This window comes from Sitophilus oryzae, unplaced genomic scaffold (assembly GCF_002938485.1).
Source record: "Sitophilus oryzae breed Bouriz unplaced genomic scaffold, Soryzae_2.0 scaffold_1297_pilon_pilon, whole genome shotgun sequence".
Taxonomy (NCBI): Eukaryota; Metazoa; Arthropoda; class Insecta; order Coleoptera; family Curculionidae; genus Sitophilus; species Sitophilus oryzae.
The window spans coordinates 3,385,243-3,529,421 of record NW_022145945.1 but is presented as its reverse complement, the minus strand read 5'-3'; the positions used below and the strand labels follow the sequence as shown (position 1 = coordinate 3,529,421).

General features: G+C 32.7%; 6 protein-coding genes across 6 annotated transcripts; 2 read left to right on the top strand and 4 right to left on the bottom strand.

Moving 5' to 3' along the window:
* Positions 1–9,305: 9,305 nt before the first annotated feature.
* On the top strand, positions 9,306–12,678 carry LOC115874582. Its single transcript, XM_030889775.1, has 3 exons — positions 9,306–9,440; positions 9,499–9,721; positions 11,647–12,678. Coding segments are annotated over exons 1-3 (942 nt in total). The 5' UTR covers positions 9,306–9,438; the 3' UTR covers positions 12,364–12,678.
* A 1,747-nt stretch (positions 12,679–14,425) lies between these two features.
* On the bottom strand, positions 14,426–20,261 carry LOC115874583 (keratin, type II cytoskeletal 2 epidermal-like). The gene is made up of 6 exons (XM_030889776.1): positions 20,183–20,261; positions 19,034–19,142; positions 18,910–18,969; positions 18,202–18,560; positions 16,152–16,317; positions 14,426–14,970 (listed from the first exon to the last, which is right to left on the bottom strand). The coding sequence occupies exons 1-6, from the start codon at positions 20,192–20,194 to the stop codon at positions 14,762–14,764; spliced, it is 915 nt and encodes a 304-aa protein (XP_030745636.1). The 5' UTR covers positions 20,195–20,261; the 3' UTR covers positions 14,426–14,761.
* A 27,476-nt stretch (positions 20,262–47,737) lies between these two features.
* Positions 47,738–50,434, bottom strand: LOC115874579 (5'-3' exoribonuclease 2-like). Its single transcript, XM_030889772.1, has 2 exons — positions 50,377–50,434; positions 47,738–48,223 (listed from the first exon to the last, which is right to left on the bottom strand). Exons 1-2 carry the CDS (start codon positions 50,383–50,385, stop codon positions 47,816–47,818), a joined length of 417 nt encoding a protein of 138 aa, XP_030745632.1. The 5' UTR covers positions 50,386–50,434; the 3' UTR covers positions 47,738–47,815.
* Positions 50,435–64,824: 14,390 nt separating this feature from the next.
* LOC115874468 lies at positions 64,825–66,357 on the bottom strand. The gene is made up of 2 exons (XM_030889617.1): positions 66,247–66,357; positions 64,825–65,580 (listed from the first exon to the last, which is right to left on the bottom strand). The coding sequence occupies exons 1-2, from the start codon at positions 66,355–66,357 to the stop codon at positions 64,825–64,827; spliced, it is 867 nt and encodes a 288-aa protein (XP_030745477.1).
* Positions 66,358–76,483: 10,126 nt separating this feature from the next.
* Positions 76,484–133,936, bottom strand: LOC115874577 (proline-rich protein 36-like). Its single transcript, XM_030889770.1, has 6 exons — positions 133,836–133,936; positions 102,824–103,007; positions 100,076–100,180; positions 94,854–94,982; positions 86,823–87,065; positions 76,484–77,028 (listed from the first exon to the last, which is right to left on the bottom strand). Exons 1-6 carry the CDS (start codon positions 133,842–133,844, stop codon positions 76,820–76,822), a joined length of 879 nt encoding a protein of 292 aa, XP_030745630.1. The 5' UTR covers positions 133,845–133,936; the 3' UTR covers positions 76,484–76,819.
* On the top strand, positions 89,235–90,079 carry LOC115874578 (protein dj-1beta). The gene has a single exon (XM_030889771.1). The coding sequence runs from the start codon at positions 89,281–89,283 to the stop codon at positions 89,941–89,943; it is 663 nt and encodes a 220-aa protein (XP_030745631.1). The 5' UTR covers positions 89,235–89,280; the 3' UTR covers positions 89,944–90,079.
* Positions 133,937–144,179: the final 10,243 nt, after the last annotated feature.

Here is a 144,179-nt window from a genome sequence, read left to right as displayed (position 1 = left end):
TACACACGTATATTTATCGTACTGCGCGTTGAACTGCAGATCGTAAAGAAAATCGTACGGCTTGCAGTACAGCCATTTTTTGTACACACGATGCAACACATTGTACTGCCGCAGTTCAGATTATTCACTTTTCGTCGAGAAGGGCTACCGTTATGTCAAGAATTTCAAAGAAGAAAGCTGCCGTGCTTGTAGCTGCGGTATTGCTGATAGATGAAGATGATGAACAAAAAGAAATCAAAAAGCGAAAATGGTATAATTTACATTCCATAGGCATCTATTTTTTCTATATAAATCAATAAAGTCTTCCCAGAACGTTTTATTTTTTAAATCCATAATATTGATTAAACCAAATATAAATAAAAATTATATCGTAACTGCGCGCTGCGACAGGGAATACACTCCACACGTTCAGACTTGCGTTCAAACCCCACCCCACCCACGACACGTTGTACGATATTTTACGGAAGCTCCGTACTGCAAACGATTTGACAACTGCATACTGCAAACCATCCAATTTCCCTACATATGCTACGATTTATCGTTAATGCGGCAGTTTTGATGGATATCGTACTGCATGCAGTACCAAATCGTTAAACGGCCTACACACGTAACGATTTATCGTACTGTATGCAGTACGATATCCATCGAAACTGCCGCATTAACGATAAATTGTAGCGTGTGTAGGGAAATTGGATGGTTTGCAGTATGCAGTCGTCAAATCGTTTGCAGTACGGAGCTTCCGTAAAATATCGTATCAACGGGTCGTGTCTGGGGTGGGGTTTGAACGCAAGAGTGAATGTATGAGTGTATTGCATGCCGCAGCGCGCAGTTACGATATAATTTTTATTTATTTTTGGTTTAATCAATATTATGGATTTAAAAAATAAGACGTTCTGGGAAGACTTTATTGATTTATATAGAAAAAATATATGCCTATGGGATGTGAAATCAAAAGATTATGCAAATAAAATGAAAAGAAATTCCAGTTATGAAATTTTGTTTATTTTTTTTAAATATTACTTTCTCTCCGGCAACCACTTTTTACACCATTTTCGCTTTTTGACTTCTTTTTGTTCATCATCTTCATCTATCAGCAATACCGCAGCTGCAAGCATGGCAGCTTTCTTCTTTGAAATTCTTGACATAACGGTAGCCCTTCTCGACGAAAAGTGAATAATCTGAACTGTGGCAGTACAATGTGTTGCATCGTGTGTACAAAAAATGGCTCTACTGCAAGCCGTACGATTTTCTTTACGATCTGCAGTTCAATGCGCAGTACGATAAATCGTTACGTGTGTAGGCCGTTTTACGTGTGTAGGCCGTTTTAATATATTTAAAAATTGAGTGACAACTGTAATCACTTGAGCGACAAGTGATTACCCCAAAATATTGTGAAAAAAACTGTATAAAACTGAAAAAATCTAATCGAGTTACTTTATTTAAAAAAAAACGGTATGTGTTAATACAAAACAAACAAGAACAAATCCAACAGCATATATATGGTATATAGATAGCTATATATAGAAAGGTATATAGAACAAAAACCAACAGCATACCAAAAAATATAGAAAAGAACTATTTCTTACATTCAAGCTTTCAAGCAAGAAACTTCCCGCATTTATTATTATTTTATTTATTTTATAACTTATGTACAAATACAAATTTATGATATTCCACAGGAATAAATAAAACATAAATATAACAAACTACTTTATGAATAATAACACTTACCGAATTAAATACCTTAAAAAGGTTGATTAATTAACTTTAATCTTAATTTGTTTAAACCAGTAGGTACCTTTTGACATTATTTTTCTGCAGTATTAAAATCCATTATTTTTACCTATCGTGTGATGTCGTTATTTTACAGCTACTCAAGTTTATAGTATATTTATGTTTTGTACGATTTTGTACCATATACGAGATGCACTTACCTATGACAAGATGACGAGATGGTATAGAAACTTTATTGATGGTAACTTTATTGGTGTGTAAGACTTTCTGCCTGGACACCGAATATTAACTATAAACCTGTGCTCTGGGTCTACAGTTAATTTTCCATCGATTTTTCCTCCACTTGACTTCAAAAAACACAAAACACACGTAAAAACACAAATCAAAATGCATCATCTTCCAAAACGCAAGGTATTTGACATAAGTTGACACAAAATTATAACCTTTAATTTGGCAAGACTTTCACTAGCATCAAAAATCTAAAGGCGAGTTCATACACATCGGTGTCCGTTTGTCATTCATCGTCAAACCAATATAATTGAAATATGATCTGTCATTTTTGAAATAAACCAATTAAACTGGTTTAAAACAACAAGAGACGACGCATGACGGATTTATATTTAAACCCATCCATAGTTAACTTTAAAAATATTAGAAACTTTTTGTGGTAAAATAAATAGATTGGTATGGATGTCATCTGTTTTTCTTCTGTCATCGTGTGTCGAAATCGTTGGTTGAAATCTTGTCGAAATAAATCTAACAATCTACATGTCGGGCATATTTCCGTTCCATTGTAGTAAAAATGACATCTTCGATCTTAACCAAAACTACAAATTGTAGTGAAATCTAAATTGCTTATCGGCAATTTAGAAATACTTTTGTAGTAATAATTACTCTCTTAACCAATACCACATAACGCAGAGAAAACTTTGCATTCAGAAATTGAGGCGTAGAGGATGGCTCCAGATGATAGTCTCCTAACTCAGTTTTCTTGTACTGTTTACAGTCCCACTTATGAGTCTTATTTTTCCAAATTTTGGCAACAATTTTGTCATACTCCACTTTGGAACATCCACACTGGACACAAGCACAACATGTAGAACACTCAATTGATGTTTGATTTGCCTTTACAGCACGATCACAAATTCCACACATATACAAGTCCGCCATATTTTCTCTAATGATAACTTTATAAAATTGTCACAACCTGTCCGACAACGGTTTCAATTGCTACGCAAACCATAAGCAAATTTTACTAAAACTTTTTGTAGTACTACCACAAGTACTACTTACTACATCGTTTCCATTCAGCTTTGCAATGATTGTTGCATGAGCTTGTTTAGAAATACAAAAGACACATTGCTAAAATAAAACCTGAATTTTTGATTAAACTAAAGGCTCATTTACATTTGTCACTTTGGATGTACAACTTGGATGAATCTGCGAACTGGATGAAAATATGTAAACAAGGATTTGGATGAATTCAATCTGAGTGACTCATTTTGGTTGTACATCCAAAGTGACACAGTGTAAACTCTGCTTAAATAACAGCATATATATTTATATTAAGGCTCATTTACATTTGTCACTTTGGATGTACAACTTCGATGAATCATCCAAAGTGATAAGTATAAATTGTCTTTCATCACTGTTTCATCCAAAGTGGCACACTAAAATTGAACGATGAAATAAGTTGACGGTCTTCCTACTTTTGTTGAAAGAAGCGTTTAACGGACCGTTGATTCATCCAGATTGAATGGTAAGTGAAAAATGTAAACAGCCGACGCCGACCCGTGCGACCAACCTCGATATAGAAAACACTGGGAGAGGTGGCAGCCTGCGGAAGATGAAAAAGTGAACTGCTGCGAACTGGATGAACATATGTAAACAAGGATGTTCAATTTGGATGAATCCAATCTGAGTGATTCATTTTGGTTGTACATCCAAAGTGACACAGTGTAAACTCTGCTTAAGTAACAGCAGATATATTTATATTAAGGCTCATTTACATTTGTCAATTTGGATGTACAACTTGGATGAATCATCCAAAGTGATAAGTATAGATTGTCTTTCATCACTGTTTCATCCAAAGTGTACACTAAAATTGAACGATGAAATAAGTTGACGGTCTTCCTACTTTTGTTGAAAGAAGCGTTTAACGAACCGTTGATTCATCCAGATTGAATGGCAAGTGAAAAATGTAAACAGCCGACGCCGACCCGTGCGACCAACCTCGATATAGAAAACACTGGGAGAGGTGGCAGCCTGCGGAAGATGAAACAGTGAACTGCTGCGAACTGGATAAACATATGTAAACAAGGATGTTCAATTTGGATGAATTCAATCTGAGTGATTCATTTTGGTTGTACATCCAAAGTGACACAGTGTAAACTCTGCTTAAGTAACAGCAGATATATTTATATTAAGGCTCCTTTACATTTGTCACTTTGGATGTACAACTTGGATGAATCATCCAAAGTGATAAGTATAAATTGCCTTTCATCACTGTTTCATCCAAAGTGTACACTAAAATTGAACGATGAAATAAGTTGACGGTCTTCCTACTTTTGTTGAAAGAAGCGTTCAACGTACCGTTGATTCATCCAGATTGAATGGCAAGTGAAAAATGTAAACAGCCGACGCCGACCCGTGCGACCAACCTCAATATAGAAAACATTGGGAGAGATGGCAGCCTGCGGAAGATGAAAAAGTGAACTGCTGCGAACTGGATGAACATATGTAAACAAGGATGTTCAATTTGGATGAATCCAATCTGAGTGATTCATTTTGGTTGTACATCCAAAGTGACACAGTGTAAACTCTGCTTAAGTAACAGCATATATATTTATATTAAGGCTCATTTACATTTGTCACTTTGGATGTACAACTTGGATGAATCATCCAAAGTGATAAGTATAAATTGTCTTTCATCACTGTTTCATCCAAAGTGTACACTAAAATTGAACGATGAAATAAGTTGACGGTCTTCCTACTTTTGTTGAAAGAAGCGTTCAACGAACCGTTGATTCATCCAGATTGAACGGCAAGTAAAGAATGTAAACAGCCGACGCCGACGCGTGCGACCAACCTCGATATAGAAAACACTGGGAGAGGTGGCAGCCTGCGGAAGATGAAACAGTGAACTGCTGCGAACTGGATGAACATATGTAAACAAGGATGTTCAATTTGGATGAATTCAATCTGAGTGATTCATTTTGATTGTACATCCAAAGTGACACAGTGTAAACTCTGTTTTAGTTGATAATACATTTACCGTTGTAATAAAATATGTGCTGGAGTATTTTCCGTGTATATTTCCCATCTATCTAACATTGCACAATATTGCCGTGTGAACGAAAAACGCATTAACGATAGCTGAGACAGAAATGTATTAATAAAAACATTAACAAAATGCAATGCAAAACATTTTATTTTCCTTTATTTTGGTAATTATAGTAAAATATAGTTTCACCTCAATGGTGTAAATCTAATGATTAAATTATATAAAAGTGCAACTATACAAATATTAACAAAAATAATCTCAATTTATTCAGGGTATCAGATAACGGGTTTTTTCTTAAGATAGTGGAATTCATGTTAATTTATGCTGAATAAAGGAACTTATCCTAAAATAAATATTGGTATATAATAATATGTCATAGTATTAAATTAAAAGATAATATATTTAATTTAACAAAATGATATTTAAATATAAACACAAAAAGATGTTGGATTAAAACTCAGAATTAAAGAATAATAATTGAATAAATATTTAGTTTTGAAAAATCATGAGAAAAGCTATATTTTCCATATCATTTATTATTGAATACTTCTGTTAACTGCCATCTCCTTAAGCAAGTCTTGGAAATTACGATCGATGACATTCTCCATATAATTTTACATATTAGATGACAGCGATCTGCATTTCATAGCCATCGTTGACGCCGTTTTTACTTCGATTATATTGTAAACAGTTAAAACCTTATAAACAGTTAAAACACATGTAGGGGCGCCCTCTACAAATAGCAGTCATATTGACATCAAAATCAAATTTATCATGTCAAAAAACTCCCAGACACCAATTTTTATCCAAACATTGACGTTACTTCAGAAATTATATGGAAAAAATCGAAATAAAAGTGAAATTTCTACACCCCAGAAACTAAGCATTTTAGGACATACATTAATAGGACGAACTCTTTTACTTATTTTTATATGCAGATTAGGCTGTCAAAGTTTCCGGAATACAGTTCGGACCCCCTGTATATATCAACGTAATCACAACATCGCCAGGAGCAACCCAACTTTGCCGGACAACGTCGATGTATAAGTTTTTCTCGCGAAAAAAAAAATAAAAATGTGGAGTTTTTTTAGTTTTTAGTTAAAAAACATAATTCCTTGATAATATGGCAACATAGGGAGTAGATTAAATTTACAAGAAAGAAAATCCAGAAAAGATCCAGTTGTTATCAAAATTTTAGGAAAAAAAAATCTTTTTTTGGCCAGTGCCGAGATTGAGATGCTCGCATCCAAAATGTAGTTTCTATCTTTTATAAAGTCCATAAACTGTTTGGACCTAGTAATTTCCTAACCTAACCTAACCAACCATACATACTGACATACTGGTGATTGATTATAGTGTTTTTCGGCTACTTTCGGCAACTTTTTCTTCAATTGCACTTAAAGAATCGTTTTCAAATCGAAACATTTTTAGAGAATACCTATTAAAAATAATTTACGTCTAAGTGATAAATGTGTCATTGTCACTTAGACATTCAGCAGGAAATTTTCGCCGGGTAATTTTCGATTTTAGCGGGCAATTTTCGCCGAAAATTACCCGCTTCATATGGGATTTTTTGTACCGGGTGACCAACTAAGAATGGACGCCGGCTGTATCTCAGAAACTACTTATCGTATAACTTTGGGAAAAAAAATCTAATAAGTAAATCGATCAAGAAAAATCGCTGGAAATTATTTTCAAGTTCGAAAAATGTCCGCTAGGGGGCGTTTCTCTGATAGCCAATCAGAAAACAGGGTTTTTCTCAAAAATATGCATGTGAACAGGTATTTTAAATATTACTAATGTACTCATCGAGAAATTTGTAATTTTTTTGATATAGAGTAATTTGCTCTATCTCATAAAATAAAGTGGTGGGGGAAGGTTAAACTTGCTTTTATTAAAATAAGGATAACTCTGATTTAGGTTAACCGATTTAAACAAACTAGGGCTCATTAAAAGAGCTTTTCTTCCTTAATGATCTTCAGTATAAATTTTGTTTCCATAATTTTTTTCGTGGTAGCTAGAGGGCGCTGTTTGACATCATAACAGATATTGCGCTTTTCCATTAAAAATTTAAATAGGAGGCTATATTTCTCTTTGCACAGTTAAATACACCAGAAAATTTCCAAAATATTAGAGCAAACCGCAACTTTTTATCTTGTCTCTAACCGGAGATATTAAGAGAACAAATTATGTTAGGCTGCCGCTTATTATTATATAGTCTAAAAATTATAGTAGTAGGCTAGGAAACAAAAAGAGGTAAATTGGTTACGTCAAAATATCAAAACGTTTAAGTTCAGTTTTAATGCATCCGAATTTCGGGCGGTTTCTTAAAAAAGTTGACGTCATAAATTTTTAAACGTGTTTATGTAACATTATCGTCCATTATTACATCCACATAATTTTTACGAATTTCTTGGTTAATTATACATAGGTAGTTCTCAGATTATAATGTCGGAAAGTCGGACAATCAATAATTTTATTAAAATTTCTAGGAATTATGTGCCGCCATATTGCTTTTAACATAAAACGGCCAAATTTCTTATGGCCGAAAACTAGGGGTTTATTTCATGTAACGTCATTTAGCTATTAATTCAAGTTCGTCCTTGATTTCACTTGTTTTTGTGTTTTACCTGTTGTTTGTGTTATTTATTATTATATTATAAAGTTTATGTCGTTTGGGTCACTTTTCATATAGCCCCGAAGGTACGATTGTTAACAATATGAACTACTGGTCCAAATCTATTCTGGATGCAAGTAGTTCAGCACCAAGACCGTTGGTCGATACTTGTTTAGGCAGGAATTCTAGGATGGCGAATGATTATCTGAATGAAATGAACTATCCATAATTTCTAAGAGATAAATTGCCAATTTTGTTAGGGGATCCATCATGACGAAATTGCATTTGTCGCAATTTAATCAGCATGAATGCAGTTGGTGTAGATCATGCAGTTGGTGCAGTTGTGTCGCTTATTCTGCTATGAATGTGTGGAGCTTCTTGGATACCACTTACTTTAGTAGATAGAGACGCTGGAGCGGCATATTTCCATGGCCAGCTAGGTCATCGAATTCAATATGCCGTTATAGGGTTTTAATTTATGGGGTCGAATCAAGAACGAAAGTTACGGTTTGCGCTGATATTTTGGACATTTTGTGCTCTATTTAACTGTGCAAAGAGAAATATAGCCTCCTATTTAATTTTTTTATGCAAAAGCGCAATATCGGTTATGATGTCAAACAGCGCCCTCTAGCTACCACGAAAAAAATTATGGAAACAAAATTTATACTGGAGATCATTAAGGAAAAAAAGCTCTTTTAAGCGAGACCTAGTTTGTTTCAATCGGTTAACCCAAACCAGAGTTATACCTATTTTAATAAAAGCAAGTTTAACCTTCCCCCACCGCTTTATTTTATGAGATAGAATAAAACACTCTATATCAAAAAAAATTACAAATTTCTCGATGATTACAATAGTAATTATTTAAAGTACCTGTTCACCTGCATATTTTTGAGAAAAACCCTGTTTTCTGATTGGCCATCAAAAAAACACCCCCTAGCGGACATTTTACGAACTTGAAAATAATTTCCAATCGCTGGAATCTCTTGGTCGATTTACTTATTAGAATTTTTTTCCCAGAATAAGGAGTTTCTCAGATACAGCCGGCGTCCATTCTTAGTTGGCCACCCGGTACATGAGTGAAATATTCATAGTAAAATCAATCGGTTATTTTGGATTTATTTGAAAACCGGTAAAGAGAAAATATGTTTCTTATAAAATCGTTTATCGAGATCTACCAGCTCTGAAAATATCTGCACTTATTTAAAACTCACCCTGTATATACTAAAGATATCTTCATTAATACAAGGTGATCCAAATTTGTTGTCAGTAAAATTTTATTTTTCCAATCAGAATACTGTAGGTATATTTTTTCTTTCATTGAACTTTCCATAAAATTCCTATTTCAAAAGTATCTACCATACTGTCATAGATATAATCTATACTGGGTGGCTTCTGAAAGATGGCCACTTAACTACTTTTTAAAGCATGTTTAAAACTTTCTCAAAATATAAATATTGCAATGCTGTTTTTGATATAAACATTTTATAAATATATTTAGTTTGTTTTCGAGATTTAAAATACCATCTTGCTATGTTATTCTTTACAGCGTGTAATATTAAGGAACAATTACAATGAATGTCGAGATAACTGGTCAATGAGATAATTATAATGTAGCCATTTGACATTATTTCTAGTAATTAATGTTTTTGTAATTGAACACAAGCTTATCTTCTCAAGAATTGATATATACGTTCAGTATTATTCTAGCCTTTGCTTAAATCAAATCTGTATTAAGATAATTATTTTTGAAATGAATTGCTAAATTTGGGATATTTATAGATTTTTGTTCAGTAAGAACACCAAAATGTGAGTGAAATTGTCTTAGTATTTTGTAATTAGAAAATAATTTTAAATATTTCTATAGGTTAAAAATAATATGGGTATTTGGGATTTTTTTTGTCTGTACTTGGGCTGTTCATATAACAAAACTGGCTACCGAAGTTACAGTAGTTGATACAGAGTTACTTCCTAATGAGCACTTAAATCTGAAAGGTACCAAAAAGTTAAGCAAGAGTAACATAGAACATATTATACTTAAAAATTGCAGTGGTGTAATTGATGGTACTTCACTGAAACATTTTCCAAAAGTAAGTAGATTTTTGTATTTTTATATAATATACAGGGTTATTCACCTTAATGGACACGGAGTATTGTAGCCAAACGACTAGATTTTTACAAATTGTAAGTTTTGGGTTCGTTGTATTGATAGTCATACAACGAACCCAAAAAAGCTACAATTTAGAAATATTTTTACAAGATCCAGAGTGTCCCAAATAAATAAAAATATCAAAGTTTTATTTTTTTAACGGAACACCCCGTATATTATTACATTTTTAGATTATACGATTAAAATAAAGGTAAATATGATTAAGGTTTGGCGCATTTTAGTCTTACCGTTTTTGAAATATTTAGGTTTATGTCAAAATACAGTAATAATTTTAAGGCTTCATTTCTCTAGGTATACCGGGTGCGTCTCAAAAGTGGCTCACCCCTATAACTTTTTTATTTTTTCAGATAAAACTAAAATTAAGATTGATGGACATATCCAATTGTTTTCTGTCACTTCCGGTTTCACCGGAAATGACTAGAACTTTTGATTTTTAAGTGGCACCCTCGGTATTTTTTTACTTTATTGGATAAAAAATGACACTCTGAATAGAATGACATATCGTATGTCAACTTTTGACATTTTCGCTCAACTTTTTGACATTTCAAATTGTAACCTGCGATTCATAACGATAATTTGACTCAAAATACCAAGTGTGTGGTATCAAATTATTCGTAAAAAAATGCTTTTTTCAAATATGCTAACGAGCCACCTTCGTTCCATTTGATAAATTGAGATATGATTAAAAATACGATTTGAGCATCTTTTATCTGGCCAGGACACGACACTAAAAACATTAGACGATCAAATCTATTTTTCCAAGGCTCCTTGATTAAAAACTAGTGTTTTTAACACAGCCATGGCACTCTAGATTGAAATTTAAAATACAGTTGGTTTTTGAGCGACTATGTCAAAAGTTGACATATGATATGTCATTCGATTCAGAGTGTCATTTTCTATCGAATAAAGTAAAAAAATGCCGAGGGTGCCATTTAAAAATCAAAAGTTGTAGTAATTTCCGGTGAAACAGGGAGTGACCGAAAACAATTGAATACGACAATCAGTCCTAATTTATGTCATATACTAACATGCCAAATCAAGTTTTTTTTATCTGAAAAAATAAAAAAGTTATAGGGGGTGAGCCATTTTTGAGACGCACCCGGTATTTAAGTTTTTAAAACCAACTATTGTAATGATTTTTTTTTATTTACTACATATTGTGTTGCAATAATAAAAATAATACCACTTTATACAGAGTATCTAAAATTTTATTTTAAATAATTACTAGCTAAAAACGACAATAACTTTTTTAAATTAAATGGAACATCCTGTATATTTTACATTAATCCGATACGCAATTTAATTGTCTATCAAGTTGTGTTATACCATTTTTTATCTATATTTATAAGTTATCGTAGAAATTATAAAATGCATTTTCCTATAATTTAGACCTCATTTATCGATATATCCATAAAATATTGACATTGTAGATTTTTTTAAACCAACAAATGTACAAAATGTACAGCTGTTAAAAACGATAATATTGCTAGACAATTTGTTTACAAAAAGAAAACTAAATTAAAAATTAAATCTCTGTAAAAGATTTTCAGGCTGGGGTATTTTGTCAAATATTAAGACAACATTCGGTTAACTGTATAACTGATAGTGTATTTGGAGTGTCAAAAATCTTAGGCTATTCTTTATTGAGAAAGCTAAATAATCCTTAAGATATTATGTGTAACGAAATATACCGCCCAAATATTAAATAATTACATACTCAATTGTGTTATAATACAATGGTTATAAATCAAATGGTATATAATACAATTTTATAGACAACTAAACTGTGCATTTGACTTATGTAAAATATACAGGACTTTCCGTTATACAGTACTGATTTTTCAGCTACACAAACTTACAATATGGAGATCAGATATCAGATCCATCAGCACTATATTTCCCATAAATAATTTGATATCAGTTGGATCACGTCTACCCAACCTCGATGAACAACTCCAGAGGAAATTACCAAAACTACAAACATTATTCCTCATCGGTAACAAGGACTTCGAAGTAGATCCTTACGTTTTCAGAAAATTCAAGTCGCTGGTAGCTCTGTATATTTCTGAAGCCAATTTTACTGAAACTTGTATCACCAAAGAATGGTTTAAAGATATGGGACAATTGGAAGAACTCAGTTTGAGCGATAACAATCTTGACTGCATCTCCGAAGACGCTTTTAACAATTTAAAGGTTTTAAGAAAACTGGATTTAACATATAACAAATTTACTACTTTGGATAAAAAGGTATTTAAAAAACTGACAAAACTAGAAAATCTGGGTATATATAATAACAATATTGAAGATTTTGATATAAATTTTTTGGATAGCCAAAGAAAACATCTTGAAGGGTTAGGTATTTCTTGGTCTATGCTTAGTAACCTTGATGCTGAGAGTTTTTTGAAACTTTTGCCTAAACTAAAGTGGGTTTCTTTTGGACACGAAGAAATGCCCAACGATTTTCAGGCTGGGGTATTTTGTCAAATATTAAGACAACATTCGGTTAACTGTATAACTGATAGTGTATTTGGAGTGTCAAAAATCTTAGGCTATTCTTTATAGAGAAAGCTAAATAATCCTTAAGATATTATGTGTAACAAAAACTAAAATTTATACTGTCCTATATACTTAGTTTAAGTATTTTCATTCTGCCGTAGTTAAATACTTTTGATGCTTATTGTGTTATATTAAGTTTATCTTCATTGACTTTCTAAACTAGTTTTGCCTTTTAAACTTTGCAGTAAGTAAATAGTGCATTGAAAAAACTAATACATACTAGTACAGTATATACAGGGTGTCCCAGGCTGAGCGTGCATTAGAAGTTTCTAGAGAACTACAATATCTAGATCGGAGATTTTTTGCATATTATTGTTTTACAACGAGATTTATCGATTAAAAATATTTTCAATATGGCGGCACATCCGGAAATACCGGAAGTTGACAGCAACTTTCTTATTTTAAATGGGTACACCCATTTTTTATTACATATTTGAATTCTCTGTAACAGTTTATGAATTTTGATATAAACACTCTATACCTAACATTAACCGTTTTAAAGAAAAAAAATATTTAAAATTTTTGAACGAAAAAAACTGCCTGTCAAAAATATGTGTATAGCCTAAACGTCAAATTTAGTAATTACCACAGTCACTGTGACATAAAAAGAAGACATATGGCTATCTATTTCAAAAATGAAATTGTTCGAATGTCATATTATAATGACAGCAGCTGTCATGGAATTGAGCGATTAAAAAATTATCATAAATCATTTTTTTTCAAATGGAAACCCACTTTTTTTTATTTCACTAGTAAAAATGCTTTTCAATTTGTTACTTTTTGACTCTACATGTTCCTATATCTAAAATAAATTATTTTTAAGTTTTAAAACCTATATTTTTCTTGATTTTAATAGGAAATTCGAATAATTCGTTTGCTGACAGATGGAAATAAATTGTCTGACTGTTTGAACACATAATGTCAAAGGATGCTAGATAAAATCAAGAAAAATATATGTTTTCAAACTAAATCTTAAATAACTTAAAAACGATTTATTTTAGGTATAGGAACATGTATATTCGAAAAGTAACGAATTGGAAAACCTTTGCAATAGTGAAATAAAAAAGTGGGTTTCCATTTGAAAAAAAAAATGATTTATGATAATTTTTTAATCGCTCAACTCCATGACAGCTACCGCCATTATTATATGACATTTGAACAATTTAATTTTTGAAATAGATAGCCACATGTCCTCTCTTTATGTCACAGTGGCTGTGGTAATCACTAAATTTGACTTTTATGCTATACAAATTTATTTGACATGTAGTTTTTTTCGTCCAAAAATTTTAAAAATTTTTTTTCTCAAAAACGGTTAATGTTATGTATAGCATATCAAAATTCATAAAAATTTTCAGAGAATTTAAATATGTAATAAAAAATGGGGGTACCCATTTAAAATAAGAAAGTTGCTGTCAACTTCCGGTATTTTCGGAAGTGCCGCCATATTGAAAATATTTTTAATCGACAGATCTCGTTGTAAAACAATGATATGCAAAAAATCTCCGATCTAAATATTGTGGTTCTCTAGAAACTTCTAATGCACGCTTAGCCTGGGACACCCTGTATATAATATAGCGTTGCTATATATTCTGTAATACTAGTATGTAAAACTAGGTAAAACATAGTTTGAGTAACAGTGTATTACCACAAACTTATCAATATCCTATCCGCATTTTTGCTAGGATATCTACCTAGTATGGGCAATAATGCACTGTTTACAATGTTACTGGGTATTATGATCCATAACCCTCCAAAGAAATGTTGAAAAACAAGTATATAATAGCACCTTAAAACACAAAACACAGATTATATACAAATTAAGCACAAATAATTATATTTTTTGTGCCAAATGCTTTTGGAATTTTTTTGTCATCAGTCTTTAGGCATTATTACCATACTAATACGTACATACACAGGTACATATCTATATCTCTTAGAATATTTTTATCTACAATAAAATATATCTTTAATAAACTGACACAATAAAACTACCTTTTTAAATATATCTTTTTATTAAAAAAATAAGCATGTTATAATACAATGCGAAATGCTCTCATCTTGATTCTATAACAAAATGCCATGATAGGAAATACAGCTGATGATATCACAGGTAATAATTATTATCATTGAAAGAATTATTTATATTATTTAGTAATACTGATATAAATGAAAAATTATATATACAAAATATTCGATAAGCAGTAAACAACAAGAGATGAAGTTTTGAATTCTGGTAATGTAATAAAACTTCTGCAAAACACTCTTTACACTAAGATAAAGCTATTTTACCAAGTTTTTGACTACTAACCGATACAGACAAATAGGGGTATTATAGGAGATAATACACATGAAATAAATGTTTAGACAAAATTATTTACAATTAGTTTTATGTCCTTCTTTGTTGTTAATGGTGTCCATATCCACCCGATGAATAACCACCTCCTAAACTACCAGAGTGACTACCAAAATCACTTCCGGAACTGAAGGATATGTGACTACCTCCAAAATCTCCTCCTAAACTTTCGTAGCCGCCTCCAAAATGTCCTCCATCTATGCTACCTCCGTATCCACCTCCAAGTCCACTACCAGTGTCGCCACCATATCCATGTCCACCTAAAAAGAAAACAAATCTATATCTTATTACTTGAAAATACATCTAAGACTTTCGCCACTTCTTCGCCAGAAAATCTAACTGAAAAAATGCGTAACTTTTGTGGAGGTATTGTCAGAAGCAAAAACAAACACAAAGAATAAGGAAAAAATATATTTAAACATATTTGTCTTATTTAACAGATACCTACGTCTATTATAAACCCGCTGAGTTCTATTAAAAAAAATATAACAGAACGGTTTATAATATCTGAACATACTATATGTTGCCTGTAACTTATCAACCTCTAGAATAGTCTATTATGCCCTTTTTGAGTCGCATCCTCGTTATGCCTTTCCATTCTGGGGTACTTGCTGCGCGACAAAACTTAATCGTATTTTCAAACTTCAAAAAAGAACAGTTCGATATTTATTGGGATTGAACAGTAGAACTCACTGCCAGAATTTCTTTAAAAATTTCAAAATATTGACTCTTCCTTCTTTATTCATTTTTGAATCCGTTTGCTTAATCCGCAAGCACATATCTGCTATTCCCGAAAGGTCATCTCACATCTCATAACTATCCACTTAGGAATGCGGAGCACGATCTTTATCTGCCAACCTCGAGCTCAGAACTAGTTAAAGGCTCTATACTGTACAATGCCAAAAAAATGTACAATCAGCTGCCTTTGAATATCAAGTCGCTTTCATTCTTTCCCGCATTTCGCAAAGCTCTGAAATCATACTTACTGGAGAGAGCCCTATATGCGATAAACGATTTTGTTGTTGATGTTTAATCATGGACAATTTTGAATTTTAAAATTTTGATCACTCACACACTGGTTAAAAGTCTAGTATTTAATATATTATGACTCTTAAATGATTATATCCATTTACAATTTTCCTATTGTAAAATTTTATTGATACGCCTTTTTATGTCCATGTATTAATGTACTAATTTTAATGACGCAATTTTTTTTGAATTGTATGATTTGTATTGCATGATATTTTTTATTATTTGTATATTTTTTGTGCTTTTGTTTGTTTTGTAAATGCTTTGTCGATGAAGCTTTTTGGCTTTTTGTACAATAAGCGTTGTTTATTTATTTATTTAAATTATCTGTTACACATCTAAAGTGTTCTTGAATAGTTGTATTTATATATTTAATTTTTTTTACATTATTTCTTTAAGATCACAGACTTACCGACAATAACTGGTACTAGCTTTTTGACGATATTTATTTCTGGTACATGAACTGGAACGGGTTTGTGGACTGGAACTGGAATGGGTTTGGGAACGTGCACTGGTACTTTAACCGGAACTGGTACTTTATAGGGTACACTAACTGGTACTGGGACATTTTTGATTACCTACAAATACATTATATTATATACCTAAGTTAAACAGTTCTTGAAATAATTTGAATTTTATGTAAAAAATTTGATATTAATTTTGAAAAGTAGGTACCTTATTTAATTTATATATTTTATCTATAAGAAATGAATAAAACAGTTTGGCCTAAATGTAAATATATAAACAGGTCTTATCATGTATACAGGGTGAGTTTTCTACGATGTTCTCTATGGGTATCTGGGAAACTAATGAAGATAGAGAGTCGGTTAAATGGGGAAAGAATTGCAGTTTTGTGGGGTCATAAATTTCCTATCAGATTTTTGAAAAAGTTTATGGCTTACTAGATATTTCGAAAAAAACAAAATTCGGCTATTTTAAAAATTGTCCCTAATTTCATTATAATGTATTATACACAAAAAGTTTTCAGATAAAAGTTATAGATAATAACATCCTTAAAAAGATTATGTCATCCGTTTTTTTATAAAGCCTATCATTTTTGATATATGACACATGATATATTTTTTTTAATGAAAACCATAGTTGGCCATGACTTCATAAAAGCGCCATTTTTTAAGCTTTTCATCGATATAAGCTATACTATGTTTTTTTTTGTAAAAAGTACTGAGTTATAGCCAATCATTTTTAAACAATTTCATTTAGCCATGGAACATGGAAACAAGTTCAATCGTCGTTGCGCTCAGAAATGTGAAACCGCCGCATTCAAATTTTGTAAACTAAAATAAACAGAAATTGTAAATATGAATTTTCCAAATGAACAAAAGCGTGTAGGATTATTGATTCAACTTTTCTTGGCCATACATTTTCGAAGATACGTTGACCGGTGAACGTTACTTACGTTTTTTAGAGAACGGTTTTCAAGACACGCTAGAAAAGTTAAATTTAGATACTTGCGCATCAGTAGAGTGGTTCCAACATGACTTTCATTATGACACCCCCAATAATAAAAGAAATGTTAACAATTATTTATATCATTATTATGCAAACTCAGGGATAGGAAGAGGTGAACCCATTGCATGGATATCCTCCATCACCTGACCTATCCATTTTAGATTTTTTTTATGTGGTACGGTTACCAAGAAGGTTTACAAAAGAACTTATGAATTAAGAGAGGCACTCGAAGAGGCGGTACGGGAGAAGTTTAATTAAGTCGACTGGTCGTGCGAGAATAGCTAGTACTTCAGTTTTAAAAAGATGCATTTATGTATTCAAAACAATGACGGATTTTTTGAATATTTTCTAAAATAACTTAAAGTAAAATGTATGTAGTGATATTATTTTATAAGTTTTAGTTTGTCTAATGTAAATTGTAAATAACCGTTTAGGCGTTTAATAATATATTCTGTCTTTTTATAAGTTATAAATCATAACAGAATAAGAATACTATGCCAACTAAGTGAAATTAGTCGAGAAAGATAAGAATTGGTTATAACTCAATAATTTTTATAACAAAACATATTATAGCTTATATCGCTGAAAAGCCTAAAAAATGGCGCTTTTTATGAAGTCATGGCCAACTATGGTTACCATTTAAAAAACATATATAAGTGTTATATGTCAAAAATGACAAGCTTTAGAAAAAATCGGAGAACACAAACTCGTTAGGGATGTGATTATCTACAACTTTTATCTGAAAACTTTTTGTCTAAAATAGATTATAAAGGAGTTATAAAAGAGGGAAAATTTTTAAAATAGCCAAAATTTGTTTTTTTTCGAAATATCTAGTAAGCCATAAACTTTTTCAAAAATCCGAAAAGCGCACATTTATGACCCCATAAAACTTCAATTCTTTCTCAGTTTAACTGACTTTCTATCTCCAGTAGTTTCCGAGATACCCATAGAGAACATCGTAGGAAACTCACCCTGTATGTTATTAAACTTACTTTTACTGGATATGGTTTATCTACTGGCACTGGATAAGGCTTGGGTACATGCACTGGATATGGCTTGTCTACTTTAACAGGGACTGGCACTTTGACTGGTACCGGGACCTTCTTTTCGACTCTCACTGGTACTGGAACTGGGTGTGGAACAGCAATTTCTCTGTGGAGAGTGATGTGGGTTATTCTGCCTTGATCAGCACCACCAAGTCCCCCTCCAGATCCACCACCATATCCACCTCCATATCCATAACCACTTCCATATCCACCCCCAGTACCTCCACTGTAACCGCCTTGTCCGCTGGAGTATCCACTGGAGATAGCTCCAGATCCTGAACTTATAGATGATAAATCACCATGACCTGTTATTCAAAAAAAGAACAAATTAAGTTAACAAGTGAAAAGCAAATTTGATTCTTGCTAACTCCCAATTTTGATATCGAATATGTAACAAATGATGGTTGTTGATTTATTTATAGAATTTAGTAAACAAAATTAGGTTTTTTTATTCTAAGAGCTACAGAGGCCCGAAACTCTGTTGCCGGACCCTCTATATTACTTGGACCTTTAAGTAAATTTATAATATTTTACATGTAATACGACTTGTAATTACAAAGAGGTATTAAACTGAAAAGATACATTATACAAACTATAGTGGTTGTTCTTTTACCATTACCTTAAAAGTAACTTTAAAATTAGTATAATGTTTACCTCCTGAAAAACCTCCAGATGAGAATCCACCTCCATGTCCACCACCATATCCACCTGAACCTTAATTAAAAATAAAAATAGATTAATTCAGTATAACCTCATAATATTTATAGTTATATTTTACCTCCACCTAGATCTCCAAGACTGATAAGACCTCTTTTTGATTTTGTACTTTGGACAGCTTCTTTTTTGCCCAAAGTGAGAGTGGAGGTTGCTAGTAGTACAGTGCAAACCTATGAAAATAGAAGTGATTATTATTTTACACTTAAGTGAGGAGGGGGGAGTATATAAAAATACTTACGTGGATAAGTAAATCACTAGAGAAACTGTCGCAAACATATCAACGACTTCCATTTATATCCTTTTTTTGTTGCACACACGGTGCTTCTACTCTATCTATCCTTGTCGAGGACCTATCGTCCGCGCGCCAAATTTGAATAATACTATTAAAAATTTAATTTGTAAAATGCTTATATTTGAACAATAAATTGAATGTTTGCTGTCACAAAAATTAAAATTATAAAAATATATTTAGCCACTCCGTACGAATGTCAATATTCTTAAGAAATCTAACCAGAAAGTATGCATGTGGCTTAATATAAATAAAAGAACAACTGAATACTTTACTTGCCTATGAAAAAATAATTCGGAGACCTTTATATTAGAACTTTCACACACTAAACACTTTATAGTCATTTTTACGAGTATTTAGAAAGTCCAAGGAAAAAAAAAAGAAATATACTTGCACAAATTTAAAATTAACTTCTCACTGAACACACTTGCAAGAGTAATTAATATAATTTTTAAAATAAAAACCGCAAAAAGAAGCGTCGTTACATAATGGAAATAAGATTATGACAATATGATGACAATGAAAAATTGGTTTATAACAATGTGTAATTTGTACTTTCTAAAACCGTATAAAATTGTGATTATTTTGGAAATACGTACAACTTTTAATGCGCATGCGTAAAGTAAAGTCCTCCAAAAAGACAAAACTATTGAACGTTTCATAAGTGCAATAAAGAAGGTTTGAAAATGGCATGTCGTGAGGTTAGAGACATATTTTTTAATGCTAAACTTATGGCGTTGATTTATCCACGTAAGTATATATGATCTAGGTATTTGACAAATAATGATGACGTAACGGTGAACGATTGCTGAACAGTCTATACATAAGAAACATATAATATATTTTTGAACTAAATTGACCAGATAACAATCCCCCCCCCCTTTCTATCATATAATATTTCCCTTGACTGACTATACTTACCAGAAACTTCATCTTGCCTAGCTAATGATAAAACGAGAACTGCTATAGATTTGGTGGGTGCAAGTTGGTTTTTATACCTAGCCCATCCTCCCCTAAATTTGCGGTAATAGTTCTGTTCGATAAGTACCCGATTGTGGATCCTTTTAGTACCGTACTTTCTCCCCTATAAAACGAGCAACGTAGATTTACTCTTAGAGATGTTCAATTTCAGAGAGAATATCGATATTCAAATCAGCGGCGTAGTGTTAATACTTGGGGATGTTATCAGTAACTGCAATTAAAATTTTACCAACAGTCTTTAATATTGAAGTTACAAAAATAAAATATACAAAAAATGTAACAGATTAAAAAAAATAATCAAACCAATTATAAATAAATAATAAATAAATAAACAACGCTTTATTGTACAAAAAGCCAAAATAGTTTCATCGTCAAAGCATTTACAAAACAAACAAAAGCACAAAAATAAATATACAAATAATAAAAAATGTCATACAATACAAACCAATTCAAAAACATTTACGTCATTAAAATTACAAATAAAACATACATGGACATTGCAGAACACAGGCGTATCAATAAAATTTTACAAAAGGAAAATTGTAAATGGGTAAAATCATGTAAGAGTTATAAAATATTAAATATTAAATACTAGACTTTTAACCAGTGTGTGAGATGATAAAAATTTTAAAATTCAAAATTGTTCATGATTAAACATCAACAAAAATGTCATTTACCGCATATAGGGCTCTCTCCAGTAAGTATGATTTCAGAGCTTTGCGAAATGCGGGAAAGAATGAAAGTGACTTGATATTCAAAGGCCAATGATAATTGGCCTACATTTTTTGGCATTGTACAGTATTTGAGCCTTTAACTAGTTCTGAGCTCGGGGTTGGCAGATAAAGATCGTGCTCCGTTCAAACCATTCCTAAGTGAACCAAACCATTCCTAAGTGGATAGTTGTGAGATGGCCTTGCATGAATATCAGATATGTGCTTGCGGATTAAACAAACGAATTCAAAAATGAATAAGGAAGGAAGAGTCAGTATTTTGAAGTTTTTAAAGAAATTCTGGCAGTGAGTTCTACTGTTCAGTCCCAATAAATATGCTCTCTTTTGAAGTTTGAAAATACGATCAAATTTTGGCGCGCAGCAAGTACCCCAGAATGGAAGGTCATAACGAAGATGCGACTCAAAAAGGGCATAATAGACCATTCTAGAGGTTGATAAGTTAAGTTTCTTAGAAACTGATCTTAGTGCAAAACAGACAGCGCTTAGTTTCTTTGATAAAGCTTCGATGTGCAAGTCCCATTTTAACAAGTTGTCTACAACAAGTCTTAAGAATTTCACGACGTCAATAGTGGTGTTATAAGGTACAAAATGTTGTATAGTACTTTTATATGACAAAACTTTAGTTTTTGAAACTATGAGGCATAGGAGATTAGAATCGCACCAAGATTTAATGGAGCGTAAGTCACTGGATATAGTATTATATAGTGCCGTAACGTCTGGGCCGCTCCAAGTGAAACTAGTATCGTCCGCCAAGAGGCAGATTTTACCGCTAATGTATAGAATTGCAATGTCGTTGATAAACACCAGAAACAAAATAGGGCCAAGACTGAACCCTGAATTTAAATAAAGAACCAAATTTAGGCCAAAAAAAACAAAGCTGCGTGAACGTATCTGTTAGATAAAATAGTAGTAGGCGTTCGGCGACCCAATGTACAAAATAATTTAGTTAAAATAATCCTCTACTGAGAGGTAGGCATAAAAAAAATTATTTAAAATTTCTACCATTTAAAAAAATCTACAACATGTTTCGGGAATAATAATTCCATCTTCAGGCCCGGAAGCTAAAATGTTATAAATAAAAAACAATCAAAGTCAAACATATTTGCGAAAAGAACAAAGTCAAGTAACAAAACAATAAAATACTGGTAAAGTCATAAAAGTTAAAATTATCCAAATTATTTGTACAAAGAAATATTACAAATGCCAAGATCAGCTTTATAACTACTAAATTACAATTACCATGGCAGCATTTATCTATGTAAAATTTCTTAAATATCATGCGAAGTACATAAAACTACTTTTAAATGAAGTGGTAAAATTCAGATTTAGGTAAAAATAAAAACTTTTTTTAATTATTGACCTGTGGGTAGGTATGATAAAATTGATGTAGGTAGTGACCTTTTTGAGTAAGTACCGATTGATGGTTTATTGTTTAAGTTAGAATAAAAAGCAAACCAATACAAGATAAAATATAATTAATACTGATTTACTTAATTCTAATTTACTATATATAAATTTAAATAATTAAAATACATCCTAGGAACTAAATTCGATTATCACATTAAATACAACAAATATTTTGGCTCCTCTTACCTTGCTTTTGACCATGCATGCGAAACCTGGACACTTAAAACGGGCATCATAAGGAAACTGCAGGTCGCACAATTCAATATAACGGAATATGCTGGGAATAACCAAGGGAGACCGTAAAAGAATAGAGTGGATACGACAAAAGACCCGGGTAATAGGTGTCGTCCACCGAGCCAAATCCCCCAAATGGCAATGGGCAGGACACCTGGCAAGAAGAACGGACAACAGATGGACCACAAAAATTACAGCATGATACCCACGAGGAATTAAGAGACCTAGAGGAAGACTGAGATTTGGACCATGACACTAGGAAACTAGCAGTCATAATTAGCTGAATAAGCTGAAAATTATGATGATAATGATACCGATATTAAGATATTTCGATATATTAACACATCCCTAAGTTATTTTGCATCGAAATACGAGTACAGCCGGTTTCAAAGGTAATTCACGATTTTTTCTACCCAACCTATAATGAAGTGAATAGTTATTATGCCATCTCCGTTCGTGATTATTATTTATTCGCCTGTTAAGTAGGAAGAAAAGTGATGAATAAAATGTATAACATTAGGAATATTATCGTGTTTCATGCATCTGTTGGTTTAATTTCCTATCTGTTAAGTAAAAAACTTAGCAGAGGAATTAATGGGTTAGGTATTTCCTTATTAGTTTAGCCTTAGGTGCCTAGTTTTATATGTTTGTTAAACAAATTGGAAATTTACTACTTTGTTGTAGGTACTGAGATGACCCAATCGTTTTGACCTAAATTCAATCGTTTACTGTCCATTCGTGCCGATGTTTTTGCTTCAGTATGACTTAAAGAGTGAAAATAAGGGCCTTGTTGCGTGTACTAATAATTTCCAACCGTGCCTGGGCGAATATCTTTGCAAACAATTGAGCAGTCAAAACCAATAAATGGTATAATATAACTCATAGTCTAAAGATATTGGCACCAAACATATCAACAAGTATAGCTGAGTACTGAGTAGCCTCCCGAATCTAAGGATATCAGTACCTGCTAACTAACAAAACCTCTTAAGTTATGAATGTTTTAAGTGTGTTAAACCTAAAACTTTGGTATGAAGACTGTATTTGTACCTTACTGTTATTACTTTATTTATTAAAGTTCAGAATAGCTTAGTTGGATTTTTTGGAATACTGATCAGGATTTTCACTGCTGAGCCCTTTTACTTCTGAATTCCATGCAGAGTTTTTTCATTTCCATTATTTATTAATTGTATACAGGGTGGTCCAAACTGTATTCCGGAAACTTCGGCAGCATATTTTGCAGATAAAAATAAGTAAAAAAGTTCGGATAAATGTATGTCCTAAAATGCTTAGTTTCGGAGATACAGGGTGTAGAATTTTCATTTTTATTTCGATTTTTTCCAAATAATTTCTGAAGTAACGTCAATATTTAGATGAAAATTGGTGTCTGGGAGTTTTTTGACATGAGAAATTTGATTTTGATGTCAATATGTTGTATATTTGTAGGGAGCGCCACCTATATGTGTTTTAACTGTTTTGAAAAGTAATAACTTTGTATCCGTACCTGTATAAAACTATTGAGTGAAAAAATGTACATTTCCGTGTTTTTTTACGTAAAAAATATCTCTTGGTAAAAATCGCTACGAGCAACCGTTGTCAAGATATTTAAACTGGGAACAGTCAATACATGTCATTATTGACAAAAAATAAACGTGTTCTGTAGATAGTTATTTGACAAATGATAAATTTGGGAAATTTTTAATTTTTTTAATTAATCATAAATTTTTCTTCGAAAAAATGATGATAAAACAGTTTCTGTTGAACTTTTGGCACCAAAACATTTGAAATTTATGATTTCGGTCTAATAACTATTTGGTCAACATGTTTAATTTGTCAATGACGACAGGTATTGATAATTTCGATTCCAAATATCTCGAGAACCATAACTCGTAGCGATTTTTACAAAGAGACTTTTTTTACGGAAAAAACGTCGTAAATGTATATTTTTTTACTCGGTAGTTTTATACAGGTAAGGATGAAAAGTTATTACCCTGCAAACAAGTTAAAAAATATGTAGGTGTCGCCCAGTCGCCCTCTATATGTAAGAGTCATATTTACTGTCCTCCATTCACGCAATTGTGCAGCTCTGAACTGTTCAAGAACGCGATAATCTCACTCCATTCAATTGTGTCATAAAGTTCAGAACTGTTCCGCGCCATATGGAGGCACCAGTCTATCGCGCACAGCTCCTTTCAGAAACGTTCTGAGTAGCCTAGTGCGTAAAGCTCTGGAACTTGAAATTCGCGAATGGAGGACTGCAATTGACATCAAAATCAAATTTCTCATATCAAGAAACTACCAGACGCCAATTTTCATCCAAATATTGACGTTACTTCAGAAATTATTTGGGAAAAATCAAAGTAAAAATGAAACTTCTACCTAACCAAAATATCTCCTAAACTAATTATTTTGGGATATATATTTATACGGACTTTTTTACTTATTTTTATCTGCAGAATATGCTGCCGAAGTTTCCGGAATACAGTGCGGACCACCCTGTATAACATTTACAATACAAATATCATGTTACATACAATTAAGTATGTTATTAGCCAACAACTTCCTTTCGATGATGCCTTCAAGATGATGATTGAGAGGGACAAATGTAAACGAGCCTTTATGTTTTATTAAAAGTGAACAACAGAACTTATTCAAAAGACTTATGTAAAAAACTCTCAATACCTATTGCAATATGATATATTTAAGTTAATTATTCTTATTAATAACCAATTAGAAAGTTGAAAAAAGCTTCGGCGGAACACAAGTAGCGCTTCCGTGGAACCCAAAAAACTAAAAAGCCTTTCTATATTTTATACAAATCGATATACATTTTATATAAAATAAACAATTATTTGTTATATTACAACATCTTTTTTACACAATCGCATTTGTTTAAATTCTCCTGATTGAATTGCATCAATATTTTTTCATTTATCCGTTTATGAGTTATGTAACGTTTGGCATTTACAAACCATACCATCGCTGGTGCTATAATGATATATCCCAGTCGATTTGTTTGACAGAATGAGAGTATGTAATGATATAATTCCAATTTTCGGTACTTTCCTTTCGGTATTTTTTCGGTTTTCTATATACAGGGTGGCCCATCGAAAACGTTCCGCAAGGCATAACGGCCAGGATATTTTTTTTTTCAAAAAATCCAAAAACACGTCAATTTTGTTTGTGAGGGGGACAACTTTTGCCCCAAAAATGATCGCAAAATCTTCAACCCTCTAAGCGGTGGTGTCATCCCCCAACTTTTTTCAAATGGGAAGGGGGGTCAAGTGGTATCGCAATGAGAAGGGCTTTTTATTCTCTATACTTTCCCGCTTCGTTTTTGAAAATCGGTCGAGTCATTGAGAAAATATGAAGGATTGAAATTTGAAAAGTTTATTTAAACATTTATCAGAGTAAATGATAAGGATAAATTCCTTCGACCAATTTGCTGTCTCTTCTTATTATTTCTAGATGTTTACGCATTTTATCACTTGCCACAAGGTTGAACGATCAGGTGCGGCAGTTGCTAGATAGCTGTTCTGTGACTTGTGCGTTGAAGTTCTTCTCAATATCGTTAAACTGACCTAAAATAGAATTTCCAAAATACCAGCCCACACGTTCAATTTCTGAGGGTTTTGTGTGTGCACCTCGTGAAAAACCCCTCAGCCCAGTACCGACAGTTATGCCGATTAACTACACCGTTCAAAAAGAAAGTACACTCCTCCGAAAAACACACATTAAATAGGAAATTATTATCATTCGCCACTCGTTCACTCACAGTTTCACAATATTGCAAGCGACGATCAAAATCGTCTTCGTTGAGTTCTTGTACCAACTGAATTTTGTACGGGTGGAACTTGTGTTTTTTTCATATCCTTTGGACACTGGTACGATTCACGCCGGCTAATTTTGCATTGGCTAATTTTCTTGTACTCAGCGTACTATCCATGGCAACTTGGCCCAATACGAATACCTCCATAGCTTCATTTACTACAGGGTTTTCCCTCTGCCTCTTTTTATTCATAACGGAACCATCAGTTTCGCGAAATTTTGCTACTAACTCGCGAACAATTTTGCCATAAAGGTGTTTTTCAGGATGGCATTCATTGAATATCTGCGGAACCCGATTGCTACATTCATTATTTTTAAAATAAAGTTTGATTATTTCCACTTTTTCTGCAAGTGAGTACACCATAATTGTTAAAAAGTTTAACGATATTGAGAAGAACTTCAACGCACAAGTCACAGAACAGCTATCTAGCAACTGCCGCACCTGATCGTTCAACCTTTGGCAAGTGAAAAAATGCGTAAACATATAGAAATAAAAAGAAAAACAGCAAATTGGTCGAAGGAATTTATCCTTATCATTTAATCTGATAAATGTTTAAATAAACTTTTCAAATTTCAATCCTTCATATTTTCTCAATGACTCGACCGATTTTCAAAAACGAAGCGGGAAAGTATAGAGAATAAAAAGCCCTTTTCATTGCGGTACCACTTGACCCCCCTTCCCATTTGAAAAAAGTTGGGGGATGACACCACCGCTTAGAGGGTTGAAGATTTTGCAATCATTTTTGGGGCAAAAGTTGTCCCCTTCACAAACAAAATTGACGTCTTTTTGAATTTTCTGAAAAAAAAATTACCCTGGCCGTTATGCCTTGCGGAACGTTTTCGATGGGCCACCCTGTACAAGGCAACTGTACGAAAAGTAATGACATACACAGCTGAAACTCGACCTGATACAGCAAAAACTAAACAACTACTAGAGACAACCAAAATGAGAGTACTACGCAGAATAGCTGGAAAGACGCTTCTGGACAGGGAGAGCCATGAAAGCATAAGAAGAGCACGCAAGGTGGAAAATGTAATGAGTGGGTACTCAGCAGAAAGGAAGAATTGAATGAGCATATCAGCAGGATGGTCAACAGAAGGATAGTGAGAGTTGCACGCGACAAATCACCGTTAGGTCGCAGAAGCTTAGGACGTCCACGAAAACGATGGAGCGACAACTTGTCAGTCTGACCGGTAGAGACGACGAAACCAAACAGGCGATTCATCTAGTATGAAGAAGGAAGGAGAATGAATTTCTTTCGAGGATTTTACGGGACAATACCTTACATCAAGAACGTTTTTACATTAAGAACTGACGTTTCTTGTTTATTCTTTTTTTAGACCTGCTTTTTTATTCTTTTTTTAACTTATGGCCTCTCAAGCACAATGATATAGGACACTTGCTAAAACATCATCATTCTCAGCTCATTTTCATTTCAACCATTTCCAATTATTTCTTTTTGTTCTTCTTTGTAGTTGGGCCCATTGTTGTCTATTGTTAGCTATGCGGCCCCAAGTTATCACTGCTAATTTCCTAATATCATGGTCCCATCTTAGGTTTGATTCTCCTCTGGGTCTCTTAATTCCTCATGCTGTAATTTTTGTGGTCCATCAGATGTCCGTCCTTCTTGCCAGGTGTCCATTGCCACTAGTGGGATTTGATTCTGTGGATGACATTTATTACCTGGGTTTTTTGTCCTATCCACTCTATTTTTTTACGGTTTTTCTTAGTTATTCCCAGCATATTTTGTTCCACCGAATATTTTGCGACCTGCAGTTTCCCTATAATGTCCATTTTAACTGGTAGTACACATTGGTCAAACGTTTTCTTCTTTAGGTACTGTGGAATTTTAGATTTGAAAATGATTGAGTTTCTTTCATAAGTACTCCATGCTAACCGAGGGGAAAACCGCTGACCTAAATTTTGTACACCAACTTCCCTTTTATGCAAAAACTTCCATATACATCCCTAATACTTCCTTTACATCCTCAATACTTTCTCATACTTCCTCATTACATTCCAATTACAAATGTTTGTCAAGTACAAGAGTTGTGAGAATGCGCGATAATGCTGGAAGTACACACTCGCCGAGGCGACCCGAGGCGCGACACAAAATTAACGATATCTACATTGTTATTGGCTAGGACCGTTATTCTTGTCGCACCTCGGGTCGCCTCGGCAAGTGTGTACTTCCAGTATTAGATTTTTGGCTATTTAAATGCCCTCAAATCGTGCTTTGCATATTGTTGTAAAAACTGTAATTTGTACTTTGTATTCACTAGATTATCAGTTATCCTGTCTATATAGGGTTCGGCAATAGTGCGTCGAGCATCTGAAGCTCCTATAATAAAAAAGTTAGGAATTTTGTTTAAGGGCAAACCTTAGTAACCTTATGTATTAGGATGTATTACAGGAAAATATTTTAACTTCTACAGGATGGCTCAAAAAAGTGAGTAGGTCAATATGATTTTTTTAAATGGAACACCCTGTATATTATTGCATTTCTGGCTTCCTTTTTAATCATCTTATATGCAGTCTAGTAAAGTGATCAAAAAGAAAGCCAAATTCAATAAAATACCGGGTGTTGCATTAAAAAAAACGTTCCAATATCGATTAATCTTTAAAATTTGATCCACCCACATCAGCTCGAAATTTATTACAGAAGTCGTTTCGACATCATTTTCGTCAACTGACTCGTCGAAAATAAAGTTTCAAAAGTCGCGTATCGCCCACTGAAGAGAAACCTAATATTCCATATCAATTAGCCTCCAGCTCTAAATATTTCCATCTTTGTAAAACATTTCTGTATGTAAAAGTATTATCCATACAATATACTGACAAACAATAAGCTGGCGCTTTGTGAGATTCCTAAAATATTCACTTTTAAAACAAAACTCGAAGACAAATGCGAGAGAATTGCTGCCTAGTATAGTCGAAACCACAATGTTGCCAATTGTAAAAAAATATTCGAAAACTGTAGACAAAAAAAATATTTAAATACCAATTTAAAGCAGTTCTAAGCTCAAGTAGGGATCAGATTCTATGATCAACTATATTCTATATTAGGAAATCCTTCTGTTTTTCTTTTTAATTTCTAATAATTCTCTTGAACTTTACCGGACTTCCTTCATATTTCCTCAATACTTCCTCGATATTTCCTCGTACTTCCTCGTACTTCCCCGTACTTCCTCGCACTTCCTCTATACTTCCCCTACTTCTTCCATACTTCCCGTACTTCCTCGCATACTTCGCCCTTTTTGTACACCAACTTCCCCAGCGGTTTCCCCCTCGATGCTAACTAAATTTTTCGGTTGATTTCTCGTAGTAGAGATCCCGAGCTGTGTATTAGTTGTCCCAAATATATGTATTCTTCTACTATTTCCAGTTTTGTATTATTTATTAGAATGTCTTTTCTGTCTACTAGTTCGTTGTACATTACTTTATATTTTGCTAAATTTATTTTGAGACCTACTTTATTGCTTTATTTAGCTCGTGAATTTGTGTTTGAAATTCTTCAGGACTATTGGCAATTATTACTATGTCATCAGCGAATCTTAGATAGTTAAGCTATTTTCCATCTATTTTTAATCCTTTATAGGTCTAATCTAGAACAGGTAAAATATTTATAATATGTCATGTAAACATGTATAATATGTATAAATATGTTGGTGCTGCTAAACATGTATAGAAAAGAAAATAACCATAAGGGGCAATGTGTTGGAGACAGATGGGTATATGGTGTTTGAAAATTATTCATTACCCTTAAATATAAATAATGTTTTTAATTTATTTTCTTTCGTTAATTTATATCTAGAAGTTTTTAGATAATTTTACTTTGACTTAAATAAAAATATTTAAATATATATTTAAACCATAGGCAACTCTGCTTGCATTGAACCTTAATAAAGTACACTTCATTAAAATCTACTTGTTCCTTTCACTTTGTTTATAATTTCTGTTTTGGTACATATTCTACTACATAGATGGTGCTAAGCAAAATATATTTTTTGTAATTACTCTTATCACAGATAATATTGAAAATAATGCACTTTACAATAATTACAGAAATATCGTAAACCAGAAAAAAAAATCAAAGATGATTTAATTCATAGGCATAATAAATAAAGAAGGAAACAACTTTTTAAGTTTTTTTTTCTGAATTTATTAAAATCTGAAAAAGTATGACAATACACAAATTTTAGCTGCAAAACTGGGAAAAAACAACATAGTCAGACATTAAATCGTGCGTTTCTCAGTTTACCTGTTTTTTAAATTTTTGTGAGCAGGTATGGGGGGTCAGAAATTATAGTTTATTTTATCCCTTGCTCTATTGAATATACAGGGTGTCCCACTAAGAATACCTAGCTCTCGGCTGTATCTCGGAAAGTATTAGTCGCAGGGCTTGCGGAAAAAAAAATATTTATAACTATATATATAACTGAACAAACATTACGCGTTTCTTCAAAAAAATTAAATGCGATAGTATATGTAATTTTAGCTGATATCATAGAGTAATAAAAGCTTAAAAAGTCAGCGAAAACCGCATCTTGATATCTTTTTTCAAACTAAAGTTATTAGCAAAATTATAATAAATACGATAAAATAAGCCCTTAATTACCTTATTTTTCTAACAAGATTATGAAGCTATCATTTATAGTACCCGTTATCTAGAGAAAATTTTGTAAAAACTCCTTTTTCTTATTCTTGATAGCAATTGCGACCTCTATAAACTTGAAAATAATTTCCAGCAATTTCTCATAGCCTCTTTAGATATAAAGATTTTTTTCTGCAGCTCCTACGGTTAATACTTTCCAAGATACAGCCGAGAGCTATTCTTAATGGGACACTCTGTACTTATAATAAAGCCAGTATTTTAAGACTATTAAAAACAACATTATTATAAAAATAAACTTTATTTCAGTTTAAAAAATCTCTCTCTAAAGGCTAACGACTAGACAACACATTAAAAAATACCACTCAACATCCTACTCAGTTCCAACCGTGATGGTGGTGTGGAAGTACTTCAACGTGCGCGTGAATCTTCACTGGTACCTTCTTCTTTACAATAACTGGATGAGGTATTGGTACAGGAACATCTTTATAGATTTTCACTGGAACAGGTACAAAATGTTCGATCTTTACTGGATGTGGAACTGGGACCTCGACAGGTACTTTATATGGAACATGCACGGGTTGGTCTACTTGGTATGGAACATCTTTAAACACTTTAACTTCGTATGGACGAGGTACTGGGACTTGGTAGGGACGGTCAACTGGTACATCTACAGGAGTGGGAACTTGTACAGGTACTTTACGTTCTACAGTAACTCTGTAGGGTTGTGGTACTGGAATTCCGATTTTATGTAATACGGTGACGTGGCGCTGAATGGCGTGACCGAGATGGTAGTGGGCTTCAGTGGCGTGTGCGTCTGGGCCTCCAAGAGGTCCAGGGGCAGGTCCGCCGATGGCTGCTCCCAAGGGAGCAGCTGCTAAAGGTGCGGCTCCGAAGGCTACTGATCCGGCGCCGGCATTGGCTAGGCTACTGGAGATAGAACCGCCAGCTAATGCGCTGGATTGAGCTAAGGCGCTGGATTGTGCCAAGGCATTAGCTCCACTGGAAGCGAAACCTCCGCTTAAAGCTCCTGCATCAGCTACGGCTGATGAGCTAGCAAAAGAAGAAGCTCCTGAAAACAAAATACAACTTTAGTACTTCTTCTGTTTAATACAGTGTCATTTTATTTACTATTTATTGGTCTATATGAAATTTGACTTCGGTGACAGTTCTAGTTTTAATTGTATTAAAAATTTCTTATACAGGGTGGTCTGAACTGTATTCCGGAAACTTCGGCAGCGTATTCTGCAGATAAAAATAAGTAATAAAGTTCGTATAAATGTATGTTCTAAAATGCTTAGTTTTGGAGATACAGGGTGTAGAAGTTTCATTTTTATTTCGATTTTTTTCAAATAATTTATGAAGTAACGTCAATATTTGGATGAAAATTCGTGTCTGGGAATTTTTTGACATGAGAAATTCGATTTTAATGTCAATATGACCCCTATTTGTAGGGGGCGCCACCTACATGTCTTTTAACTTTTTTTTTGAAGACTAGTAACTTTTCGTCCGTACCTGTATAAAACTGCTGAGTAAAAAAAAACATACATTTCCGAGACATTTTACATAAAAAATGTCTCTTGGTAAAAATCATTACGAGCAACCGTTCTCAAGATATTTAGAAAGGTAATAGTCAGTACATGTCATTATTGACCAAAAATAAACACGTTGAGTAGATAGTTATTTGACTGAAATAATAAATTTGGGAAATTTTTATTTTCTTAATTTAATCATAAATTTTTCTGCGAAAAAACGGTAATAAAACAGTTTCTGTTGAACTTTTGGTACAACAACATTTCAAATTTATGATTACTAATAACAGTGTAATAACTATTTAGTTAACATGTTTAATTTAGGTATGTCAATGATGAGGTATTGATAATTTCGGTTCCAAATATCTCGAAAACTATTACTCGTAACGATTTTTACCAAGAGACCTTTTTTATGTAGAAAACGTCGTAAATGTATATTTTTTTACTGAGTATTTTTGCACAGGTACGGACGAAAAGTTATTACTCTTCAGTTAAAAAATATGTAGGTTGCGCCCTCTACAAATAGGAGTCATATTGACACCAAAATCAAATTTTTCATGTTAAAAAAATTCCAGACACCAATTTTCATCCATATATTGACAGTACTTCAGAAATTATTTGAAAAAAATCGCAATAAAAAGGAAACTTCTACACCCTGTATCTCCGAAACTAAGTGTTTTCGGACATACATTTATAGGAACTTTTTTACTTATTTTTACCTGCGAATATGCTACCGAAGTTTCCGGAATACATTTCGGACCACCCTGTATAGTCCCCGGATTGTCTTTTCAAGAGGAAAAACTTATTATTATTGACATTTTGAGAAAAATGCATTCTTCACAAACATTTTTACTTGTTCTAAAATGGTTAATCCCGTTTATACCTTTACAAACTTCCATACCATTTTAGAGAAAATTACAAAAAACATGAAAATTTGAAAAATTGAAAAAAAAAATCTAAATTCAAAATTTAATAAAAATATTTATACCTAAGATATCTATAAACAATTTTTACCTGAAAAACTTGGTCCAGATGGAAATCCTGCACTTGGTGCTATTTCTCCTTCCAAGGGCAACGAAGACGCGGGTGGTAAGTCTATGCTGTTGGCACCCCCAAATGCTGCTGCGCTTCCAGACGCATAACTATGCTCCCCGGTAAAGATGCCACGTTTGGTTTTGGCACCTGGGGCACATAGTGCCGACGAAATGCACAGCAGAAGGGTGAACGCCTAAAGAACAATTATTACACATAAAATTTTCACTTTTACTTGAAATAAATGTACAGGGTGGGTCAAATTCGACGCTTTTAAATGGAAGCACCCTTTTCTATAGGAGATAGACGAAAACTAATATCGGTGTCTGGAGCTCAATTTTCATCAAAAACATGATCGTGAAAACCGCACATCAATATCTGTTACTGTTTCGGAGTTACGGGGTGTTTTTCAAAAATGTGCATTTTTAACAAATCGCTGAAACTTTTTTGCTATGGAAAATATATTGATGATATGCCCTTAATGGAACTGGAAAACATATTTTTCCAGCAAGGCGACGCACCGCCTCTGAATGCTGAAGTTATCAGCAAATTTTTGCAGCCAATTTCAGGAATAATAATAATTGTATAGCTAACCAAGATCCCAGCCGTTGGCCGTCGAGGCCGCCTGACTTAGTGCCCATGGATCTAATCCTATGGATATATTTGCGGAAGAATAAAGGTTCCTTATTTTTCCGTATAATCTACACAAGAATTAGAAATACTTAGCAGTTATGAAAGGGTACCTTTCACCCCCACTGAGTTAATGAATTCCGCGATGAATGTTCAAAAACGGCCCCGTCTGTGTATAACAGAAGACGGGTCGATATGTCGAACACCTGTAGCAAAAAAAAAATGTCTTGGTTTGCTATTTATTTTTATTATTTTTATTGTTATTAGATATACATAATTTAAATGTGTTGATGTTGGTTAAATATATTTTAAATTGTTATAAAATTCTGCATCTCTCATAGCAAATATTATTTTCGTTTTAATTGATTCTCACAGCTAGAATTTGTTTGCATTACAGCCGGTGCCGTTCAAAGCCTACTTATTTAAAACGGGCGAATTTTTATATACTCTATATCTCGAAGAGGAATCGAGCAAAATATCAAGTGTGTTATATTTTTGGAAAGGTAATTTTAAGTTCTTTTCAATAAATTAAAAATATACAGAGTGTCCTATAAAAAATCAAATTTTCTGTTAATAATTCTTAAATTATTAATTTAAAAAAATATATACTTAAACCATTAAATTCTACGTAAAAAGGTGCTTTGGAAATGTTTTCATAAAAATAAAAAATTTTCTATAGCAAAAAAGTTACAGCGATTTGTTAAAAATGCATATTTTTGAAAAACTACGGTACGGTAACAGGTACGGTAACTCCGAAACGGTAACAGATATCGATATGCGGTTTTCACCATCATGTTTGTGACAAAAATTAAACTACAGACACCGATATTAGTTTTTGTCTATCTCCTATTGAAAAGGGTGTTTCCATTTAAAAGCGTCGAATTTGACCCACCCTGTACATACATCAATAATGTATGATTTTATAAATTTGAGCGTTTTAAATAATATAAAAAGATTTAAAAGTCATAGCTTGTATGTTATTATACAGGGTGGTCCGAACTGTATTCCGGAAACTTTGGCAGCATATTCTGTAGATAGAAATAAGTAAAAAAGTTCGTAGAAATGTAGGTTCTAAAATACTTAGTTTCGGAGACACAGGGTGTAGAAGTTTCATTTTTATTTTTATTTTTTTCAAATAATTTATGAAGCAACATCAACATTTGGATGAAAATTGGTGACTGGGAGTTTTTTGATATAGGAAATTTGATTTCGATATCAATATGACTCCTACTTGTAGAGGGCGCCACCTAGATATATTTTTACTGGTTTGAAAAGTAATAACTTTTTGTTCGTACCTGTATAAAACTACTGAGTAAAAAGATATACATTTACGACGTTTTTTACACAAAAAAGATCTCTTGGTAAACATCGCAACGAACAATGGTTCTCGAGATATTTGTAATCGAAATGATCAATACCTGCATAAATTAAACATGTCGACTAGATAGTTATTAGACTGAAATCATAAATTTGAAATGATTTTGTGTCAAAACAGAAACTGTTTTATAATCGTTTTTTCGCAGAAAAAATTTATGATAATTAAAAAAAAATAAAATTTCCCAGATTTATTATTTCAGTCAAATAACAATCTACTCAACGTGTTTATTTTTTGTCAATAATGACATATATTAACTATTCTTTAGAGATATTTTTTACGTGAAAAGTCACGGAAATGTATACTTTTTTACTCAGTAGTTTTATACCAGGTACGGACGAAAAGTTATTACTCTTCAAAACAATGAAAACACATGTAGGTAGCGCCCCCTACAAATAGGAGTCATTTTGATATCAAAATCAAATTTCCCATGCCAAAAAACACCGAGATACCAATTTTCATCACATTTTCATCCAAATATTGACGTTATTTCACAAATGATTTGGAAAAAATCCAAATAAAAATGGAACTTCTTCACCCTGTATCTCTGAAACCAAACATTTTAGGACATACATTTATACGAACTTTTTTACTTATTTTTATCTGCAGAATAGACTGCCGAAGTTTCCGGAATACAGTTCGGACCACCCTCTATATCGAGAAACTATGGTTACACTCGTTGAATTTGACACTTTATGTCAGTTTAATAATATATTTTCGAACTTTTATGCTTATGCGTAAAAGTGTTTTACTTTTATGCCTAGGCGTTAAAATAACTTTTTATATTGTCAATCACGTAGCAAAAATTAATACTTTTGTGACGTTTGAAAAAAAAATATATATTCTAAAAATGTTGTGTAGTGTACTGTTTGATATTTTTTATTAACTGGTTGTTATAAATAACTTACTATAGTCTTCATTGCACTTATCTTAATATGGGTACGATAACACCAAGGAGACTGAAGATTTCGTCCATTTTCACATTTTTATATCAAAAAGAATATTCGGGTGGGACACTTTACAAAATCTTTTGATATATTCCACTTTCTATATTCAAATCGAACATTAAAACACTATTTTGGTCCCTACAGGCCTAATTTATTCCATCATTTGGTAATAATATTTCACGGAACTTTATCGAATTTATGCCGAATATGTTAATGGCGGTTTTGGCATCTTCTTTCTTGATTTTGTCTCGAAATAACGTTGCTTAAATACGATGCAAAGCAGAAAGTGAAATCAGGCACCGAAATTCGAACACAATAATTAATTTTGCATATTATCTGTATTAGTACGAATCCACAAATCTTTTTATTTTTTATTTTTTTGATCTTGATTTATGTTTATGAACATTTGATTTATAGTGATTCCTCTTTTTTTTTGGATAATACATACATCACATTTTTGTTAATTTAACTCTGGACAACCCTTCCTAGAGGGAAATAAAGGGGCACATAGAATGTCAGCATTATACAGGGTGGTCTGAATTGTATTCGAAAAAACTTCGACAGCATATTTTACAAATAAGAATTAAAAAAAAAGTTCAAAATAAATATCTGTCTTAAAATGCTTCATTTCGGTGATACAGGGTGGTGAAGTTTCATTTTTATTTTGATCGATATTTGGATAAAAATTGTTGTCTGGTTTTTTTGTAAAAAAACCTCCTGGTAAAAACCGCAAAAAATCGTTTTTCCAAATCATTTCTGAAATAACGTCAATATTTGGATGAAAATTGGTATTGAGATTTTTGACATGGGAAATTTGATTTTGATGTCAAAATGACTCCTATTTATAGGAGTCATTTTTTAGCGCCACCTACATGTGTTTTTTTGTAAAAAAACCTCCTGGTAAAAACCGCAAAAAATCGTTTTTCCAAATCATTTCTGAAATAACGTCAATATTTGGATGAAAATTGGTATTGAGATTTTTGACATGGGAAATTTGATTTTGATGTCAAAATGACTCCTATTTATAGGAGTCATTTTTTAGCGCCACCTACATGTGTTTTCCATTGTTTTGAAGAGTAATAACTTTTCGTCCGTACCTGTATATAAAAAAAACTACTGAGTAAAAAATACACATTTCCGTGACTTTTTACGTAAAAAATATCTCTTGGTAAAAATAGCTAAGAATGACCGTTTTCAAGATATTTGAAATGGAAATAGTTAATACATGTCATTATTGAGAAAAAAATAAACATGTTGACTAGATAGTTATTTCACTGGAATGATACATTGTGACGACTTTTCTGTCGTTACCCAAATAGAATGAAAAAAGAATCCGTTGCTCAGGGTTAGAGGAAAGCTGGGTTCGTAGGTAAGGCTTCTGACTCATAGTGACTTTCTAATGTTGTTAAAAAATAAAAAAATGATAACATATATAGGCTGCAGAGATTTTAATATTGATGTTAAGAATCAAAGAGGTATGGTCAAGAGACAGTGAAAAGGGCGCCACTTACTTTGTTTATGAGAGTGGTAAAGTAAGAAACCAAAAGAAAAATATGATATCACAACATAGCTAAAAATAAAGTAATCAAGCAGCATTAAGGGTCTATTATGTGTTTATCAGGAATAAAAAGTCAGAAATAACTATCCTACATTAAACATTTGTGAAAACAAACACAAGTATCATGAATTAGTCACAGTGATCCCAATAAAACCGCAAATTATTTTAAATAGATTCGAATTTAGTAACTGTATTCTTTGAACTAAGTAAGCTACTTGATAAAAAACAGGTGAAATTTATGTATGTCTCAATACGATGATGTTTGAAACATGTATGGGTGTACAAAAACCTTTAAAATGAATACGTGTTAATAATTTTCATATAAAATATCATAGCTAAGTAAGAGTGTACTGTACGAATCAAATTACAACTTATAACGTTAAATAAAAAATAATTTTGACTATAATATGTGGGATAAATAGTGATAATTTACCAGGTTATTAAATCTGTTGTCTCAAAAATTATAAAATAAAGGCGTACCTTGTGTATCAAACTTAAGACTTATCTGTATATAGTTTCTTATGATGTAAACAGGTAGTTAGGTATTCTCCAGACTAACAGAAGTGGATGCAGATGACTATGGCAGGAGAAGTCACCGATATCAGCCAAAGAACGATTGTAATGTCAGGAACACTGTCTTAAGGTCATGTGGTAATTACTGAGTACCAGATTGGTAGTTACTGAGTACCGTGTGGCAGTTACTGAATACCATGGGGTATTTTTACTTAATATCATGGTGGTCATTACTGAGTACCATGTGGTAATTTTACTCTATAAATAAAAAATAGTTCTCAGGACAGATACTAAATAAAAGAAACAACTTACGGTCTGAAAATCAGCTTTACATAAATATATTCAAACCATATGCCGATCCAAACCAGTAATTAAATACTCAAGTAAACGAAATAACAAACGGAAATAACTGAAATAGAATTTAGTTAGATAGGGCTATATAAAATGGCGGATAAACTTACGGTGATCATTCCAAGAAGAATCCAAAAAAATACGATCTATACTCCGGATTGCATACTTTACAAGGTTTTCAAGTCTCCAAATCGGATACCCATGCAATCGAAATCGAAAAGTGGATTCAGAGTGCTTTCACTGGAAAATTTATGTCGGACGCCAAAACACGCGTCTTCCTCAGATCCAAATTCCCAGAAAAAGACCTTCTTCTCAGTTTCAGAAACGAAAACCCAACTGTCATAAATGAAGTTTGACATCTAGCGAATAGATGCGCTAATAAAAATTAAATATCGGGACAAGGGAAATGTAATTAAGGAAGTTTGGCATATAGCGAATAGATGGCGCTAATAAACAAGACAAGTAAACTGTAAGAAATGAAGTTTGACATCTAGCGAATAGATGCGCTAATAAAAATTAAATATCGAGGCAAGTGAACTGTAACAAATGGAGTTTGGTATCTTTGGCATCTAGCAAATAGATGGCGCCAATACTAAGAAATTTAAATAAAAATAGATTTTTAAATTCAATTTTATTAACGGGAATAAAAAATGCTACACTGCCCCCCTCCAAAAAAAGAAAGGCCCTCAAAGAGGACTTTCGCCCAAACAACACTAAGGAAAACTAAATTAAATTGGTACATGTTTTTAAATTGGTACATGTGTTCTTCGTGTATCACACGTCCATAAAGGAGTCACAATTGGTAAGTCGCAATCGGTATGTCAAATCAGGGGAGGTTACACAATCGGGAAAGTCAAAATCACCACATAATCCAAAAAAACAAAATCATATACAAAATATATGATAAACTAAAACTAAATTTAAAACGAAAAAGGTATGGGATAGGAAAAGAAAAAAAGAACCCCCATGGAAGCGCAGATGTTTCTGAAGATTAACCGGTTAACCACTCAAGGTAACTCACCTGTAGGAGAAAAAAAAGGAAAATTACAATAGAAAACACAATAGAAAGACACAAAAAGAAAGAGAAAAAAAGATTGTCACTAATGACCCAAAATATCCGTAACATAGAGTTCCAGCCTATGAAACATACCAAATATGGAAGAAGATCACAATAATATCCAAAACACAGTAAAACTTACGAAGTCATGAGGTTAGCTACGTCTCACTTCTAGGTTGCAATCAAAATCATAACAACTTTTCGCTTTTTCACGAAGTTGTGTTCTCAGAATACACAAAATACAAAAATCTCTTACATTTCAGATTCTTCTGAACTGAATAACAAAGAATAGAGCAAATGACATAAAACTATATGAGTGATTAACAGAATTACCATCCCAATATTTACTCAAAATTAGGTAATCTGTAGAGATACTCGAAGAAAAAAAAAATACTGTCATATGCTCGCATTTCCAAATAGAAATAGTATAACATATCAAAAATATAGGTATGCAAAAACTAAATGACAAATATAGTTATACTGTTTCGCATGACAAATCCGTAAAAATAAACGAGAAGCAAATGTTGTATAACTGTTTAATCTGAACTAAAAGAAACTAAAATATAATCTATGTATCCGTTAGACTAAACCCTAAAAGGAATCGGACATAATAGATTATTTGAATTACTACTATGACGTAGTAGAGAGACATTTTCTGTATCATCGTCGTCAATCGTGTGACCTTGGTATGGTTTAAGATCCTTTATATGCCAGCGGCCTGCGTTAGTACCATTCTCGTCTACTAAAACATAAACTAAATTCGAGATTTTCTTTTTCGCACTGAAGATAAAAATAAAACGAGGAGCTAACTTGGCTGAAAAGTTAATACCAGCATTTGATAAGACCTTATTACGTCTCCAAACCAAATCACCAACCTGAAAGATACCAATCACGCCTACGCAAATTATAAGACTTCGAGTTTCTTTCATAAGCAGCATGAAGTTTCTTACGGACTTCGCTAAAGACACTATAAAGATTTTTGAGTTCAGAAGCGTAAGAGTTGCCATCGCCAGGCATAATTTCAAAATCTTCAGAAAATTTAACTTGACCATAATACTTACCAGAGATGGGAATATGCCTACCGAAAACTAAAAACGAAGGAGAAAAACCTGTGACCTCATGTTTAGAAGTGTTTAAAGCAAACTGAATATTAGAGAGTTGAACATCCCAATCTGTATGTTGTTTAACATAAGTTCTAATAGCTGTTCCTATTGTTTTATTCATTCGCTCAACAAAGTTACATTGAGGAGAATACACAGCATTATACCAGATCTTCTGAACTTGATATTTCTTTGCTAAATCTCTGAACTCTTTAGCAACAAACTGAGGACCATTATCACAAATTATATATTGAGGTACTCCATAAGTAAAAGGAAAACTTCACTCTCAAGAAACTTCACAACATACGGAGATTTTGATGAACGTAACGGACACAGAAGAACATACTTGAAAACCAATCGCCAACAACTAAAAGCCACTTATGACCCTTCTTTTGATCTAGAAAGGACCCATAAGATCTAAAGCGATTGTCTGAAAAGGCATATTAACTTGTTTTCTCTTCCCATCCTACCTAACGGCATAGTATTTGAAGATTTCTGAGCTCCACAAACACGACAACTCCTAACAAATTTAAGAACATCGGCTCTCATCTTGGGCCAGTAAAAATTGTTCTTGAAGTCTTGATAAAGTCTTATAGAAACCCAAATGCGAACAAGTTGGCGGATTATGACATGATTCGATAATATTACGACGTTGAGGACGTGGAACAACCTTCTTCCATTCTTGAAGATTTGATGAAAATGGTAGCTGTACCGGAATAAACTTAAAAAGAAAACCATCTTCAACTTTCCACTGTGGAAATGAACTAGGCGAAGCTAAAATCTTTCGCTTCATTGTCTCATACCATGCATCAGTATGATCTAAATCTATATTCAAAATAGAAATTTGCGGACATACAAAAGAATCATTATCTGAAATATCTGAACGAGAAACTTTATGATTGGTAGTGGTGGATCTATAAAAATTCTTAACACATAATAACCACTTCTTCCAATCAGATTCTGAAAATAAATTTCTGGGTTTGAATTTTTGAACTGCACGACCAGAAGCACGAGTTCGTCCAATTAGTTTTTTTGAACATTTGGGACACGCCGGTGACTTAACACCTAAATTACCACATTTAAAACAAAAAACCTTACGTTTCTGTCGACAATCATGAAATGTATGATTTGGACCAGAACAATTCCAACAAACTAAACGCGAGGTTGCTTCCTTACCTGAATTTTCTACAGATCTGGGCATACTCGAAGAAGTATTTACCATATCAGGGTCAGAAGACGACGACGCTACAGAACAACTAGTAGACCGAACAGTAGTATTTTTATTTTTGTTCTGAGCATTTACCTTCTTAGATTTTTTACTAAACTGTACGCGACGAGAATCAAACGAGCTAGAATCAGGAGTGGTATTTAATTCAGAAACATTTAAATTTCTAGAATGTTTTTCATTCTGATGTTTAGCATTTTCTAATTTTCTACACAAATTAGACAGTTCAGACACAGATAAAACATCAACTAAAGCTAACTGAGTAATGTATTCAGGAAGTAAATTTTGTCTAATAATTTTAATCTTATTAACCTCACTAGGGCATTTACTTAATCTACTAAAAAGATTCTCTAAAGTTGCTATAAAAATTAAAATACTTTCATTTTTTCGTTGTTTATAAGATTTAATTTGCGACCAAATATTGTCATCATTATCTGGTGCCAAAAAAGTCTTTCTTTAATCTTTCTACAAGAGATTTCCAATCTGTAACATGTTGTTTAATACTTCTGTACCAAATAAAAGCATTCCCGGTAAAAAGTTCTACTGCGGAAGAAAATAAATCTTGTTCACCTAACTTTACGTGATTCAGAAAGCTCAGTAACACTTTCTAAAAATGAAAATAAATCTTGAGGATTACCATTAAATTTAATAGGCCAGTCTGACACTGGACAAGGTTTAGCAACATAAGTCACAATAGGAGGCGGTACATTAATAACCGGTCCTGAAGGGACAGAACTAACATTTAAAATTTCATTTTGTGTCAGAAATTTTTGAAAATAAGTCAGCTTCAAGTTGATAACAACTAGTATAAACATCAGTTTGAATGGTCTCTGCATCAGCACGATTTTCATCTAAAATTATTCTTCTAATTCTACCAGCCAAATGTACAAGACGAGATTTTATAACTTTAAACATTGAATCATTTACTCACCCTCGAATTCAGAAATTGACAAAGAAATTGAATCTAAAGTTGCTTTAATTTCGAAAATTTCTTGATCAAAAGAAAGAGGATAATTTTCATATTAACTAAACAAAAAGGGTTATTAATTTCTCTACTTAAAAGACCTGACAAAATTTTACGTTTACTATCAACATTTTTAGATGTCTTAATACCCCTAATAAGAAGTTCATAATCTAATTCTACTTGTCGTAAATGATTAACTTTAAAAGATTCTTTCTCCATTGTAATTCAGTTTTATAAGATATTAAAGACTAAATGATTCAGAAAAATTCACTAATTTTAACAAAAAGCTGTTATGACTCGACGCAATCTATCAGAAAGAAATTATGTTCAATGTCAAAACCAAAAAAGACTCAAATATTCAAAACAAATTCCAAAATTTTACGAAGTACTAACAACGCTACCCTGTATACTAAAATTATGTCCACTCTGTATATTCAAAATATAACCTTACCTGTATATTTATATCAAAATCAAAATTTCAATAAACTATGTAGTCAGAAGTATCAAGTTATTTATCTCTGAGTTTTAAACCGATAAACAAACACCCTCTATAACATAAAAAACAAAAATGGCTGTTGTACTGAAATTATAAAAATTAAATTACAGAAATAATGAAAACAAAATTTCAAAACTATAGTCTTTGCCTTAAAGAAAATTTATCTGAGCCTAATAGAAATTATTTTACTAAATTAAGTTTACTAAATTAAGTCGATCAAATTAAGCTGAGTCAATCAAATTAAGCTGAGTCAATCAAATTAAGCTGAGCCAATCAAATTAAGCTGAGCCCCACGTTGGGCGCCATATACTTTATTCTTCTATGTGTGACGACTTTTCTGTCGTTACCCAAATAGAATGAAAAAAGAATCCGTTGCTCAGGGTTAGAGGAAAGCTGGGTTCGTAGGTAAGGCTTCTGACTCATAGTGACTTTCTAATGTTGTTAAAAAATAAAAAAATGATAACATATATAGGCTGCAGAGATTTTAATATTGATGTTAAGAATTCAAAGAGGTATGGTCAAAGACAGTGAAAAGGGCGCCACTTACTTTGTTTATGAGAGTGGTAAAGTAAAAAACCAAAAGAAAAAATATGATATCACAACATAGCTAAAATAAAGTAATCCAACAGCATTAAGGGTCTATTATGTTTATCAGAATAAAAAGTCAGAAATAACTATCCTACATTAAACATTTATTGAAAACAAACACAAGTATCATGAATTAGTCACAGTGATCCCAATAAAAACCGCAAATTATTTTAAATAGATTCCGAGATTTAGTAACTGTATTCTTTGAACTAAGTAAGCTACTTGATAAAAACAGGTGAAATTTATGTATGTCTCAATACGATGATGTTTCGAAACATGTCATGTACAAAAACCTTTAAAATGAATACGTGTTAATAATTTTCATATAAAATATCATAGCTAAGTAAGAGTGTACTGTACGAATCAAATTACAACTTATAACGTTAAATAAAAAATAATTTTGACTATAATATGTGGGATAAATAGTGATAATTTACCAGGTTATTAAATCTGTTGTCTCAAAAATTATAAAATAAAGGCGTACCTTGTGTATCAAACTTAAGACTTATCTGTATATAGTTTCTTATGATGTAAACAGGTAGTTAGGTATTCTCCAGACTAACAGAAGTGGATGCAGATGACTATGGCAGGAGAAGTCCTCGATATCAGCCAAAAGAACGATTGTAATGTCAGGAACACTGTCTTAAGGTCATGTGGTAATTACTGAGTACCAGGTGGTAGTTACTGAGTACCGTGTGGCAGTTACTGAATACCATGGGGTATTTTTACTTAATATCATGGTGGTCATTACTGAGTACCATGTGGTAATTTTACTCTATAAATAAAAAATAGTTCTCAGGACAGATACTAAATAAAAGAAACAACTTACGGTCTGAAAATCAGCTTTACATAAATATATTCAAACCATATGCCGATCCAAACCAGTAATTAAATACTCAAAGTAAACGAAATAACAAACGGGAAATAACTGAAATAGAATTTAGTTAGATAGGGCTATATAAAATGGCGGATAAACTTACGGTGATCATTCCAAGAAGAATCCAAAAAAATACGATCTATACTCCGGATTGCATACTTTACAAGGTTTTCAAGTCTCCAAATCGGATACCCATGCAATCGAAATCGAAAAGTGGATTCAGAGTGCTTTTCACTGGAAAATTTGTCGGACGCCAAAACACGCGTCTTCCTCAGATCCAAATTCCCAGAAAAAAGACTTTCTTCTCAGTTTCAGAAACGAAAACCCAACTGTCATAAATGAAGTTTGACATCTAGCGAATAGATGCGCTAATAAAAATTAAATATCGGGACAAGGGAAATGTAATTAAGGAAGTTTGGCATATAGCGAATAGATGGCGCTAATAAACAAGACAAGTAAACTGTAAGAAATGAAGTTTGACATCTAGCGAATAGATGCGCTAATAAAAATTAAATATCGAGGCAAGTGAACTGTAACAAATGGAGTTTGGTATCTTTGGCATCTAGCAAATAGATGGCGCCAATACTAAGAAATTTAAATAAAAATAGATTTTTAAATTCAATTTTATTAACGGGAATAAAAAATGCTACAACATTTGGGAACAGTTTTTGTTTAATCTTTGACACAAAAACATATCAAATTTATTATTTCAGACTAATAACTATCCAGTCAACATGTATAATTTTTGTCAACTATGGCATGTATTGACTCTTTCAATTCCAAGTATCTTGAGAATCATTCTAGTATTTGCCTTGTTACCAAGAGACTCTTTTGCCTAAAAATTGACAGAAATGCATATTTTTTCACTCAGTAGTGTAATACAGGTACCGACGAAAAGTTATTACTCTTCACGACAGCTAAAAATAGTATGTAGGTACTACCCACAAGTAAAAGGCCATATATTGACATCGAAATCAAATTTCTCACGCCAAAAAACACCGACGTCAATTTTTATTCAAATACCGACAGATCTTGCAGTTGAAGGGGAATAACAATAGTTGGTTTGGTACACCCTGTATGGAATTACGTATTCAGTATATATTTTTGGATTTTTACATAATACATCTAAATATACCATGTCATCATTATATACCCAGCAGTGATTCTGGCCAAAAAAATATCTATTATTAAAAATTATTATAATATATCAAAATAAGGAAAATTTCTTATTTTCTTGACCTAGGTATACAGGTTATTAATATTTCGTCTCTTACTCATTAATATAATTCTCACTGAAGGTCGTATATTATACAGGGTGTCCCAGAAATAAGTGCAAGTATTTTAACTGGTAGTACAGTTCAACCGTAGAAACACGTCTATGAGGTTTTATTCACGAAAAAAAAAATTGAAAATTCGAAATTTTTTGAAAAATATTTTGAATTTTTTTTTAGTTTTTAGTTAAAAATCATAATTTCTTGATAATATGGCAACATAGGTATTAGATTAAATTTACAAGAAAGAAAATCCAGAAAAGATCCAGTGGTTCTCAAAATATTAGCAAAAAATCATTTTTTTTGGAAATTTTCCAAGTAAAATAACTCCGTTATTTTGGACTTATTTGAAAAACGATAAACAGAAAATATGTTTCTTTTATCGATATCTGCCACCGCTTAAAATACTTGCACATTTCTGGGACACCCTGTATAATTTATTTTAATTGATTATACTGACTTAAAATTTTCCTCCAAAAAAAATAGTTTACTACACTTACTACACAAGAAGGTCAGTTTTGTTGATGTAAATAATAACTGTTTATACAGGGTGTTTCAAAGAGCATGTGACGATTTCTCACGTAAAAATAAGATTTATTTTTCATATCAACATAGGTCCGATTGTGTTTTGTTTCGTAGCTACAAGGTGTCTTAATATTTTTTCGATTTATTATAATTTTCTTCCAAGTACTTTTAGCGATTCCAATGAAATATGAGGGTAAAATTGACTATAAATGCGACATATTTTAATGGTAAAAGGTTTTGCCATATTCACCAGGGACGTGCACATGGGTTATCACTGGGATATTTTTCTAAAAAAAGCATGTACGCCAGTGACTTTTTTTTCTCTTGTTAGAGAAATTGTGTAAACCGTTTAATGGCCGATTAAAAGTTGTCTCTCGATATTTTGCAGATTTCGACCTCCTTGAGGAGATCGATACACAATTTTATTAATTTGTCTTGATCTGAGTCTAATAGCAACCTTTAAAAAAATTGAATATTATTAACTTGCAAAAGTTTTAGATAAGTACTCATTGATTTCTCACTCTCAAAATTTGCTTTTAGAAATTGTCATTGTCATTATTGGATATGGGGTTAAATTTTGTTGACGGACATGTATCAATATCAAAATTAAAATCACTATCTTAGAAAAAATAACAACTAAACAATAAAATAAAACTATTAACTTTATTTTAATATACATACAAACATTTTATTAAAACTCTAAAAATATATTACATCTACGTTCACCACCAACCACTACCGTAAGATCTAGCTCTGCTGAAACTGTTGGCGTAACTTCCATAACCTCCGTAACCCCCATATCCATATCCTCCGTAGCTCCTTACAGCTACCGGGACAGCTACGGTCCTAGTAACAGGTACGGCCACTTTATGGATAACTGGATAGGGTTGAGCGTAGGCTACTGGAACGGCGACTGGTACAGCTACAGCCGAGGGAGCTGCAGCGTAGCTAGAAGCGTAAGCTGACGCTCCGGATAATCCGTAGCCTCCGTAACCTCCGTAGCTTCCTGCGTAGCTGCTGGCCGAAGCTCCAGAATAGGAACCGAGTCCTCCGTAGAGGAAGCCACGCTTGGTTCTTTTCAGTTCCTCGCTGGCATTAGCCAGGTAGAATATAGCTACGAAGATCAGGATCTGAAATTCAAAAAATATTAATGACAATCGATGATCATTTTGGTGAAGTCAATATTTAGTTATCATTTACTAAAAACTGACATAAAATTAATACTAATTATAGAGAGATTAAAAATTGATAGACCGTTTACAGACTCACAAATCTAACTTGTAGGCTTCTTTAACTAGTAGGCTTTGGACCCCTTATTGATGATCTGTCCTAATGGGACTCAAAAACATATTTTTCCAGCAAAGCGGATCACCGTCTCAGAACGCTGAAGTTATCAGCAACTTTTTGCAGTCAATTTCGAGAATAATTGAATAGCAAACCAAGATCCCACCCGTTGGCCGTCGAGGCCACCGGACTTAGCGCCTATGAATTTTTATCTTTGCGGAAGAATAAAGGTTCTTATTATTCAAAAAATATTAATGACAATAGATGATCATTTTGGTGAAGTCAGTCTTTAGTTATCATTTACTAAAAACTGACATAAAATTAATACTAATAATAGAGAAATTAAAAATTGATAGACCGTTTACAGACACACATATCTAACTTGTAGGCTTGAGGCTTGTTTAACTAGTAGGCTTTGACCCCTTATTGATGATCTGTCCCTAATGGAACTCGAAAACATATTTTTCCAGCAAGGCGGAGCACCGTCTCAGAACGCTGAAGTTATCAGCAAATTTTAGCAGTCAATTTCGAGAATAATTGAATAGCAAACCTAGATCCCACCCGTTGGCCGTCGAGGCCACCGGACTTAGCGCCTATGGATTTTTATCTTTGCGGAAGAATAAAGGTTCTTATTTTTAAATTGTCCGTATGATCTAGAGGAGAATTAGAATTACTTAGCGGTTATGCGGGGGTATCTTTCACCCACATTGAGTTAATGAATTCCGCGAAAAATGTTCAAAATCGGTCCCGTCTGACCATAACAGAAGATACTTGTTGTAGCAAAATCTCATGTCTTGGTTTGCTATTTATTTTTATTGTTATTAGACATAGTTTAATTAACATTAGTTATTTTTGATATTTTGTTATAATACCCTTCGAAATACAGAATTTTTAAAAGTTCGCCACTTTTAACTAGTATAGGCTTTGGACCCCTTATTGATGATATGCCCTTAATGGAACTCGAAAACATATTTTTCCAGCAAGACGACGCACCGCCTCTGAATGCTGAAGTTATCAGCAAATTTTTGCAGCCAATTTCAGGAATAATAATAATTGTATAGCTAACCAAGATCCCAGCCGTTGGCCGTCGAGGCCGCCTGACTTAGTGCCCATGGATCTAATCCTATGGATATATTTGCGGAAGAATAAAGGTTCCTTATTCTTCCGTATAATCTACACAAGAATTAGAAATACTTAGCAGTTATGAAAGGGTACCTTTCACCCCCACTGAGTTAATGAATTCCGCGATGAATGTTCAAAAACGGCCCCGTCTGTGTATAACAGAAGACGGGTCGATATGTCGAACACCTGTAGCAAAAAAAAATGTCTTGGTTTGCTATTTATTTTTATTATTTTTATTGTTATTAGATATACATAGTTTAAATGTGTTGATGTTGTTTAATATAGTTTAAATTGCCATAAAATTCTGTTTTCGTTTTAATTGCTGCTCACATCTATAATTTTTTTGTATTACCTCCAGCGCCGTTCAAAGCCCACTTATTAAAAGTGGGCGAATTTTTACAAACTCTATATTTCGAAAATGAATCGATAAAAATATGAAGTATACTATATTTTTGGAAAGGTAATTTTAAATTATTTTCAATGAATTAAAAATATACAGGTTGTCTCATATAAAAAATCAAATTTTCTGTCAATAATTCTTAAATTATTAATTTAAAAAAAATATATACGTAAACCATTAAATTCTACGTAAAACGGTGCTTTGGAAATGTTTTCATAAAAATACAAAATTTTCTATAGCAAAAATGTTACAGCAATTTGTTAAAAACGCACATTTTTGAAAAACACCCCGTAACTCCGAAACGGTAATAGATATCGATGTGCGATTTTCACCATCGTTTTTGATAAAAATTGAGCTTCAAACACCGATATTAGTTTTCGTCTATCTCCTGTAGAAAAAGGTGTTCTTTAAAAGCGTCCAATTTGACCCACCCTGTACATTAATAATAATAATTATTACTTTAGTAAACAAACTTACAGTTTTCATGGTGGTTGATGTGATGTTCACTGTTTACTCTGATGAACTGTTGCAGATCTCCGCAAAAATTCCTGTTTATATACTAGAAAAAGAACCTGAACCTTGCTGGGTCTAAAATTAAACCATATCAATGACGAAACATCTTCATGGGCATAGAACAGGACCAAATAATGTAAATTGCATCTTATATTAACATAAAATAAAGATATTATTAATTTTAAAACGAGTTTCTGGGATATCAAGAACGCCTCCCTAACCAATCACTTGAAAATTTAGTGACAAATTAATAAATAATCAAGGACCTCGACTATATAGGATCATTGAACTAGATTTTGGCGATGAATCTAGTTCCAAATAGCGAAGAGATCAATATGAACAAGTTTCTAGATTTATCGTTATTTTATTCGTATTATTCTTTTATATCGGTTCAAAGTTTTTGAAGTGACCTTATACGTTTCAGCAAAAGATATAAAATTATTTAAATTAGATAATTCATCTCCCCCCTTAGTGTACTGTGTTTTATATTTTGTAGTGTATGAATGCTTGGTGTATCTTGAAATTTTGTCGTATTTTCCATTTAAAATATACAGGGTATCAAAAAAATTGTGTATCTAACTCATAATATCTAATTTGGTGGGTGATTCTAAATATAAAAATACTAGCGTGTACCAGCGACTTTGTTCGCGTCGAATTAATCGTTTGTAATGGCGATGATAAAGCAAAGCAAGCTCACATTTATGTCAGCATGAGAAAAAACAATATGGCGATATTATTATATAACTTGGTAATATTTGAGGGATAGTTTCATCTCGTTGGAATTTGACTTTCGAAAAATCCGTTTGCCAAAAATAAGCTTTTTACGTTAAGCAGTTTAAGCAGAATCGTGGTAAAGAAATTACCCAACTTTTTGGAACACCCTGTATGATTTTTTAAAAAATTTCAAAATATGTAAAAAACCAAATAAATTATGCTTGTCCAAGCGTTTTCCCGAAAGACTAACCGTTTTTTAAATAACAAATATTGTAATATTTGAGGGGCATTTTCACCCTCTTGGAATTTGAGATTCGAGAAACACCCCACAGTCAATCCGTTTACCAAAAATCAGCGTTAAACGTCAAGCAGTTTAAGCAGAATCTTGATTACTCAATGGTCATATTTTATGAAACACCCTGTATAAATTTATAAAAATCTTAAAATATGTAAAACAACAAAATAAAATATACGTGTTTAAGAGTATTTCCGAAAAACTCACCGGTTTTTAAATAAAAAATATTTTAATATTTGAGGGATAATTTCACCCCCATAGAATTCGAGTTTCAAAAAATCCTTTCTTATTGAACCTCTACACCCTAAAGTCAATCTGTTTTCCAAAAATCAGCTTTTTACGTCACGCGCTTTAAGCAGGATCGTGATTAATCAATGACCAGATTTTTCGAAACATCCTGTATACATTTTTAAAAAATCCTAAAATATGTAAAAAAACAAAATAAAATATACGTGTTTAAGCGTTTTTTCGGAAACTTGACCGTTTTTTAAATAAAAAATAATGTAATATTTGAGGGGTGGTTTCACCCCCTTGGAACTGGAATTTCGAAAAATCCCTTTTTATCGAACCTCTACACCCTAGAATCAACCTGTATGCCAAAATTGAGCTCCTTACGTTGAGTGGTTTGAGCAGGATCGTGATTAATCAGTATGTCAGTCACTTAATGATTTTATATATTAGTATAGAAAACAAAAAAATGTTCCTATGAACATATTATGTCCTAAAATGCTTCCCGAAGAAATTACAGCTCTCGAAAGGTTAAATAAAAATAATATATTTTTTCGCCTCTTGCCTGTTTCGCACACTGCATGTAAATTGCAATATCGAACTAAACACTAATGCATATTCTAGTTATTATTTACAATATTAACATTAATAGTACAACCAGTATACACGAACCAATATTTAATCCCAAACTAGATAGTTCTGATTTTGCTTGAGATATGGAGGTTTTGGGACTTGAGACACTATCCAATTTTGATGTAGAGGTACTTGATCCCGGTAAATGACACTCTAAAATTTTAATTGATAGTTGAATTTTATTGTTGATAGAATCTCGACGTATCCCTCGGCTACTGTCTAAATATATCATCCCCTGCATTAGCAAGGAGTGTGGCTGAAGTTCTCCGGAAACAATGCCCATTGTAGGCCTCATAATCTGGCAGCTTCAAATGTTTTGCTATTATGCTAGGCATCTTACCAATAGGATTTAAGGCGACCACTTGGTTTTCATCTTTTATTTTGATATTTTAAAAACAGTGTGCGACTGGTAGCATTTCTTGGACGAAGAGCTGCGTATTTTCGGTAAATCTCAATGTAACTCAAATTTGACACTGTAAAGACTCGGTCTATGTTTGTTTTTGTATCGGGTACTTTAACAATCAAAATTGAATCTTTAGCTTACTTCGGGTTTCTCTTATTACCAAATAGCGAAGAGATCAATATGAACAAGTTTCTAGATTTATCGTTATTTTATTCGTATTATTCTTTTATATCGGTTCAAAGTTTTTGAAACTGTAATGCGTATGCGCAGAAGGAAATATGAAGACATTATTTCATTTGCGTATGCGCTGCAGAGTTCTAGGACGGTTCAGAATCGGTAATAACAAGAACCCGAACAAAGCTTTTATCTTCTATGTTATCGACCGCCATTTTAGTAAGTTCCTCACGGCTACGGCGGCAAAAGGAAATCGATGACGATGTTCAGTAATAAAAAAACATACATTCCAAGCTCATGCTTTTTTTTTTCGAAGCAATAATATAATAATAATATTTTTTAGGGATATCCCGATTTTAATGTTTGTAGAAAAAATGTTGTTTGCAACTCGTGCGCGAACTACTTTGGTGATCTCGACTACGCCTCGTTAAAAAATTCAAGTATCGATAACCAAAGTAGCACTTCGCGCACTATAGATATAAAAATAACTAATTTTTATTTTTAAGAACATTGGTAAAGCGTTTTTTCTGAAATTTGGTACTGTACAAAGTGAATAGCGATTGTGAAAAATTCCGTAACAGCCCTGAAAGGGTACTTTTCGTTAGGATAGAGAGTACTAATGGTGGTACTTCTTTTCTCCTTGCAGATACAGTTGCTTCAACAAATTATATAAACAGCTAAAACTTTTTTTGATACTGGGCACTTACCCCAGTTTCCTTCAGGCAGAAATTTTCGCTATCGAAAGATGCGTACAACTTATCTTAGATAGGAACTGTCGAAAACAGGAAATTGCCATCCTATCCGATAGTCAAACAGCACTAAACGCGATCAACTCAGTAACCATCAATTCGAAGTTGGTCAAAGAATGCCTAGAGAAGCTCAACAAATTAGGCAAAGAAAATAAAGTCCTCCTACTCTGGGTGCCTGCTCACCAAGAGATAGAAGGCAATGAAAAGGCAAATGATCTAGCTAGGAAAGAGCAAACACTCCCCACTAACTGGATCAGAACCGTTCTGTTTTCCAAGCGGGAACCAACTGAAAGCGGAACTGAAGAATCTGGAAGACTCCATCTGTAACTTGGAATGGGTGTCCTCCAACGGTCTAAGACACTCGAAAAAGTTCCTCAAAACTTACGACCGAGAAAAATCAAAGGTTTTCCTTGATTTAAGTAAAAACACTCTTCGGATTGTAACGGGGTTTCTAACAGGACACTGTCTTCTCAACGAACACCTCAGTAGGCTGAAGCTGAGAGACAATGGCGAATGGAGATTCTGTGGGGAAAATGGGGAAACACCAGAACACCTTATTGCTGAGTGCGCCGAGACGACGCACAGTGCTTCGAACATATGGCTCTAGAGGACAAAAATGCAAAACTTCTCTTTTATTGTAGGCAATTTAATCAAACTAGGTTAATTTGACACAAATGATGAGTACTCTCATTGTACTAAATGATGATGTTCTTAGTCCCACGTTTATGAAAAAAAATCTTATAAATAATAAAACTGTTGGAGCTGTGTTCCATCTAAGGAAATAATAATTTATAGTATGAAAACGGTGTAAGTATTAAATAAATCCCTGTGATAAAAAAGAATTGGAATAACATTAGAACATGATTCCTACAATATAAACCTAATATATGATAAACATGTTTTTCTTTAATGAAAAAGAAACATTAATGCTATATTTAATTAAAAAAAACTTAAGATACTATAAATTTACTTTAGGACAACAAAATGCATAGATCGTAACTACTCTGATTCAGAAGAATCACTGCTGATAGAATCTTCCAAATTTATAGTATCCAAATCACAGGTAGATGAAATATCCTCACATATAAGATATTTCTGTACATCATTTTCTAATATGGTACTTTTTCGCGTTGTTACTGTTCTTTTTGTTGGTATGAGGGGTTCAGATGTTAATAGTTATCTCTTTAATAGACCATATCCATATATTATTTTTTCGTTTTCTTGGGTATTAGGTTTTATAATAAATTGAAAGATGGAAACTTTTTTTATGCCACGTTTCGCTCCAACATAGTGGGATTTTTCAGGCACAAATGGTTGTCTCATTGGACTGGAAGGTTCATCAATATCTAATAAAGGACACATTTTTTGAAATACAAATAATTTTGAGTTCTTGTCCTTATGATCAAGCCAAGTAGGTATTAACCAGATCGGCATTGCTTATCAATTTTACTCCATCTGAAAAGTATTATAAAATAAAGTTTGTCGCAAGCAGACGCAGGTGAACTATACAAAAATTAAAAGTGTATGAATATGTCAACAAAAATATTCAATAAATACGATATGTTTTGATATGTTTTTTTGTAATACCTTTTTGAAGTTTGAAAACTTAAAATTTTTATACCCATTTAAGAATCATCTTAAAAAATAAATAAAAACTAAACAATGACGAACTTGTTTAGAAATAAATTTAAAGTACATACCTTGTTTAACAATATCCATAGTGGCTTTCAATTAAGTACGTACCGTTTAACTCCATATACAGAACTACTATGAATGTTATTCTTTTCACTGATATAAGATAATGTCGCAAAATTTATTTTTAGTGAAAATATTTGCTAACAAAAAACGCTGTTTATGAAAAATAATATACAGGATGGTTGAACATTGTTAAAGTATAAAATTACATATTGAGATATTGGTAAATTTTAACTTTTTTTTCGATTTTTGTCCATTGGACGAAGCACTGTGCGACGACCATTCGTACCATGAACTTTGGTACGGCTGATGTCGAGGATACAGAGCTGGCCTCTGTGGAGCCGTCTCAGATACTGGCTTTTGTTAAAGCCCTGAGACTGTATGATGAGTTATAACTCGTTATAACTCAAGAAAGTTGAACACACAATAGATCTGTAAGGTCGCGGTGATTAACTCCCCTCCTAAACATTCTTCTTCTTCTTCTAGAATTTTTTTTTACGTAAAACAGGTGTTCTTAGTTTAGTACGAAAGGGTTAACGGAAAATATTGCGTTTAAAGATTACGATGCATCGATTTTAGTATTAGTGGAAAGATAAAATGTAAAGACATTGTTACGTATTTCGTCGGTGCCGTGTATATTTTTGCGAAGTAAAATTGAAACAATGTCAACCAGAAATCCTAGAAAAATATTTTAATAAATTAAATTGTTTTTAAAATTAACCTTTTATAATTTTACTATAAGCAACTATAAGGAAACAATAATTTTTAAAATGGGTTTTGAGTTTGTAATATGTTTTCTGACCTCTGGTTTAAATTCCCTGACGTTTGCTTTACTTAATAATCTAATTACACATTAATACATTAATCTAAGTAAAAAAAATAAGTCACAAATAGATATTTATTAGTATAAATATTATTCATCAAACCTTATATACGTCAAACTATAAATTCTTTACATTTTAATATTTTTAGAATAAAAGACGGATCTAACATTAATAACCTTGGATAGGTCTAGTATTTTTTAAAGGAATTTTACTGAAAATCGATCATAAATATTCATAAAATATAGGGAAAAATTGCAAAGAAAACAAAATTGATTAAACTAAAATTATTTTTTTGTGATTTATTAATTATTGTGTTTAAATATTTTTAATTATTGATTAGTTAATATAACCTACTCTTTGGTTAATGTTTTTTTTATATTATATTAATAAAAACATATCTTCGGCATATGATCGTCCAAATAAAACGGCATCAGGGATGGCTTGGAAATGATGACCGCTATTATTTTTTATGTTAAATTACGAGTATACCGGGTGCGTCTCAAAAGTGGCTCAACCCCTATAACTTTTTTATATTTTCAGATAAAAAAACGAGATTTTGTATGTTAGTATGGTATGTTAGTATTCTTTTCGGCCACTTCCTGTTTCACCGGAAATTACTACAACTCTTGATTTTTAAATGTGACCCTCGATATTTTTATACTTTATTCGATAGAAAATGACACTCTGAATGGAATGACATATCATATGTCAACTGCTGACATTTTCGCTTAAAATAAATTTGTATTTTAAATTTCAATCTAGAGTGGCTGTGTTAAATACACTAATTTTTAATCAAGGAGCCTTGGAAAAATAGATTTGATCATCTAATGTTTTCAGTGTCTTGTTCTGGTCGGTTAAAAGATGCCCAAATCGTATTTTTAATAATAACTCAATTTTTTCAAATGGAACGAGGGTGGCTCATTAGCATATTTGAAAAAGGCATTTTCTACGAATAATTTGGTACTACACACTTGGTATACCGAGTCAAATTGTCGTTACGAATCGCATGTCGTAATTTTAAATAAACCATATTCGAAAATTAAAAGTTGACATATGATATATGTCAATCTATTCAGAATGTTATTTTCTATCGTATAAAAGAGTGTAGATCTGTAAAGAATTTGTTTCAGTAGTTTCCAAGATAGTTTGAATAATGGTGTAGGAAGAAACAAAGGAAGAAACCAAGGTTTTAGAAAATACAAAGGTTAATTTTTAGAGTCATATCAAATTGTTAATCATCATATATTTACTTATTAACATTTTGTACAGACATTATTTTAACAATCTAATCTAATATATACAACACAATGAAACATGTAAATGGAAATGAGCAGTATATCACAACATGACTTAAAAAGAACACTTTAACTCCCTCTTTACCAGGGTTTTTCTGCTCCATAGGACGAATAAGACGACCACGGTAGCGAACTTTCTCCAAGAAGCAGAGGTTCTGCATGTTTAATGAATACAGGTTGAGCTACAGGTACCGCTACAGGTTTGGGCACTTCCACTGGTACTGGATGAGGTACAGGTACACTAACTGGCACAGGTACAGAAACTTTGAACGGTACTTTAACTGGGTAAGGAACCGGTCTGTCTACAGGTACAGGAATGTGTCTTTCGACAGGCACTGGCACTGGTCTTGGTACTTCAACCGGAATTGGACGGTCAACTGGAACAGCTACCGGATGTGGCACTGGAACAGGTACTTTACGTTCAATTGTGACTGGATAAGGTTGGGGAATTGGTATTCCGACGTTTCTTGTGATGGACACCGTGCGGTGAGATCCTAGGTCTATGGCACCATGAGAAGCAAAAGCTAGGGGAGCTCCCGAATGGAATCCAGAAGAAAATCCAGAAGATGATAGGGTAATAGGGGATCCAGAGCCATGAAGGAGTGCGGAGGAGTGTCCTAGTCCAAGAGATGGGGTGTAGGTACCGAGGTCGATCAAGGGTTCGTATCCAAAGTCTCCCGCGTAGCTGCCGGCTAGAGCTTCACCAAAGACACCGCGTTTTTGAGCGGTCTTCTTCTCGCTTTTGACCACACCGGCCCAAGCTGTGGAGACGATTAGGATGGTTAAGAATACCTGAAAGAATATAAAAAGATTGTTTTATATCCGTATTGTAGACGTATTGGATTATACTATATCCGTATTGTAGCACATTTTTTGCCAACCTCATTATTTTTAAGATTTTGATGGTCAAACATCAACAAAATATTCCTTATGTTTGGACTAAATTTTCTGGAAAATAAAGACATAATTTAAAATTCCGTTACAATACGGAAATAGATTGAAGTTTTGTGATTATAGTGATATACAGGGTGGTCCAAACTGTATTCCGAAATCATCGGCAGCATATTCTGCAGATAAAAATAAGTAGAAAAGTTCGTATAAATGTATGTCCTAAAATGCTTAGTTTAGGAGGTACAGGGTGTAGAAATTTAATTTTTATTTCGATTTTTTCCAAATAATTTATGAAGTAACGTCAATATTTGGATGGAAATTGGTGTGTGGGAGTTTTTTGACATGAAAAATTTGAAACTACTTGTAGAGGGTGCCACCTACATATGTTTTAACTGGTTTGAAGAGTAATAACTTTTCGTCCATACCTGTATAAAACGAAAATAATATACATTTTCAACTTTTTTTACATAAAAAAGGTCTTTTGGTAAAAATCGCTACGAGTAATGGTTCTCGAGATATTTGAAATTGAAATTATCAATATGTCATCATTGACATAAACTAAACATGTTGACTAAATAGTCATTAGAATCAAATCATAAATTTGAAATCTTTTTGTGCCAATAGTTCAACAGAAACTGTTTAATCATAATTTCTTAGCTGAAAAATTTATGATTAATTAAAAAAAAAATAAAAATGTATTATTTCAGTCAAATAACTACACTCAACGTGCTTATTTTTTGTCAATAATGACATGTATTGACTATTTCCATTCTAAATATCTTGAGAACAGTTGCTCGTAGCGATTTTTACCAAGATATGTTTTTTACGTAGATAGTCATGGAAATGTATATTTTTTTGTCAATAGTTTTATACAGGTACGGACGAAAAGTTATTACTCTTCAAAACAGTCAAAGCGCATGTAGGTGGCGCCCCCTACAAATAGGAGTCATTTTGACATCAAAATCAAATTTCTTGTCACAAAACTCCCAGGCGCCAATTTTCGTCCAAATATTGACGTTACTTCAGAGATTATTTAGAAAAAATCGAAATAAAAATGAAATTTCTACACCCTGTATCTCCGAAACTAAGTATTTTAGGACATACATTTATACGAACTTTTACTTATTTTTACCTGCAGAATATGTTGCCGAAGTTTCCGGAATACAGTTCGGACCACCCTGTATATAATTTATATGGTTTTGTAATAAATTTCTCGCTATTTTATGGTAAATACTGAAGCTCCGCAATCCTTAATCAATCCTTAATCAAAGCACGTGTGTTTAGAATTTTGAGTGTGGCTTAATACGGCTGGATTGGGCTAAGCCTTGGGCAGATTTCTGAAATATAATATACCTATATTTCCTTCGGCCACACACCCGCTTTACCCGACCCCTGAGAGCGACCCCAGCAATACAACATAATAGACTCTTAAAAACATCATTTAGTGGCAGTGACATTCTCGAGTTAAGGTTTATTTCGTTTCTTTTACAAATCGAAAATATTATGATTTTGGTTCACTATATAGGTATAACAAAATTAATCCTTCTACAAAATAAAAGAAAAACTCTGAATTGGCTTGACTTGAACATCACGTTTTAGGATGTTAAATAATAATAATAAAATCAATTATCTTATTAATCTACAATCAAAATTAAAATATAATTCAAATATTTTATTTATTTTAAAAATGGAAAGTGTCGATAAATAATATTAATATTAATGATTAGTTTAGGGATAGCCTATGATATTTATTTTAAAATAGTGTTTTTATGTAATAAAATATTGAATAGTATTATGATAGGAATATACCGGGTGTGTTCCAAAATTGGCTCGGCTCTATAACTTTCTTATTTTTTCAGATATAAAACGAGATTTGGTATGTTAGTATATGACATAAATTAAGATTGATTGACGTATTCAATTCTTTCCGGTCACTTCCTGTTTCACTGGAAATGACTTCAACTTTTGATTTTTAAATGGCACCTGCATGGTATTTTTTACTTTATTTTATAGAAAATGACACTTTGAATAGAATGACAATGTCAACTTTTGACATATTCAATTGAAAAAAATAGCATTTTAAATTTCAATTTAGAGTATTAGGTCATAAATGTAACGCCAATTTGACTGGAAATATAAAATGTGTGGTACCAAATTATTCGTAAAAAAATGCTTTTTCCAAATATGATAATGAGTTACCCTCGTTCCATTTGAAAAAAATTGGGATATGATAAAAAAATACGATTTGGGCATCTTTTAACCGGCTAATATAAGACCCGAAAAACTTTAGACGATGAAATTTATTTTTCCAAAGCTCCTTGATTAAAAATTAGTGTTTGGTTTGGCAACACCTTCCATGGCACTCTAGATTGAATTCGAAATACGAATTAAAATATATAATTTCGAATTTGAAAAAAAAATCCTATACGACTTCGAAATGATGTTATAAAATATTAAAGCAGGAATGTCAAAAGTTGACATAATATTTCATTCTAAACTGAGTATTGTTTTCTATCGAATAAAATTAAAAAAAATGAGTGTACCATTTAAAAATCAAAAGTTGTAGCCATTTCCGGTGAAACAGGAAGTGACCGAAAACAACTGAATACTTCAATCAATTCTAATGTATGTCATATAATAAAATACCATATCTCGTTTTTTTATCTGAAACAATAAAAAAGGTATAGGAGGTGAGCCACTTTTGATGTAGTAGTTTGAGACGCACCCGGTATAAAATATATTTTATGTAGCACAGAACACAAGTGTAAAATATAGTAATTTTTAAATTATATAAATCAGAAAAAATGTACTGTTGAATACACTTCTCGTATACAGGATGTCATATTTAAAAATTATAGTTTATGTCTATAATTGATAGCTTATGATGATTTAGCAATACGTAATAACATTTGACTAAAGACGCTATTATTTTTAATGAGCGTTCTATCACTAAAATTAAAAAAACTATTGCAGTCTTTTCTAAAATAAGGTTAAACTAACGCCATTGTTTATTTTTTTTCATATTTTTTTTTCTGAAACGGTAGAGAAATTTGAAAAGTATAAAAGTCCGTTATAGAACAATCAAAATATTTTATGAAGAATGAACGCATTATTGTCAAAAAGTTAATAATAAAAGAGCTTTTTCTCTTATAAAGACGATCGGAGTACATACTGTATAGTATTTCGTATAAAAAGAAATAAGAGCAAAATATGATAATTCAGATTTAGTTATTTAAATTATTTCATTGTTCCATTAAAAAGCAATATTTTTTTAAACGTCACAAAAATATTTTTTGACCTCAGAAACACGTCTATGTGTTTCTTTTGCCATCAAAAAAAATTGAAAATTTGGAATTTTTTTAAAAAATGTTTGAAAATGTTTTTAATTTTTAGTTAAAAAACATAAAATCTTCATAATTTGGCAACATATTTACAAAAAGAAAAGCCAGGAAATTAGTATAAGAATATATAAACAAGAATAGTATAGTGGTTCTCAAAATTTAAACAAAACTCTTTTTTTTTTAATTTTTAAAGTAAAATATTTCTGTTATTTTGGACTTATTTGAAAAACGGCGAAGAGAAAATATGTTTCTTTTATCGATATCTACCAGCCCAGAAAATATTTTTACTTATTTAAGACTCACCCTGTATAAAAACGTTATTTTAACGCCTAGTCCAAAAAGTGAAGCACTTTTACGCCTAAGCACAAAATTACGAAAATATATTATTAAACTGACATAAAATAAAATGTCAATTTTAACGAGTTTTACCATAGTTTCTCGATATGCAGGGTGAGTCTTAAATAAGTGCAAATATTTTCAGGGTTAGTAGATCTCGATAAAAGAAACATAATATTTTCTCTTTACTATTAAGGCTATTATTCAGATAAGTCCAAAATAACCGAGTTATTTAAGTTTGAAAATTAAAAAAAAAATTTTTTTTGAAAAAATGTTTCTCCAGAGCCACCTGATTTTTTTTTGTATTTGCATCCTTTTGATTGCCGTAACCATAGAGTAAAGCCACAACTATGGTAATATTAAAGATTAAGAAATTATACCGTGGGAAAATTTGCGGTGAACAGGCAGTTGTAAAAATTATCGAAAAATATACAGAGAAATTTAAAAAAATGCACGATGTTCAACAGCGAAAAAGACTTCATAGACGTGTTTCTGGGGTCGAAATATACCACCCCTGAAAATATTTGCACTTATTTAAGACTCACCCTGTATAATTATACATTAAGTACAGTAATTACTTATAAGGTGTTACTTTTAAATATTTTTATACAATTTGCAACGTACGAAATTGTTTAAAAAATTATTTCTGAACGTTTGAAAAAATTGCATGTTCTATTCGGAGTAAAATTGACTTTTTGTACCTCGGCTGTAATAAACGTACATCCTCGCAACAAAAAGTGTCATTTTTACTCCTAATAAAACAATATACTATTATTGCTATAATAAAAACGCGTTTTCCGATACAAAAAAGATATATAGATCACTTACGCAGATCTTCATGTTGGACAAAGCACAAATTTACACTGCCGTGCTTTTCCACAACAGATAAGAATATATTTATACTCAGAACGGCCAAAAAAACAAAGAGGAAGGGTGAAATTCCTAAACCGTTCACGGCGGCTTACCGGCTATACCATCCTGCCGTCGTCGGGGATCCAAAGCACCCAAAGACGATTTTCTTACGTAACGGTAACGTTATGTAAGGTGGATGGTTGCGCGGATACCCATCTCACGCGGTCGACAGTTGTGAACATGACTTTGAAACCGGTGTCTCGAAACCGACAGACGCCATCTGATAAGAGAGATTTTTCACCCATTTAGATGGTCAACTTAATGGGCATCGAACAACTTAATTCGACTTTCTACATATGTCGTTTAAAAGAAATACACTTAATGACATCATTATGATTATCGGCAAATAATTCACATACATATATAAGTAACCGTATGAAAAGTTTATTAAAGAACTTTACGCTAATTCCTACCCTTGTAAAAAGATTACAGCAAATAAAATATCAACAGAACTCCCTGTAGAATATCAAGTGGTACTTAGGGTGTATTCCGTTGCTTACCTTGGATATGGTTTCATGTTCCGTTTCTATCCGTTTCCTGAAAGTTTTCTTATTACGGAACACGGTTCCTGAAAAATTCGGTTATAACTGTCACCAAACTAACCAGCGCGAGAAGGCTGGTTTTTCTGGTTTTGTTTGTCAATCAATGTCATTTATGTGACAGAAATCAAGCAAATATTGGAAGTACGAGTAAAATTCTCATTTAATTTCTAAAATTTGTAATAATATTTTGTATTTACATCCAAAAGTAATGGAGGTAGGCAGTAAAGGTAAATAAATTTCATTAACTAAATAGAATGCCTTTTTAGGACCATTTAAACTTATCATGAAGCCATTGTTTCTTAAAGTCAGGAACATTATTTAAAGAAAACATGAAAAACAAGACAACAAGTAATCGTGAATGTTTTGTAAGCTATAAAAATATAAATATTGACTAGATTTGTTTATTTATTATTGATCTGTTTTAATATTGGACCTGCAAATCTTCACTTGAGCTGTCTAACGAGTTTAACAGTTTATTAATAAAGTACTTTTCAATATTAAACTCTATTGAAAAGAAGAAGCAAACGTAAAAGAAGAAAACAGGTACATAAAAGATAAATTTTATAATAGTGGTACTGAAATTTAGAAAACGTCAACATTTGACGTTTCCAGTATTTTACCAAACCGTTCCGTATCAAAGCGATGTTTTTCAGGAACCGCTCTTTACCGTAGTTTACCGGTCTGGTTCGCCTGGTTTTGCAACGGAATACAGTCTTAATGTTCACCTTTGTTCAATTAACCCTTAACTACCATGGCCAAAAATAGTTACGTTTATACCATAGCAGGGTCAAATTTGACCCCTTTTTTTTAATTAAAAAAATCTCACTTTTTGGTCCTGTTTTTTATTTCAGTTATTTTCTGCACAAATATTTTTGCACCTTTATGAAAAAAATAAAACAAAAAAAATGTTTATAACTGTATTAATAAAAATAAACTTCAATATGTAATAAAACTAACATAACAGTAAACTTCCTCGTATTAACAGAAAAATAAAAGAAAAAATCAATTTTTTTATACGGAGTGGTCAAGTTTAGGCTTTATGGCTGCTACCTAGAACAAAAAAAAACATTCAAAACTTGTATCGAAAAAATAACAAAGATGTATTACACCTTACTTTTCAATGCAATTTTCGCACAACACCTTCTTGCGTGAATGATTCTTGCAAATAAATCCTTGACAATTATCGCACTTTGAGCTTTCCTTCTTTTGATTTTTTGAATAAGGGCATACCTTACACCTTCCCCTCTTTTTACCTTGTGGTGGCTCCGGATCATTTGGCGGTACTGGTTCGCTACTTTCGGTAAGTCCAGAAACTCTAAAAATTACACTACGAAGTTCTCTCGGTAAACATTGCTGTTGAGCTCTGCGTTTTATATGTTCTTATATGAGTTGTTGACCTAAAGTTGTTAAAAATCTTCTTCTTTCCATTATTTTATTTCGTTGAACACCATTAAAAATTACATTAGCATTTACTCCAGCAATATCTAAAATGCGAAACCATATGACTTGAGGCCATCTCCGAGTTCTTCTGCCAGTTTTATAGCATGCACATTTTTTATCCAACGAGTCCACCCCGCCCTTTGTCTCGTTATAAAAATTTACAATTTCTGGCTTTCCATTTACCATTGCATTTGAATGATGCATAGTTGATACTAGTAACACCGCACGATTTTTTTTAGGAACAAAAGATACCAGGCTCTCGCTTCCTGTAAAACCAAATAATGCGGAATTTGCTGGCCTGTCCTTGTGAGGTTGAAATTCATAAGGGACCTCTCTTTTGTTTTTCTTTAGGGTTCCAACATATGTAATATTATGCTTTCTTAGTTCCCTTATTAGCTCAACGGAAGAGAACCAATTATCAGCAGTTACGTTCCTGTTGTTTCCTGATATCGGTGGAATAAGGGCTAAACCATCTAGGGTAGGGATATCTAGCTTTCTTGGATTTGTTTTGTGAGTATCCTTTCCAGAATATATAAAACTGTTTAACAGATAATGTGTCTTAGTATCCACTAAACACTGCATTTTTAGACCATATTTGTCTGGCTTACTTTTCAGATACATTCTAAATTTGCATCTCCCTCTAAATGCTACAAGCATTTCATCTATGGTCACATATTCGCCGCAGCTATAATTGGACTGGCAATTAGTTATAAATGTATTAAAAATATTAGATATAGCCGCTAAATTGTCTCCGTTAGCAATACGTTCTAGTCGCGTAACTGGATCATCAAAGCAAAGGCTTGCAAGCAAAAAATAAAATCGGTTTAGTGACATAGTGGCACGAAATATATCACGGCCCATACCATTAGTTGCAAATAAAGACCTTAAATCTTCGTTATTTGATTTGAATACACCTGCTAAATATAATAGTCCTTAGAATGCTTTTAATTCGATGACATCCAGATGATTGGTATACTGACATGATAAATTGTGCAAATTATACTTAGATGCCATAAAAGTAATTCTTTCGTTAGTTTTTGCAAGTATTTCTTGTATTATATCATCGCTAATAAGACACTCCCAAGCCTGAAGTGGTTCCTTAGGCATCTTAAGTCGTGCTTCTCCTATAATACCAGGCAAGTGACTTATTATATTATGCTTACGGGTACGAGATGAAGCGGGAGGAATTTTAGCCCACTTGAACCTGTTTTTACCAAAATAGGAATTTCTATTGTCAGAAATACTATTTTCCTCAGTTGAAGATTCACTGCTTCTTTGGGAGCTATCGTTTTGTATATCTTCTTCGCCGTCATCATCTCATTCTTCTTCGGAATCTGTTTGGTGATCACTGTGTTCACTAACTTGATCCGAAAACTCACTATCACTATCTAATCCATTGTCCATAATCTTTTGTGCCTCCGCTTCAAGTTCACTTTGTGTCAGGCCACATTTATTGTTACTACACCCGGCCATTTAATTATTTTAATAAAATAACCCACAGATCAATCTAAACGCAGTTATACCATAAGCGGGTCAAATTTGACCCAACGCCTACGTGTCTCTACAGTGGTTAAAAATAGACTAAAGTAATTTACGGGATCCGATATATCACTGACCGCTCGATGATTACACGGAGGCGCGTAGAGAGACATCTATATTCTACTAGTGGAAATTGTCATCAAAAACGTGTGGGGTCAAATTTGACCCCGCCATGGTACTTAAGGGTTAATTGCAGTATATCAAGCTTCATTCAGAACCCTCGCAATTAGTGGAATAAATTTGTGGTTTCAATTAGCGTAGAAGTTTGTACTTTTAATTCCAATGCAAGCCTTCAGAACGTCAAAATTAGTGGTGGTCGTTTTCAATTAGCAGTGAAAAAGTTACCAAACCGATAGTCAAGCAGCACTAAACGCGATCAACCCAGTAACCATCAATTCGAAGTTTGTCAAGAGAACCTCAACAAATTAGGCAAAGAAAATAAAGTCCTCCTACTCTGGGTGCCTGCTCACCAAGGGATAGAAGGCAATGAAAAAGCAAATTATCTAGCTAGAAAAGGAGCGAACGCTCCACTAACTGGACCAGAACTGTTCTGTTTTCCAAACGGGAACCAACTGAAAGCGGAACTGAAGAATCTGGAAGACTACATTCGTAACTTGGAATCTGGTGTGTCTTGGTGTTCTTCAACGGTATAAGACACTCGAAAAAGTTCCTCAGAACTTACGACCGAGAAAAATCAAAGGTTTTTCTTGATTTAGGTAAAAATAATCTTCGGGTTGTCACAGGGTTTCTAACAGGACACTGTCTCTTCAACGAACACCTCAGTAGGCTGAAGCTGAGAAACAACTTCGAATGCAGATTCTGTAGGGAAAATGCGGAAACACCAGAACACCTTATCAGTGAGTGCGCCGAGACGACGACCATTCGTGCCATGAACTTTGGTACGGCTGATATCGAGGACGGAGAGCTGGCCTCTGTGGAGCCGTTTCAGATACTGGTTTTTGTTAAAGCCCTAGGACTGTATGATGAGTTATAATTCGTTATAACTCAAGAAAGGACAACACACTATAGATCTGTAAGGCCGCGGTGATTAACTCCCCTCCTAAACATTCTACATTCTACAATCTACCAAACTTTTAAATTTCCATGCCCATTTTGCGAGAAATAAAAAAATATATATGAAAATGTCTAAAGCTTCATTCAGAAAATCGCAATTAGTGGAATAAATAAGTGGTTTCAATTAGCGTAGAAGTTTGTCCCTTTAATTTCAATGTAAGCATTCAGAACCCCAAAGGTCAAAATTAATGTTAACACTAGGTCAAACCACATCGATCCATCATTGCATCGACTAATCGCATCATTATACTCACTATGCGTGAATGGACGCATGGACGCATCACATCGACGCATAATGAGTATATAGGGCTTAAAATTTTTAAATATTCTATTCTTCAGAAAGTACGCAACAATTGCATTATTTTTTCTTAAAATTTTATTAATAAAACTATTGTATTTGGTTTCCTTCTATTTACATTTTGAATTATTGAAATTCTTGCAAGATTGTTTACATAGAAAAGAACAAAAAACCGTTTGTTCTTTGCTGGTAACCTTATTAAAGTAACCTTATTCCTAATTAAAAAGGCATTTTAGTATCTCTTGTGTTCTTTTTAGTTTTATGTTAACTATTTTGGCCATAGATCTAGATATTTGTTTAGATACCATAAAAATTTAAGTAGGTCGAGTGTTCAATATAATATCTGAAATAAATTTAATTATGATGCCGAGATATGTCTTTATAAAGCTTTAGAGCATATCATTTGAGCTATATTAATGCACTAAAACAAATATAGACAATCTTAACCATGGCTTTATATGTTTTACGTCAATTTAAAGTTAAGCCATAAATGTTTCTGTGTTGTTGATAGCCGATATGTCTAAAACTGGTGGTTATACAACAGTTTAATAGATTTAGATGTATACCTATTGGAATCTAGTGCGAAACCCACCTTGTTTACCTTATTTTCTTGATTTATTGCAGCATTTTATTAATAAAATGCCTTTTTTTGGAACGTTTTCTGTAATTTGATCGAATCACATGAGATGGTGCAAACGCCTTAACCTGCTTTCTGTTTTTTATATGTTTTTCCGCATTCAATTTCGTAAGAAGTTCACAAGGTGATAACATACGTAAAACTAAATCACAGGTGTACGGTTTTTATATAATATTAGACTTTTTAATAGGACCATCTAGATTATACAGGGTGGCGCCTCTCATACCACGCGGAGGCTCCAAGGAGAACGACAATTTGTATTGAAGTGAAATTTTTAAAAATTATAAGAGTTTTACAGGGTGTCCCCCCAAAAATACATGTCAGAGTGGCATTTTTTGTAATTGAACACCCTATATATTAATTGATTTCCGGATTCTAGGAGAAAAATAAAGGTGAGTTTTATAAGAGAAGAAAGAGACTAAAATGTAACGTTTTTGACATATTTAACATTTTCTAAAAATAAAGAACAATTTTTAAATTACAATAAAAACTACCTAAATTGGAATTTACCCGGTATAACTTAATATGTAGTTAAATTAACTATTGAACTGTTTAAATTAAATTAAAACTTGATCCAAAAAGTTATACAGGGTGATACAAAATTAATATTGAACATTGGTCACCTTTAAAAGCATTATACTCTTTTATTTTAAATGGAACACCCAGTATATTATTCCGATATTCAATGGAGAATTCATGTCTCTTCAAAATACTATTAAGGTTGCCTACCCCTCAAACAGATTTTCCTAGATATTTTCATTTACATGATTTGATCTGAGTAGATCTTTATTATTTGATAAAATCTAAGTTTGACATAGCTGTCTAATTAGTCCAACTTTGATCTAGTTATCATTTTGTGTCAGTTAAAACAAAAAAATTTCTCAGAAATTTGCCGAAAATGCAAACTTATCCTACATCAGAAAGAATTGATATGATACTATTAGTTGGCCGTTAAAATTAATAGAATACTTAAATGCTCCTGATTTTATCTAGTCTGGGTTTTTTATGGGGATATGTTAAAGCGACTTCGTTCGCGTCGAATTAATCATTTGTAATGGTGATGATAAAGCAAAGCAAGAATTTCCATTAACATACAAACTGGATAAAATTTTCTCACATTTATGTCAGCATGAGAAAAAACAATATGGCGATATTATTATAAAACTTGGTAATATTTGAGGGATAGTTTCACCCCCTTAGAATTCGAGTTTCGAAAAATCCCTTCTTATCGAACATCTACACCATAAAGTCAGTTTTCCAAAAATCAGCTGTTTACGTCAAGCACTTTAAGCAGGATCGTGATTAATCAATGACCAGATTTTTCGAAACACCCTGTATACATTTTTAAAAAATCTTAAAATATGTAAAAAACAAAATAAAATATACGTGTTTAAGCGTTTTTTCGGAAACTTGACCGTTTTTTAAATAAAAAATATTGTAATATTTGAAGGGTGGTTTCACCCTCTTGGAACTGGAATTTCGAGTGGTTTGAACAGGATCGTGATTAATCAGTATTTCAGTCACTTAAGGATTTTATATATTAGTATAGATAAGTCTAATTCTATAAATATCTACATATATATAAAATGCTAATATTTATCTGTGTCGTCTCTACTGAAGTAACGACTTGCTCTAGAAAGTTGTTTTTTTTAATAAAAGATAGCTAATTGGCTCTTCTAAAACCTGTCGTCGCCGCATTTTTTGTTTTTCATTTAATTAAAAAAAATAAAAAGTATTTTTTTCTCTTGATGTCGTGGCGGATGCGCCAGGCTTCAACTAGTATTTTTATAAAATGCTTTCAGTTAACCTACATACATATGCTGCCAAAATTTCATTTCGATATAAACTACCGTTCTCGTTAGAGCATCCGCCGCGTATGAGAGGCGCCACCCTGTATAAGGTCTATACAGGGTCTTTAAAAAACATCTGCCTTCGTTCGTGGGGAGATTCCGCCTGTAAAAATAAGATTTATTTCTCATATTCACATAGGTCCGATTCTATTTTGTTTCATCTATAAGGGCTTAAAATCTTAGGAGAATTATTAAAATATTCTTCCAGTGCTTTGAGCGATTTGAATGACATTTTGAAAGTAAACATTACTATATATTGTGGGACATATTATTTAAAGGAAAAAGTCAATGGCGCACATATGTCTTTTTAAGAAAATATTACGGTGATAACCCATATACACGTCTCTGGTGAATCTGTCGACACATTTTTAGCATCAGAATTTATGTAGGGGTGGGGGTAGTTTTCACCCTTTCCGTACTGTTTCTTGATGTTTGTGAATGTCAAATATTAAAGCACTTAGCACAACATAGACATCTGAAATTTCATTCAAATCGGAATAACGGTTTTTAAAATATCTGAAAAAATGTGTTTATTTTTTTAAAGTTTGATGCCCTCTAGCGGACAAACGAAGCACTTTTCTATAGAGGTAAATTGTGTCGAATCAACTAATTTTGATTCCAAAAATACGTAGGTACGTAGTAATTCTATGTCCACAGAATATTGGGACACACTGTATAAAACAAAAGATATAATAAGATTTTTTAAGAATATAAAAAATAAGATTTTGAAATATTTTTAGTTTGTTGATTTCAAAAATATTTAGCAAGGTTATCTATTTAACGATTTCCTGTATTTTATGTAACCCAAAAAGGAACATTATGTAGCCCACGTAACTGACTTTAGTGCTTTCAGCTTTCAGCAGTGAATATTCCGGTTTTGGGATACAGTGACAGTTTTATCTGTTCTTTCATCTGCTGTTGCTTTGTTACAATTACAAATTCTTGAAAATTTACCTGTTTTTTTAATGTCTAGTTATTATACGCAATTACTTATACTATACAGAGAGAAAATGTAAGTGGTAACAGTAAAAAACGTCAGAGTTGGCTATGAAATACAGATTGCTGTGTTTTTATACCAATACAGGGTGTCAAAAAAATTGTGTATCTATCTTCGGTGGGTGATTCTACAGATAAAAATAAAACAAAAAGTTCTTATCTATATTAATATACAGGGTGGCCCATCGAAAACGTTCCGCAAGGCATAACGGCCAGGGTAATTTTTTTTCAGAAAATCCAAAAACACGTCAATTTTGTTTGTGAGGGGGACAACTTTTGCCCCAAAAATCATTGCAAAATGTTCAACCCTCTAAGCGGGGGTGTCATCCCCCAACTTTTTTCAAATGTGAAGGGGGGTCAAGTGGCACCGCAATGAAAAGAGCTTTCTATTCTCTATATTTCCCCCTCATAAATCGGTCGAGTCATTGGGAAAATATGAAGGATTGAAATTTGAAAAGTTTATTTAAACATTTATCTCCAATACCAATATGACCAATATGCTGTTTTTTCTTACTATTTCTAGATGTTTACGCATTTTTTCACTTGCCACAAGGTTGAACGATCAGGTGCGGTAGTTGCTAGATAGCTGTTCTGTGACTTGTGCGTTGAAGTTCTTCTCAATATCGTTAAACTTTTTAACAATTATGGTGTACTCACTTGCAGAAAAAGTAGATATAATCGAATTTTATTTTAAAAATAATGAATGTGGCAATCGGTTTGCGTAGATATTCAATGAACGCCATCCTGACAAACACCTCTATGGCAAAATTGTTCGCGATTTAGAAGCAAAATTTCACGAAACTGGTTCCGTTATGAATAAAAAGAGGCAGAGGGAAAATCCTGTAGTAAATGAAGCTATGGAGGTATTCGTATTGGGCCAAGTTGCCATAGGTAGTACGCTGAGTACAAGAAAATTAGTCAATGAGACCGCGACCGGTGTGAATCGTACAAGTGTCCAAACGATATTAAAAAAACACAAGTTCCACCCGTACAAAATTCAGTTGGTACAAGAACTCAACGAAGACGATTTTGATCGTCGCGGGCTGGTATTTTTGGAAATTCTATTGTAGGTCAGTTTAACGATATTGAGACCGCACCTGATCGTTCAACCTTGTGGGAAGTGAAAAAATGCGTAAACATCTAGAAATAATAAGAAAAAGCGGCAAATTGGTCGAAGGAATTTATCCTTATCATTTAGTCTGATAAATGTTTAAATAAACTTTTCAAATTTCAATCCTTCATATTTTCTCAATGACTCGACCGATTTTCAAAAACGAAGCGGGGAAATATAGAGAATAGAAAGCTCTTTTCATTGCGGCGCCACTTGACCCCCCTTCGCATTTGAAAAAAGTTGGAGGATGACACCCCCGCTTAGAGGGTTGAAGATTTTGCAATCATTTTTGGGGCAAAAGTTGTCCCCCTCACAAACAAAATTGACGTGTTTTTGGATTTTTTGAAAAAAAAATATCCTGGCCGCTATGTCTTGCGGAACGTTTTTGATGGACCACCCCGTATAAAATCCTTAAGTGACTGACTCACTGATTAATCACGATCCTGCTCAAACCACTCAACGTAAGAAGCTCAATTTTGGCATACAGGTTGATTCTATGGTGTAGAGGTTCGATAAGAAGGGATTTTTCGAAATTCCAGTTTCAAAGGGGTGAAACCACCCCTCAAATATTACAATATTTTTTATTTAAAAAACGGTCAAGTTTTCGAAAAAACGCTTAAACACGTATATTTTATTTGGTTTTTTTACATATTTTAATATTTTTTAAAAATGTATACAGGGTGTTTCGAAAAATCTGGTCATTGATTAATCACGCTCATTAATCACATGCTCAAAGCGCTTGACGTAAAAAGCTGATTTTTGGAAAACGGATTGACTTTAGGGTGTAGAGGTTCGGTAAGAAGGGATAACCACCCCTCAAATATTAGAATATTTTTTATTTAAAAACCGGTGAGTTTTTCGGAAAAACTCTTAAACACGTATATTTTACTTTGTTGTTTTACATATTTTAAGATTTTTGAAAAATTTATACAGGGTCTTTCATAAAATATGACCATTGGGTAATAACGATTCTGCTTAAACTGCTTGACGTTTAAAGCTGATTTTTGGTAAACGGAGTGACTGCGGGGTGTAGAGGTTCGATAAGGAGGGGTTTCTCGAATCTCAAATTCCAAGATTACAATATTTGTTATTTAAAAAACGGTTAGTCTTTCAGGAAAACGCTGGGACAAGCATAATTTATTTTGTTTTTTACATATTTTGAAATTTTTAAAAAAATCATACAGGGTTTTCCAAAAAGTCGGGTAATAATAATCGGGATTAACCACGATTCTGCTTAAACTGTTTGACGTAAAAAACTTATTTTTGGCAAACGGATTTTTCAAAAGTCAAATTCCAACGAGATGAAACTACCCCGCAAATATTACCAAGTTTTCTATATAATTTTTTTACCATTTCAAATTTTTTCGCAAATCCAGTTTTAATGGAAATTCTTGCTTTGCTTTATCATCACCATTACAAATGTTTCGACGCGAACGAAGTCGCGGGTACACCCTAGTATATTTTATAAATCCCTACCTAAATAGAAGCGGCAGAGAGTCCATATGGACTTGACGAATATGTCACCGCAAAATACTGCGCCATTGGCTACTTGCAAATTTGTCGAATTTTTATTGATGGGACGCGTCGTCTAATTTTTTACGAGAAACATCGAGATAATATCGTTTCTCCCCTTACGGATGCTCCGTAGCTACAGAACGGATAGATACCCTAAAACACTTCTCGAAAAAATTACAGCCCTCGAAAAGTGAAATAAAAATAATATATTTTGTTTATTTTTTTAAGAACCTCGGTAAACCGTTTTTCTTGAAATTTGGTACTCTTACACTATTTTGGACAACCTGTATATAAAATTATCTAAAATAATTATTGCATTAATCGTAATTTGCAAACAAACGCGACGCCGTTTTTTTATCGTACAGTGTTATAAAATAAATAAAACCATATATTAAATAAGAACAATTTATTAAACAGCATGTATTATAAATCACAATAGCTTGACACTGAAATTAAGTTAAAATTGGTAATACTCTATAGTTTATAATACATCTTAAAACTAAAAATGGTAACATAAATATTTAGTCACAGAGTGGGTGATTTTGGATGTGTAATAAAAATTGACACCAGACTCCTGAGAGAGATTTTTAGATATTATATACCTATTATTTAAAACTATAATATTTTTATTGATAATGTCACAGCTAACTATGAGTTTTTTTGTAAAAAAGTTTAATTTTTTGGTTACAATTTGTTTTATTACAACATCGATATTTTCTCCCCTGTACTTTATACCTACAATAATATCATTAATGTATGATCTTGATGGAAGTAGTATTACATAAAACATTATAAAGATCGAAATGTGATAGGTGTATCTATTATGCAGGGGGGGGGGGCAAAATTAAAGAAAGGAACATCATTTTAAGCGCATGCTGAATTTTTAACAGGAAAATATAATTTTTTACATGGAAAAAGTGAGAGTATACAAGGTTCGGCAATAGTGCGTCGGGCATCTGTAGCTCCTAAAATAAAAAACTTGAGAATTTTGTTTAAGTAAAAATCTAAAGTATGTACCAGGATGTATTTCCGGAAAATATTTTAACTTCTATAGGGTGGCTTAAAAAAGTGTGAGTGGATCTGGATGATTTTTTTTAATGGAACATTAAAAAAAATAACAATAATAATAATTGAAATATTACTGCGTGTATCCGGAAAACTATTGAAAATTTTGAAATACTTTAAATACAAAAAATGTTCATTTTTTAATTCTCCATCAAATAAAAAAATAATATACAGGGTGTTCCATTTATAAAAACCAAATAAAATTATTTTATATTTTTGAAAGTTTGGCGTAAAATACTGAACATCCTGAATGATTTACGATTACCATATTTATAGCAAAGCAAAAATAGATCATCTAAAGTAAATATCTAATGTAGTTTTGATTTCAGAACGGTTCTTGTATTTTTAATATTTTTTTTAAGAAGGGTTGAAAAATATATATTTTTGATTTATTTTTTAATATCTCTGAAACTATTGAAATAGATTTACTCATATCTTAGGACTATGTAAAGTGATCTGAAAGGAAGCGAAAAATGCAATAATATAGAGGGTGTTTCATTTAAAAAAAATCATCCCGATCCACTCACACTTTTTTGAGCCACCCTATAGAAGTTAAAATATTTTCCTGATATACATACTAGTACGTACTTTAGGTTTGCACTTAAACAAAATACCCAAGTTTTTTATTCTAGGAGCTACAGATGCCCGACGCACTATTGCCGGACCCTGTATACCGGGTGCGTCTCAAAAGTGGCTTAGCACTATAAATTTTTTATTTTTTCCGATAAAAGAACGTACGTTAGTATATGACATAAATTGGGATTGATTGACATATTCAAATGTTTTCGGTCACTTCCTGTTTCACCGTAAATGACTACAACTTCTGATTTATAAATAGCACCCTTCGTATTTTTTTTACTTTATTCGATTGAAAATGACACTCTGAATCGAATGACATATCATATGTCAGCTTTTGACATGTTCGCTCAAAAACAAATTGTATTTTAAATTTCATTCTAGAGCGTCATGACTGTGTTAACAACACTAATTTTTAATCAAGGAGCCTTGGAAAAATAGACTTGATCGTCTAATGTTTTTAGTGTCTTGTCCTGGCCGGTTAAAAGATGCCCAAATCGTATTTTTAATCATATCTCAATTTTTTCAAATGGAACTAGGGTGGCTCATTAGCATATTTTGAAAAAACATTTTTTTACTAATAAATTGATACCAGACACTTGGTATTTCGAGTCAAATTGTCGTTATGAACCGCATGTTACAATTTCAAATAAACTATATGCGAAAATGTCAAAAGTTGACATAATATGATATGTCATTATATTGAGAGTATCATTTTTTATCGAATAAAGTAAAAAAAATACCGAGGGTGTCATTTAAAAATCAAAAGTTGTCATTTCCGATGAAACCCGAAGGGACAGAAAACAATTGAATATGTAAATCAATGCCAATTTATGTCATATTCTAATATACCAAATCTCGTTTTTTTTTATCTGAAAAAATAAAAATGTTATAGGGGGTGAACCACTTTTGAGACGCACCCGGTATATGATAGTGACAGTGTTTGTATGTTATTTTAATTCAAATGTAATATCATATAAAAAAATGTTATACTTAATTTTTTGATTATCGTCTATCGAAACAACCTTTTTTTCGCTGACTTTCGATATGTCTTTATCAACAATAATTATTAATATAAGCACACGAAATCGTATTGTTTAAATTAAAGAACAACTTGTATTTTAAAATCTCTGGCCTTTTGAGAATTCAATCATTAATATAATACTTTCTTAACAGTAGAATGCTTGAAAATTAATTTCAAGCATATCTACTCGAAGTTTTTTAACTTTAAAAAACTTATTTGATTTTCTTAACTACATTTTCGCTCTAGACATTTAGTAGTAGGTAATGGCTTGAGGAGGTAGCCTGGGTATAGGGTCGCCGAACCCAGATTGGGGTAACTGACTAGGATGTACTGCCTCTACCTGGACTTGAGGAACTGTAGGAGTAGCATAACTCATTCTGGTCTTCAGCGGCCTAATCCTGCGACTTGGGGATCCAAAACCTGCGTTTCTGGGATCCAGTGGTTCATACCCGTTACGATCTACAAGTAAATAATACCGTATGATCGAATAAAAACGGCGTCAGCGATGGCTTTGAAATGAAGATTGCTGTCATTTTATATGTAAAATTATATGGGAAATGTCATCGATCGTCATTTCCAAGCCCTGACTAAAAGTAATCAAATTAAATCTAATTGTGATACAGTAAACACCAAATACTCACCGGCAAAAAAAAACGGCCACTAAAAACTAGTCTCAATTTTAAAGTTGGATTTCTCGAGGGCCACTCATTAGATTTTTATGATTTTTTTTCAATTGTAAATTAATTCCTTCTTAACGGATGCTACGTCAGAAATTTCTATTCCGAATTTATTTTGAGCATATACAGGGCACAACAATAAGACGAAGTTTTTTGCCCGAATTTTGTAACACCATGTAGGATGCAGCAGCTGTAGTACCTGTAGTAGTTATTGCTAAATCAAATCACATTGTATAGCCTCATCTTTTGTGAGTATTTTGTTTTTTTAATCACGACATTACCTCTGTTTGTACTGGAGATACGCTGCTTTAAAACGAAAGTCTCGGAAAAATGCTTCGCAGGCAGAGAGTTCTATCTATAAATAATCAAGGCGACATAGACGAAAAGGGATTTATGAATATTTGCAATATGACAACAACGGTTGTCAACTTAAAAAAAATGCCAATATCTGTGACGGATGTTGCTCGTATTGTGGCTTTAATTGAGGATGGCCGAAGTCAACGTTATGTGTCCGATACCCTGGATATACCTCGAACAACAGTCCAGGATGCCTGGAATCGGTATATGGAAATGGGAAATTTCACCAGGCGAGTGGGTTCCGGAAGAAAACGGAAGACAAATGCAATTGACGACTGCTTTATTATTCTGAATACTTTACTAAATCTTAGAATTACAGCGTTTCAGAATCAACATCTGCTACAAGCCGTGCGTAGAACTCAAGACAGTGCGAGAATACTAAAAGAAAGACTCCGACGAAGACTAAAAGAAAACAGCTTGTCTGCAAGGAGGCCTGCCGGTGAGTGTTTACTTGAATTCCTCTTAGCATGCAATCTTGAAGTTCTCAATGTAGGGAACAGCCCCACGTTTGTGACAAAAATGCGGGCAGAAGTGTTAGATTTAACAATCGGGAGTGCTGGTGTAATCAGTTACGTGAAACAATGGAGGGTCTCAACGGAACCCTCCCTATCAGATCACAGAATCATCGAGTTCAAATTAGGAGGAATCACACCCCAAACAGAAACCCGAAGGAATCCAAGAAAAACAGACTGGGACATGTATAACACCAATCTCGTAGACAACCTAAACCGTATAGATGCAAGTAGGGCCAGAAACCATCTGCATCTAGAATGGTACGCAAGGGAAGTCAGCGGTGCAATATTGGATGCATATGAATCTAGTTGCCCCGCAAGTAAAGGCATACAAAAAAGTAACAACAAGCCCTGGTGGAACAAGAAATTGGCCAAACTTAGATCGGAGGTCCGACGACTCTTTAATAGAGCTAAATCCAGTTGCGAATGGCAGCTCTACAGCGAGAAATTAACTGAGTATAAGAAGGAGATAAGAAAGGCAAAGGGGTCTGACTTTAGATCCTTTTGCGAAAACATCACTTCTACTCCTGTTGCAGCTAGATTACACAAAGCTATGGCCAAGAGTGGATCTATCCCCAACATGGCACTTAAGAAATCTGACGGAAGCTACACGGAGGGAGAGGAAGATAGAGCAAATCTCCTACTTTATACACACTTTCCAGGTAGCATACCTATTGATACTTATGTAGCTCCCACTGAACCCCACAATCCTTGCAGGGAAGATTGGGAAGTGGCCAAGCTAGTAATAACAGAACAAAAGCTGAAATGGGCGATCGACGCCTTTCAGCCCTATAAAACAGCAGGAGTGGATGGGATCTTTCCTGCCCTTCTAAAGGAGGGTCAGCAAATATCTACTCACCATCTACTAAGCATTACAAGAAGCAGTCTAGCGATGGGATATATACCAACCACATGGAGAAGAGCAAAAGTAATCTTCATACCCAAAATAGGCAAAACTGACTGGACAAATCCCAAATCATTTAGGCCTATTAGTCTCACATCGTTCATACTAAAAACGCTGGAGAAAGTAGTTGACAACCATATTGGAGAAAATCATCTAAAGGTTAAACCACTGCATGATAGTCAGTATGCATATAGAACGGAGTACCAATTAACGGAGCTAATACAGACAAGTCTGGATAGCAAAGAAACAGCAATTTGTGCCTTCTTGGATATTGCGGGGGCGTTTGACAATATACCACATAAGGTGGTCAGGCGATCTCTAGAAACAAGAGGGGTGAACAGAACTATTATTCGCTGGTTTTGGGAAGCGAAACGCTTGCCCAGCAGTTAAAAGACCATACCATAACTTGGTATACTGATGCTTCCAAAACCAATACGGGAACAGGGATCGGAGTGTTTGGGCCGAGAGCTAATTACTCCGAACCAATGGGCACTTACCCTAGTATCCTACAGGCAGAAATCTACGCTATCGAGAGATGCGTACAACTTATCTTAGATAGGAACTATCGGAAACAAGAAATAGCCATCTTATCTGATAGTCAAGCAGCGTTAAAGGCGATCAACTCAGTATCAATCGATTTGAAATTGGTCAAAGAATGCATAGAGAAGCTGAATAAATTAGGCAAAGAAAACAAAGTCCTCCTACACTGGGTGCCTGCTCACCAAGGGATAGAAGGCAATGAAAAAGCAAATAATCTAGCTAGGAAAGGAGCGAACACTCCACTAACTGGACCAGAACCGTTCTGCTTTCCAAGTGGTAACCAACTCAAGGCGGAACTCAAGAACTTGGAAGATTCCATCCGCAACCTGGAATGGAAATGTTGCAATGGTCTAAGACACTCGAAGAAGTTTCTGATGGCTTATGATCAAGAAAAATCACAGATCTTCCTGGGTCTGAGTAAGAACAATCTTCGGATTATCACGGGGTTTTAACAGGACACTGTCTCCTCAATGAACACCTCGGTAGATTGAAACTAAGAAGAAACGGCGAATGCAGATTCTGTGGGGAAGATGGGGAAACACCAGTACACCTCATCACTGAGTGCGCCGAGACGACAACCATTCGTGCCATGAATTTTGGTACGACTGATATTGGAGATGGAGAACTACCCTCTATAAAACCGTCCCAGATACTGGCTTCTGTCAAAGCCCTGGGACTGTATGATGAGTTATGATTCAAGAAAGGGGGACACAATGGATCTGTAAGGTCGAAGTGATTAACCCCCCTCCCATTCATTCTAAAATTCTAAAAAAAAGGAGGCCTGCCACAGGACCCCAACTACTTCCAAGACATCGTCGAGCACGTCTTCAGTTTGCGCGTTTACATGTGAAATGGGATATTGAGTTATGGACGAAATCTTTTTTGGAGGCGTTTATTTTAAAGCAGCGTATCTCCAATACAAACAGAGATAATGTCGTGATTAAAAAAACAAAATGCTCACAAAAGACGAGGCTACAATGTAATTTGATATAGCAATAACTACTCACAGCTGCTGCACCCAACAGGGTGTTACAAAGTTCGGGCAAAAAACTTCGTCTTATTGTTGTGCCCTGTATATGCTCAAAATAAATTCGGAATAGAAATTTCTGACGTAGCATCCGTTTAGAAAGATTTAATTTACAATTTAAAAAAAATCATCAAAATCTAAAGAGTGGTTTGCGAGAAATCCAACTTTGAAATTGGGATTAATTTTTAGTGGCCGGTTTTTTTTGCCGGTGATTGTATACAGAGTGGTCCGAACTATATTTCGGAAACTTCGGCAGCATATTCTGCAGATAAAAATAAGTAAAAAAGTTCGTATAAATGTATGTCCTAAAATGCTTAGTTTCGGAGATACAGGGTGTAGAAGTTTCATTTTTATTTCAATTTTTTCCAAATACTATCTGAAGTAACGTCTATATTCGGATGAAAATTGGTGTCTGGAAGTTTTTTGATATGAGGAATTTGATTTTGATGTCAATATGACTCCTACTAGTAGAGGGCGCCACCTACATATTTTTAACTGATTTGAAGAGTAATCACTTTTCGTCCATATTTGTATAAAACTACTGAGTAAAAAAATATACATTTGCGACGTTTTTTACGTGAAGAAGGTCTCTTGGTAAAAATCGCTACGAGTAATGGTTTTCGAGATAATTGGAATCGAAATTATCAATACCTGTCATAATTGACATAAATTAAACATGTTGACTAAATAGTTATTAGACTAAAATCATAAATTTGAAAAGTTTTTGTGTCAAAAGTTCCACAGAAACTGTTTTATCATCATTTTTTGCAGAAAAATTTATGATTAATTTAAAAAAATAAAAATTTCCCAAATTTATTGTTTCAATAAAATAACTATCTACTCAACGTGTTTATTTTTCGTCAATAATGACATGTATTGTCTATTTCCATTCTAAATATCTTAAGAACGGTTGCTCGTAGCGATGTTTACAAAAAGATATTTTTTACGTAAAAAGTCACAGAGATGTATATTTTTCGCTCGGTAGTGTTATACAGGTACGAACAAAAAGTTATTACGCTTCAAAACGGTTAAAATATATGTGGCGCCCTCTACTAGTAGGAGTCATATTTACACCAAAATCAAATTTCTCATGTCAAAAAACTCCCAGACACCAATTTTCATCCAAATATTGACGTTACTTCAGAAATTATTTAGCAAAATCGAAATAAAAATTAAACCTCTACACCCTGTATCTCTGAAAGTAAACATTTTAGGACATACATTTATACGAACTTTTTTACTTATTTTTATCTGCAGAATATGCTGCCGAAGTTTCCGGAATACAGTTCGGACCACCCTGTATATGGCGTCTTTAGTATACAGGGTGGTCCGAACTGTATTCCGGAAACTTCGGCAGCATATTCTGCTGATAAAAATAAATAAAACAGTTCGTATAAATGTATGTCCTAAAATACTTAGTCTTTGAGATACAGGGTGTAGAAGTTTCATTTTTATTTCGATTTTTTCCAAATAATTTCTGAAGTAACGTCAATATTTGTATAAAAATTGGTGTCTGGGAGTTTTTTGACATGAGAAATTGATGAATTGTAGAGGGCGCCATCTACATATTTTTTAACTTGTTTGAAGAGTAATAACTTTTTGTCCATACCTGTATAAAACTACTGAGTAAAAAAATACAAATTTAAGACGTTTTTTACGTAAAAAAAGTTTCTTGGTAAAAATCGCTACGAGTAATGATTCTCGAGATATTCGAAATCGAAATTATCAATACATGTCATCATTGACATAAATTGAACATATATGTTGACTAAATTATTATTGGACTGAAATAATAAATTTGAAATGATTTTGTGTCAAAAGTACAACAGAAACTGTTTTATCATCATTTTTTCGAAGAAAAATTTGTAAAAAAAATCTAAAAATATAAAAAACCACGAAAATGTACAGCTGGTCCTAATAAAATTGAATACGATTTAAAACATATTTTTATTATTTCGGGCAGTATATTCTATGATACCAGTCCTCCATTTCTCTACTCATGTCATGCTGACATCCTGAAAAGTTTATTTGCCACTTTGTCAAAAGCAAATTTGTTTTATTCAATGTCACAATAACCTTAACATGCCAAAATACTTGACACATAAATATACACTGCTCAAATATTCGAAAAAAATATGTAAAGAGTCATATTCATTTTTTTTGGAACTAGCTGTATATTTTTTCACTCAGTAGTTTTATACAGGTACGGACGAAAAGTTATTACTCTTCACTCTTACACTTACTCTTGGGGTGCAAGGGGTATTGAAGCGATACATATAGCCTAGCTTACCCAAAAGTCAACCTCACCTTCACGTGGTGCACCCTGTTTACACAAACGAGGCTCTGACGTCCGAGTATAGGCGGTATAACCTTATACAACCCTCAGACCTACCATCTTCTGGGGAAAAGGAGTAATAAAATACACCTAGCCGGCCGAGAACGTAGCACAAGGGAACTATCGTCGCAGTCCTCACTGTGCCATAGCCATCCCGTGCTACAGTTGCAGCCAAAACTGTGCGGCAGCGTAACCGCCACAGTTAAACCTTTTCACGCAGCTTACACACACCAATGATGGAACATTCGAGTGGGACAAAATTATCGTCCGGAGGTAAAAATACCCCTCAATCGGATCTCCGGGAGGGGGTGCCTACTCGAGCGTATCATCGGAGAAACAAAAAACATCAATGTTTCACGTTCGCGGCGTGGAACGTCCGCACTCTACTGGACAAGATAAATTCAAATCGACCAGAGAGAAGAACAGCACTGGTCTCACAGGAACTCCACCGATTAAATATAGATGTTGCCGCTCTAAGCGAAACACGCTTTGCAGATGAAGGTAGTCTCACTGAGGAGCATTACACCTTCTTTTGGAAAGGTCATCCCAACAACACACAGGAGAATTCATGGTGTAGGCATTGCGATCAAAAACGAAATCGCCACCAAGTTAACAGAAGTACCTATTGGTGTCTCCGAACGTCTTATGACCCTAAGGTACCCCATATCAGACAAAACTTACGTCAACATCATTAGTGCCTACGCTCCCACCCTTGACGCTAAAATTGAAGATAAGGATAAATTTTACCAAGCTTTACAAAATGCCCTTCAACGAATTCCAAAGCACGAACGAATCATTTTGCTAGGTGACTTTAATGCCCGTGTAGGCAAACAACAGGAAATATGGCCTGACGTATTGGGAAAACATGGAATGGGAAACGCAAATAGCAATGGTGAACGCTTATTAACAACATGCGCAGAGTATAATCTTTGCATCACCAATACGTGGTTCATGTTGAAGGACAAGTTTAAAGGTACCTGGAAACATCCTAGATCAGGCCACTGGCATCAATTGGACCACATAATCGTTCGAAGGACGCATCTAAAAGATGTTAGGCTCACAAAGCTAGAGTAGATGCCGAATGCGGCACTGACCACCGACTTTTAATTTCAAAAATGAAAATCCAGTTAAAACCCAAACATCCACGCTGTAAAAAGCAAAACAACATGACCAGATTGAACGTACGGGGTCTAGAAAACAACAATACCGCCGACGCCCTCCGGGAAGCCATCAAAGAATCACTTCCACCGATAACTTCAATCTCAGTATTGGAAGCTGAACAAGGCTGGACACAATTAAGGGATGCGATTCATAAAACCAGCGAAGCAGTACTGGGAAAGTCGAACAAAAAGAAACAACCAGACTGGTTTGACGAAAATCAACCGCATATACAGGCTTTGTTGGAACAAAAGCATAGAGCATATCAATCCGTCACTGCAAATCCACATAATCCAAGACTGGTAGACAACTTTAAAGCAGCCAACAACACGCTTCGAAGAGAACTGCGCCAAGTAAAGGATAACTGGTGGTCACAAAAAGCGAATCAGATTCAAGAGTACGCCACGCATCACGATTATCGTAAATTCTTCGAGGCTGTAAAAGAAGTATACGGCCCAACTAAGAAGGTAAGCTGCCCAATTATGGCTCAAAATGGCGAACTTCTAAAAGAGGAAGAACAAATTAGAAATCGCTGGAAAGAACATCACAGCCATATCCTTAACCAAGAAAACAACCCCAATATGGAAGCATTAAACACAATACCTCAGTATAACAGCCTCGATGTATTAGACATCCCAATAACAGAACAAGAAATAAAGACCTCCATAAAACAGCTTAAAAACAACAAACCAGCTGGCTGTGACGATATTCCGGCGGAAATCTATAAGTGTGCAAGTAAAGAACTTATTGGTCATCTTAAGGCTCTCTTTGATGTCGTATGGGAAAGCGGAGAGGTACCTCAGGATTTTCGCAATGCGAATATAGTGAATATATTTAAGAACAAAGGAAGTGCATCAGACTGCGGAAATTACCGGGGAATTTCGCTATTGGCTATCGGCGGAAAAATTCTTGCAAAAATAATGTCAAACCGCCTGCACCCATATATAGAAAAAATCCTTCCAGAATCGCAAAGGGGTTTTCGTACCAACCGCGGCACCGTCGATTCCATATTTTCCATCCGTCAACTACAGGAAAAAGTAAAAGAGCAGGAGTCTAAACTTTATGTTGCATTCATCGATCTAACAAAAGCCTTCGACTCTGTGAACAGAGATGCGCTTTGGGCAATTATGGAAAAGTTCGGAGTACCCAACAAATTTCTTACAGTGTGTAAAAGCCTCCAAAACAACAAGTCAAGAGTGTCACATCATGGATCACTGAGAGACCCATTCCTAACAAATACAGGAGTTAGGCAGGGATGTGTCTTAGCGCCTCTCCTATTCAACATATTCATGGCAGCGCTCTCCATTATAGTGGACAGCAAACTGCAGGAGAGAGGATTGGGCATTAGATACTGATATGACGGCGGTCTGTTCAACATAAAAAGACTCAGGGCAAAAACACGTACAAAATTTATCACAGAACTTCAATACGCTGACGACTGCACTCTAGTTGCAAACACGGTACAACAATTACAAGAAATGTTGAACACATATACCTGGGCATACGAGGCTTTGAGCCTTAAGCTAAACATCGACAAAACTAAAATCATGTGCACTCACCCGGAAGATCACAACAATGCTATAAAAATCGGAGAAGAACTATTGGAATATGTGGCGGAATTCAATTACCTTGGCAGTTTGATTTCGGAAAAGGCCAATATTGACTCTGAAATTCAGCACAGGATTAGTAGCGCCTCAAGGGCATTCTGGAAATTAAAAGACAGGGTTTTCTACAATCATGACTTGAGTACAAAAACAAAACTTGCAGTATACCGAGCAATTATAATCCCCACCATGATATATGGGAGCGAAACCTGGGTGCCTTACCGCCGACACATGAACGCATTGAACAAGTTGCAACAGAGACACCTTAGACAACTCTTAAGAGTCCGGTGGTTCCATCATGTCTCAAACGTATCGGTCCTTGAAAAATCTAACTGCGAGAGTATTGAAGTCATGGTCACAAAATCCCGCTTAAGATGGGCTGGTCACGTATGCAGAATGCAAGAAAACCGCATACCAAAATCTCTGCTTTACGGTGAGCTTGTGGACGGTAAGAGGAGGCCGGGTGGACAACTGAAAAGATACAAGGACATTTTCCACGAAAATTTAAAGGGAATTAACATGCAGAATGAGTGGGAAAAAGCAGCTCACAATAGAACTCAATGGAGAAGGGTTGTAAACTCAGTTAACAGCGGCAACCAAAAAGTAGAGAGGCAACAAAGCAATGAGATTTTTGAATGTCCGGAGTGCGGTAGGCAGATAACATCACGTATCGGGCTTTTCAGTCACAGAAAAGCTCATGAAAGAAAACGCCTTGCGTGACCATTTTCTTTATGTGTGTCGAATACTCGTCAGCGAGTAACGGCTGTATGTATATGTATGTATGTATTACTCTTCAAAACAGTTAAAACACATGTAGGTGGCGCCCCCTACAAATAATAGTCATACTGACATCAAAATCAAATTTCTCATGTCAAAAAACTTCCAGACACCAATTTTCATCCAAATATTGACGTTGCTTCAGAAATTATTTGGAAAAAATCGAAATAAAAATGAAACTTCTACACCCTTATCTCCGATATTAAGCAATTTAGAACATACGTGTATACGTACTTTTTTACTTATTTTTGTTTGCAGAATATGCTGCCGAAGTTTCCGGAATACAGTTTGGACCACCCTGTATAAATATCAAAACAATAACTGAGTTCTTCTAAATCATTTTATTGAATGCCTTAATTTACCTAATTGTCCTTTTGGTATTAAATTTGTATTAAAAACAGGTTGTTGTTGGAACTGATAGTTGATCTGTGGTACTTGACCAGCTAGGTTAGCTGGTGGAGGCGCACCTGGCTGGCTTGGGGTAGCTGCGGGTACCAAATTTGGTGAAGCTGGTAAGGGTGGGTACAAAGGTGACATGCCATTTGGTCGTGGCTGCTGACGCATGTTGGAGTAGCCTATGCCACCGGAACCCAATGCAAACGCACCTAGAATCAGATTTGTTGCTACAGTTGAATAATAGATATTTTTTATACAAGACGATAAAATTGTATTTTATCGTCGACCGAAAAGATTAATTCACGAGCGATGAAATCGCGAGTGAATTAATTTCGGGAGACGATAATGCAATTTTATCGTCGTATATAAAACAATGTTTTTTTTCCATAGCGAGGTACGTTTTAAAAAATATTCAGAAATTATTATTCCAAGGAATTTATTACGAGCAGAAAAAATATTGTGATGGGTTGGCGTTGGTTTATATGTAATTTGACAAATAAATAAAGCTGTCTCTTTAGTTGTCAGTTTTGAATCAATATTTTTTAATTCTCTTTCGTGTCGATTGCTGATTGAATTGGAGTCAGAAATGGCTCAAAACGAAATAAGTAAATTGCCAACAGATATTCAGGCTGAGGCGACAAACGTCGTATCCAAACTACTTCCATTTAAATCCCGAATAACTTATGAAAAGGAATACAAAAATTTTCAAAAATGGAAGCAATTAAAAAACGTGCGAGAAGAAATAAAGTTTTTAACCTGTCCTCCCTGTTAAAGTATCATATCTACCCTTGTGGTTAAAGTACTATTTTATATATAAAGGCAATTTTAACAGTTGCTATGGACAATAGGACATTTTTTACAAGTTAAAACTCTATGTATTCTCTAAACTCTACTAAAGTCTCTTTTAAACTTTTACGGAGCACTGAGATATCCTGTATTTTCAGATGACTGTTACATTAATAATTTACATACTTTATTAATCAAAACAATAACGAATTTAAAAATTGTACTGTTGCGTACGTACTGTATGATCGAGAAAAAAGGCGTCAGAGATGGCTATGAAATAAAGATCACTCTGTCATTTTATATGTGAATTTCTTCGAATAAAAAGATTAAGGAAGGAGTATAATGCTATCCATGTATTCATGTATGGTATAATAGACTGAGGTGAGGGGTGGGGCATGGGTGGGGATCCTTGACCCTTCTATTTGACGATTCATTTGACACATTTGAATTTGATTTAAATTTATGGGGATTTGTCAGTCTTTACTGAGCTTATTTTATGTTATTTATTATTTATTCTACTATTGGTAGATAGTTGTTTAGAGGTAGTAAATCTAGAAGGATTTTTTGTGACTTAAATTAACGGTGACACTATTGCGATTTATCGAAAAAGACTCTAAAATAGTTGGTTGTGTAGCGTGCGGTAAATGTCAGTAAAGAATCACACCTCAAGAAGAAACATTTTTGGAAATTTTTGAACGCAAAATATTTATATACACGTGTTTGTTGACTTGATATTAATAAAAACAATTATTTAAAAGCACAATTGTCTTTTAAACTTTTTGCGGAATCAAAAGACTAAACCACAGACAACTAGATTTAAATTAGTTTGCGACTAAACCAGAAACTATGGAAGGCTAAACTAAAAAAAGGAGTTTACCCTTTGAGTTTACCTTTTTAAAACTAAATACATGTTTTGTTGGTTGCCTGGATATTAAATAAAACTAAGAAATAAAAGCTTCATACTTTTTTTTATATGGCTGTCACTAATCGCCCGCTGTACGGATAAACAAAATAAATGTCTGATTTTTATATCAGAATATGAGAAAATCAATTATTTATTCATTTTAATAATATAATATTAATATATTAATAATAATGAATTATAATTTATATATATAACCAACGAATATGTACAGTTTTTAATTATGAACTGTTTTAATAAACGAAACATTAAAAATCATAAACGTATTAATACTTTTTAACATTACAATAGTCTTTAAACATTTCCTGAAGTTGGTTCTGCTAGAATTCGTGCAGCAATCCAAACTATAGTTTGCTATAGTCGATTATTGTACCAATTCTATATATCCTTGATTGTACCGTATAATCGAAAAAAAACGCAACGTATAAAATGACAGAGATTCTATTTTGATGTGTTTTACAGTAATAAATTTGTCGTCATTGTATATAAAGACTCATATGGGGAATATGATCGATCGTCATTCCCAAGCCAACTCGACGCCGTTTTTTTATCATACCGTATTTATTGAGTTTCGTTTTATAGGTATAGCCGATTAATTAATTTATTTAATATCCGTTTAGCGGACAACTAGCCACTCGTATTTTTATGTGCTCCGTGACCTTCATCAATGTCAAAATTGAAAGATGACAAAGTGGGGTTAAGTTTTCAATTTTGTTATGTTTATAATTCCTTTTCGCTCCCTTACACCGGTATTACAAAAATCTGATCATATTTTTACCCAAATACTTTCAAAGAGTTCATCACAACAAAACATGGTTAAGAAAGCTTTGGTTTTTCTCGCACCAGGTGCCGAAGAAATGGAATTTGTTATTGCAGTAGACGTCTTGAGAAGAGGCGGTGTCGATGTTACCGTAGCCGGTATACCTGATAGCAATGTAGTTAAATGCAGCAGAGATGTCTACATCAAGCCAGACATTGGCGTGGCCCAGTCCAGTGCCAAAGGCCCTTACGATGTAGTTGTCTTACCTGGAGGCTTAGGTGGTTCAAAAGCTATGGCCGAGTCACAAGAAGTGGGCAATATTTTAAAGAACCAAGAATGCAGTGGTGGACTCATAGCCGCCATATGTGCAGCTCCTACAGTTTTAAAAGCACATGGAATTGCAGAAGGCAAAGAGCTAACATCGTATCCAGCAATGAAAGCACAATTAGAAGAAGGAGGCAAATATAAATACAGCGAATGCAAGGTGGTGGTTGATGGAAATCTGATTACTTCGAGGGGACCAGGAACGGCTTTCGATTTTGCTTTAACTGTGGTAGATCAACTGGTGGGTAAAGATAAAGCTGTCGAAGTTGCTAAAGCTATGTTGCTCGACTATTAAAATGGAGGAGTTTGATAAAAATGTGATGAAATTTGTGTATATTTAGTGATTATTTGTTGTAAAATTAATTAAACTTGGTTTGTATTGCATTAATATTACTTATTGAAGCACAAATAAAAATAATAATTTATATGAGTTTCTGATTTATTTTTGCTGATAACGAATTAAATAAGTTTTAAGGTTTTAACGAATTTAAAAAAGTTTTAAGGTTTTTACGATATGCATTTAGTGGTTGCTAATAGAATGGCTGTTTAAAAAATCTCGTAAATAATTTTTTTTTTTTAAGAATTACAGATTTCTTGAAAGCATCACAAAAATGTAACTGTAAAATTAATTATATTCTTTAGATTCACATTCTGATTCACATTATATGTTTTGTTATGCATTGAAATAATGATACAAAATAATACAAGTAATTTTTTCCTAAAATGTATAGTTCTTGACAAAATGGCGACTGTAAATATAATACATACAAAAAAAGGTTTTGAAATTAAGTAAGTATAAGAAATGCTGTAATTGATTAAACATTAAATAAATGATTTAAAAAAATAATGCAATATGTAAGTTACAAGAATACTGTTATATGTTATTTGGAAATATAATAAATTTAAATTTATTAAATACCACTTATTGTAAACTTGACATTAGTAGGTAGGTACATGTAAGTAAAAAAAAATAAAATAAAAAAAACTGAATGAAATTACTTACAGGTTTCTTTCAAGCTCAATATCGGCTGGCGTGATTTTATACAGAAAAAACTAAGAAACTATTAATTCCAAATAAAGTAAATAGGTAATTTTACATTCAAATGCCTTTACAATTAAAATACAGCATGCAATCATTTTTCTAATAACCTTTTGGTGACCTACTTGCTGATACTATTAAACTACCAATAAATTCATTTGAATTTCATGATATCAGACACCTATCTAACAGTTGGTTGTTCCATAAAATTTGTACGACTATCGAAATTGTTATTTTCTCGAGCATTTTGATTTATTGAATTTTATGGTAAATTAATAGTTATGTTTAATAAATCAGAAATTATATTTATATCAAGCTTATCAAGCTGTTTGTGTCAAATAAAATAATTAGAATAAGTAGTGTTGTCAACCTTCAGGTATAAATAAACAAGAAGTCTTTGGAGTTGGACGTTGACATGTGACATAAAAAAATGCAATAACACAAAACATTGTCTATCTTGGTATATTCTTTGCATACACCTATTTATTAGAATAATTTAATGTATCTATTTCTAAAGAAGATTTTTTGTTATGGGATAGTGTAGGTGCAGTAATTCATTATTTTACAGATATATTAACTAATAAAAGCCTCTATTAGAGGTTTGCACAGTATAATTAATCTTTTATAGCTATCAGAGTGTACAAGGAGAACATTTTATATGCATATTACAGAATAATACCTACAAAACAAGGAATTTTAATGACTTATCTACCTCTACGCCTGTTCTGTATTTATATGTAAGTAGATCTATTGGTTTTCTTTATCTCTTAGTAATATTTAGTTTTACTCGTATATAAAGAGTAAACGAAAGAATGCAAATAAATATTGGAATGTGCTTCTGCTTCTTGAAAAAATTACACAATTTTTTTATATAAAAAATATTTCGGGTTGCCTTGTTTCTTCAGGGGAGTCTTAAATAAGTGCAAATAGTTTTAAGGGTAGGATATTTCGGCCCTAGAAACATGTCATGAGATTTTTTGCGAAAGAAAATTATTAACTTTTTAAATTTTAGAAACTAAAACTCGTTTTAAGTTAAAAAACATAACTTCTTGATATATTGTAACATATGTAGTAGATTTAGGTACAAGATAGAAAACCCAGAAAATATCCAGTAGTTTTCAAAATTTAAGTAATTTCTTTTTTTTGAAATTTTCAAAGTAAAATATCTCCGTTATTTTAGACTTAAGCGGCCCTCACACGATCAATAATATTGTCAATATTTTGGATTATTGACAATATTATTGAGTGTTTGAGCGTAGATATTGATGTACTTTCAATATATTGATGGATTTTCGGGTCCCTGAAAATACTAGTCAATATTAAAGGCGGAGCTAGTATTATTGACAATATATTGACCGTTAGGTCGCATGATTGACAAGATTTGACTAGTTTATTTAATCTATGGCTTATTTGTAACCATGGCGGAAGACAGAACATCGCCGTCGTTGTTTTCGGAAGATGAATCTGAGATTGAAACAAAAAGTGAACGAGAAATATTACAAATTTTTATAGATAGTTATCGTGAAATGCCAGAACTATGGGATATTTCGTCAAACGACTACTCCAACCGCGACAAAGAAAAAGAAGGTTATAAAAAATTATTAAACATTTATAAAAAATTAAAAAAATGCGGGAATAGAAGATGTGAAAAAAAAAATCAATTCGTTAAGAACAAATTTCCGAAAAGAACTAAAAAAAAAAAGACTCTCAACGCACAGGAGTGCAAGTGCAGACATATATGAACCTTCGTCTTGGTTGTTTTGGAACTTCAATTTTTGAAAGATGTAGAAAAGCCAGATAAAACGAGATCAACCATAAATGAAACAATAGAGGTAAGTACCTATTAATAGTTTTTATTTTATTTTAAAAGGATTATATCTATTCTTATACCTAACGCTTTATAAATGCGAATACTGCGACAAAAATAGTTGAAATAATCCTCAAAATAAAGTATAATATAATATCTATATAACAGTATGTTGCCAATCTACTTGTCCTTCTTGATTAAAATAATTTCGATAGAGATCTCTGATTTCCTTTGCTCTGTTAGTAGGGTTTCTAAATAATCCATGTTTAAGTCCTGTAAGTGTAAATTCCGTTCTGTCACATCCTGTGTCACATTGCCCAGTGGTTATATTCTCAGATATTAAAGTATTTTTATAATAATCAACAGATCCTTTTCGCATTAAAAATTATGTAAATAGCAACAAGCTATTGTAATAGTCGCGACTTTCTCCGGGGACAATTTTATGGGTTTTGAAATATTCCAAATCTTGTTACAAGTATACCAAATGCATTCTCTACAACTCTCCGGGCTCTAGAGAGTCGGTAATTAAATATGCGGTCGGTTCGTGTTGCATGTTCACGATTATATGGTTTCAGGAAATTATTACCCATTTGAAAAGCATCATCTCCTAGAAAAACGTAAGGGTATTTGGTGTTAGTATGTGGTATACTTGAAGGTTCTGGAATGTCTAACAAATTATTTTGAAACAATTCCCAAAATGTTGTATTGTGAATAGCTCCACCATCCGAAACTCTTCCGTTTGTTCCGCAGTCTACCATTATAAATTCGTAATTAGCGTTGACTATAGCCATCAGCACTATACTAAAGTATCCTTTGTAATTAAAGTAACGAGAACCGGAATTTGCTGGTTTCACAATATTAATGTGTTTTCCGTCAACAGCGCCAATGCAATTCCAAAACTGCCATTTTCTACCAAATTCTAATGCGACATTTCTCCATTCATCTTGAGTTCTTGGAAGCTGTAAAAAAAATATATTATTGTTTTTCAGGTTACATCTGAAGATCTACATACATCAAAAAGAACAAAAACCCAGGCAAAAACACCAGACAACAAACAGTTGTTGGCACTAGCATGCAAATACCTTTCGGAGGACGAAAAGTATGTAGAGGAAAGTCAGATTGCTAAAGTCTGGGCAAACAAACTAAAAGCTTTAGCACCCCAACAAAGGTTATTTGCTGAAAAAGCAATCAATGATATTTTTTTTGAAGCAGCGCTAGGAAATCTAAATCGTCACTCAGTAAAAATTAACGTGGCGGCTGAAGCAACTGGTTCACGACCACTATCAGCCGATAGTTGGACATCATCCATTGACCGTGGGAAATTTTATTCTACAAATTATGTTTCAACACCACTGCAGTCACCACTCACACAGCAAGAACATGAAGAATATCTAGTACTGCCAGAACATGTTACTTACTACGCACATACCTAATAAAAAGTTACAAATTATTGTATTTTAAACTTACTAACCTTGATGTAATCCTTTAAAACTCGAATTATGGCTTCACAAGTCTCCATAACTATTTCACTAATGGTTGTTGGTGAAATTATTGTTGAAAATTTTAAGTCCTCAAAGGATCTTCCTGTTGCCAAAAATCTAAGTGTGACGGCAAATCTTTCAGTTGCTGGTATAGCTTCCCGCATATTCGTGTTTTCTTTGGTAATATAAGGAGTGACCAAATGAAGCAATAGATCATATATTTCGCCATTCATTCTGAAGTAATTTTTATAATCATCAGGCTCCTGTTTCTTAACGTAGTCTAGAAGATTTAGGTGACCAAACTTTTCTCTTTTTGAAATCCATTTTTTTATCCAACGCCTTTTCTTAACTTTTTTCTCACTTACATGTGCCAAAATGATGCAACACATGCTTTTTTCTTATGGTTCATTTGTTGGCACGATATTAACACTTAATATCGACACAAAACGTAAAATATAAATATTGATATGTGTATTGACCGTGTCATGTCACCTTTCAAATATTGATAAAATATTGACAATAAAAAACATTGACAATATTATTGATCGTGTGAGGGCCGCTTTATTTGAAAAACGGCGAAGAGAAATTATGTTTCTTTTATCGAGATCTACCAGCCCTGAAAATGTCTGCTCTTATGTAAGACTCGCCTTGTATAGTTTCCAACGATTTGTTCTAACTACTTATACTTTCACATTTCAATTTCAAAAATACCCAGTTTCAGATTCACACTGTATTTTCTCACTCCTACTATAATTGCATTTTTGAAAAATCAAATGTTTATCAAAACAAGGTATTTATATGCAAGGTTATGCATAGTATTCGGGGGAGACAATATAGGTATTTTCGAATCAATGGATATAAAATTTATTATACGTTACCATTTCCTAGATTTATAACACCCAATGCACCTGAGCCCAAAAATACCGCCCCGTTATTAGCTGGTACATTTGCAGCAGCAGCATTTACTGGTATTGCTGGTGGTGGTAACAATGGTATTATTGCAGTTCCTGCAAAAAAAATAACCAACTTTTTATATATGCCACTGTAAATGTCCGAAATGCGGCAAAACCTAGGATAAGCGCGCTAAACCTAGGATTTAGCAAAAGCAAGTGGTAAAAGCTCGAAAACTTCTTTATTTTGCTTCCATTTCGGACTTTTATCGGACCCAAACAGTAAATCTTAGGATTTACCACACCGCATTGGTAAAAGTACGAATTATTTTTTTTATAGCAACAATATCGACGAATTAAGGATGTCGATATACAAAGACATCTCTGTTTTTGTTTATTTAGGCATTTAAATTTTAACGATTATCGTTTTACGATATCGATTTTTGTAACGTATCAGTCTTATATTTATTAGACAGTTAAAGCACGGTCAAAGACATAGACGTAAACGTATCGTTTGACATGTACGCTTGCGCAGTGAGAAATTCACTTGCGTTTACGGATACGTGATACGCTTGCGTGATACGTATCTTTACGTGCCTTTACGTACGTACAAAACGCAAACGCATCGAGCCGAAGGAGTTTCGATTTTCACCCGAATGATGCCGAACGTACAAATTCACAAACAACTCGTTTCCACAACTGGCTAGTAATTAAGTTATTTCATAAATGTTGGGGCCAGTGTAACAGAACTGGGCCTATTTTATTACAATAAATTAGTATGAAAATATTAAGCATCATAATAAACTTATTTTGGAATCTATTTAATTAAATGCTAGTTCTTAGCCAAAATCCATATGAGGATTTTAAAAGATGGAATCTAATAAATAATCATAAAACTGTGTCTGTTTTCCAATATTTTTTATTACTAAGAGCATTTTAAGTTGTAAGTACTACTTTCTGTAATAAAATAATTTCCATTTATAATTTTCTTCATGGTTGGAACTTTTATAAATTTAATGTGGAATCATTGGAATAATAGATATCCATTTTCAGTTTTAAAATTAAATAAATTGTTTCACAAAATAATTTAGAATTACAAATGTACCATTTGCGTTACGTACATCAAAATACTTGCTTTAACTCTTGTTTACACGACAACGCAACGACAGACGTAACGTAGGTTTCTGCGTTACGTGTCGAGAGATACGTATACGTATTGTGCCTTGCTTTAACTGTCTATTACTGTAAATGTCCGAAATGCGGTAAAACCTAGGATAAGCGCGCTAAACCTATAGGATTTATACCAAAAGCATTAACTAATTAGGTTAGCCTGGTTATGTGAAGGGTGTTAATGCATTCATTAGCCTGGTCATTTGGAGGGTGTTAATGCATTGGTTAGCCTGGTTATTTGGGGGGTGTTAATGCATTGGTTAGGTGGTTATTTGGAGGGTGTTAGTGCATTGGTTAGCCTGGTTATTTGGAGGGTGTTAATGCATTGGTTAGCCTGGTTATTGTGGGGGGTGCATATTTTTTGTTAGAACCATTTTCTCCTATCTGCCAAAATAAAGTGGTGGGGGAAGGTTAGATCTGTTTCTATTTAAACATTAGCTTGTTTAAAAAAGCGTTTTTGACTCTATATTATAGCGTATAAACAATAATAATAAGTTTTTAAATGTAGACGCTAGGGGGCGCTGTCTTACAATTTAACAAACATTGCGCGTTTTAAAAAAAAATTAAATGCGATAGTATATATAAGTTTAGCTGATAGTAAAGAGTAATAAAAGCTCAAAAAGTCAGCGAAAACCGCATCTTGATATTCTCTTTCAAACCGAAGATATTAGCAAAATTATAATAAATACGAAAAAAATAGGCCCTTAATTACCTAACTTTTTAACACACATTGGTTAGGTGGTTATTTGGTGGGGTTGGTTGGTTTTTACTACCACTTGCTTATTCGTACTTTTACCAATGCGGTGTGGTAAATCCTAAGATTTACTGTTTGAATCCGGTAAAAGTCCGAAATGGAAGCAAAATAAATAGTTTTCGGGCTTTTACCACATGATTTTAGTAAATCCTAGGTTTAGCGCGCTTATCCTAGGTTTTACCGCATTTCGGACATTTACAGTAACATATATATTAGTCAAATTTAGTAGAAACATTTGGTGTTTTTTTACAACAATAAAATTACACATGTCTATCCATACATATCTTCCATAACATAGATTAATCACAGCCTATTTATAACCAGCGTGTCTATTTACGATCATTTGTATTGAACTTTAGTTAGTTAGTTTATTTAAGTTAGTCTTTTTAGTTAAGTTATTGGGGTGAGCCACTTTAGAGAAATATTATTTCGATAAGTTCTTTTTAGTTGATAAATACTAGTTAGATACCATGAAAATATCGTCTAGGATGAAGAAAAAAAAATTCTGGAAAAGTTTGATCTATTAATATTAATATTAAGAGGTTTGGTTGTAGTGTGATTTAAATAATAAGTGCAACACATTTTTGTGTTGTAAATATCAATACATATTCTTGTAGGAAATTGAACGATCTTCAAAAAAGGTCTGTTATGCTTTTTCATTAATCGGCTCATTTGACAGTTATTGAAGGTCTACAAGATTTAATTAATAAAAAAAATATTATCTAAAAAGCTATATTATCCTATACAGGGTGTCCCAGAAATAAGTGCAAGTATTTTAACTGGTAGTGTAGTTCAACCCCAGAAACATGCCTATGAGGTTTTTTTCGCGAAAAAAAAAAATTGAAAATTCGAAGTTTTTTGGATTTTTTTTTAGTTTTTAGTTAAAAAAAATTCTTGATAATATGGAAACATAGATATTACATTAAATTTACAAGAAAGAAAATCCAGAAAAGATCCAGTGGTTCTCAAAATTTTAACAAAAAATAATTTTTTTGGAAATTTTCGAAGTAAAATAACTCCGTTATTTTGGACTTATTTGAAAAACGATAATGAGAAAGTATGTTTCTTTTATCGAGATCCTACCACCCCTTAAAATACATGCACTTATTTCTGGGACAGCCTGTATATCCCTTCGTACGACAGCTTTTCATCAATTGAGAGTAGTGATGGTTTCGTTTGTATTTCACTTTCACTGGAAGAAATCAAATTACACTAAAACTAAAAGAACAGCTCGGACAGTGTAGCGTGCCGCTTTGATCTTTTTACGCTCGGATTTGCGATTCCAAAGAGGGAGAACACTAGAGCGGCGAGCTCTCTCGCCACAACCAATAGCCGCGTAAGCGGCAGTCAGCCCAGAGATGTATTAAAAAAAAATTTACACGTGACGTAAAAAATTATTCGTATATATATGCATTCTCATGCATAAATATGCATTCTCAAAGAAAAACATTTAAAAAACAAATTAATTAATTTATTTCTAGAAATAACAGCAAAATGAAATAGGTACATTGATTACTTATAGTTATTTACGAATGTTTCCAAATTAGGAGCTTTCGGTTTTTGTTTGCTACATTTAAGTTCTTATTAATATTCTTTAAGATATTAATAAATTAACTTTTGCGTATAATTTTAACAAAAAATACATTGTAGGAAAATTTTGACAAGGATGGTTGAATTTAATTGTCTGAAATAATTTAACGAATTTACATAATATATTTTCATTTAAGGAAAGTTCTTCAAAATTGTTCTGATAAATTTTATAAAAAAACTTTTTTAAAAATAAGTTTTTATAAATACACTAAAAAGAATAAAATAAACTTTTTCTTTAAAACTTTTATTATGAACTTATAACGTCATTACACAATTTTAATATTAATATATAAAAGCTTGCCGCGAGATTTGAGTGTACAGTTGCACTCATAAAAATCTGGTACGACAACTTTATCTTGTAATTCCTGGTCTAGTGGTCTATCATAACACAAACTTTGAAAATGAGATAGGGTAGACACAGGTTTTAGTTAATTTACTTGTTTATCGATGTAGAGAAATCTCGCGACAAGCTTTTATATAATATTAAAATTGTGTAATGGCGTTCATAATAAAAGTTTTAAAGAAAAAGTTTATTTTATTCTTTTTAGTGTATTTAAATTTAAATAAAAGCTTGTTTTTAAATTTTTTTTTTTGTAAAATTTATTTTCTACTTTTTAGTTATGCTGGTTTCTCAGTGCCACGCATTTAAACTCAATTTTTTTCTTAAATAACTTTCTATGGGCATCCTAATAATATGTATATCGATTTTCATTAAAAAAGGAGAACTTAAAAAAAACGACAGCTGTCAAATTTGACAGTTCAAATGTGAGACAAATAAAATGAAAACCGACTATGGGGTAGGGGGCATCCAATATATCGATTTTTATCAAAATCGGACAAATTTGAAATTTTTTTGACAGCTGTCAAGTTTGACAGCTCAAAATTTTTTTCTTTCATTTTAGCCCATGGCCATCATCGATTTTTATCCAAATCGGACAACTTTGAATTTTTTTTGACAGCTGTCAAATTTGACAGCTCAAAATTGTTTTCTTTCATTTTCGCCCATGGCCGTCCTATATATCAATTTTTATCAAAATCGGACAACTATGAAATTTTTACAAAAAACAAAAATGCAGATGCATGCTACAAAAATATTTTAACTGAGACAAATATGTTATTTTTAAAATATTTATAAATCTTTTATAAAACAGTTTTATAAATATTTTGTAATGTACTCAATATTATTTTGTAAGCGTTATCGGAGAGTTTTTAACGTACTTCTAAATAAGTATATTGTTTTATAACCTGCGCCTATTTCGTGTTTATAACTATCGTATTAATAAAAAAACTAAAAATAGGATATTTTAAGTTTTTGAGCCATTATTTCATAATAAAATATAAAAAATTGTGGAAGTTACCATATACGATTTGCAGTTGAAATTTAACCTTTAATAACTTTCAAACGGGAAGATTAAATGAAAAATCATATCAGACCTTTTTTCAGGACCGTTCAATTTCTTACAAGCAATAAAATTTTAAAAAACGCAATAAAATTTAAAAAAATGTTTCTCCGTGTTATTTAAATGGGAAAAAGAAAATCCCGATTAGACACTTCTTAAATCAATCAATATGAAGAGCTCAAACTTTACCAGATTTTTTTTCATCATCGTGAACGATATTTTCACTGTAATTCAAAAGATTTTTTTTTTGATGAACCCTATGGTATAGTAATACATATTTAGATTGAAATAATCACCTGCTGGCTGTTGAGGAATTGGTTCTTGCGGTTCTTGTACAGGTTTTTCGATTGAATTGGACAAAACGGGGGCTATGCTGGCTTTATTGGCTGCTAGAAGGTCTCCTAAGAATTTATAAGAAAATATATCATTATTTAAAAATTGCTAATGACTGAAAAAACTAAAAGAGTAACTCTAAATATTTTATTAGAATCCAATTTCATATATTCATATCAAATAAACTTTTTGTCACGTGATTATGCTGGACCGGCACAGCGTTGCCCACTTTTACATAATTTCTTTTAATCGAAATATTTTAGGAAACAATAATAAATTAATTATAAATATATAAACAGTTATCATTTACATCATCAAAACTCACCTCCTTAACAGCACTTAAGGAATATAAAGGGTCATTACTACCGTCACAGAATTTGCGTATTCTGTGCTACCGCTTTGCCGTTCAAAATATTCTAATAAAGTTTCGATGACTTTTTTAAGGCCATTAAGTTATCTTGTACACTTCGCACGAAAAGAGGTTCTATAAAGAACAATGTTCGACTGCAATGTCTGCTAGTGAAAAAATTTAAGCTTAAATTATCACAACACAATTCAGTTCATTAAAGTGTCAAAACGAATGACAACGTCAGAAAATAAATAAATAAATGTAGATTTGATCGTCTAATATTTTTAGTGTCTTGTCCTGGCCGGTTAAAAGATGCCCAAATCGTATTTTTAATCATATCTCAATTTTTTCAAATGGAACGAGGGTGGCTCATTAGCATATTTAGAAAAAGCATTTTTTTACGAATAATTTGATACCACACACTTGGTATTTTGAGTTAAATTGTCGTTATGAACCGCATGTTACAATTTCAAATAAACCATAAATATAGCAAAATGTCAAAAGTTGACATATGATATGTCATTCGATTCAGAGTGTCATTTTCTATGGAATAAAGTAAAAAATACCTAGGTTGCCATTTAAAAATCAAAAGTTGTAGTCATTTCCGGTGAAACCGGAAGTGACCGAAAACAATAAAATTGAATACGTCAATCAATCCCAATTTATGTCATATACTAACATACCAAATATCGTTGTTTTATCTGAAAAAATAAAAAAGTTATAGGGGTGAGCTCCTTTTGAGACGCACCCGGTATAGAGCGTCGGCTACCTCTTGCATGTACTTGTGATGTGTGTCATCAGTGTTTCACAAGTATACATTGTACAGGGTGGGTCAAATTCGACGCTTTTAAATGGAAACACCCTTTTCTATAGGAGATAGACGAAAACTAATATCGGTGTCTGGAGCTCAATTTTCATCAAAAACATGATGGTGAAAACCACACATCAATATCTGTTACCGTTTTGGAGTTACGGGGTGTTTTTCAAAAATTTGCATTTTTCACAAATCGCTGTAACTTTTTTGCCATGGAAAATTTTGAAAACATTTCCAAAGCACCTTTTTACGTAGAATTTGATGGTTTAAGTATAATTTTTTTAAAATTAATAATTTAAGAGTTATCAACAGAAAAATTGATTTTTTATTTGAGACACCCTCTATATTTTTAATTAACTGAAAAGAATTTAAAATTACCTTTCCAAAAATATAGCACACTTGATATTTTGTCATAATCCCTTTCGAAATACAGAATTTTTAAAAGTTCGCCACTTTTAACTAGTAGACTTTGGACCCCTTATTGATAATAAGCCCTTAATGGAACTCGAAAACATATTTTTCCAGCAAGACGACGCACCGCCTCTGAACGCTGAAGTTATCAGCAAATTTTTGCAGCCAATTTCAAGAATAATTGGATAGCTAACCAAGATCACAGCCGTTGGCCGCCGAGGCCGTGACTTAGTGCCCATGGATCTAATCCTATGGATATATTTGCGGAAGAATAATCCTTATTCTTCCGTATAATCTAGACAAGAACTAAAAATACTTAGCAGTTATGAGAGGGTACCTTTCAACCCCACTGAGTTAATGAATTTCGCGAGAAATTTTCAAAAACGGCCCCGTTTGTCCATAACAGAAGACGGTCGATATGTCGAACACCTGAAGCAAAATCTCATGTCTCGGTTTGCTATTTATTTTTATTGTCATTAGATATAGTTTAAATGTGTTAATGTTTGTGAAATATAGTTTAAATTGTTATAAAATTCTGCATCTCTCATTGCAAATATTATTTTCGTTTTAATTGCTCACCGGCTAGTTTTTTTTGCATTAGAGCCGGCGCCATTCAAAGCCTACTTATACAAAGTGGGCGAATTTTAATAAACTCTATATCTCGAAGAGAAATTGAGCAAAATATCAAGTATGCTATACTTTTGGAAAGGTAATTTTAAATTATATTCAATTAGTTAAAAATATACAGGGTGTCCCATTTAAAAAATCAAATTTTCTGTTGATAATTCTTAAATTATTAATTTAAAAAAAATATACCTAAACCATTAAATTCTACGTAAAAAGATGCGTTGGGAATGCTTTCATAAAAATTCAAACAGCGATTTGGTATAAATGCACATTTTTGAAAAACACCCCGTAACTCCGAAACGGTAACAGATATCGATATGCGGTTTTCACCATCATGTTTTTGATAAAAATTGAGCTCCAGACACCGATATTAGTTTTCGTCTATCTCCTATGGAAAAGGATGTTTCCATTTAAAAGCGTCCAATTTGATCCACCCTGTACAGATACCTAATAATCATCTTATATCAAAGATTCCACCTTTATATTGTTGGAAAGTAATACTTGACTTACCTTTTGGAATCGGTAAGAAGGAGTCTACTTCCAAGCTGTAAAGTTGGGGTGCTCTATTAGGAATCTTCAGTGATTCGAAATTTTCAAAACTTGGACTGGATGTCAAAGGAAATGTGGCCCTTTTGTCTCTATCGTCTGTTTTGGATGATCGACCAAGACCAACTAATGCTAGTGTAATTAATATCTGAAAAAGAGAGCAAATGTTTAGGTACAGCTTACTCACTAACCAGCTAGTCAACTCCGCTTATTTTCGCGTACCCGCGCTTGATTTGGCTTGTTTAAGAGTCTATTGGCTGTAATGTTCGGGTCGCTCTCATGGGTCGGTTAAAGCGGGTGTGTGCCCGAAGGAAATATATATATTATATTTCAGAAATCTTACTTAATGCTTAGCCCGATCCTGTCGTGTTAAGCCACATCCAAAATTTCAAACACAGGTGCTTTGATTAAGGTTTGCAGAGCTTCAGAATTTGCCATAAAATAGCGAGCAATTTGTTACCAAACCATATAAATTATATATCACTGTAATCACAAAACTTCAATCTATTTCCGTATTGTAACGGAATTTTAAATTATGTCTTTATTTTCGAGAAAATTTAGTCCAAACATAAGGAATATTTTGTTGATGTTTGAAAATTTTAAAAATAAAGAAGTTGTCTAAAAATGTGCTACAATACGGATATAATACAATCCTTTATCTTTAATTTCCTTCTTCATTTGTCCAAAAATACCTAGCCAGTTTTACATAAAACGTTAAATGCCTAACGCTTATTTGAAAAAGTGAGCTAATTTCCTAATAAGCCTATTTTAATTTTAAAAGCGAAAACTACAAAATACTTAATATAAATCAAATGACATCTAAACACGCTTTTCTATTTACACTTTTTTGTAGCTTTTATATTATAATATAGGGAATCGATAAACAAGATAGGTATTGTTAATATATTTTAATTAAGGTTTATGAAATTAATGAACACAGTTTTGTTGATTATACTAAGGGTCGGCATTTCTGGTCTTGGGTGCCGGTTTTCATGTGTACGAAGAGTACGGTCAACACGCTTAATAAAATAAGATGTAGTGAATAAAGACAGAAGGCGAGTATTTTCCCAAGCGCATGAAATCAACTCAGATTAAGTAGTTATGTAATCAATACTTCGTATTTTTGCTCACTCCGACTTACTAGATTGCCATAACGACTCACTCCTATACATGTCAACGCCGACCTAAAGGTTTGCTTGCCAGCGGGGTATACTAGGTACTTGAATAAAATATATTTTGCTTTATACTCAAAAATTAAAGGACATACATTATTTATATTAAATTTGTCTTATTGTAACGCTATTAGCAGTTAAAAACAATAAATATGTATTATATAATTAGAGTTTATCGAAAATAAAAATAGGTATAGTTTTTCATATTAGTTCGTGATTAGAAATTGCCCCGTACAGTATTCATTAATACGAATGTGTTCTTTTCGTTGGGGGCACAACTTGTTGTAGTGCAAAGAAGGCGAATTTTTTAAGTTGCTGTGTTGTAGTAAAATGCAGAAACAATTCAAACAATTATTATTGTGTATGTGCCCAGGTACGTATTGCTAGGTTTAACATAAAATTTTAAGGTGTTATACCGTGCTGGCAACTGTTACTTTTGGGTCGGCGTTTACATGTGTAGAAGTAAATAGCATAGGGATCTTATTAAGTCGGAGTGAGAGAAATGCGACCGACCGACGCGACGCGCGACGGTGTGCTGTTGCGGCGTTGCCGATACGCCTTTCCTTATCAAGTAAAGTAAAATCACGATCTCAAACCGCTTATTTTTAAATTACTTTTTTTTCAAGAGATAGCTAGATAAAATCATTAGACATTTTTGTGAGCATCTGCAATGGAGTTATGAGGATATCGTTAGGGTGTCATTTTTTTATAACGAGAAAACTTCAGTAATCGCGATAATTTAAAAACTCAACTTTTTAACACATAACAGGCCATAACTCAAGACCGCTTTAGATATTGAAACTTTTTTTATTTTCAAGATCGGATATTTTACAATATGTTTACATAAGAAAAATTCGATAAGGTTGTTTTTTCCATTCAAAAATTGTAAACAATCCATCCATTTACTTTTAGAGCATATCAATTTTCAGCAACCGTGTAATTTTTTTATTGATAAAGATTTTCACATACTGTCTACAAAGAAAATACAGCAGAAATATTAACAAAGTTCTTGAAAAAACTACAATCTATTATTTCTAATAGATTTCGAGATATCGATTTTTGAATTCAGAGTTCTAATAGCGCGACCACTATCGAACACCGACTCAATTCCACTTATTTTTACCAAAAATGCAAGTGTTTCTAGCTTGCACTTAAAAAAATTCAAGCTAGAGGAAAAATTACAACGACTCGTTAATAAATAAACAAATCAAGTATCACGAGACGTAATTAAATCGTGAAGCTAAACGCATGACATACACCTTTCCCTAAAACTTTAAGTTCGGACAGAGGTATTGATTGGGTCGACCGGTCAACCGCGACAAATCTGCTATATCCCCTTCCACGTGCTTCCACGTCTCTTAGCGATGTGCACAGTTTCTCGGTTTATTTCATACGTTTGGCAACGTGTTTACTGTCCTCTCTGTTTAGTACATTATAAACGCATTGTACTCTTCTTACATACAGAAATCTCGACCCAAGACTAACCTTTGCCAGCCCTTAGTATGTATACTCATTAGCAAAATATTTACTGGAAATAAGGGTTACGTTAACTCGTTCTGATTCATAAGCTCATTTAACTAATTTTGACTCCAAAAACACGTAATGCCACGTGATCAAAACTAAACAACGTCAAGATGTCGAATGAAAAGGAATCAAACCAAGCCATCCCTGACGCCGTTTTTTCGTTCAATCGTATTGTAGTTTTGTGCCTATGGAATAGTAGAACATACTTTATATGGCCTGGCCTGCTGTAGTTAATATTTTTTTATGCTCGAACCATGCTAGAACTAAAATGTCAATTTTAGGGCTACTGCGATGTAATTATTATGGGATCACATGGCATTTAATATTGTTCTTACTCTATACTTCCTATTCATCTTTACATAAGTAAGCCCTGAATTTACAGCCCTTTACATAAGTAAGCCCCATTATCATAGTCAATAGTCTCATATAGTCAAATAGTCTGTATAAAAAAAACAAAGTTAATTATTAAGCTCATTTTCTGTTTGTTGAGAGATCTGTGTCTCTTTTAATTTATTTGGCTGATGAGAAATAATGAAACTGTAGTGCTTGATGAAGAAATTACTTTCACCCAGCAAAAAAATGTATGTATGTTGTCACGTTAATAATCTCTTTTTTTTTCTGAAAGTAAAATTATGGTAAATTTACATGATGAACATATATTATGATATGGTATAATTACTTATCCGGTAATAATAATTATTCAAGCGCCATAAAATCCTTTTAAGGACTAATAAAAATAAATTAAAATATTACTTTCCATTTTCTTTCTATATTTTTTAGATTAATTACATTTTTATGAAAATATATGAAAATTCTCATCATTTGTCAAGAGTTTGTTTTGTTTTTTTCAAAAAATGAACACTTTTTATATTTAAACGTATTTCAAATCTTTTAACGGTTTCGCAGTAAACTTTTATCAAAGCCACCCAATGATTTTTTTCTCGCATTTTACCCTTGAAAGAGCCATATTAAACCGCGAATATTTGCGAAACCGCTAAAAATTTTGAAATACTTTAAATGCAAAACATGTTTATTTTTTAATTCTCTATCTAACGAAGAAATAATATACAGGGTGTTCCATTAAAAAAAAACGAAAAAAAAACTATTTTATATTTTAAAAATATTGGCATACAATTTTGTACACCCTGTATGGTTTAAAATTACGATATTTGTGTCAAAGTAAGTACAGACCCACTAGAGTAAATACCTAATATAGTTTTGATTTCAGGACATTTCTAATATTTTTAATAATTTTTATAAAAAAACTGAAAAAAAATATTTTTTTATTTATTTATTAATATCTTTGTAACTGTCTAAACATATTTAATAATTTCTTAGGATTATATAAAGTGATTGCCGGACGCTGTATATTTTCTTCTGGATAAACAATATAAGAAAATTTTATAAATATTTTGAATCAATAAAGAAGGGTTATTTTAAATAGACAAAATCATACTGATTTTTTTTATATTTCACTTTATAATTACTGTTATTTCCATTCAAATTGTTTTTTTAAATTATCAAGGATATACCACAATTCACTGGGTCACTCATAAATTTAAATTAAATATTCAGTTATAGTTTGACTGTATTAAACCATTAATTTTGTCAAATTGTTTCAGAAAGTGAACGTAAAAAAATAGTTTTGGCTTTGATAAACAAATTATACCTGTCTATCCTTTTCAAGGATTTGAAATTAAACATTAAGTAAATTAAAACACTATGTATGTGAAAGAAAAATAATATCTTAGATTTATAAAGAAAAAATATTATTTATTGGGATTTTATTTAATTTGAAATCCATTTTAAACAAAAAAGAAACCAAAACATTTTGATTAGACAAAAAAAATCATTTATGAAGGGAGAGGGTAGTGTTCACCCTTCTTGTATATATTATAGTGTTACGTCTTTCGTCGGTTCCGTGTGGATAGAAAGTCACAATTTATTTAAACACAATTTATTTAACACTAATTAACAAAAACAATAACGATAAAAGACTTAAAGAACTATTTACAAACGATTTATAATTATTTATCTAGAAAGAATTTATTTTGAATTTTAGCGCGTCAACTGTACTCGTCTATTTATATCTGTCCTCTTCAGGCCACAGCCGCCGGCTTTTATACCCACAGCTAAAGATCAGGGTTAGGAAAACTACATGTTACTTTTAAAAACTACATAAACTACATTACATGTAGTTAACGTAGTTTATGTAGAGGGTGTAGTTTATGTAACCTATGTATGTAACTTTCAAAGGTAATGGTGTGGATCCGGTGGCTGACCTTGAAACGAGTTTTTGCTGCATATAGTCACAGACACTACGCATGCGCACATCTTCGATGTTGCCAGATTGCAAGTTATTTTGGAACTATTTTCAGTAGAAAACAAATATATGTTTTCAGTGTTTTTTTGTCAATATATACCGTATGATCAAAAAAACGGCGTCCAGTTGGCTGGAAAATGACGATTGTGGACATTTCCCATATAAAATGACAGCGATCTTCATTTCATAGTCATCGCTGCCGCTATTTTTTTTCAATCATAGTACGCGGTATTATTTATATTATTATTTTAATATTTCGCACAACACGTGGACGCTTATTATGTATTTTCATAGTCAATAAAATTAAATAGAAATAAAACTCTAGATTCCTATAATTAATCTAATTGCTCTAGATTATTATGCTACGTTTAAAAAGGGCTTTATTAAAAATTCGGAAGTTTTTTCTTTTTTTTTTAATTTTTAAATGCTGTAGCTTCATGTCATGTTCATAATAGTTTTTTTTAACATTCCATCAAAACTACGGAGGCCTTAAAAGGCCTTTTAGTCTCCGTAATTAAATTTGTGTAGAATCAGCTTCAGCAACATTAACAGTTACCTTGTTTAATCCTGCTTATACATATATTGCATTAATTTTTCTGCTACCTTAAGATTTCTCTATTCTTACACTTAATTTATGTGATTTTCTTAGCATATATGATTTATAAACCATATTTTTCCTAATGGAAAGATGGAATAGGATATGCAAAATTAAGTTTATTTTCCAAACAAAGCATAATATAGTATTAAGATTAAGACATAACAAATATTATAAGAAAGATCTTAATATAAATCACAAACTAACTAAATCTTAATTTGGTCTTGTATAAACACAGGTATAAAACTAATAAGATAAAAACTCAACCTTCACCATATTGTCAAGATTTGGCATTATAGGAAACAAAATATTACAGTAAATTAAGAAAAGAATATCAAACTACACGATATTAAATACTATAATGTATTCTACGACACAAACCATATCCCTTCTAAAGAGAAAAAGATAAAACATAAAGCTTATTTTAGTCTTATCACCACACTCTTCGATAAAATATATGTCTAAAATTGCTATTAATCCACTAACTTGATATTTTTAAGAAATTATGATACAAATATTATAATCAAAGTATATTATATTCGTAACATTATAGGTAAAATGTTACCTCTATCTCCCACTGACGTTCTATAAGACTCGTCATCGAGTACTTCAATACATCAATACATATAATCAAAACTATTGTTGCCTGAAAATAACTGGAAATTAAATAACTTGAAAGAAATAAAATAATTCTAATAAGTTTAAAACTATTAAGAAAAAATTTGTAAATGATAATTTTTAATTCTAATGTAAATATATAAATAAATGTTATTAATATTACAATTTTATATATTCAATTTTATATATCATTTCTTAAGTTTGGATATCAAGATAAATCTGAAATTATAAAATTAATTAGAGAATTTGTATTATTATTGATTAACACTCAAAAGAAAATTTTCAACTGCAAATAATTCGAAAATAAAGTGCAATTTGGCAATATCGACGATGTGCGCTTGCGTAGTATCGATGATCAAATGCAGCAAATATGGCCTTCAAGGTCAGCCACCGGATCCACACCTTTACCCTTTCAAATATCAAAGGTTTGAGGTGAGGTTATAATAAGTTGAAGCTTTAAAAACACATAATGTATTTAAGAAAACAGAAGAAATATGGCTTTAAATATAATATTTACATCATATTATACAAAGAAAAATTATTCATAATATCAGTACATAGTTTATTAACGTAGTTTTCATGTAGTTAATGAAAGGGAAAAGACGTAGTTTTTGAAGAAAAACTACACGCAGTTAATCAGGTAAATTATGTCTTAATTAACTACTTCTGAACCCCGCTAAAGATTTCTCGAATAGTCCATAGATCGTTAGGTACGTAGAGAAAGTTTCGAATGTTCTCGTATGTACTACTCCATTCCAGTGGAACTCGATTCTTCTCGAACGTTCGAATGAACCATTACGGTGTCTATTCTTTAATGCGATGTTAAGGTCATCTGGGGGCGGAACATATAGTTGGGTTAGGTCGAGTCCACACGGGTCCGCAACAATAGTCTTTTTTTGTGAAAGGCAAAACTTAAAACATTTAGTCAGTGTTGTTACAATAGGTACAATTGTACTATTTTGGGTACATTTGATAGTCAAGGAGTACATAGGTACAGTTGCAAGAAAAAATGTACAGTTCTTACTTCTCAAACCCAAACTAACCCAAACTTAAACTCACATACATATTTTTAGACGAACGGTGATCGGGGTGATACGCGATGCGTGGATTTGAAATGCAGGTCGCTAGAGAAGTGTCTAGCCCTAGCAGTCAACTTTTAAGCTTGACCAATCAGGTTGGTTAGCGTGGTTATTTGAAGGGTGTTAATTCATTTGTGTTTGTCAAAAAACTCTAACGTGATTGGTCGGGCGTAATAGTTGCCTACTAAGGCTAGACACAAGTGTCGCTAGGAGCAGAGGGTTTAATACAGATCAAACTCCTAGCGGCCCACATTTCAAATAATGCCAACGTGCCGGTTGACAACTGACTTGAATGACGTCAGGGTGCCATCCACATTATCCTAGAAAAAGCGGATCGGCGTATCGGCGTAACGACCTTGAAACTATTTCCAGAAATTCTATTGGCTAAAAAATTAATCTGTCAAAAATTTCAGCCAATAGAATTACTGGAAATTGTTTCAAGGTCGTTACGCCGATCCTCTTTCTCTAGGATAATGTGGATGTGGATGCACCCCTCTGATGCACCCTCAAAGATACTATACATGACCCCACATTTTTCCACGAAAAATGTACAGTCCCACTTAAGAAAGTACAATTTCGACACCATTTATAGTACAAAAATTTTTGCCCTTGTAACAATGCTGCATTTAGTATGACAGTGCTGGACAAAGCGGAGGCCATGGGGCACAGGCTCCCATGAAATTAGGTTAAATATTAGGCTTCTAGGTTAAAAATGGCACCCTAAAGAGCATAATATTCTACTTTTTATTTGGGCCCTCCTAAAATAAATTCCTGTCCGCCGCTGAATATAGACACCCCAAATCTCATTCAAATCGGAATATCTGTTCGGTTAAAGCCGGGGGCATGTATAGCCGCTCATATTAAAATATGTTAATAAAAAGTTGGTAGGCAGTTCCTTTAGTTTCAGAGTAAAGGAATTTTTCCAATTTTTTTTATCTCAAAAACTGCGACTTTGACTGATTTTGATGTTATTACAAATTTTGTTGCAAATATTATTCCTAATCTTAAATTGAAAACCGCGTTTCGCTAGCTACTGTAATTTTGGAGTTACGATTTTTTAACCCCCTCCCATACCCCCTTACCAACCCCCCACCCCCACCAAAAATTAATGGCCAGATTCTCGGGTGCCACAGTATTTTTGTGCCAAATTTGGTTAAAATCGGTTCAGCGGTTTTTGAGTTATCGTACAGACGGACAGACAGACACCATGAAAATATTTTGTATTTAGGTCATTTATGACCCAAATAACTCATTTTGAGTGAAATTATATTTTTTTTGCCGATCTTAATAGCCTACCATACCTATTGGTATGGTCGGCCAAAAATGTGTTTATTTTTTGAAAGCTTGATGCCCCCCAACAGGGGTGGATGGGGAAGTGGAAACCGGCTCGGGAATAACAGGCAACCGGCCCGAATCCACAAAAACAAAATGACCACAACGAATAAACATATTTTATTAATTAATATACAGGGTGTCCCAAAATAAGTGCAAGTATTTTAACTAGTAGTATATTTTGGCCTCAGCAACACGCCTATGAGGTTTTTTTTGCAAAAATTTGGAATTTTTTGAAAACATTTTTGGAAACTTTTCTATTTTTAAGTTAAAAACATAATTTCTTGATAATATGGCAACATAGGTAGTAGATTAAATTTACATGAAAGAAAATCCAGAAAACATCCAGAGGTTCTCAAAATTTAAGCAAAAAGCATTTTTTGTTTAAATTTTCAAAGTAAAATAACTCTGTTATTTTGGACTTACTTGAAAAGCGGTAAAGAGAAAAAATGTTTCTTTTGACCAAATCTACCCCTCTTAAAATACTTGCACCTATTTCTGGGACACCCTATATAAGTAAGGGTGTTTTTCGCTTGGGTGAAAAAATCTCTTTTGCCTCCGATTTTTTAAAAATATTGAAATTGCCTTGATCAAAATTTTTGTAAAGATCAATTTTGTAAAGATCGGAAATTTGAATTTTTACTACAAAATAGCTCAGTTTCACAGAGTTCTACTATTTTATTTCCATTATCGATAACGGTAGTTTGATCTTGAATATGGTACGATTTTCAATCACGATTTTGAGAAACTTTAAGGCTTCCTGATTCATTCAGTTCATATTTTTTTATTCTGGCCCAATCCTCTGTGAAATACATCATTTTTAGCTTTTCAGGTATATACTTTTTTACACATCGTAGAAAGAAATTCTCTCTTTTCTGGTACAGCAGCAGCCTCGTCGTGTATACGTGTTTTAATTTTTGGTAAAATTCTCATCACGTAACTTTTACTCGTTTCTACATTATTTGGCATCTTGTCTGATAATGCCATGACTCAAACAAAAAAAAACCTAGGCAGTAGATATGAATGTGTTCTGAGGTTACAGAAAAATTTCAACTTTAATAACTCGGTTATTTTCGACTTATTTGAAACATGGTAAAGAGAATATATTATGTTTCTTTTATTCATATATCTACCAGCAAAATAAAAACACTAAATCACCACAATACACCAAAACACTTTTACTTTTACACTGGCGCGCGTTTCGCTAACCATGTTAGCATCATCAGCAGATGATTATAAACTAACAGCCTATAACTACCAGCCCTGAAAATATTTGCACAAAGCAGCACACAAATTAAGTGCACTTATAGACTCACCTTGTATAATAAAACATTTCAAACGGAACAATAAATAGATGTTTATTAAAATTATAAGTGTCTCAGAGAAAGATATCTAACAATAGTTATTTTACAAATTGGTGTTTATGTTTAAAAGCAACTGACTATTATATTGATCTAATTAAATAGTTAATTAGGCAGTCACTAAGAATCTTACGTAACTTTAGTTAGAAGATTAACCATTTAATTTTTGCTAAATCAATCTCTTTTGAGCTCTGATCGGGACCGGCCCACCGGCCCACCGGGTATTTTCCCGTTTTCCCATATGGCCCATCTACCCCTGCCCCCCAAGGACAAATGAAGCACTTTTGTATAGAGGTAAATTTGATTCCAAAAACAGGAAGTAGTTTTATATTCACGGAATAGTAAACCCTGTAGAATATAGCGTGGCTTGAGCATAAATAATTAGAGGAAAATTGTTATTACTATAAAAATTATACGTAGCAATAAAAGAGGTGTATCGCAGAAAAGTCAATAGTATTCTCCGCTTTTATAGATTAAATTTATGTATCCAGCTCTTTGTTATTTCAAATACCTACTGAAATATTTATGTATATGTACAGTAAAACATTAAATAGCAAGGTGGGAACGTCATCGACGTGCTGGAACTTAAATGGGAAAAATGGTTGATATATCACGACTTCTGACATATATAGAGAAATTATAAGTTTTAGCTATACAAAGGTATCAATAAACAGTGGCGGATCTCGACTTTTTGGAGCAAGCCTTAAATTAGTAATAAATATAAATTTGTCTTGTTCCCGAGTGCAGTTTAAAAATTATATATAATAGCTCTAAAAGCCTAAAAGACTCATGGCTTGATTGGTTATTATCTTTCTCCATTTGTTTCTGTCTTTCGCTTTTATTCTCCACCCATCCACACTTATCCTTCTTAAGTCTTCTTCAACATCCTTTTTCCATCTGGTTCTCGGTCCTTCTCTTTCCACCTATTTCACGTTTCATTATCATACTAGGAATTCTTGCTTGAGCCATTCTTTCAATGTGTTACAGCCATCTTAGTCTTTGTGCTCTTGCTACTCCCGTTATACTCGGTGCCCGACATAGTTGCTTTAATTCTTCATTTGTTCTTCTGGTCTATATGTTGTCTATCTTCTTTCCTACAAAAATCTTCCTCAATAAGTATTTTTCTTTCCCAAAAATCTCTAGCCTCGAATTTTCCGTTGCATTGAACGTCCACGTTTCACATGCAGCACTTTTGGTCGTATCATTGTTTGGTACATTTTGATTTTTAAACTTCTAGAGATGTTCTTACTCTTAATAATTTTCTGTAGTGCGTTAAGACGTCTATTTACTGACCTTATTCTTGCCATAATTTCTTGAGTTATATTTGGTTTCCTTAGAAATACGGCTCCTAGATATGTGAATGTATCTACTTCCTCAAACTTGTATCATTTCCGTCTCTCAGAATCTATTTGTAGACATCCTCCCTTCTCAAAATCCCTACCTGACCACTCCATACATTTCGTTTTCTTCTCATTAAACACTAAGCCTACTTTTTGCCCTTGATTTTCTAGTGTTTTGGTCACCCATATCCTAATTCTTTCCGATCTCTTGCAAATCAAATCAAATCATTTATTGCATGTTAATAGATACAAGTATCCTTACACAAAGTCATATTTTGTAAAATGCAAAATTATAAAATAAGCACAACAATTATCAAACAGTAATTTAAAGTACACAAAAAAAAACAATAAATAAACAATGTAAATGTTTTGACCTATAACCACGCTATAACCCTTCACTGCTTTCTAAAAAATCAGTAACACTAAGATAAGCCATATCAAGAAGGTGGCTTTTAATTGTCGTTTTAAATTGATGTCTTGGTAAATTTCTGACATTTTGAGATAATTTATTAAAGCATGCAGGAGCATAATTAAGGCTGGAGTTCAGAGATCTTCCGAGGCGCAAACGAACAGGCTTTATATTCATTCTGTTTCTGGTTGCATAATTGTGTTGTTCATCATGGGTAGTATCTTAGTTCTAGGTTATCCTTTACAAATAAAAGACACTGGAGGATATAGCAACATGGAAGTGTCAGTATTCCCATTCTTTTGTAGGCGTTTTTTGTATCTGCTTGATAACTTAAATTTCACAAAATTCTCAATGCTTTTCTTTGCAGTCCAAACAGTCTGTCAGCATGAGCTGAGTGACCCCAAACAAGTATTCCATAAGTAAGCACCGAGTGAATGAGAGCATGATAGGCAGCTACTAACACATCACTATCTACACACTTAGCCAATCACCGAAATGCATACATGCTCATGAAAACCTTCCCTGACACATAGTCTACGTGACTTTCAAAACTCAGTTTTGTGTCAAATTTTATTCTCAGAAATCGGACACTGCAGAAATCTATTTTATATTTTGTTTTAAGAGAAAAAATAACTCTTTCTGTTTTAGTGTCATTCAGGCATAATCGGTTTGCCTGAAACCAGTCACCAACATTTAGCAAAATCGATTCAAAATCAGTTTGAATTTCTTCAGGGAATTTCCGAGCACATAAGATAGTAGTGGCATCGGCAAACAAAATCATATTATTCTGAAGTGTAGTCACGGGTAAATCATTAATGTAAATTAAAAACAATAAGGATCCTAATACTGAGCCTTGTGGAACCCCATATTTTACAACACTCACATCAGAAGATATCATCTATGATAACTAAATCATCTGCAAAAGCTAATTAGTCATCTGCTAATGGCATTGGTTTCTTTTTGTATACAGAAGGCGTTCTCTGTTGATTTGGCATCTTAAAAATTACCAAAGGAAAAACAATTCCAAAAAATAAGATGTTTATTATGATCATAGATTATGAATATACAGGGTGTCCGAGAAATAAATGCAAGTATTTTAACTGGTAGTATAATTCAACCCCAGAAACACGCCTATGAAGTTATTCTCGCGAAAAAAAAATTGAAAATTCAAATTTTTTTGATAAAATTTTTGGATTTTTTTTAAATTTTTAGTTAAAAAACATAATTTGTTGATAAATTGGCAACATAGGTATTAGATTAAATTTACAGGAAAGAAAATCCAGAAAAGATCCAGTGGTTCTCAAAATTTTAGCAAATAATCATTTTTTTTTTGGAAATTTTCAAAGTAAAATAACTCCGTTATTTTGGAAAACACGCTTATGAGTTTTTTTTTCGCGAAAAAAAATTTTGAAAATTCGGAATTTTTTGAAAAACTTTTTGGATTTTTTTTTAGTTTTTAGTTAAAAAACATAATTTCTTGATAATATGGCAACATTTACAGGAAAGAAAATCATAAAGAAGAAAAAAGAAAGAAAAGATCCAGTGGTTCTCAAAATTTTAGCAAAAAATAATTTTTTTTGGATATTTTCAAAGTAAAATAACTCCGTTCTCAATGGTAAAAATTTAGGGTTGTTTATATTTTTTAATGCCACACCATAAAAAAATAAAAATATAAAATTTTGTCAAAAAAATGGGGTCCCTTATCATTCAGGGATATAAAAAATTCACAGATTTTGCAACATGCGCAACCATCATAGGCGTATTGAAAATACAAGATACAAGTCGGCGGTTGTCGGCAATCACCTGTTTTTTTACATTTTATATTACTTTGTGACGTCATTTGGAAGAGCTCAATAGAAATATAAAGAACTAAACCTTGTTTGGAAAGCAATTTGACATTCGTGACGTCACCACTCCGGCAGTCTATGGTGCGTCCAGACCTGACGAGCCGAGCGCGAGACGAGAGCAAGACAAGAGCGAGATAAGAGCGAGACGAGAGCGACACATTTTCTATCCATTTTACGCCATTTTGGGATCATAGTGAAAGAAAGCCAAACACATATTAAATTGCAATTGAATATACCAAAGATGGCCAAATAATAACGCATACAGTAATAAATTTTTGTATCTTTAATATGATATTCGGTCTTTAACATGGTATTCATCGTCGGTTTTCCCCCTTTCGGCTGTTTTTCCCTTTATCCCTTTACACGACGTTTTTACATAATGCGTTTTTAACGTTTTTAGAACAAAATGTTAAATAAAAAAAGTTATTGGTAAGGTTAAGAAGCACATTTTAACATTACTATAGAGTATACAGGGTAATTCAAAAAAGTGTTGAGGATATAACATATTTTCTAATGGGAATACCCTATTTTTATTTTATTATTGGATTATACATACGTACTATTCGGTAATTTTCTTGCCATTTTTGATATTATATATCTAAAATTAATAGATGTTGTAATAATTCAATTTGTTTAAAGAAATGTTGGATTTCGGTAGGGTAAAATTATCAGTGACATAGAATTTGTAAATTCTATCAGAAAAAAATGATAATACATACGGTGTACGATTTGAAAATTTGAGATTACTTAATTTTAAATGGTCGAAATTTATAAATCAGACCTAATATCTCGCAGACGGGCGGGCCTACCAAAAACACGTCCAGACTTTCGAGCTTTCTTTGATCGGCCGTTGGAAAACCGACAGCGGACGGATAGCAACGAGGCTCCGTGGGTTGACTCGCGACGCTCTCGCGAGACTCGTCCACACAGCGAATTTGGAATGTCTCGCGCTCGTCTCCCCAGGTTTGGACGCACCATCGTATCGCTGATCGCCATTCGCAAATATATTCCAGATACGTATAGTGAACAAGTGAACCGTTCGCAACGTTAAATAATTTTGATATTTAATTTTTATCGTGATGGCTTTTTATGAAAGTGTATACATAGAATTAATTGCATTAATTTGCAATAGCACTTCGAACCCACAGTTTTGTTATGGAGCCAGATTAAACCAATCAGAATGAGTATTATGTTACCGTAAAGCCCGAATATTGGTTAAACGTAGAGTTGCCCATAGGAGCCCGAAATATACCAAAAAGTGGGTCAGTTTCGGTTAAGTTTAGATTAGGTCTATATTTTTATTAATTCAAAACCAACTAAAACCTAATTCTAATCTAACCTAAACTCACTCCTTCTTTTGCATATTTCCGGCTATTACCTGGGTATTCCTAGGTTTAACTAATATTCGAACTTACGCTGTAAATTTATGGAGGGCCCATAAATTTAAATTTGCCGTACAACAAAATTAAAAGTTATAAATCATACTATTTTTTTATAGAAATGATGAAATAAGGATGAACGGGGTGCCGGTAGACCAAGAAGATACTTGGAATGTAAGTGTTAATTTATACTCGAATTGAGTTGCCTCACAGTATAGGCATATTTTGAACCCTTACCGTGCATAGTTACTGTAGATAAAAATAAATTAAAATATAGTTCGCTCCAACGATAATTTAGTTTGCAGCTTCTTTTCATCATACCTAATAAAAAAACCATGACAACCACTACTTATAGTATGTACCTACATATGTATTTTTAAACATCATTAAGAGATTTAAGTATAAAAAGGTGCCCATAATGTGAGTAGCGGTATTGACGGTTTTTTGTTATGAGGAAAATAAGCAGCAAAATATATTATCGACTGCAGCAACTATGTATTCCTAGTTTACATTCAGTATGTCCAATTAATATTATACCTATACATGCTTTTAAACATTTTCTACCATTATATTTTGATAGTTGAGTTTTTGAAATTATTTGTTAGCTTCTTACACAAAACAGACCCATAATAATTCAAGTGTTTATCATCCAAGACTTTCAAGAATTATGAAGTAATCTCACGTCAATTTTTTTTTAATTATTGCATGCCTTAAGTATTTGCAAAGTTAACAAAAATATTTCTTTGCATACCTTGCAATTAATATATTTCGTCTAATTTATCAGTTCTGCATCATATCCGAAATTCAGATTGTGTGTGACACAACGAAGAGTGAACGTGCAACGTGAAAGACAAGAAAAATGGCAAGTAAAAAAAATGTAAAATTTTAATTATTAACTACACAGTCCTTCCCTTGAGTTCTTCTGCCTAAAATCTATATTGCCTTCCCTATGATTTTAAATATAAATGATTGAAACTCATAAAGTTTACCACAATTTAAACTTAAAATAATTATTTAATTATTAAATCCATAATTATATTAAAAAATAACACTTACGAAGTTAATAAATATTAACTATTATATACATCATTTAATAATTATTCTGATAAAAGCACGCTGGATTTTTATTTTAGAAATCATAAGGCTATAATCATTAATATGACTATATGTATTAACAATAGTTAAATTAAAATTTATTTGAAGGAATGCCACTTGAAGTATTAACTCGGAATAATTATTAAAAACTGCTCATCGCGTTATCGATGTCGGCGTCTTGTGACTGTTGTCTGGCTGATTGGCCGTTTAGGTATCTATAGTTTGATTTCAGATAATGCAGATTTTAATGTGCCATTTGTGGTTTTTTTATTAGAATTTTTTTACATATTTGGTATACTCTATGAAGTGCTCATGTCCATTTTTCAATTATTAAAGTGCCTATTTAGATACATTTAAAATTAATTAATTAGTGTATAGTAATTGAATTATACAATATTCAAACGGTAAAAACTATCAACTTATCCCAATAAATATTTGACCACGCCTTGGATTCATTTGTTTTAACGCCTGTTGGCGGTAGAAACCATTCTTTGTCCTAAGTTGATAATTAAAAAAATTATAATCATATAAAAAATATGGTTATTAATCTAAATTTATTATTTATGTGATTCTGCTCTTTCTCGTATAATTTGCCCCTTGTTTCTCATGCGGAAATAGTTAGATTTAAATAGCCAAACTGTACCTAACAACCCATGCCTTGACATATTTCCTTTTAAAATAATATCGCTTTCTTTATCCGACGGTCCAGACTCGACCTTGCCCTATTCAACTTAAGTACGTGTTGACAGGCAGGTTATTGAACCCATGTTGCTTCTAGCATGTCGTTTTTTCAAAGATGGGTCCCATATAAACGCGGCCAGAAGTATTTTCAATACTAAAATAGATAACCACCAGACCTACTGAATATACACATAAAATTTCATCAAAATCGGTCAAGCCGTTTCCGAGGAGTATGGTAACTGAAACTATAACATGATAATTTTATATATTAGAGAAATATAAATTATGAACTGAAATCTGTAAATATTCTAATTTATTTTTATAATAAGACCATAATTAATGTTACTAGCATATATTTTGAAATTAAATAAGTATGTAATAGAGAGATTAGAAATTTCAATTACGTCAAATCCTATGCAATCTCTTACGCATAAAAATAAATGAAAATGATACATAAAATTTCAGTTTTTTTATCAAGACATACCAGTACTTTCACAATTTTGTTTTATTGTTTGTAAAGCAAAACGGCCACGTCAACTTTGAAAGGTTGTTAATCAGCATCTGTATCTTATAATAATTTATCGGGTACCTTTGAAACATTAAGATGTAATTATCTATTTTTGCGCTATTAATCTGGCTTAGCACGTTTCGCTTCTAGAAAAGTATATACAAAAAAATAAATTATCTTTTTCAATATCTACAAAATATCATTAGTAACTAACTAATAACATTTTTGAATTTATATGAGCCACAAAACTTGGTTTAGTTGTATTTTAGCCATGATAGAATGAGTGTCTTATAATTATCAACATCAACAATACGTTTATTTATGTTATAATAATTACATTGGGAGAAAAAATTCAAATCATCAAATCAAGAAAACATTCGACATAGTGTGTACAGGGTGGGTCAAATTCGACGCTTTTAAATGGAAACACCCTTTTCTATAGGAGATAAACGAAAACTAATATCGGTGTCTGGAGCTCAAATTTCATCAAAAACATGATGGTGAAACCGCACATCAATATCTGTTACCGTTTCGGAGTTACGGAGTGTTTTTCAAAAATGTGCATTTTTAACAAATCGCTGTAACTTTTTTGCTATGAAAAATTTTGTATTTCTATGAAAACATTTCCAAAGCACCCTTTTACGTAGAATTTAATGGTTTAAGTATAAATTTTTAAAAATTAATAATTTAAGAGTTATCTACAGAAAAATTGATTTTTTATTTGGGACACCCTCTATATTTTTAATTAACTGAAAAGAATTTAAAATTACCTTTCCAAAAATATAGCACACTTGATATTTTGTTATAATCCCCTTCGAAATACATAATTTTAAAAGTTCGCCACTTTTAACTAGTATTTGGATCCCATATTGATGATATGCCCTTAATGGAACTCGAAAACATATTTTTCCAGCAATACGACGCACCGCCTCTGAACGCTGAAGTTGTCAGCAAATTTTTGCAGCCAATTTCAAGAATAATTGAATAGCTAACCAAGGTCCCAGCCGTTGACCGTCGAGGCCGCCTGACTTAGTGCCCATTGATCTAATCCTATGGATATATTGCGGAAGAATAAAGGTTCCTTATTCTTCCGTATAATCTAGACAAGAATTAGAAATACTTAGCATATATGAGAGGATATCTTTCACCCCTACTGAGTTAATGAATTCTGCGAGAAATGTTCAAAAACTGCGCCGTCTGTCCATAAGAGAAGACGGTCGCCGGTCGAGATGTCGAACACCGGTACCAAAATCTCATGTCTTGGTTTGCTATTTATTTTTATTGTTATTAGATATAGTTTAAATAATGTGTTGATGTTGGTTAAATATATTTTAAATTGTTATAAAATTCTGCATCTCTCATAGCAAATATTATTTTCGTTTTAATTGATGCTCACAGCTAGAATTTTTTGGCATTACAGCCGGTGCCGTTCGAATCCTACTTATTTAAAGCGGGCGAATTTTTATATACTCTATATCTCAAAGGTAATTTTAAATTCTTTACAATGAATTAAAAATATACAGGGTGTCCCATTTAAAAAATCAAATTTTCTGTTGATAATTCTTAAATTATTAATTAAAAAAAAATATACTTAAACCATTAAATTCTATGTAAAAGGATGCTTTGGAAATGTTTTCATAAAAATACAACATTTTCCATAGCAAAAAAGTTACAGCGATTTGTTAAAAATGCATATTTTTGAAAAACACCCCGTAACTCCGAAACGGTAACAGATATCGATATGCGGTTTTCACCATCATGTTTTTGACAAAAATTGAGCTTCAGACACCGATATTAGTTTTTGTTAATCTCCTATAGAAAAGGGTGTTTCCATTTAAAAGCATCGAATTTGGCCCACCCTGTACACTAGTCATGACCTATGCATGCGAAATCTGGACACTTAAAACGGACATCATAAGGAAACTGCGGGTAGCAGACAAAGCTCAACGGAACGAAATATGCTGGGAATAACCAAGAGCGACCGTAAAAAAATAGAGTGGATGTGTGTGACAAAAGACCCAGGTAATAGATCTCATCCGATGAATAAATCCCTCAAGAGGCAATGGGTAGGACACCTGGCAAGAAGAATGGACAATAGATGGACCATAAGAATTACAGCATGGTACCCACGAGGAATTAAGAGACTTAGAAGAAGACCCATAGGGGACCATGATATTAGGAAATTAGCAGAGATAACTTGGGCCCGCATAGCCAAGAATAGACAACAATGGGCCCAACTACAAAGAGAGTATACGAAGGAGGCTACACCATAATTATTGGAAATGGCTGAATAAGCTAAAATGATGATGAATCACAGTGGAAATTGCCAAAAAATGTCTCACTCTCATATTGTCGCTCACACTTGCTGTTGATTCTATTTGGTTGACAACTGTCGCAGTACCATCTTATATTTGACTATCTTGTTTTTTACGTCTCTCAGGTACCAGTGTATAAATTTACTGGTCCATCTTTCATCAGTTCATCTGGCTAGATGACGTTCTCAATGTTAATTGGAGGATTCATTTCTGTATATTACGTCTGTTACCTGGTTATTATATCTCATTCACTTGATCCTCTTGATGTTAGATCTTTACTATCTATCTTTTCATAGACCTTTTTGCTACCTGGAACTTTGATATGAATACAGGACATTTCAATGTCAAAGTTTCACAGCAGTATGTCATGTCGAGTAGTAGCTATCGATTAAAAGCTTTTTTCTTTAATAGGAGCTGCATTCCAGACTTAAATATTATTAAGTTCTGAATGAAAATGTTTTTTGACTGTTTCCAATTTATTATCATTGATTGTAATGGACTCAAATGTAATATTCTTTGTTAAATAATGTAATAATTGTAATGCCTGTTAGGTTTGGCCGAAGGAAATTTATATTATATTTCAGAAATCTGCCTAAGGCTTAGCCCGATCCTGTCGTGTTAAGCCAAACTCAAAATTTCAAACACACTGCTTTACTTAAGGCTTGATTAAGGTTTGCAGAGCTTCAGCATTTGCCATAAAATAGAGAGCAATTTGTTACAAAACCATATAAATTATATATGACTGTAATAACAAAACTTCAATCTATTTCCGTATTGTAACGGAATTTTAAATTATGTCTGTATTTTTGAGAAAATTTAGTCTAAACATAAGGAATGTTTTGTTGATGTTTGACCATCAAAATCTTAAAAAAAGAAGTTGTTTAAAAATGTGCTACAATACGGATAGAGTATAATCCTTTAGCTTTAATTTCCTTCTTCATTTGTGTAAAAATACGTAGCCAGTTTTACATAAAACGTTAAATGCCGAACGACTCATAAGCGCAATTTGTATCACTTCCATATTTGAAAGTGTCAGTATTTGTGACAATAAAATAAGTTTAATGCCCATATTTTGACATTTAGAATCAAGAATATATGAGTACTACGTGCCGTAATTACAAATTACACTCTCTATGTTACTTAAAAAGTTGAAATTCTAGCTGAAGAAGTAGGTTTTCATTATAGATAAAGAAAGAGATAAATACATTAAAAAATACTCCAATTATAAGGTATATTATTAATTTTGTTATCGAGCTATAATCTTTTCTAAATGAAAATTATTTTCATCCAGTTGTATATTATTAAATAATATTTATCAATAACCTGAATTCTATATAAACTCAAAATATGGTCAAAATTTACTGCTATTATTATTTTTTTTAGTTCAGACAATAAGCTTGTTAAGTACCCTATGAATAGAATGACTCTTATATAACATTTGAAGTCTGTCAAATTCGTTAATTGCAAACGCTAGATTTCCTCATGTCACACTGTTATTAACAAGTAATTGGCAACTTTGAACGCCAGATTGGCTGTAAATTTACTGTTGTATAAAATTGAACGCCTCAGACGTTTTACAAACAAAATCATTAACAATTCCTTGTATTAATTTATTTTTTATTTTCTACGGAGTATTGAAAGGAACATGAGATTTAGTGAAAGCTTTCAGTAATCTAAATTTCTTCATTATTGGAGTATTCTAATTAACTAAGTATGAACTATACAGAGTTACCCATTGTTTGAAAAAGTTTTATATCAAGATTCATGTTTGAAATGAATAAATTTTCACTTCAATAAATTTTTTTCACTATAGGTATTTACTAGTTTCACCCCTATAACTTTTTTATTTTATCAGAGAAAAAATCAAGATTTAGTATGTTAGTATATGACAATATATTAGAATTGATTGACGTATTCAATTGTTTTTGGTCACTTCCTGTTTCACCGGAAATGACTAAAACTTTTGATTTTTTAATGGCACCTTCGGTATTTGTTTTATTTTATTTGATAGAAAAAGACACTCTAAATAGAATGACATATCATATGTCAACTTTAGATATTTTACGCATATGGTTTATTTGAAAATGTAATCGGTAGCGGTACGGTAGTATCAAATTATTCGTAAAAAAATTGCTTGAAAAACCTTCCTAGTTCATGAAAAATACGATTTGAACACGTTTTAACCGGCACTAACAAGACACTAAAACATTACACCATCAAATATATTTTTCCAAGGCTCCTTGATTAAAAATTAGTGTTTTTAATACAGCCATGGCACTCTACATTAAAAATAAGACATTAAAAATAAAAATTATCCACATTAAAAATAAAAAAAAATAATAAATAAAGTAAAAAAATACCGGGAGTACCATTTAAAAACCAAAAGTTGTAGTCATTTTCGGTGAAACAGGAAGTGACCGAAAAGAATTGAATCGTCAAGCAATTCTAATTTATGTCATATACCCAGTGAGCATTTTATTCCTTTAAGGGAAACGTGTTCTACAGGAGTTAGGCGGGGATGTGTCCTAGCTCCTCTCCTATTCAACATATTTATGGAAGCGCTCTCTATTATAGTGGACAGCAAACTGCATGAAAGAGGAATGGGTGTTAGATACAGGTATGATGGCGGTCTGTTCAATATAAAAAGACTCACAGAACTCCAATACGCTAATGACTGCGCTCTAGTTGCAAATACGTTACAGCAATTATAGAAAATGCTGAACACATATACCTGGGCATACAAAACTTTGGGCCTTAAACTAAACATCGATAAAACTAAAATCATGTGCACTCCCCCGGAAAATCATAACAGCGCTATGAAAATCGGAGAAGAACTATTGGAAGATGTATCGGAATTTAATTACCTCGGCAGTTTGATTTCGGAAAGGCAAATATCGACTCTGAAATTCAGCACAGAATGAGCAGCGCCTCAAGAGCTTTCTGGAAATTAAAAGACAGGGTTTTCTACAATCATGACTTGAGCACAAAAACGAAACTTGCAGTGTATCGAGCAGTAATAATCCCCACCATGTTATATGGAAGCGAAACCTGGGTGCCGTACCGCCGGCACACGAGCGCATTAAACAAGTTGCAACAGACATGCCTTAGACAACTGTTAAGAATCAAATGGTACCACCATGTCTCAAACGTATTAGTCCTTGAAAGAGCAAGCTGCGAGAGTGCTGAAGTCATGATTACGAAATCTCGCTTAAGATGGGCTGGCCACGTATGCAGGATGCAAGAAAACTGCCTACCGAAATCTCTTCTTTACGGTGAACTTGTAGAGAGTAAAGGATGATTCACGGTACACCGGACCGTACCCGAGCCGGGCACGTTTCGTGAAGTAGACACCGAGCCACGTCCGGGCCTTCTGTTTATGCTACACCGAGTTGATAACGGGGCTCGTATTAGTTCTGAGTATATTATAAAACACAGCCCCATAGACATACGAAGATTTAATACGAACAATGCCAAAGTTCTCGCAAGTGGAATTGGTACCAATTACAGTTGATGAAGAAAGAACAACACCTGCTCAAAGGGCAAGATGAAGGACCTATCTTTTTCATTACATCCTTTCATTGTCCAGTTTTATGCATTCCCTGCCATTAAATACTGCTGTAAGATTCACTACCTACTACAGACATGACAAAAAGTGTACTTTGTTTATACCATAACTGCAGATTGCAGTCGGGGCACCAGGAAAAGTACATTCACGCTTTCCGCAACGTGACGGGAACGGAGCGGATCCGAGAAAAAAATGTACGCCGACATTTCTGGGACGGGGCACGGACGAGTTCCGGCGAAGCTCGGATCGTGCTCGGCCTGGCATGAATGTATATGTGTAAAGAACACTTGACAATGTTTGGTCGTGTCTTCACCGACGCACGGCTCGGACCCGTTACGGTGTAGTGTGAAGCATCCTTAAGAGGAAACCGGGTGGACAACTCAAAAGATACAAGGATGTTTTTCATGAAAACTTAAAGGGGATAAGTATGCAGCTTCAGTGGAAGGAAGCAGCGCACAATAGAACGCAATGGAGGAGAATTGTAAATTCAGTTAATAACGACAACCAAAGGGTAAAGTGGCAACAAAGTAATGAAATTTTTGAATGTCCAGAGTGCGGAAGAGAGATAACACCACGTATCGGGCTTTTCAATCACAGAAAAGCTCATGACAGGAAACGCCTTGCGTAACCATCTTCTGATGCGTGTCAAATACTCGTCAGCGAGTAATGGCAGAAGTAGTAGTAGTAGTAGTTCTAGGTGACGTCGTTGTTACGTTACCAGGCCGTTCTTGTGTCTGATATGAAGCAATAAAACGCAGATACGTAACTGTTCCCTAAATATAACAAAACTTTGCTCACTAGGTCGTAACATACTAAATCTCGTTTTTGAAAAAATGAAAAAGTAAGCCACTTTTAAGACGCACCCGGTATACCATATCATATTTTCTCATAAAATTTGAAATTGACACAAAAGGTTAGATTTTTGGAAAGCATGGAATATGAAATAAAATTAATCATATAAACTCATCATGGTACTTGCTCGAAGTCGCGGACTGTCTGCTCCATCCAGGGGCGGATACAGGAATTTATTTTAGGGGGGGGGGCAAAATAAAAAGTAATGTAGAATATGCTTTTTAGGGCGCCATTTTTAACAGAAAAGCCTAATATTTAACACACTTTACAGATTTTAGGGGGGGCCCGGGCCCCATGGACCCCCCTCTGTATCCGCCACTGGCTCCATCTAAAAGCGCTGGAAATTAGCGATGGGAACTATCGAATGAATTAGACTATCGAATGGTTACTGAATGAATGATTTCAACTATCGAATGGTTTCATTCGAATAAAATCATTCATTCATTTGTATACTAAAGCATATGTGACAACCTCGCCGTGCGACTAAATGATTATCGTTAAGCCACGACTATCGAATGCTTTTTATAAATGAAATTTAGTATTCGTTTGATTTTTGTCTGCGTCAGTGCATTATTAGTCCTTCCAAATTTTTATAACTTGCCTTCTAAATACTGTGCGATTTTTGCGTTTATTAAAATATTTAAAATACTAAAGTAGTAGTGTTTTTTTTTTAAATTAATAATGGTGTACGTGTGCAGGTGGTCAAAATTTTTCCGAAAATTTGTGTGATTTTCCGATCTTTCAATTATTTAATTTTATACGGTATATGGTCTATTTTTTTAATGGGAAATTTTGAGAAGTAACAATTTTTAAGAGAGATGAGGTGAACTTACAATTAATTTTAAAAATACATATGTATTTGTATTTTAGATGTTTTAGTAATATGAATTAGTTGAACATAATAATCATATTTAAGTAATGTGGTAATGTGGTTAAGTAAATGGTTATCGAACTCAAATTTTGGGATGGGAAAATTAAATTGATTGATTAAAGTTTTACACGTGCCAATTTAAAAAAAAGTTTACGATATTTGTATTTTGTTTATGCTAATTCTCTTACATGTAGATATTTGAGAAGAAATATTTTATTTATTTTTTAAAGTAAATGCCAGTAAAAGCAAATATTATTTTTAAATACTAATACAAAGTAATAAAAAGTATTACACATATATAATTATTTTGATTTCTAATTTTTTATTTATATTTTTCTTCTATTACACTGCATGCTTAGAAAATTAATAAATTTTTATTATATTTCATGATTTTAAAATTTGTTGTTAATATAACAAATTAGTTCTGTAATTATTATTATTTAATAAACCAATGTTGCCACACAAAAAATTTAGAGACTATATTATTTTTAAATAGGATCTAATATAAATAATTTGGACTTCTAATTTGTTGTTTATATTTTGCTACTACTTAAAAAAATGTTTATATTAAATGATTTTAAATTTTGGTGTTAATAGGTATAACAAATTATTACTGTTACACAACCAAAGAATAATATTCTTTGCTAATACCTACTAATACGAATATACGGCAACAGCGCCGTTCATAATGTATTTTCTGTGTAAATACTAGCACCTCAATAAAAAAAATAATGTGTCCTTATCTTTATCTGACTCAAAATCAAAGATGCCGGCTTTTTTCATACCATTGCCACCGACCGCTGTCGCGTTTCTAGAAAGAAACCTACGTCGCCGGGCGACAACTAAAATCCAGTTTATATTTTATTATAATCGATCCTGACGAATAAATGAATTTTACAAATGAATGAATTTTATAAATGAATGGTTTTTGCTGCCGAATTAATATATTTCAAGGCAGATGACGCATCTATTCGATATTTTTATTCGAATAGTTTTCGACGAATGTTTTCTTACTAGCTATCGAATTATTCGAATGAATTGCAACTATCGAATGTTTCGATAGTATTCATTCGATAGTTCCCACTACTACTGGAAATGTTAAATTGGGAATCTGATATGGGTAAAAAATATGGGTCATCCTTGAAATTTATTATAGGAATAATCTTTCAATTGTAAGTTAACCCTATCACAGTTTTTTTTATTAACTATCAATGTTATTCACACGATAACGCAGCTAAATGAAGAATAATTATACATTTTTTAAAGCTTACGCAAAAATTACTCAATTAGACAAAATTACCTCTTGTTTCACCTTGCCTTAAAAATATGTTTCGATTGTTTTTATGTAAAAATTATTTTCCAAGCGGAATTAATTGATTTTTATATAAACTTTTGCAATTTTTAAATGTTCTTAGATTGTAGCGTTGACTAATAAAGGTATGCAATTAATAATAATCGCCGTACTTAATAAACAGATGGTTAATATGACGTATATTCGTAGCAATAATTTTATACACACAGTAAGTAATTGGAAAGCACTTATATAGAGTATTTAAATAAGAGAAATGATGTATAGAGGTATAGCAGTAAATTATTAAAAATACGAATAAAAAATCTAATTTATTAATTAGACTAATTCTTGAAGAAATCTGTGTATTTCGCCTCCGAAACAGAAATCTACTTATTCCGAAAGTATCTATTATTTTTCTACCCTTTTTTATATTTACTGAAACGCCTCCTACGTATATAATTGTTACTTGTATATATGTCACTGCAAATGTCCGAAATGCGGTAAAACCTAGGATAAGTGCGCTAAACATGCGCTAAACCTAGGATTTACCAAAAGCAAGTGGTAAAAGCTCAAAAACTTCTTTATTTTGCTTCATTTCGGACTTTTACCGGACCCAAACAGTAAATGTTAGGATTTACCACACCGCATTGGTAAAAGTACGAATTATTTTTCTTATAGCAACAATATCGACAAATTAAGGATGTCGATATACAAAGACATCTCTGTTTTTGTTTACAAGGCATTGAAATTTTAACGATTATCGTTTCACGATGTCGATATTTGTAACGTATCAGTCTTATATTTGTTACTGTAAATGTCCGAAATGCGGTAAAACCTAGGATAAGCACGCTAAACCTAGGATTTGCCAAAAGCATTAATTAATTAGGTTAGCCTGGTTATTTGGGGGGTGTTAATGCATTGGTTAGCCTGGTTAGTTGGGGGGTGTTACTGCATTGGCTAGGTAGTTATTTGGTGGGGCTGGTTGGTTTTTACTACCACTTGCTTTTCGTACTTTTACCAATGCGGTGTGGTAAATCCTAAGATTTACTGTTTGGGTTTGATAAAAGTCCGAAATGGAAGCAAAATAAATTGTTTTCGGGCTTTTACCACATGCTTTTGGTAAATCCTAGGTTTAGCGCGCTTATTCTAGGTTTTACCGCATTTCGGACATTTACAGTAACCTATATAAATGTAGTGTATTGTCATGTAGGTACCGGGTGGCCAACTAAGAATGGACGCCGGCTGTATCTCAGAAACAACTTATCGTATAACTTTGGGAAAAAAATTGTAATAAGTAAAACGGCCAAGAGAAATAGCGGTAAATTAATTTCAAGTTCGAAAAATGTCCGCTGGGGGGCGCATATGTGATGGCCAATCAGAAAACAGGATATTTCTCAAAATTGGGAAATTTGTAATTTTTTTGATATAGCGTATTTTGCTCATCATAAAACAAAGTTGTGGGAGAAGATTAAACTTTTTTTTATTTAAATAAGGAAAACTCTGGTTTGGGTTATGTGATTTAAACAAACTAGGTCTCATTTAAAAGAGCCTTTCTTTCTTAATAATTTACAGCATACATTTTGTTTCCATACATTTTTTCAAGGTAGCTCTACAGGGCGCTATTTGACACCGCAACAGATAATGCCCTTTTGCATAAAAAAATAAATAGTTGGTTATGAATCTTTTTAAAGAGTCAAATAGAGCAAGAGAGTTATCCTTATTTTAATAAAAGAAAGTTTAACCTTCCCCCACCATTTTATTTTATGAGAGATCAAAACAAATTACAAATTCTTTATTAATTACCAATAGCAATCTTTAAATACCTCTTTACCTGCATATTTTTGAGAAAAATCCTGTTTTCTCATTGGCTATCATAGATACGCCCCCTAGCGGACATTTTTCGAACTTGAAAATAATTTCCAGCGATTTATCTTGGTTGATATACTTATAACAATTTTTTTTCTGAAGTTATACGGTAAGTAGTTTCTGAGATACAGCCGGCGCGCGACGGTCATCCTTAGTTGGCCGCCCGGTACATTGCAAAAAAAAACAATTACAAGTTTGTGCTAAGCGAGAAGGTTTCCACAGATGACAAAAAATAATAGAACATACAATGTATTTGTTAATTAAAGGGAGGACTAAGCTGCCTATGATGATGATATAATAACAAAAAATGTCATATATTGTAATATAATCTAAAAAATAAACCTACGTATGACGTTAATAACAGTACTTTCTCTGAGATGTTTTGTACTTTTTTGAAAAGATTTTTTCAAGCTTATCAATGTGGACGTGAGAAGCAACGAAAGCGCGGTATAAATTCGTTCTATATTTTATTCAGTTTCAATATTACGTGATTTCTATTATTATTGCGAATGCAATAAATATAAGTATTAGTTGTTAATAGCACATAAATTTGATTTTAAATAAAAAATAAGGTATTACAGTCTCATGCTCATTGATACGTTAGTTAATATTTTTAGCTGACCATACCAACAGGTATGGTAGGCTAAAGATCGGCAAAAAAAAGTATTTTTAATTTCACTCAAAATGAGTTATTTGGGTCATAAATGACCTAAATACAAAAATATTTTCATAGTGTCTGTCTGTCCGTCTGTAACACGATAACTCAAAAACCGCTAAACCGATTTTAACCAAATTTGGCACAAAAATACTGTGGCACCCGAGAATCTGGCCATTAGATTTTGGTGGGGGTGGGGGGTTGGTAAGGGGGTATGGGAGGGAGTTAAAAATTTAAAAAAATCGTAACTCCAAAATTACAGTAGCTAGCGAAACGTGGTTTTCAATTTAAGATTAGGAATATTTGCAACAAAATTTGTAATAACATCAAAATCAGTCAAAGTCGCAGTTTTTGAGATATTCCGTGTTTCCTTAGTCCGTTTTTGAGAAAATCCGTGTGGAGAACTCCAAACTCACATCGGACGCGACCCCAGGTGGCGGATAGGGGAAATAACCGCGGACCAAAATTGGAAAAATTCCTTTACTTTGAACCTAAAAGAATGCCTACTAACGTTTTATTAACATATTTTAGTATGGGCAGTTATGCGTGCCTCCCGGCGCCAATTTTTTTAAATATATTTTAAATAAAGGAATGTTTTTTTTCATTTAATTATATGTAAAATCAGCACTTCATTCAAATTCAAATTAGTTATTTAAAAATAACAGACATTAATTTACTAAAGATTTTCGTGACATTGTTTAATGTCTCGAAGAAGTTATTGAAGATACCGTATGATCGAAGAAAAAAAACGCGTCAGTGATGGCTATGAAATGAAGATCGCTGTCATTTTATATATAAATTTATATGGGAAATATCATCGATCGTCATTTTCCAGCGAACTGGGCGCCGTTTTTTTGATATCTATAATCTGTCTACTAATATACCAAGTCTGATCAACAGGAAACAATCCCTGACGGTTGTGTCGATCATTTTAATTCAAAGTCCAATTTTATTTTGGGTCATTTTTTGAATATCGCCTGTCGAAATCTTTCCTGAATCATTGGGGAGACTATATATTTAGCGTATAGAATGAACATAATATTATATGCCGTGCGTCTCAAAAGTGGCTCAACCCTATAACTTTTTTCAGATAAAAAAATCGAGATTTGGTTTGTTAGCATATGCTATAAATTAGGATTGATCGACGTATTCAATTGTTTTCGGTCATTTCCTGTTTCACCGGAAATGACTACAACTTTTCATTTTTAAATGGCACCTTCCGTATTTTTGTACTTTATTCGATAGAAAATGACACTCTGAATAGAATAATGCCTTGTCATATTATGTGAACTTTTGACATTTTCGCATATCGTTTATTTGAACGGCAATTTGACTCGAAATACCAACTGTGTGGTATCAAATTATTCGTAAAAAATGCTATTTCCAAATCTGATAAAGCCACCTTTGTTCCATCTGAAAAAATTGCGATTTGATTAAAAAACAATTTGGGCATTTTTTAACTGGCCAGGACGAGACACAAAAAAAACATTAAATGAGCAAATCTATTTTTCCAAGGCTCCTTGACTAAGCATTATTATTTTTAACTTAGCCATGGCACTCTAGATTGAAATTTAAAATACGATTTTTTAAGCGAAATTGTCAAAAGTTGACATATGATATATCATTCTATTCAGAGTGTCAAATTCTATCAAATAAAGTAAAAAAATACTGAGCATGCAATTTAAAATTCAAAAGTTGTAGTCATTTTTGATTAAACAGGAAGTGACCGAAAACAATTGAATACGCTAATTAATCCCTAATTTATGTCATGTACTAACATACGAAATCTGGTTTTTTACCTAAAAAAATAAAAAAGTTATAGGAAGCCACTTTTGACTTGATGCACCCGGTATAAGTGCTATATATATAAAGATACACACACTCGAATAAAAAGTGAGAGAAAAGTACGGTAATAATAATAATAATAAAGTAATAATATTGATTTTTTTAAATAAATTCAATAAGCTGTAAATTTTATTTTGAATTTAATATATAAACCGGAAGATAAGTACTAAGAAAAAATAAATAAAAAGAAAATTATCGATAATCAATAAATCAATAAAAATATTGTTAACAGAAAAAATAGTTATACATTAAAAGAAGAAGCTCTCTTCCTTAAGAACATTAATTCAAAAACAATACCACACCAAACTTCAATGAAAAACCGCACATAACATTCCATAATTCATGGAAACAACAATGAACCCATCCACTTCACCGGGCTTTCCACACCCGCACACTCAAACAAATCCGCGCAATTTTGCAAAACAATAATAAACAATTAGATGAGAACCATACCGTTTTCATGATTTACTTAGGCAGCACAATCGATAGTTTACAGCAACCGTTCATAATAACTTTATACTATAGACGACGGCATTGTTAATAGTAACTTTATATACCCCCTTCACTTTGCCAATGTAATGCACCTGCCGCATGCCGGCGTGAATTCTGCATTCTGCATAGCGTCGTCGGATGGGTGGACCCTTGATGATGATGAAGGTTTTTCACACAAGAAACACCTTTTTTTCTATGTCAAATGAAAGTTGATTTAGTTTTGGGAGGTAGGTTTAGAATTTATAGCATAACAAAAGAATTTGAAAGTGAACTGTCATTACATATCGTCAATATAGTCTCAATTATAGCAAGAATTGGGATAAAGTACAATATAATATCTACGGTATTCGCAAAACATTTTCCGATGCACGTCATCAATCATATCGACTTTGACACTAAAGTCTATAAAGCTGACTAAATGAAATTTTGACAAAAGTGTTTAAATTTATAGTATAATTTAAGATCTCGAGCAGCTCTTCATTTTACTTTATAGAGCAAATGATTGTAACAGATATTTTATTTAGATTAAAGCTGTAAAAATTAGTTTAAACCGAATTTTGTTATTGCGAAGTTGGTCACATTGCGCCGCGTTCAGCAACGTTGTCGTTTATTATTTGACAATTATCCTAATGTCAGTCATTATTTTGTATAATATCGTTTTGTTGTTGACTCTTCGGGAGTAATTCTCGTTTTTTTGCCTATTTTCATAGGCTCTTTAAAAATCGTACTTTTAAGCACAAACAGTTTTTTAAGAACTATATTTTCGAGTTTTTGTATTGCATTTCTTGAAATTGTGAAAATATGTCGAAGCAAAGAGCTTGTAGCTTCCCTGATAAACTATTTTGAACGAGAACGTGACAATAAATGTTCTTTATTACCCTTGCCTGCAGTCAGAGAAGTAAGTCTGATTGATAAGCACATTATACCACTTTCAGAGTTATTTCTACGTTAATTTTTATTAAATTCCGTGATTATTAGTTTGTGCATTAATAGCACCCTCTTACTGGTTATTATTACTTATTTACTTATGGCGTTATGTGTGTTATACATTGTATATTATTGCTATTGTAAGATGTGTGTAAATCAATAGATGAATAAACAACCTAGAATAACGCTTAGAATAAACCGAGGAATAAACTTCATAATGGACTACTTTTGGCCAATGTGTAATAAGTAAAATAAGCTATAAAACAAATAAATCAATTAATTACTAAAATATTAGTTATTAAATTAAAAATAAAACGTAAAAATCTTTAAAAAATGTTATAATAAATATGCATATTGCATGTCAATTTTAAATTAAGATTCATCTCATACATCCATCACAATCTGGCAGCGCTGTCGCCATCGCTTGTCATTCAAAGTTGATCACGTGCATCGGAAATTGTTTTGCGATTACCGTTATCTAAAGAAGAAAACATTCGACCAATGTGTAAATGATTGCGACCAACTAATTGAAGCAAAATATCCTCCGACCATGTAGGCTCCATGCTCGCCGATCAGACCAGAACGACGAACCTGCCACAACGCCGCCGCCGTCCAAATTATAACTGCGAGCTCCTTTCTGTTCTAATTTTTCAAAAACCGACAAGAAGTGGATCGCGACGATCACACTGTGAGCGGCTTGCGAGGCGCTCGCGGGAGGAGTACACGTATGACGAATTGAGCTTGTGGCAGGCTCGGCTCGTGGTCGGCTCGCGTTGTGCTCGCCATATGTATACGCACCTTAAATGTCATCCACAAAATCGAATCTCCCAAGTGGCAGTGGGCAGCACACAGCACACCTGGCAAGAAGGACGGACAACAGATGGACCGCATAATTTACAGCAAGGTACCCTACGAAGAATTTTGAGACCTAGAAAAAGACCGAACCTGAGATGGGATCATGATATTAAGAAACTAGCAGGGATAACTTGAGCTCGCATAGCTAAGAATAGACAACAATGGGCCCAATGGCAAAGAGAGTATAAATATGTGAGGGAGGCTACATAATAATTGGAAATGGTTGCTGAAAATGATGATGATGATGATGATGAATATCTATAAAATCCTGTGTATTTCGCTACTGAAACTTTATTTTAGGTGCTATTCGATGTTTATATCTCAAAAAATCTAATATAATACAAGTTTATTACATTGAAAATATGTTGTTACTCGCAAATACTGAAATAATGTTACTATAAATACCTATATAATTTTCTCAAACCAAGTCAACCTAAAATCTTATGCTAATTTTGTATTTACTATGTACTTGTAAATGTCGTGAGATGTAAATACTTATGTACAATATCAGACAAGAACGCATGAAAGAAAATCATTGCAGTTTATATAAAACTATAAGAAAAGTTATGTAAATTTAATGCTATTCATAATTAGTTACTTATTTGTTATTTGCCATTATTAAATTGTCTTATTGTTGTGAAAGTTTTCCTCAAATATTTAACGACAATTTGCATAAATTAATCTCGGTTGTCTAACAATTACATTATTAATAATAATATCAGAAAAATACGGTATTTTATATAAGCAAAATCGTTTTTGTTTGCTAAGTTACATGTTGTGTTAGTCAAGGTTAATTATAATGCAAGTTACAGAGCATTTTTTTTGCTTGAAGTATGTAGTACACATTATCCAGTTATTATTCTTCAGCTACATAAATTATTCTTTTAGTAATATTAAGTTTTGTATAGGGTATATATTAATAATATTATTTGAAATAATAAGGTCTAGTTAAACTTTTGCTGCAATTCTACTAATTACTTCTTCTTATCACGCCCTCTCCTGACGAAGGTTAGCGATCCAAATGGCAATTGTGGCTCTGGAAACTGCAGCCAGGAAGATTTCCGCAGACGAGCGTTCAAACCATCTCTTTAAACCTTTTAGCCATGAGCTCTAGCGTCTTCCTACTGATCTTTTCCCTTGCACTTTGCCCTCTATTTTGAGGCGCAGTATTTCGTATCTATCACCTCTCATCACATGACCCAGCTATTGCATTTTTCTTTCTTTGATGGTATTCAGTATCTCTTTTTGTTTCTGCATGCACTGGAGTACTTCATCGTTGGTGATCCTTTGTACCCATGAGATTCGCAGCATCCGTCTGTACACATACATTTCGAAGGCTTCTATTCTCTTTTCGGTCTGTGAATCCAGTGCCCAGCTCTCACATCCATAGAGTAACACAAAGCAGACGTAGCATCTGGCCATTCGAGTTCTGAGTTCCGCACTGAGGTTTCCGCACTGAGGCCTGAATTACTCCTAGTTTGGTGCAATAACTATATGTGTAACTTATATTCAGTTTTCTGTTCAAAAAAGTCCAATGGGTATTTCGCCACTTGCACTCTGAGAAAATCTACAAAATCGCAATAATAGTAGAATAGCATTTTTCAGAGAATTTAAACCACTTACATAGGTATATTTTAATTCCACAAATAATATTCCATATCGAGAAATTCGATAGCGAAATATAAAATAGTTCTTTTATTGATATTTTATATATTTTTGCACTACTAATATAAATGCATTAATAGCGTATAACAATTTATAAACTAAAATGATAAAGTAGAGGTATAAGTCTATAAAAGTTAAGTAAGGAATATTACGAAATCGGTAATATAACTAAAAGCTATAAGAATTCATACTATATCTAAAGAAACTGGATATACCGGGTGCGTCTCAAAAGTGGGTCACCTCTATAACTTTTTTTTATTTTTTCAAATAATAAAACGATATTTGGTATATTAGTATATGACATAAATTAGGATTAATTGACATATGCAATAATTGTTTTCGGTCACTTTCTGTTTTATCGGAAATGACTACAACTTTTGATTTTTAAATGGCACCCTCGGTATTTTTTTACTTTATTCGATAGAAAATCGATGTAAAAATGCTTTTTCCAAATTTGCTAATAAGCGACCCTTGTTCCATTTGAAAAACTTGAGATATGATTTAATCATTCTAGATATGATTTAGTCAATCCATCAATCCAGTCAATCCATCCTAATTTATGTAATATACTAACATGCCAAATCTCGTTTTTTTTATGTGAAAAAATAAAAAAAGTTATAGGTGTGACCCACTTTTCAGACGCACTCGGTATAAAGTGTGTTAAAAAAAGGATTGATTTAAGAATTTTCATTAATGTTGAAATACCTATTCTTCTCCTGTGTTCATGTTTGTGTTAATATTTTTTCAATTTTCTCTTGACTGATTACTTAATAATTTGATATTATTTATTATTTTCATTAAAAATATTTTTTATCGATTTTACTATTGAAAACCATCCCTTGCTTGCTGATAAGCAAACTTGATTGACACCATTATTGAACAAAAATTAGCTAGTACCGAAAGTACCGAGAAATCCTGGTTCCTAGAGTTGTGTTACCGAAATTCCCGGTTCCGAAGAAACCCTAGCATACATATAAACGTAGATTTAAATTCTGAACAATTATTTCCCTCTTTTATTTTTTTCGAAATTTTATTATCTATAGGTACTCATTTTTTGTATACCTCGAAATGGAAATATTTTTTTTTGAAATTGGCAATGACAAATATCATATCAATATATTTCTCTTTGTAATTGAGCATGCTAAAGAAATTCTGCCTAAAATAATAAAAAAAATAAACATTTGTTTTGAAATTTTCGGCACAACCTGTATTGCAAACTACATCAAGTTAGTATTTTTTACAAGTTTTCCAAGGGATAGTGCAAAAAATTAGTGCCATTTTCATTTTAAAACCAAATTTTTCAAAAATGTATGCCATAAATTAACCTCTTTGTATTGCAGTATTGGTAAGTGTTTTACATTTTAATATACAGGGATTGTTTTTACAAGAGGAAAAACATTTTTTTATTGACATTTTGAGAAGAATGCATTTTCCATAAAAATTTTTGCTTGTTCTAAAATGGTTTAATCCCGTTTATACATTTTCAAATTTCCATACCGTTTTAGAGAAAGTTAAGAAAAAGATGAAAATATTGTTGAATGTTATTGAAATTATTGTTGAAGTCCTAAAAATAAAAAAGGGTATGGTAATATCAATCCATTTCATTCTTTGATTGATGGTTATTAATAATTTTCTTTGCTGTTTTTAAAGCATCAGATTTTCCGATAACTATCATCACCCTTTCCGTGGTATTGAACTAAATAAATTTTGTGCTTCTTTAACATTTTAAAGCAACACATGAACTATGAGAAATTAACTATGACGTTAATTAAAATTCTATGAATAACAATGACAAAACGTCCCCCTTTAGAACTTCATCTGTCATGTTAAGAAATGAAAGTAAATAATAAAGCGCCTCTCGTGTTTGTTCGCACTCTAAACATTTCAATTAATGCCTGTATATATTTTTAATATATTTTTTAATTTTATTTTTTTTTATTTGTAAAGTAATATTTTACATTTAAATGGAATATATTACATTACAATTAAGTCAATTACAGGATTACAGGCTTGTTTTCTAACATTTTTTAAATAAAACGAATTGTTAAATTTCAATATGCAACGGCCCAGCTACGTCGAAACACCGGTTCCCATTAGAACACCGAAGTTAAGCGACGTAAGGCGATGCTAGTTGAGGGACGGGTGACCGGTTCGAAACTTTGCATCGTGCTGTTGTCCAAGGGAAAAGTGTAAAATCTATTGTTACACACTGCTCATTCATTCACGCCGGTTCGAGGCCGGATGAGATCGGATATCTCGTGAGTAAGAGTTAATTTAGACACTTCCTAAGTCGGTAGGCCATTGACCATGATATGGCCGAGGACCGCGGTTCGGATTCCGCGTAAACAAAGTAGGTCCCGTCCAGTTTAGCCATTGCAGCAGAAAGGAGACGTAAACTTGAACCTCACACAAATTTCAATATAATATGTATATTTGTCGTAGGTATGAAAAAAGTAAAATATAAAATGGACAAACGCTTACTACATATATAAATAAAAAACTTCCACTTTTAGTTTTGCAATCCAAACCCAATACATATTTCTATTTCACAAATAAAAATATCCGTCAACACTGTACCATTATGAAAATATCTAATTATAACTTGTAGATTTTAATATTTTAACATGATTTTAACTATTTCTGACAATAACTAACTTTTTGTTATCAAGATGACATTTTAGACGGCAACTGACATATATGTCATAATATTTGAATTTTAAATATGTATGTAATATAATTTAAATTAATATAATGCAACTTTATACTAAGGAAACATTTATACACTCACAAAATACAACAAAGTCTAATAATATAGTTTGAAAACAATGATTATTGAAATAAAATTAAAAAAGTTAAGCGCGACCCCTTGTGTCAAAATTAGATGATTAAATTTTCGCAATTTTTACACTATTTGATGACCGGTGGCGCCTCTAGTGTTTGCTCGGGCGGTTGGTCTTTTACTCCCACTTATGGCCATTAAAGAAAAAGTTCTAAAGAGGGATGTTTTGTGATAACAATCTATCAAAGAATGAAAACGAAGTTAAATTACCATAGAAACGCGTTTTGATTTTTAGGACTTCAACAATATGTGACAAAACTTTCCAGATTTGTCCGTTAACATGGTAGTGTGGCCTTTATATAATTATAATTAAAATAATTTATTGAGCGGTAGGCAGAACTTGGATAATGAGAACACCGACTTTTCAGAGCGTAAATATAGTTTATCGTTTATATATAAAAAAACAAAATATAGCCAGCTAAAAATAGAAATTCAGGCATCGCACTTTTATGGTAAGGGTTCTTTCTAAATTCAGTTACTATAAACTCTATTGCCACTTACCTTATTACGTCAACATCCGTCAGCAATACATCAACAACAAGAACCTGTCGAAGATTTCATTGATCCCCTTGTAGATCTACCTCTTCGGTCTTGGACTCATACTTTGGATTGAACCACTCGACCGGTTATCACAGTGTTCTTTTAAATAACTTAATATTTTAGTGATTAGATGAAATAAAGAAATAAAATGCTGATTTTTCACAACACCTAACTATATTTAATATAAAGAAATAAATAAATAAAAAAAATAAAGAAAAAGATTTAACAACAGAACATTTATAATTAATGAAAAAGAAAGAAATTGAATCAAAAATAATTAATGACAATTAGAGAATTGAAATTAAAACTCAGAGATAATAAAGTTAAAAAAAAATACAAAATATTCTTCTTATTAGTCCAATTTAAATTATCTACAATTAGCATACACTTTCAAATCTCTCTTAGAATTATCGTTGGCAGAAAATTAATATATTAAAAAAAATATTCACTGAACAATTAAATTTAAATTAGAATTTAATAAAAAGAACAATTGCAAAATAATCACTTATGCAATGACATCTAAAATTTACTAAAGCCTTTAGAACAAACAGAAAGTCTTAAATCATTAATAAAGAAAAGTATTAGGGAAAATCCAAAAACAACAATTAAAATACTGTAAGCATGAATAGTTTAGAATTTCCTAACTTGAGAATTTATTTGAGAAAATCTTTAGATAGAGAACTTACTAAAACAATTAAAAAGACCACTGGATAATATAAGATCTACACGGAGTAAATTCGACCGTCTAATTTAAAAGTCAGTACCGAACTAATTTTGAAGATGAAAATACTGATGCTGGTACTATCTCGGACAGGCGTTACTACATCTTCGGCACGTCCCTGTTTGAGGAACCTTCGAATACCCATCCAAATGCATATTTCGCACCTTTTTAATTGGCCGAAGGGCTCCTTCCCCAAAAGATCCCTAGACTTCTTTCACCCTTGTTTCTGGTCCTTGTCCCGAGAGGGCATCAGCATGTCCTATTTATTATTTATTGTAATTTCCAAACCCTTCCGTGTAAATCTTACTCTTTTACCCATTTGCTGAATAACATTCATAATCTACCTTAACTAATACAAATGATACCGAATCATAGGATTACCTTAGAAAAAAAACCGCCTAGAAATTAACTCTTTTTTTCTTCACATTTTTGTCTATTTCTATTTAACTCTAGGAACGGAAAAAAAGACAATCTTATTTCTATCATTTTCAGACATTCATCCCGTGAACATTTGGATTCTGATTTTAAAACATATATTTAATACTTTTAATTTTCAATGTAAAACCTCTAGCGAGGGGATGATTTAATTTTACTTATTTCTTTAAGCATGCCTACGTGCTTTTTCTGCGTTGTTTATTTTGAGATATCCCTAGGGTACACAACTGGTACCACTCTGTCAAATAGAGTTTTGATAATAAGGGATGAATGTTTGTTCTACTTTACCCTCGTTTATGTGACTTTAAATTATTTAGAAGATTGTATTATTTGCTTAGTTAGTTTCTCAGGATATATGCGTACTTTTAGAGAGTTTATGTGTCTTGAATATCATTAGATTATTTGCTTAAGCCTTTTAAAATTCGTTTGCCTATGTCAACTGATAACTTCGTAAACTGAAATGGTCCCATCTTAGAATAACAAACCAAAAGATAAAATTTTACCAAGCTTGATATTATTCTATTACAAATATAATATTTTCATGTTTTTCATAATTTTCTCTAAAACGGGATTAACCATTATTTTAGAACGAGCAAAAATATTTATGAAGAATGCATTTGTCTCAAAATGTCCATAATAAAAAAGTTTTTCCTCTTGTAAAGTCAATCCGGGGACATACTGTATAATAAGTTTCAAATGTCTAGTCTGTAGTATGTCTACCCAATGTACTCGTATTGTGTGTCAGTAGCATGGATGAATGAATCAGAATCGGCGCCGCCTAGAATATTTGAAATTTGATTCTTATTATCGGTATTTTATAATTTTGCAGCACTATTCTCTTGTACTTTCATTTTTACGATAAAATAGGATATTGATACGCGTATAAAAAAACAATTATCATAAAAAGAACTCATATATAAGATTTCTGAATAGAACTGTTACTGAAACTTAACGACATAAATACACATTTATGTGACAACATAGAAAGTCTGCGATAATTTTCAATGTAAAAACCTCAATAACAAATTTAATGAGAGCAATAACAGCAAAGCTGACCCTTACGTTTGCAGCCAATTTCATAAAATACAGAATACTGCACCAAAATGACCTAGTTTTAATGCTACCGTAATTTTTAGAAATAAATAAACGACTACGAATACCGTAATTAAGTTATTGTTGGTCATTTTTTCTTGGGGAAAAAATGAAGGTTGTTAGTTAGTCTATTCAAGAAATCAACTTTATATTAATGCTATAATATATTTTATGATTGGTGAAAGTATTTTTGTAAGAATTAACTTTGAATTAATTGAGTTTAAATTAATATAACGAAAACCTAAGATCACAGTAAAAGTGATTTAGAGATACTTTATAGAAATTAGTATTTATTAGTAGTGGGAACTATCGAATGAATACTATCGAAACATTCAATAGTTGCAATTCATTCGAATAATTCGATAGCTAGTTCGTTGAAAACTATTCGAATAAAAATTATCGAATAGATGCGTCATCTGCCTTGAAATATTGTATTCTAGTAATTCGGCAGCAAAAACCATTTATTTATAAAATTCATTCATTTATTCGTCAGGATCGATTATAATAAAATATTAACTGGATTTTAGTTGTCGCCCGGCGACGTAGGTTTCTTTCCGAGAAACCCGACAGCGGTCGGTGGCAATGCTATGAAAGAAGCCGGCATCTTTGATTTTTTGCGGAGTCATATAAAGATAAGAACACATTATTTTTTTTATTGAGGTGCTAGTATTTAGACAGAAAATACATTATGAAGGGCGCTGTTGCCATATATTGGTATTAGTTGATATTATCAAAGAATATTATTGTTTGGCTTTAGTTAGTTAGGGATAGTATGTATAAATATTTTGCATTTTTTTTTATTAATATTCTGTTGTTAGGTTAGGTTAGGTTAGATAATAAAATATTTTGGATGTAGGAAAATGATTTTTAATGTTTTTTAAGCAAAGACTGGTTTAATAAAAATAATAATAACCGTAATAATTTGTTATACCTATAACAACAAAATTTAAAATAATTTAATATAAACATTTTTTTACGTAGTGGCAAAATATAAACAACAAATTAGATGTCAAAATTATTTATATTAGATCCTATTTAAAAATAATATAGTCTTTAAATTTTTTGTGGCAACGTTGGTTTATTAAATAATAATAATTACAGAACTAATTTGTTATACTAACAACAAACTTTAAAATCATGAAATATACACATTTATTGATTTTCTAAGCATGCAGTGTAATGGAAGGAAAATATAAATAAAAAATTAGAAATCAAAATTATTTATATTAGG

Coding starts and splice junctions, on each gene's coding strand:
- LOC115874582 (XM_030889775.1), top strand. Junction 9,722..11,646: donor CACTGAAACATTTTCCAAAA/GTAAGTAGATTT, acceptor CTGATTTTTCAG/CTACACAAACTTACAATATG.
- LOC115874583 (XM_030889776.1), bottom strand. Junction 18,970..19,033: donor TCTTGGAGATCTAGGTGGAG/GTAAAATATAAC, acceptor TTTTTAATTAAG/GTTCAGGTGGATATGGTGGT. Junction 18,561..18,909: donor ATCTGGAGGTTTTTCAGGAG/GTAAACATTATA, acceptor TTTGAATAACAG/GTCATGGTGATTTATCATCT.
- LOC115874468 (XM_030889617.1), bottom strand. CDS start 66,357: ATGGCCGGGTGTAGTAACAATAAATGTGGCCTGACACAAAGTGAACTT. Junction 65,581..66,246: donor ATAGTGAGTTTTCGGATCAA/GTTAGTGAACAC, acceptor ACTAATTGCCAG/TCCAATTATAGCTGCGGCGA.
- LOC115874578 (XM_030889771.1), top strand. CDS start 89,281: ATGTTTATAATTCCTTTTCGCTCCCTTACACCGGTATTACAAAAATCT.
- LOC115874577 (XM_030889770.1), bottom strand. Junction 100,181..102,823: donor CTTCTTACCGATTCCAAAAG/GTAAGTCAAGTA, acceptor ATAAATTCTTAG/GAGACCTTCTAGCAGCCAAT. Junction 77,029..86,822: donor AATACCAAAAGGACAATTAG/GTAAATTAAGGC, acceptor ATTTACTTGTAG/ATCGTAACGGGTATGAACCA.